This window comes from Opisthorchis viverrini (assembly GCF_000715545.1).
Source record: "Opisthorchis viverrini unplaced genomic scaffold opera_v5_220, whole genome shotgun sequence".
Lineage (NCBI taxonomy): Eukaryota > Metazoa > Platyhelminthes > Trematoda > Opisthorchiida > Opisthorchiidae > Opisthorchis > Opisthorchis viverrini.
This window is the reverse complement of record NW_008751874.1, coordinates 219108-340927: the sequence shown is the minus strand read 5'-3', so window position 1 is coordinate 340927 and position 121820 is coordinate 219108. Positions and strand designations below refer to the sequence as shown.

The 121820-nt window shown below is 42.4% G+C and overlaps 3 protein-coding genes across 3 annotated transcripts in view; 2 read left to right on the top strand and 1 right to left on the bottom strand.

Annotated features, from left to right (window-relative positions):
- Window positions 1–29944, top strand: part of T265_08420 (hypothetical protein) — a gene marked incomplete at both ends in the record, with an annotated part of 66791 nt that extends 36847 nt beyond the window's left edge. The window contains 4 exons of the mRNA XM_009174219.1: window positions 3675–3959; window positions 7820–8005; window positions 26435–26830; window positions 29306–29944. Coding sequence (XP_009172483.1) covers window positions 3675–3959; window positions 7820–8005; window positions 26435–26830; window positions 29306–29748 — 1310 coding nt within the window. The remainder of the gene's footprint in view (window positions 1–3674; window positions 3960–7819; window positions 8006–26434; window positions 26831–29305) is intronic.
- A 20108-nt stretch (window positions 29945–50052) lies between these two features.
- T265_08419 (hypothetical protein) lies at window positions 50053–103136 on the top strand (the record flags this gene model as incomplete). The annotated part of the gene is made up of 21 exons (XM_009174218.1): window positions 50053–50318; window positions 51667–51921; window positions 56725–57048; window positions 60600–60819; window positions 63916–64178; window positions 65634–65804; window positions 69689–69868; window positions 71313–71522; window positions 73611–73865; window positions 74347–74615; window positions 76269–76464; window positions 77236–77298; window positions 80818–80998; window positions 84176–84267; window positions 88266–88426; window positions 90342–90525; window positions 95095–95292; window positions 98048–98176; window positions 101109–101267; window positions 102877–102957; window positions 103035–103136. 21 exons carry the CDS (start codon window positions 50118–50120, stop codon window positions 103134–103136), a joined length of 3894 nt encoding a protein of 1297 aa, XP_009172482.1.
- On the bottom strand, window positions 98047–100425 carry T265_14568 (hypothetical protein; the record flags this gene model as incomplete). The annotated part of the gene is made up of 2 exons (XM_009174229.1): window positions 98047–98596; window positions 100099–100425. 2 exons carry the CDS (start codon window positions 100405–100407, stop codon window positions 98291–98293), a joined length of 615 nt encoding a protein of 204 aa, XP_009172493.1.
- Window positions 103137–121820: the final 18684 nt, after the last annotated feature.

Here is a 121820-nt window from a genome sequence, read left to right as displayed (position 1 = left end):
GGCATGCTGAATGTGTAGAAAGTTGAAAAATGATAATGTCATCAACACCACAGTGACCAGCTGCATGTGTGTGAGCAGTCTGACATTTTCAAACAAGAAATCGTACACGTGATACCAAAGAACTTTTGTATGCAAACAGCATGCTTTGTAATGAACCTGTGCAGTAATTTTAATTGTTTCGTCGTCATCTATTAGCGAGCCGAAAACCCGGTTACTACAACTGACTACTGTTTATTTTTGAAGAGCACGGACACATGCATAAAAAGTAAGTGCAAGCGATGAACGTACATTGGTTACAGGAGAGTATGAGATAAAAAGAGAGAAACATCTCATTCGAAGTCATGCCACCAACAGCCTCATTCAGAAAAGATGAATCCCTAGGTATGTGAAAATGCTTGGTATGGAAAAACGCGTGGAGAGACAAACGGCTGAGGAAAGGACAAAACAATGCTAAAGGGTGCGGTAAGCGCCAGCACAAACAAGGCTTGCACATTAGGCTCAAAGCATCCTGGGTCAGGTATGAAACCAAATGGCAAAAATATGCAATACTACCACATCTAAGCATTTTGTCTACTTTAGTCATATTCGATTCTCAAATTAGGACGTTATAGTAAACGACTAGAAAAATTAAATATATGCTATTCAGTGCTGATGAAATACTACAGTCTAATCAAGCTCACCTCCATGAGGATATCAATCACTGTACCAAAAATATGTGTGTATTGTTCAAGGCGTCACCACGTAACTGGGTTACCCCCTGACAATAGTTCAAGGATTATGTTCATACCCAAATAAACAGGTTTTGTGTGCCTTACTCACTCACAGCAGCGTGCCAAAATTATATCTTAGGTTCATGTCTGGTCTGCTTGCAATAAACGAACATAAAAAATATCATTTTCAGAATGAATGAAATCATTTCTAGGGACAAATCAGACATGTGCATGCTATTTGAAAAATGGTCATATCTATAAATTTCCTGTTGTCCAAGTCTAGTAGGTTGATCTAAATTGTGTCCCCGTTTCGTTGGCAACATGACTCGTCTTGGGGTCATTGAATGCAGAATTGTAAGTTAATTGATGGAACTGAAGGGCTAAAGCAGAAGTTAGACGGATGTTTGCTAATGACTGGCTTATGGCAGATGGGAAAGTTAACGGTGGTTGTAGTGTACCAAATGCACAGATGGTTGAGTTCACACTACCCGAGAAGATAACCGGTACTCTTTTGTTAAACCAGGTTATTTCAGTTTGTGGATATATGGACCATTCGTGTACAACAGTGGCTGGGTCCCAAATGAATCGGGTTTAAATTGGAATTGCTTTGGTCTGTACTGCGCACTCTATTACAAACTCTTAAAACAACACACTGAACTAAAGATGGACGTTCCTTCTTAACGGAGGTTTAGTAAATACACAACTTCTGATGCTTCCGCATTACCAGGTCCTCTACTTCACTGATGTATGCATATCTGTATGCATATCTAAACGGACTCGCAATGCACGTAATCAAATTATCACATTTTGGTCAAAGTGTTGACACTTGCTTAGTGAGTGATCCATTGCTCTTTACCTAGCGTAGTTCATATTTGCAGAGGTTGCATCGTTTGTATTTGAAACATATTTTGAGTGGATCTGCACGGAATTCCAACGGATTCAGAGAAAGCCTAGTTTGGCCGGGCCAAAGAAACATTTCTACCTGATATCAAAACACGTGATTTGGGAGTCTTCAGCAGAATTGAAATGGATGCGAATCCAATTTGTAAAGTTTCATGAACTCACCTCTTGGAAAAACGAAACAGGCAAAGGAACTCGCAGAAATACGATAGCCTGCAACAAACCTAATCAACCAGCACTGGGTATCTATCCCAGCACTGCAATACTAGAAGCGGTGATCGATTAGGAGAGTATTAATTTGATCAAGGAAAGTCGTTCGAGCAAGATGTAAGAAAAACAATTTCTCGTGAACGCAAGCGAACAGTGTGTACATCAACCATTTACGAGAAAGGTTGATCAGTGAGCTAACTACAGACATAAATCAGCCTTTTACAGGATACAAACAAACGCGCGCACAGCGTTTACTAACAACACAATGACGATAACATCAAGACTGTCTGTGACGCGCTTCCAACCTAATTTTCTGGCTCTATTGTTCTATGGCCTTTCTGGCTTCACATCAGGCCAAATAATAGCAAGAACGAGAGCAGAGCCACCAATGTGATATCACCCCACATGCAAGACACCTAAGTGTGAATGATAATTGAGACAGTTTATGAAAGTCAGGATCCTAAAAGAGCGAGAGCCGCGACATGCTTTGCTGCTGAATATGAGTGCGAACTTGCCTAACTTGAGCGGATTATTTTTTTAAACCAGTCAAGACATATATTTTGCCTGCACTTAGGCACTCAATTCACTTTAACCATAAAAGTGTTTTGCAACACAATTGTTTGTTGACCGTAGAGGATCAGTCTGTTCGTGTAAATTTTGAATGGGACCTCGTCCGTTCACGGGATCCTTGCACACCAACTGAAGGCACAAGGTATACAATAAAATGTTTCCATATATTGGTAATGCGTAAAGTGTCGACTTGTTCATTTAGGCAATTCTATATCCTTGTTATAAATCTCGACGCATACTTGTGAACTTTTGTGAAGATAGCGATGAGCACAGACATTCTCTTCTTGTTTGTTGAAGAAATCACAAAATTTGGTATTCAGCCAATCAAATATGCAGGACTGTAGAGAAATTATAACGTACCTTGGAAAATCTCGCTAGAAAGACATGTTTGACTGCCTTCATTGTTAGGAGAACAACTGAGCTCTTTATACTGATGCGAGCAAACAAAACTAGCATTGTGTACGTTGGAAGAGCTCGGTGAGGGCTTCTAAACCCGACAAAATCTTCATCCCTCGACATACAGGGATGTTTCAAAGATCAAGCTTGAACGTGGAACCGACGTTTCACTAGCTATACAACATTTTAATTGCGAAGGTAATTGTGAGCGTCTCAAGTCAACGGAATATCCTGAGTTACTTGCTTGAATTAGAGGAACCCTTGCATTTTGACAACAGCCAGCTACGAGTGTATTATCATTTTCCGATAAAGCGACCAATAGGGTGCTGCGCAAAACGCAGCGAAATCTTAACGGTTCAAAGTCACTACTGGTGTATATGATTAAAAAAGGAATGTGACTGCTTCTTCCTCGATCGTCTTCTCAAAGAGCCAGAAGGTAGAGTGAGTTCATAGTGTGCTACGTAACGAATTTTAAAAGTTGTTTTAGTGATGTCGGAATCAAAATTTTCGAAACTACCCTTCACAAGTAATCCAGTCAAATGCATGTCTACCCATTCCACCGCATTACTCTCTACCCGACTCATGGTGCATTAAACGGAGGTGCGTCTTAAAAATCGTGTTAGCTCTGCTGAATGAAACCCTGGGAATTTAAGATAACCGACGATAGCTTCAGTTGGTCGTAATAAAAAGATTTCTTTTCTGTGACGTGGAAGTAATATTGTAGTGGTGCAACATTTAGGCCAGTAGCAGATGTAAATGTCCCATACTGTTGCATGATAACCGCATATAATTAGACATTTGATCAAAACCTTCAATAGAGAATGGTTGCATCTCTTGTTTTATAAAAAATGTTAAGGATAGTCTACTTTGTTCTTTTTTTAAACGCAGCATTTGAAGACTGTTTTCGCGTGCTTCCTAACCTGTCAGTTATGGACTATCGTGGCTCAGTTTTCCGTTATGTGAGGCACGTATCTGAACAGGACTGCCGTACTGCGTGCATAAAAGCTCCAAATTGTGACGCCATGTTGTTTACAAAGCAACGATTCTCCGGTACCTGCCAACTGGTTCAATCTTTCCAAGTCACTAACGAGAACGAGTCGGGAGCTTTGGAAACTGATATTCTGTCGTGTGCGTCGGAGAACTGTCTCCTCATTATAAACGATTGTCATGAAGGTGAGAATTTCGCAAGTGTTTTCACTCCGGTTCGTAGCGAAACTGAAAACTTTATAAAATGAATCAAAGTTTCCGGTACAGAATGAAAACCCAGGTACAATGAAGCGATATTCATGCGAAAACAATACCATGCTTTCGTGTTCTGTTAACTTATCGTTGATGGATTTGCATCTGAAAGAGCCCCCAGGCGGAATGGTCAAAACATTTAGGTTTTTGGTGTAGGATTCTGCTGCAAAACCGTGATTCACCACCATACGCAAATTTTGAGACTCAAATACAATTTGTTTCAAATTTAAAGTGGAAATTCTTTACAAGCAGGTCCCAACGGTTTTCTTCAAACAGGGCACGACCAAATGAAAAATCTTTACATTTTAGTATTTTGGGCTGGATATTTCCGTAGCCAGTCAAATCGTAAAATTTTTTACTCGAATCGCCCTTGTGTGTATAGTCAGTGGACTTCAGTTCAGTCAAATCAAGCTCTTAGGCTTATAGAAACTATGAACAATTAGACGGAAACCAGCCCAACACTTGGAAGATTTCATTAAAATTAACATAGCCCAACGAAATTGTCAAAAATGCAAACAGAAGCACTATAACTTGCTTGAAAAAGAATTTCAGTTCTGAGCAGTTGTCAGGACCCACCTGGCCAAACGTCTATCAGAAGAAGCGTCTCTAACATTGATAATGACCGAATCATTTGTCCGTTCTCCAGAAAGTAAGAGTGATCTTACTCTGCTTTTTGGCGAGAAAGATACGACTAAATGTCAGGTTAGGGACCAAGCAAATAGCCTCAATTATTCAGTCAGGTCTTTACGAATACTTTGTAAAAATCAAAAATAATATATACATTTCGCAGACTTACTAATACGTGAATGTGATTTTAGTGCCAGTTGTTCATCCTAAGAATGAAACACTTACGCATTCTTCAAGAAACACCTGAGATTTGTACACCGCTGAAATATATAAGACATGAATTTGTGCAAATTGGCCAGGTTTTGGCGAAATTATTCAACCCGACCCAATGAAACATGATGTTCCTTCACCGATCATCTATTGTAATCCCAAAGGGCTATGTAAATTCGGCTCTTCCAGGGTATAATCCTCACAATCACGGTGTGGCGTGAAACATGACTTCACCGATCATCTATTGTAATCCCAAAGGGCTATGTAAATTCGGCTCTTCCAGGGTATAATCCTCACAATCACGGTGTGGCGGCGAAAACGGCCGATACTGTAAGATTTTCTACTGAGCGCTGATCAGAATCAGGGTTATTGCGACATCAAATATTTGCTCAGAGGCGCCATAAATCATTTTACTTGTGTCTGTAAGTCAGTAATAATCTATATCCCGAATTTACTAAAAAGATATCCGCGCCGTTCTACACATGATGCGTGAATGGCTTCCACTAGAAAGCAAACGCTCACAGCTAAATCTAATGATGAACCATTTGCTACAGACTACAGCATCGACGATGGCACCCTCATCATCGATTTTCAAAACATGTTTATGCAGACTGAACAGAAAATTGCGCATTCTCTGTCACACAGATCCCGTTGTGGGCGCCAAATGAAAAAGCTCCATAATATGGTTACCCCATTCGGATAGGGAAGGCGATAGCTTACCTTGCTTCAGACACATTACTTGAGATGGTGCATACAAAAACAAACCCGTGCAAGAATTCCTTCATAGAGCTGTGGCGTCCAAAAAATGACTATATATGGCGAGAGACGCACAAACGCATTATTCTCCAAACATATTTTCTATTAATGTTCACCCACTCTATTTACACAGTTTTATGCGCGTATATTTTTGTCTGTTGATATGGTTCATTTAGGACATCTTGCTCGTTATTATCGAGGAAGGCTGAGATTGTTTCCAAATTACATAGGTTGTTTGTGGTGAGGGATATCATTTTCAAAAAAGACGAGAAAAGCCGAAACCTTCTTTTGCGTTCCAGTGGAAGTTGGAGAGAGGCAAAGGATAGTTTTCGTGATCCTAAAATTGTCAGATATCATGACAGAGAACGAGTTTAGAATACCGTTTCCACTGAACTGTTTAGGGCACTCGTCAACCATTTGTGAGTTGTGTTTATTAACTATTGTATGAAACACTTGATGTTTTTTTGGCTTTTGTGTTGAAGCTATGGTCCAGTATATAGGCGCTGACTTTGTATTCCAGCATGAAACATGTTGTACCTACAATCCTACTTAGGGTAAATATCAGCTTGAAATCAGTTTTCTTTTCAACATTCTGTCGAATTTTGCGTGACTATAGAATCCAACACTTTTAAACAAAAATGAAACGCCTATTCCTCCCATTTTGCACTGATAAAAAACGACAACTGAACTGTTTGATTTCAGGATCAATACTTTGTGACCCCATAACATTCATCGTTAGCCAGTGTTAATGGATTACAGACACAAGTACGCCATCCATTTGTCAGCTCCATACCCACACTTGCACCTGTTGTGGATGGTACTTTTGAGGCTGTGTAGTGATTTGTTCTTAGATCAGTGTCAAACATTTGAATCATTTCTTCTAAAAACTTGTGAAAGTATTAGTTTTTTCGTTTATGAGTTGGGCTTAACTTGAGTACTATGGTCAAGGATTCTGACAAATTTTGACGGCGCTTTCTTTCCCTTAACTTGGCTTTTATATCAAAAATAATTCATTGGTTGGGCAAATCTAAGTAGAAGACTCCAGGATATTCAGCGGTCCAAAAATGTCTACATTTTACAAACAAGTTTTATTAGCGAGGGCTAAGAGCCACAAGAGGCAGAGTTCCGAGTAATTTTTGTTATCCAAATCTACCAAGGTTTTTAGTGAAAATTCGTCTATCTGTTCAACGCGATTCCACCACCATTAAATGTTTTGGTATTTTCATGGTCAGATACTAGGATAGGAAATGCGACAAGGACACGGCTGTACGCCCATAACATGAGCATATATTCTGGGGCTGTTTCGGTAGTTGTCCCGTATTGTATTCAGATTTTGGCGCGAATCGTTTCCACCCAACTAGTTAACCCCAACGTTTGCATTTCCGATCCTGACAATCAGCTATCTCGGATCTTGGGTGTAATGCTTAAAATGGTCACATTGGGAATATAAATAAAGCTTGTCTCTTACTTATTCCCAAAAACCGGTTTTCCCATGTATCCTCAAAATTTGCATGATTTTTTGAAGGTGGGTGTTATCAGTCATCCTGCATTCAAGGCCTTTTAGCACATGCTTCAAACAGCTTTTTGTTCGCCGGACGATTGAAGATGTCTTGTTGGAGTATAGTTTGGTTTAGGGAAAATGACAACTTTCAAACATTGCTCATTCCACTGCTCTCTCATTTTGTCACGTTTCACACACAATCCAAAAATTTGCAAAATACCCCCGTCGTTTGCGGAGAAGGTACCCCAAATTTGAGATCAGTCTTAGCATATAAACATTATTCGGCCAGACCGGACATTAGCCAATTTATACATGGGCTGCTTACGAATACCATGTATGCCTTACAAAAACTAAGGTTTATTTCCGATTTCTATTAAGTATGCTTCATTGAACAGTATTTTGTTTCTGTAGTCGGCTAATTTCTTCAAAGGGACCTCATTATATCGCAAGTGATGTTAGCTTTACAACCAAATCGCCCAACAAAGAGGACAAACCAGTGATATCCCCATCCTCTTATTCGTTGTCGTCAATAATTGCTGGCAAATATTAATCGATGGAGATTGCTTAATTCGGTTTGCAGGATTTACGAAAACCGGCGACAAAATAGAATGGAATTCCTATTTATTCTTTACCATGCTGAACCGTTTTTATACATTCTTACATCTAACGCTTTCAGTTTTTGAATTTTTCACCCTTCAAGGAATACTGAAGAAGCTGGAACCTGTTGCTCGCTTCTCTGAACCAGATCAAGACAACCAGCTGGTGCAAGACTGGAGGGTACAAGCTGAGAAATTCACTAGGAATAAAGGGAAAAGCAATGCACAAACCACCTACCTCTTGTCTGTTTATTTTGACGGACGATTGGAATGCTCCGAATGGAACTGTGGTAAGTGACGTAGGTTGTAAATCTACCCCTTTTTGTATTCCTGTGTTTTTCAGGAAGATTAAACAATATGGTTGTCCGACACGATAATGAATGGACGAGTTGCTGGATAAAAAAATTACGTTTTTGTGAATTTCACAATTTTGAAACGTTTTTTTGGTACGGTGTGTTTTCCCCTAATTAAACTGATTGCTTTTGCTGTATTACACTTTGAATTTTCCCGCAGTCTGTGGTCAGGATTTGGGCTAAAAACGTGATCCATAAAACTGGCTGTCATAAATCTGAGAAAGATTGGTGTACGTTTAGTGCATCTAAAAAGCCACTAATATGTAAAACACGTTTTTTTAATAAAGCCCAATGGATAAAATGTTGCTGAACAGATGTGCGCAGTATTGAGTTACCGTCGCTCACATGTTTTTAACCTTCAGGTAAGGAGTGTATTGAAGTGGATTCAAAAGGACTCATTTGGACTAACAATCAACCTAATTTGCAAATTAGTGAATCCCGCCCACCACCCCATTATTTTCCACAAAAATAAATAAGTATTATGATTCCTCTAGTTTTCTTCGCCTTCTACTGGCTTTTTGCCAATAGTTTTTTATGAAAACAGTTTTTTGTCTTGACTTACAAATTGTCATAAGTGCATTCTGAGTGAATTAAAGCCCATGGGTAGTTTCCTGACTGCCAGAACATATGTCGGAGTGAGCACCTAACAGACTGGGTCGCTGAACTAATCATTGCTTTACACTAGCTCACTAATTCGTACAGTGTTTCACAAATGCCAGTGATTCATAGAAACCAATTGATCAACTGCCTCTGGATGAGACATTTGGTCACTCGGCTCACCCCTATATCATGGCTCAGGAGTAATTTCCCGGTAATTTCCGTCCTGCTACGTATAGTATAGGACATTTTTCTTGAGATTTTTTATTTCACAATGGTCAGTTTTCCTTATCGACAACCTTCACAGAAGTGAAGTTTGGCACAACAACAGTTATGACGGTACAAGCTGACTGTGGTTTACATTTCGGACCTCAGTGTCAGTTTGGCTGACTCCGCTAGATGTTGGACCCAAAGGATCAGTGTGTTTCATCACTGGGTAAGGTGAGAGAAAAATTGTAGGCATGTAGGAAGCGGTGATCATTGAGTACAAATCTGCCTGCATGCAAGTGGTATGTAGATTTATTTGACTGTTTGTTCCGAACACTGTCATGGTCTCACGTCGTCAAATGATAGAGAGCTACGGTTTAAAACTTTGGGTATCACTCAAGACAAACGTTCCTGATCACATTCAATGGTGGGCCTTATAACTAGCCCATATTTTACGGGAGGAACTACAATCTCCCCATAGAAACCATTGCTTAAGAAAAAATAAGCTTTTTGACAACTAGTACTTAATGGGCGGCCGTGTATCGAGGGATTTGCGCAAAATTTCTCATCAATAATTTACTGAACCAGAAAAACTTGAGGAAAAGGTCGGTTGCTACTGAATGAGGGTAACACGACCACTACTGTGCCACTCATTTTACCGAAAGCAAGATCATTATGTGGGTTAATAATATATCAAATGTGTCGTTATACATATAACATTATGTATAAATTTCATTTCCTATTTCTGCTTATTTGCATGAGGTACATTGTGACAGTAACTTACTGCTGGCCCCACTTTTGCAGCAAGCGCACATTGCTGAAGCCTGTCAGGTACACCATTGCGAAACAGGTAGTACATCTCTTTCAGAAAATGTGGTTGAGGTTTACCCAGTCATAAGTTGCATGCCGCAAAGTTAACGTCGTTTTCAACAGTCCCACACCTGCGTTGGCACGTTTATCTCGCTCAGTCCAAACCAAGAATTAGCAGCACCGGAGCAGAATCTCTTTTTCCTTAAGGCTTTTAGATGGTGCATGTTTACTGGTTTACGGGACCATAGAACCGTTTGGCTGATCTTAGCGATCAGCGTGATACTAGCTTGCTCCATCTAAATAAATGCCACTGGACAAACCTAAAAAGTTAATTCAGAACAGGCCAGCATGTCCACGCCTGGTGTCGCACGAAGTTCCCCAATTTGCCAGTCATATGCCCGTTTCTCCGGACACGTGGAACTTTCGTGGAAAAAATGAGCCCCGCTGGTTATGACAAAAAGATTTACTGATGATTTCAACCACATTTTGATCAGTGTAAGTAAACTTGCAGGGTAATCCTAACCCGGTTTCACGCAGCACACTTGCATTAAGTTTCGCCGCTTACTGACTTACAGCTTATTTCAGCTAATTCAGTGGTCACTCATACCAGACCATCTAGAATTGTGATGTATAGTAGCAAGTACATTACTGCGCAAAGCCAACTGAAGTGAAATGTGGGCACGTGAAGAACCAAGTGAGGCGTTTGTGACATCTGCGATTTCGCTCATTGTTACGTGCTAATTTTCGCGTTGACTATTTCAAGCTATTGAGAAGCTTTCGCAAACCGTATACCGACCGGTGCCTAAACAATCCGCAATTTCTGCCTAGCTCTCACGTAAGTGCGCTAGGTTAAAACCCTAAGATTAAGATCCTATGCAAACTCTTCAAATTCGGGATAATTATATATATATTGTTCAGTACTCGACGTCACATGCACAGCAGCTCTTCGATACGTGCATTTCGTTGTATCGGATTCGTTGAACTGTACACTCAGGGTTTCATCTTTCAGCCAACATGAGTGTAACTGATTACAATGCCCTTCGGTAGAAGTACCCGGCCACCAACAGACTGCTCGACGTAATTATCCAACCTTTTGAGTGTCTTGCGTTGGACTTGACGAAGCAGTAGCCAACAGCTCAGGATGGTAAATCATTGATGCTGCTTCAGCGGAACAGATGTCATCTCATAGAGCAATTTCGACACCTACTGCCGATTTCTGGAGACCTGTTTCATCTTGAAATCAAATAAATCAAGGTGCCCGTTAGAACCCAGAGGCAAAATGGGTACCTTGGTGAAGCGAAAGGTTCAGCTGCGACCACAGAAGTCCCATGTTTATTATTTCCCTTGATTTCATCACTGCTGTCATGTCTGGGGCATTCTCCGTCATGCCAGTACTTCGCAACTGAACTTCAGCAACCCAAAACACCTGTTTGAGACAAGCCTGGTTTTTTGCACGCACGACCCAGTCGTTACCCGAGATAAGGTCCCATGGGACTGTCAGACCAATGGTGGCACCAAAATACATTAACCTCGTTCATCGCCACGATGAATATTGGAGAAATTGCATCCCCTGCCTCACTTCTAAGTGGAATTGAGATGCGGAATTGTGGGAAATTGTTGGAAATTGTTGTTGTGTGATATAACTAAATAGTAGGTGACTCTGCTCTGTCTTCAAGAGACTAAAAACTGTGTCACACTGCATTGAATCAAAGGCATCGCAGATGCCAGGAAACACCAGAGGATAGGAACAGTTGCTGAAGAAAAATAAAGCAGAGTGGGTACCTTACAAACAACTATGATTAGCAAGCATTTTATGAAGGCACCGGACAAGAATAAATAACGTGAACATTGGTCAAATCTGGTGCTAGTCGAATTAGGTACCTGTAGGTTGAGAGTGCCACAGACATAATACCGATAACAATAATAAACCGTAATACTCATTAAGGACACCGGCGGTCAACCAGAAATGCATTCTGTACGTGAGCCTGTACAAACCTGGGGACGAACTACCCATCTAGCGGATCGTAGGGCCACCTTCACGGCAGTTAATTGATTCAATCAAAAACCCATCAGATGGAAGAGTGGGCCTTTGGCTGACTGCCCAGGTGCCTCACTGTCCGAAGTTACGCCACAGTTTTCCTCCTATAGTTCTTTTTATGACCCATCCAGCACGGAAGACGCTGCACTATTCCCCTCTAATGGTATAAGTTCTGGATGGCAGCGTAGATCGCTCGGTAATTCTTTCGATTCGCACGTACAAGGAAGGCTTACTGACGATTGTGTCGGAAAACAGTTTCCCATGTGTGTTGAAATAGGTTGAAGGTGTGAAAGTGTAAGACATACAGGACTTACCCAGCTGTCACGAAGAAAGGTTGAAACCCTCGGTTGAAGACTGGAAGGACAACACTAGCGAAAGATTTTTCGGAATTACATTCCAGGTGTAATACTTTGGAATCCATGGTTTGTTTTGAACCAAGTGGCATGTGATTCAGAGTTGAATAATGATAAACTGCTTGAACGGTGGCTACGTAGTTGTCACTAAATGACGTTTCAGTCAGCTGTAGTTGCCAGTTAAGCACACGTAACCTGGTTTTGATAATGATGGTTGTTCCACCTTAAATGATTGTACCAATCTCAAGAGCAGCAAAGCTCGCGCATCACAAGATGTGATGTGATGTGACTGTGATTCTACTTGGAGCAACGGAATGCATCATTCGAATAGCATAGTGCTGGGTGAGGAGCGCGTATCGGCGATGTTGGCTCAGACTAACCTCTGTCAAAAATTTGTGAAAACAATTATCGCAGGCCAGTTGGATGACCGAGATCTTGTCATCATCTTGAATTCAAAAGCGTCAGCTGTATTGCCAGTTAAGCACACGTAACCTGGTTTTGATAATGATGGTTGTTCCACCTTAAATGATTGTACCAATCTCAAGAGCAGCAAAGCTCGCGCATCACAAGATGTGATGTGATGTGACTGTGATTCTACTTGGAGCAACGGAATGCATCATTCGAATAGCATAGTGCTGGGTGAGGAGCGCGTATCGGCGATGTTGGCTCAGACTAACCTCTGTCAAAAATTTGTGAAAACAATTATCGCAGGCCAGTTGGATGACCGAGATCTTGTCATCATCTTGAATTCAAAAGCAAACGAAGAAGCAAGCTTTCCGTTTTCAGGAACTGCCACATTTTTCACACGAACGTCCCTCCCCCATGAACTGGTCGGTACTAGTTATGACAAGTCAGCTTGGTTATTTTGTCTACTGACGAAAGTAACCAGTACGCTGAAACCTAACAGGACCTTTGACCCGTTTAGAGTTTCTGAGCCCTTAGGTCAACCAGAACGACCTTTGAACTACCCGGATGGCACCGCAATCAAGTAGTTCTGCCCGTCAATAGCACAGTCTGATTAAATTAATTCTTTCAAAATAAGTGACCACATATGTGCGAGTTTCAAACCAGATTTAAGCAAGTGCTGGCGCAGAGCTACCTGATTATTGCAGACTGGCTAGTATGTACATCTGTAATTTGCACTGCACACAATTAACCCAAAGAAGGTGAGTCGTAATTTAACGCAGTACTCTGAAGGCAGCTATGTTCGAGTTCACAAAAACATTTGTGCGATAAGTTTCGACAAAGCAGAGGTGTTCGTAGTTTACTGACACGCGTACAGTCCATTTGTCGGATTGCACCTGAGTTGTGGTTTGCTACAAGGACCTTTAACTGATAGTTACCTATCTTCTGCAAGACTCCAACACCCGTGAGGTCCTGTTATATGAGAACAGATTATTCCCCCGTTCACTGTTGTTACGAGAAATCGCACACAGAATGCCGGCTCATCTCGAACTACAGGCTTTCTTGAATCTTCCACGAGATCGTAAGGCTACACTAGTAGCGAACTGGATACTTCCGTTAAATTTGTATACCTTCTACCCTTATTCAATTAAAAACAGAATGACGTGGATGGTGTGTCTCAAAAAACAACAAGTAGCGATACAACAAATAAGTCGCAAACTTAGCGGTCGACAGAGCAAACGCCGTAGCCACTTCAGCCCACGCTCCGGACGGTGGACGCAGGATTTCAGGCAATACACACTGCTGTTCGGCGGGACAACAGTTGTATAGCGCGCAAACGCACGAACCCGGAATTCGGATTCGTATTGACTGAAATATCCTGAGCCTGTGAGCGTGAGCTTGCACCGGAACCAATTTGCACTCCATGCGACCCTAGGTTGGGGTAGAGTAGCAGACAGCGTGAATGCCACTGCGGCACTACCTCACGCTCCTCAAACTTACCGTTGAGAAAGCCAGGATAGCTGATAACCTGGCGCGGGGTAGGACCAGTAAGATAGTTCGCAGCTGTTTGGGCCTATCCATAACCCTGAAGCGAACAACGTGGTAAGCCTTATTGGACTTCACCCGTGATTCCAGTATGAAGGGAGCAAAGACCAAAACGACTTTCGTCATTTGGTTGATTTTTCACCCACAATTGCATCCAACAGACCAGAATAGGAGACAAACCAAGGGGACGGGAATCAACTGCTTGCAAAACAAAACCCATGAGACGGCTCTGCGCTGCCCAGACGACCGGTATTCTGCTAAAATACGTCGGCTGGTTTATCAGGCAACTGAAAACGCAGAACCGCGAGAGACCGCTTCTGCACAGCATGATGTGGCAGCGCAAAAGTTCGACTATTCGTTGACTGGAATGGAGGTCGCAAGTGTGCTCTGAAGGGCGCAGAAGAACAGGATGTGGTTTATTGGACCAAAACAGATTTTACGCCTCAGATTACCTTCTGAATTTGACAAGAATACAGGGCGGACAACCTGTCCCGATGCCTGTCTGAATGATTGTTCTCGATGAGGAAATTGAGCCGTAGATGTGAGACGATACACTGAACGAATACCAAATAACTGAGAGAGAATTACTCACTGTGATTTATGCAGTTATGAGCTCACGATTGACTAAAACATATTCAGGCTACTTGCTTCCAAAAACCATGTCGATCCATCAGGTGAACAGGGGAGCATGCTGTTTTAGCTAGTAGTAAAGGATTCCTACCTTACTGTAACAGTAGAAACTGCTGATTTCAACGGTTCAACTGTCAGAAAGATTAGTCTTTATAATTTCTGTCGGAATATTGATTGCAGTTGCTCAAGCTTCCTCGGATCTGGAAGTTGAGTATATTTTGGTTCCGTCATTCGAGCATTTGTTTGAATCCTACTTTCAGTACCCATTGTTCTTATTCCGCAGAACAACCATGCATTTCGCCTCTTGTTTTCGGGCGATTCTCTAGTGTAATTTTTTCCATTTAGACATTCCTGTAGACCATGTATGTTGATTGCAAAAAACCCTCGGACACAGATAGGCACAATATCAGTCATTCTCGACGTTACAGAATTTCACTTCGGTGGATTAAGTCCAGCGTATGACACCCCAAAGCTAACCAACTCACCATTACTTGCAAATGTACGCACTAGCTTCACTGTTGACTGATCACGAAACAAGCACTCGTTTGTAGCGCTGCCAATTCAGATAGCAGAAAGCCGACTCTAATGATCACTGACCGGCAAACTACGGTTTCAATACACACAGGCTTTTATCAGCCACACAGATGATCCGTAGGGTGCCGTATCGCCGGCCCACACAATTACAGTTTCGGGTTTGATCCATCCCGGGATGCAGGACAACTGATGGTCTAACAGGTGCACACCATTATTCACCTCTCAACACACACACAAAACGCAAGGCGGTCTCGTCCTCATTATCATCCGGCTTAGTCATACCAACCGGGGAAAAACAACTCTTCCCAGTGCAACAGCTGTTCACCGGGTACCAACAGACCGCTGGTAATTCCTACTTTGTTGGAAAACCAGAACATCCAAAATCCAGCTTGTTTGTACCAAACTTTAATTTGGCAAATGGGAGGACTGCTACAGAGCACTGCTGTGTAAATTTAGAAATCTGAGCTCTGAGTTAAATGAAAATGTTCCACGTGGATCAAAGTGTCTTCCATTTATACCGTTCGGATGTGAGAAAAATTTAAAATTCCCTGACCGGGAGTATAAATTACTTTCAACTAAGCTAATTTTTCTAACCTCCTGGGAAATATGATACATTAGAGGACCAGCACCCACAAAAGTTATTAAACACAAACGTTATTTAGGAGGCCTTTCGAGAACAACAGGGTTGTTTTAACCCCTTTCTTATTTTCCGGAAAACCAGTTTTGCACTACATCAAACAAACCTAAAGCTTGATTACCTGTTCTATGTTCAAACGCTCCGCTTATTGTGTAGCACTCAGTGGAAAATTCTAGCCTCCTCTTCACAGATAGAGGTCATTTTTTTGAGTAGGAAATATTAAAACGGTGTAACTTAAACAGCACTTGTTTTTTATGAAAGAGAACACCTATTATTAGGGGTACTAGATGTTGTTGGCATAGTGTACGATAAATCCACCCATCGTTTGAGTTTACAAATAACGATGTTAAAAAATTTGCCTAATAAGCTTGAAACTTTCGACATCAAAATAGTATATTATTGCACAACGTAGAAATTCCGCCTTTCACTTGTTTACCAGATCACTGATGTTTCTGCAAAAGCCAGTGGACTTTTCGCTCTCAAGAATGGAAAAGACCATTAAAACTGACAGCTTTTCAGCTAGTGAATATTCTGAAGTCTATAAACGGGATTAAAAATACTCGGGATAGAAATTGAGAAATTGATCTCATGGTGGCTGAAATGACGCCACACAGCTCAACTAATTAGACGGTATCCGAATTACCTCATATGCACTAGAAATCGTGGTTTTTCGTTTATTCTTATTGTCGACCAGCAATCGGTGCTACCAGTATAATTGTGCCCACTACTGATGCAGCATACGAGTAGTCTGTGGTCTGGTGTGCAATCTCCACCCACGTGGCATATAAACCATGATGTTTATTACAGAAATTGCGAAACTGCTTTGCAATGTTTGTTTGCTATTGTGTAACCCTCAACAAATATCCAAGGAAGTTCAACAGTATGCATGAGATTGTTCAGTTTTTAATGACTACGTGCATATGGGACGTTTGCTTTCTTGTCTTAGTTGCTGTTTGCTAATAAGTGACTTTGTTGTGGTCCTCAAGTATGATAAAGTATCAGCGGTTTGGTCGCTGCTGACCGTGAAACCCGATTTGGATGTCAGTAAATCATTTGATCACGTCGTCCACTGGACAATTGATGGTTCTCGTGAAACCCCTTCAAGCGGTCAGCTAAATAAAGGGACTTGGAAGTACGAAATGGAATACCCAGACTTCGACTTCTGGCTAAACGCAAACTTTCATAGTCTCAAGCCCATACTAATCCAGACTGAGTAAACTAATACCCAGACTTCGACTTCTTGCTAAACGCAAACGTTCATAGTCTTAAGCCCATACTAATCCAGACTGAGTAAACTTGGTCACGAAACCAAAGCCGCTGAGTAAACGTCCTTTTGTACATACTCAAAAAACCTTAGAACAGCTCGTCCTCAGAAAACTCGGATATAGCTGACTACTCCCTCAACAGCCACCGATTAAACCCGCTCAAAATAGAAAGAATAGCTTCTACCAGGCTGCCTTAACCATTAATCTTTCAGCAATATAACACCCGAAGACACTGACGTGACTCTGGCTAACCAATAGTTGCGTTCTGATAAAAACTAAAAAAACTGATTTGTTGGCCAGTTACACACGGGTATTAAACGCGGAGATCTATCCAAATATTGACAGTTTAGGTGTCCTCACTGGCTGTTGATCTAGTGGCAGTTGATCCGTTCGCCATGTTAGGTGACGGCCTAGTTTGTGGGTTACTTGCACACCGAGGAAGTACTACCAATTCTACAAATTCAGAATACAATTTGACATAAACTGTGGTTCTCGTAAGTTCTTTCTCCATCTAGTGTTGACTGAGGAGATCATGCAGGGGTCAGTGCGCGTACGCATTTTGAATGCACAGATTTGATTCCAATTGCCTCAGCTGTAGGAGGTTATTGCCACGGAATGGTTTTTTTGTATAAAGATAGGCGCTTGGTGCTTGGTTCGTTAAATGGTGTTACAATTAATCACAATACTGCTATCAACCAAGTGAGCGACCACCACGCCAGTGATAAACCACTTCGATCCAGTTGTAAGCCACAACAGGTTATGCCCTTTATTCTTTGGCATAAACCTTGTGCCCCTGTTCTATGTACTGTGGTTTCCTAAAAGCAGTTAAAGCGGCGGATCAGTTTAGTAAGTTTTCCGACAAATCACAATTCCCTAGACTGACTACAGTTACAGAGAATTTCAACCAAATCCCTGGGACACAAAAATGACTTGGTAAATTACCAACCCATGCTGAGCGCGAACTTTAGCGGAAAGCAAACATTTGTTTAATAGTAACGGAAAGAACTATATGGTCGACCTTATCCCAAAAATGAAAATGACATGACTGAAAGAAGATGGGCCTTATATCCGCCCTAATTTTAAAGATCGGTCTCACAGCTAGCTCCGGACACCCACGAAAATTGGACCGCCAGAACAAGCAGGACTATTCGACGAGTGCATGGCAGGATTCAACACTCAACTCAGCTTCCTGGCCGCTGTAAGAATTTTTCAGCAAATTTTGAGAGGTTTACGGGGGCAAAGTACAGGTCTATCCACAGGAATCTCTAAAGGGAGAAAATAGTTAGGTCATGCAACTCTTTAGATAATATTATGGAAAAGCTCACTCTAGAGACAGCAAGAATTTCTAAAGCCGTTGCACACAGTTCATCTCATCAACTTTTCAATAGTAGGCTCAGAAAGGGGGATAGACAGGTGAACTGGTAAACCTAAGGGTGCCCAAGATCCCTAACAACTGATAAAAAGCGGCCTGAAAACAGCGATTTAGGCGTCCAATGGCAGGATGAGATACATAATAATAATAAAACTGTAATGGTTTTGATAATGCAGTGTTTAGAAAGTCATTACGTGGTGTCATAATTTAAAATCAATCCATGTTTTGTGAAAACATCTGCATCTGTGATCGCAATCGTTTTTCAGCCACACCATTCCGACTGCGTTTAAAATGGGCTCCCGTGAACGAAGCCTCCGCTGAAGTTTCCAATGTACTTGCGCAGATGCACCTTACAAGGAATGACGTGATCAACATATTTTGTCCCACATATAGCCCGGATTCCCTGGTTTAACAAAGCGCCAAGCTATGAATGGGATTCTAGTTTGATTCAAGTCTGTTTGGAAAACTTCTCAAAGCTCAATTTGTCCCCATAGTGACAAAGTTGTCAATAGTTGCTGAAATATTTGCGTACGAAAATAATTTGTGCTTCCAGTTTCTCACTGAGCCTTGTAAGTCCTGCTATGTCTAAGTGGGTTGTATTTAGAAATTAAAATCACTGGAGCACTGATAAGTAAATCTGATTCTAAGGCCTCAATAGCCGAGCGAATTCTCAAGCATATATGTCCTTTATTGTTGAGGGTAAAAAATCAAACTCGATTCGCTGCCGGTCATCATTGACTACAGCACCACGGGCAGCAAATGAATCGGCCAGATTGTAACGCTACCATATTTGCCTCACCCTCTGAACTACGGGCCTTTTATGACCTCTGGACGGCTGGTGACACGTGTGACAAAACTTTGTCTTATCTCATTTCGAACGTGTTGCCTACAAAATTGCCCCCAGCCTATAATAATGAAATTCAGTAGGGTGATCATTCTGTATCATAGTTACTTCGTTAACCTAACAGGGCTGAATTTCGGCACATACAGAGTAAATAGACGGTAAATTACATCAAAACTTTACCAAATACTTCTATGTGCATACTTGTATATGCACACCAATTTGGTTACCAAATAAGAATCACCCAAACCCCGACTGCATTTCAATTTCATGATATTTTTCAACTGAATGTGCTGCAAAAATGCCATTTTATTTCGATTGGTGTGTTATTCCGGATATTGTATTAGGTTTTTATGAAGGTAGCTAACTATAAGTTGGATGAAAACTCTTCGACAGCCCGTGACAGGCTTCATCATTCTTGGGGCCAATCAGTCTCTGAGTTTACGCAAATGCCGGTTTACTCGAACATAGTTTACACAAAATTTGTACACTACATTCATTTGCATATTGGCATGATTTCCATAGATGACTCATGAAAATATACTACGATATCTGAAATGTCTTCACATCTGGAACACGCGACAGCATCTGTGCAGTTCTTGATTGGTGAACGCCTGTAGTTTTCCTTTGCGTGATAAAAATGGAAAATAATGCGATAAAAACCAACTTGATAAATACTCTAATTTTTACAGGTTTTGACGAGAGACTTAGCCGAATCTGGCTATATGTCTCGTTTGTGATGGTTTGCATTGATTGAGCTTACTTGGTGAGCTCCAAGAGAGACCTAATTGGTTTTGGGCTGTAGGAGATTTTCCAGCAACCTTATGAGGAGCGAGTTATGTCAAATAGAGAGAAGCTTGACTCATTGAATTGTTGCTCCTGGTTTAGGCAATGCCGGCAAACATTTTTTGGTCGAATTCTGTCGTTCTCCGGTTATCGAACAAGAAACGGAAAATATTTACTTTTCATTCAAATCATCAGCAAATGAAAACGCTCTGTGCACTTAATAAAAACAATCTTTTCTTTCGCAATATTGTTGAACACAGCACAGAATATCATGCAGCTGTGGAATGGTCTGGATCAGCTCCTCTGTATCTCCTCAGACTTTCACCGCACGTTATATGACGTAAAATGAAGTAAATTACCGAATTCCACCCAGGAACGTTTGAGGCTTTACAGCGGCATTTCAGACAGTAGCTGCGCTTTCAAAAATGTCGCAAGTCAAATTTTGCCGCGGGTATGTCGATATAAATGGACAGAGAGTAAAAACGACAGGATTCTTGGGCCAATGGTCGCCTTCTTGAGCTTATGGATGACTTTTGCTCAGCCTCAAAATCAATCCACAATAATTTCATCAAAAGAAAGGAAAACAGCCAAAACAAACAGGCTATTTCTTAAGAACCGGAGAGTTGAAAGTCTGCTCGCAGCTATTTACGTTGAACTACCAACGCCTGGAAGTGTCATATCTGAAACATAAACAGTCATCCTATGGTCGACTTCAATCGTCAAAGCATGGTCATGACAGCAAAGCACATTCCTCTTATCCCATTGAAGCGATTGATTGATTGATTTGCACGAATCGGTGACTACCAAAATGCCGTCATGACCTTTAATTACCGTGATGTGAACAATAGCCCTATTTAGAACAGAGCCGAAAACCGTTTCTCCAGTCATTGCATTCTTCCAAGCCGGACGTCATAGCTTTATCATGTCAATAGGATAAAAAACTAACACGGCAGCTCCGCAGATGAAAGAAAGCAGGTTTTACCCGGGAATCAACATATTTTCAAAGTTGGAATACATAACCTTCCTAAAATTGCCATATCCACAAATTTTGTGGCGGTTGAAAAAAACAGAGAGAGAGATCAAAATATGCTTTAAAATGAAAAACGAATGGGTAGAAAATAATTTCTCCTTTGAACAACTGACGACGACTCTGTTAATCTCATCTGCTATCAGAAAACAGTGGTTTAGTTTTTCCTTATGTATTCATCATCATTTTTCAGTTACTGTGCCCTCTAATTTCAAATTGACTGAATCCTTTTGTCATTGGAAGATCTCTCTTCAGAACCTTTTTATATCGACCGGATTCACAGCCCCAGAATTGCTGATACAAATTGTCACTGTGAAAATAAACAACTGCAATAATGTGCCATAATAAATCCATGAATAGCTGACAATAAACACATTTTAAAATCACTTTATTTTTTCCTTTTTGATCCCTTTTTCTTGTGTATAAACCAAAAAGTAATAATATAATACGTAATAGTAATTAGCTTGCACGTAGGAATGTCTTGTTCATCAGTTTGTCTAAGAAGAATCGCTTTTCAACGGTTTGCTTGATAGCACAGATAAGGATGCATAACAGCCCCATAAGTATCATGAGAAGCTGGCACACTGCCACTGTCATCATTACTTTTTCTTCTAGGGATGAAGCAGAAATTTACCAATGTATGGTTATATACTTAGGTGACCAAACGTCCATGGATACGCTGCGGAAAGTTTTAGTGTTGCTTTCGAAGGGGATCCGCAGTTCAGAAAATTCACAGTGGAATTACACTTTTAATACAGCAGCTAAAGGGCAAATGATATCTTTGAACACATCCCACTGACTAGTTAGCTCTTTCGGAAGTGAAGATAAAGCGTGATTCACGGTAGGAATGGTGTGTTTGGTGGACTGTACAGTTCGGACGTACTGTGCACAGACGAAGGTTGGACAGACTGAGAAGATGTTAGTTACTCAGCAACACTGATAAGTTGAAAGCAGCGCCCTTAGTCTAAAGTGTCTTATTTCAGTTACCTTTCTAAATGACACGCATTAATAGACAAAGCGTGTATTTTGTAAGAAACGAATGCATTTCGTCTCCATGTCACTGCTTGGCATATGTGTTAAGTCGTGGATTCTTAGCAACAAAATGCTTTATGTAAAGCAAGACAGTTTCAGGACTCTCGGTCTGTTTTTTAGCCTTCTAGCTCCTTCCATCACGTTTCTCTAGACTAGCTCACTAATCATGTCTTGTACGAATTTTCGGATGAGGTTGGTGCCATATTCGAACCAAATCTTAAGTTCCACACTCCCACAGTTGAAGTTAGGTATGAGCTATTGACCAACGATTAGTGAGTTGAATCACTAGCATAGGACGAGCGTTTCAAGGGAAAGTTTGTTTCAAAGTAATTCTCAGGCATACGCTGGAACTCAAAATAACTTGCTTGATGCGTGCTGAATCTGAAAGCTTACTTATCCAGTATTTTTTAAGAAAAATTATCTAACTCCTTTCTGCATCAGTCCAAAACAAAGAGTTTAAATCCTTACAACTATAATGTAAGCACCTCTCAGAATGGTCAGCGGCTTTTAGTGAACAAAAATATGGTTCACGGCTAGTTTTTGTTTTCCACTTTATTAATCCGACGCAGTGCGAATTTGCTCGTTTTTTCAGTGTTTTCTTATCATGCTATCTGGGAGAAATAGGTTGCCAGACAGCGGGAGGTTCAGCTGTACCTGACTGACTCATTCACACATTTCACGTTTGACACCCTGACAGCCAGACAAGTCCATTTTTATACTAGACAACATCACAACAAGATGAAACCAGCCAATTCCTAATGGTGTTGCTTCAAGTGAATTGTGAAGCAGCTTTCTATAAACATCGTCCAGACTATGGGGCGATTGATTGAATTTGATAGACAACATAATAATCTTGGTACTAAATCCACTTATAATGATATAAGTAATAAACACACCTCCAGTATTCTACTGGGAACAATTCAAACTTGAGAAACAAAATAATATTAAGACAAGACCGACTGATTCCTTTACGTATTTACCGCGCTATCTTCATTCATTTTTAAGGCAAGTGCACACGAACTCCAGACAGTTTGTTCGGGAATGAATTGCTTTTGTGAATTGCTTTTGTTTGAAATTGCTGAAAACTTTAAATCGGATAAGGACAGCGGACACCCATGTTTATCATCCCAAAAACAATTACTGTGGCGGTTTTTACCCAAGCAACTGAGATGTCGGTACCCATATAAGAACTTTGATAAATTTTTCCATCATAAACCCTAAGGTAAAAACTTATTTACTTCCAGAGAGCACACACAGTCATTATTTCATATCACCTTCTCTTCGCTTAATCCTTCTTGAGAGAGCGTCAATCGTTTTCGATTAGCTTGAGTGAAATGAGACTAGATAGAGATGCAGTACAACAGGTAGCGGAGGGAAACTTGTTGCATATTTTAGATGCGGCTTTCATGTAGCAGGGTAATTGGCGGAAAACGGTTGGGCTGACCACATTTCACTGCCTACTAGACGAGCGCCAAAAATGGATTCTGATCAGGACCAGTTTTTTATCACAACACACGGCAGCATTTTTCTTACGCTCACTGAACACGGTTCATACATCAAAGATGCTGCGCATTCTACCAATTCACTGAAACAAAAAGTGTGTCCTATATGTCTCATATTTCGCCCGTTTCTTCTCGACTACCAAGGTCGTACGTTCAGCTGCAGCGCCCTTTGAGTGCCTAACTGCCATGCCACACGAAGGAGGCACGAGGGCTGGGATACTGCCAGTTTGCCCAAGCCTAGACGAGGGAAGTCGAGTGGCAGAGGTCGGGTTCGAACCACGGCCCTTCCGGTCAGTAAATTCTCGCTCTAACCACTAGGTCCAAGGTCGTACAGTCTAATTTATCTGTTTTTCACCCATTAATTCAACATCTCAAGCGAAATGTCTGGTTTTCCAAATTCTCAAAATACACACAAAATATAAAAGAATAAAACAGGTGATCATTCTGTACAGACCTAAACCTCAGATAGTTGTTGTAGCTTATCTGAATTGCTACTTCAAGGGCTGGTAAAAAGTAGTAATTATTTCTGAAGCTAACTCATAAGAAAAACTGCAATCGCCTCAGAATTTCATGACTACTTCTCTTATCAAGATGGGTTTTGTTTCACAACTGTTAGTTATGCCCTGATGTACACAGCAATACTACGTACGTGATGGTGTAAAAGTTGGTCCTGCAAAATAAATGCTCATCATTGAATATGGAGATTGCTTTTTCATTTTTAGGGTTGAAAACTTCTGCTTACTTCACCGCTAATTTGCATGGGCAGGGCTGTCCTCTCCAGCAGATTTCCTATTTCCTTGAGACTGCCATGTCTAATGGAACTCCGTACAAGTTTTTTTCTGATGGGAAAGTGTACACAGTTTGTCCATTGCAACTAATAAGATTGAACTGCAATAATAGACTGGGTTTGTCTGGAAGCATGGTCGTAGGCTGAAGAACAGCTGCCAGTGACCAACTGGCGACTGAACTGTGCGTCAAAACAGGTATTAAATTTGCCCGAAGCGCGCTTAAGTCGTCATTAATACTTGATTTTCAGAGGGCCTTCCTAATCTGGCTGCCAGGTTCTGTCTGAGTTTTCAACGCCTAGCTAAGGTTTTCCAATTCTTGGTGGAGCTGCGAATCGTATGCGTTTTTGATAGATATTTTCGAGTTTAACAGCAGTTTGTTATTACCATAGGTCCATAGTTCCTGAGAGTTTCACTGAATCGGTTTGTGCATGCTTAAAAATGCATAAAAATTCCTGAACGTTTTAACGGAACGAACAAGTCTCAGGCGATAATTAAAAATGAGCCTGTAGTAATCCAAACGTAACTTGATTCCTTGTTTCTACTCCTTGAATTTTGCATGAACAAATTTTTTCAAACAATTAGTGAAACGATTAGTGCTGTTTGGCCGCGTTCGAACGTTTAAGCATTGTTCTGATTTGGCCGCAATTCGTCAGGAGACCTCACTATAACAGATTAAGTGAGCATCGGAAGTCTTCAAGGAGAAATATTTTGTTCCCAAGTCCAACGACCGGTCAAGAGATTCGAATTTCAGCTTATTGATACTTTTGTCCTATTCCTATTGTGTACATCGTGATTTCCGTTTTGCTGTTTTCGTTTTGAGCCCATATCATCTGTCTTGTTTAGACCTGAGCGTCCTTTGACCTTGTCACTTTTGTTTAAATCAACAGGCAGGTTCCGCCATCTTGTTGGCACCTTCCCTTAAATAGGCACCCGTTTGGAATTGATGTATATAAGCCGGTGTATTCCCACGATTTGAGGTTTTTACGATTTTAAGTAATATTATCCTGCACATAGCGTCGCATTTTTAGATATAGCTCCATTTGAACGGTTTGAATTTTGAGGATGTGCACGCAACTCAACGTGGCCCTAATGAATGCTGAAAACTATCAATACAGCTAACGAAATTTTCGAAAAGAATCCATCACAACTCAAAATCTTCGCTGTGAGTATCCATTCTGTTCACAGGCAGCTCCTAGAATGTGACCAAAAACGAATGATGCTATGAATCCACAGTCGTTTTTTTGCTCTATTACTAACTAAACAAGGCAGCTTCGAAAGATTACTGACGGGTTTCTGTATCAAAAATTACATATGCTCACTGATACGAGAGGAAGATTAACAACTAGAAGTTAACTGGCTCCGAACTATTTACGTCCTTATGTGCACTACCGACGGGCATTGTAGGCACAAGCGAAAGGAGTGGTTCCACAGGCTGAGTCACTCTAACTAGGCTTTGTCTACCAAATCTGTCGCCAGAACTGAACTCGATGCAGCAGCAAAGTGAGATACATTACCTGAATACCTCCAAAAATCTAACGTATCATTTATCTCCAGCAAGAATTTTCATATAAGATTTGGTCAGCCAACGAAGGGAAGCCACTTGTCGCAAACATTTCAGGTTTCCCACGGAGAACCTGGAGACAACTAACGAAATGTGTCGACATACTGGTAGCTCTGGTGAGTTTATTGGTTGTTGATCAGATGGCTGTTGATCTGTATGTTGATCTTCTTGATCTCTTATGGTGACAAAACGTTTGTAGGTCAATTTCCAAGCTCGGCGGACAGATCAACAGCCATCTAAGCAATTTCCAACAATTAACGAAACTACTTTAAGCCGTTACCATGACGACAGTCAGGTGTTACGTTTCGATCGGTATAGAATGTGCTTACATTCCATCCTTACGTCCTATCAAAATTCACGTACTCGTTTTATGTTCATAAAACCTCCAAATCACCGGTCACCATTGGGTTTTTCCTTTCAAATATGTCGTTTTCAGGGTTAATCTACGTATATTCAGTGGATGCTGAAGGAACGGAAACCCTTTGCACATTCATTAACACTGAACACATCACACTGTTGGAGAATACTCGGCTACGATGTGACTACTCGACGAATAGTCCAAGAAATACTACGCTTATCCGTTTGAAGTGGAAAGCACCGAACCAAGACGAGGATGCGGGACATTTACAAATCAAGCTGGTTCATGGTCACATACGAATCTCAATGTCAGAACCTCTGAATGGCATTCATCTTCTCACAACTAGTGCTCCAATCGTGCGGAAAACTGCTAAGATTGATACCACTACCAAACCGCCCCTCCTGCCACTCAACGTAGAAGGCCTCATACTGGAGGATTCTACTGGAAGCCCAAAGCAATATTCTGAAGAATTTCGTAAGTTACTGCAATAACTAGGACGGTTAGTTCGCCATCTTAAAAGTAAAAAATATATTTATTTCAGGTGGTTGTTCAAACATATTTCATGTCAAATCAAACATAAGGACCAAGCAATAAGAGAGGTACACGTATTTTAACCACAGATTTGAAGTGTACATGATCCGGAAGATGGAGGGGTTGCACCCCTTATTCACCTGTTCCATAGCGCTACATTAAACTCCTATTTTTCTTGTTCTTATGAGTAACAGTCCTGCCAAAATGTTTCGTTACCTTTTTGTAGCACCGGTAATTTTAGCTTTTGAGGGTTTCCAGATATGCGTGACTAAAAAAGCCTTAGCAGTGATGGGTTGGTTTGCTTGAATTGATTCAAATGTCAGAGGCTTGACCCGGGGGTCCTCTGATAACTGTCACTATGACAAATGGGCCTCAGGATACAACCGCTCCTGGTGGGACAGCTGGCCTGGGCGAGATCACCGTCGTGCAATTCCCTTTTATATTTCCGTTTTCGGGAGTAGTGTCATTTGCAGCTAATACTGTACGTGAAAATCTTCAACATTTTTAGCTGGCTGCACACTTCGAACGAGAGTATCGATTCGCTCCAGATGTTCCGCTATATTTGATTAGATTTGTATGTCTGATTTACAGAGGTATTTTGACGAGCGAAGTCAACTGTCAAACACGAGCTAAGTGATTACCTGTTGCTGCTTGTTCGGTAGAATCGAACAAGTCGCAATCCGTGTGGGGCACTTGATATCGTGTGCCTGGTACACGTAGTTTCGTACCCATCATTATATAACCGTGGTCGCATATTATAGGATGGATACTGTAACAGTCCCAAACTCCGCAGCCTACAAGCTCAATTACTTACAACATGTCTTCCGAAAAATGAGATTGATTCGAAAGCTTCTTAGAATGTCATCCTTCATTTACCAGTTTTCCTGAAATTTATCTAGTAAGTTGACAGAACCAAGATCACTCTAATTGGTCGTTTGTCCCACAAACAGCCTTCACGTACGTGCTCAGTGACTCGAAAAATGAGATTGATTCGAAAGCTTCTTAGGAATGTCATCGTCATTTACCAGTTTTCCTGAAATTTATCTAGTAAGTTGACAGAACCAAGATCACTCTAATTGGTCGTTTGTCCCACAAACAGCCTTCACGTACGTGCTCAGTGACTCGGACTTTCTGAAAGGCTTAGGGTAAAACTTACATCCCTTATAACATGTTTGTACCCCTCCATGAATGGATGTTTATTTCCAACTGAGTACCAATCTAGCTGTACTTTTACCTCGTTTTATTCGTACTTGGATAGCTGGTCGGAGAGCGGCAGTTTTTCAAAGACAACAGCAATAGTTCCATCTAAACAGTTGTCTGTTAGAATATCGCATAAGGCATTCACATCCCAACGCTGTTAAACTATGGAGATGCACACCTACTTAGACGAGACAAACTATCACGTCCGTGTGTACCGAAATTACTCGCAGAAACTTAGCGCGCTTCCAAAACTTTTTCTATCCACTTTCCTATTATTCATGCTCTTTAACAGGATCTTATGCTTACTTTTACAAATTCAGAGAATTATCAGCTACCACCTTGATAACATTGTTTTCCGTAGTCGAGTTTCCATGAAAATGCTAACAGAAGCATCGCGACCATGTCCTTGAATTTGTTTTGGAAACGTAGGGTGAAAATAAGTTGACTAGGACGCATTTTTTTAGTGCGAGCAGCCAAGCCACAGCGCAAAAATTCACTTTATTATTCGCACTGCTTTTGTACGAGTAAGCACACCTACAATAAACTGGACATATTTCACCGTCGTGGAACCGAATTGCCAGATTTATCAGTAGGTCTTGATCGCATTGTTCCAGCGCTCGCTCATGTTCAACATGAATAACAAAATTCCAGACCGTGCAGCTTGCCATATATTACAAATTTGTATGGGCATCACTTTGCCAAAATTGTCAGCATTCTGTTCAGACTGTTTTCTTATAGCCTTATCTAGAATCATCCATGAGTTTTCGGAAGTGCAAAATCTACGGCTCTGGTGCAATCATTTGACTCGAGTCAGTCTCACAGTGATTTTTATTGCTCGGTGCCTAAAAAATACCCCTCATATTTAGCACTGTTGCATTTTTCACTTGCTCCCGGAAGGTTTTCAAATATCTCACTTTCTTATAGATTATCCAGATCCATCTGATTCTTATGGTAGAACCAACGGTTTTTTGCAGATAGTGCTCGCACGTCAGCTGACCAAACCTTCTGAGGAGTTCCTCAGACATTCTCTCCAGAATCTTGTACTCCATGTGCAGGACTACTACACATTCTAACCTAAACCTGTGGGTTGCTCAAACCTCATCCTTGCAGATCAGTTATAAGCAATCGTGTCTTTCCTATACTCTGTTGCACTCTTTATCCGCAATAGTTTGCTTCCATTTACCCAATGTACGTTTCAAGTACAAATCTCAACTGTAGACTCAACGGAAGAAGACGAGGACATGTTTACGAGTCTGTCACAAACCGGTGATGCAGAGATGCCAAAACCAGAACACAATTTCGATGATCCTCCCATAGGGTTCTACCCCCAATCAACAACAAGTGAACCCAAAACCACAGTGAATGATCCCCGCCAGTGGAATGACTTTCGTCACAGGCGCAACGAGACCCAGTTTGATCAACCGCAGACGGAGAGCCAGCAGAAATCGCCTACCAATGAGAATGATGACAAAAGAGTAAAGGTGCTTCATTACCGTGGAGCATCTAGATCAGTAGATGCACGTCTTCCAGCTAACAAAGTTGATGACAATAGCATGGCCCATTCGAGAGAACGTTTGTCCTTATTAATCTTGTTAGCCATCCTGGTAACTGCTCACTATGCATTTGACGCAATTGTTCAAAATGTCTTTTGCCGTGTATGAATCGACTGTTTTTCAAATGGCGTAGATTTTTTGTGTATCACATCTCGGGAAAACGTCCACTACCAATTCTTTGAATATATTCCCTCTCTTTTAAATATTAAAGCGCCTGTACTAGTATCTGACTGTGAGAATGCGATTATCTTCCATCCATTTTCTTCAAACCATCAAATACCAAACTTTTCTGAAGATGCTCGGACTTCCAGTATGTGTATTTGTAAAGTGTAATACCTGGCGGGATAAACTTTATCTTTTTCTCCGTTCGAACGTTACTCTTCTTGGTAAACCCGTGAAGGTTTCTCAGCTACATCTGCACGCACACATTAGAAAGGCTGGGTTACGGTAGCGGTTGTTTGATCACCTGCTTGTCAGGATATTATGCGGACAACAAGTTGGGAAACATTGTTATCACAACTGTAAGCATGCCGTCTGACTTAACATACGGAGAACAACTTTGGAGCGATTTCAAATTCTTGGATGCTTACAGAAGTCTGTTTTGGGCTTCCGCACATTTATTCCCGATGTTTAATTCGATTAATTACGGTTAAAGTGTACAAACTTGATTGTGTTGGTGAGACTGTATTGTGACTCTCGTGGTATGGTTCAAGCTCCGCTGAACCACAAACAGATAAGTACACACAATCGTGCCCACAGAACGGCCACCCAAGTGCTGTGTGAACAGCAAAGTACATGCATGGGCTCCAGTCAGCAGTGCTGTGAGAGAATTATAAACAAGAACAGTGTAAAATATGAACACAGATACATTCATTGCTGCTCATCATTCAGGCACACCTTCATCTATGATAATACCTTCGCTTATACTCACCCAGGTAAACTGGCGGCGTAAAAAAAACTGAATAAGGCTTGTTAAAATCGGCCCATTTGTTTGGAGTAATGGCCGTACTTTTGCCCGCAGTGGCCACTTCGTTAGTAATTATTTATCACAAGTTTTTCAACCAATCAAGCAATGAAGTTGGGGTTCTATGGGATCTTGGCGATCCGTTTCTTCGAAAATTCTGCAGTCCAAATGAGACTTTGTCTCAGGCAATTACTGCTCGCCGTATTCACATTATGTTACCTTTATATCAATTTCCGCAGTTTCATGGGCTTCGTGGTCTTTTAATCACTAGTCTAAATAATCTGAATAAATAGGTACTAGTAATGCAGTACCCATAAAGTTGCTAAAATTTTTCGACAGCCCACGATCGGTTTCGCCCTTCTTGGGGCTCATCAGGTAGGCGCAGTCACCAGGTTTTCCGTTAACCTATGTTCTACTTGTTTACCCGTTTGTTCTCATTGTTTCGGGAATTGTAAACAGTGAGGTCGCTCACTGATGGCATTCGAACGGGCCGTGTGTATCGATCTGAGACTTTGACCTCTACAAAAAATCTGTCAAGCAAAATCGTTCTCGAAGCGAATAGCGCCCCTATTGTGTCCAAGTCGTCTCAACATATAGCTTACCGACGTTGCAAACGTTTAACCTGTGGGAATCTCCTGTTACCACTTTTCTCAGCCCACTACCCAATGCAACAAAATAAAGCCTTCATTTTGTCAAGACTAGCAGTAAGGCAGCGTGTAAACAAAGTGATGGTCATACACGGAACAGGGTCAAAATAACAGTTTCAGCTGCACTAAAAAATGTGTAACTAGAATCCAGTTTGATGTCTTTTTGTAACATACGTATCTAGCTGGGTGTCACCTTTGAAAGTAACATGATACGCTTTGACCTCAGGGCCCGTTCTGCTTCAGCGGCAAACTTAACAGCGTGATATTACTTAGATTACTGGACATCAACCCATAATCTGAGGTTAAAATCTACTATCTTTCTCGTCGTTTTTCTTTGGTTGTAACCAATAAAGGAACATTTCAGTAATCCATCCCGAATGCCTTGCCTTCGGTACGCAAGTTTTCTTGTCTCGTTCCATCAGACTGCTTTCGATTTTCTGTCTATTTTTCCGCACAGCAGGTCTTGCTTCTTCCCAGCCTGCATTCCAGAGAGTGGGTAATAATATGATTCTCGTTCCGCTGGAAGTGAGAGTAACGTGCATTAAATGTTCTCGTAAAGGCGCGAAATTCAGAAGCATCAAATTAATTAATGGGCTGAAAACCGACAGTATTGATTGGGAAATTTAGCTACCTCTATGTGCACGTTTTATGCTCACTGATCAATGGGTGTTCGTTCTGCATTCCGACCCTCTGCCTTCCTAATTAAAATTTAGCGAGTTAGGTGAGTACTAACTGGACTGCGCTTGGAATTTTTCAAGAGAGTTTTACAAAGTTGTTCCGCCCAGTGTTATTACTCGACATTGTGGCCACCGCGAGGGAGATTCTTCCGGGAAGGAAGTAGCAAAAGCTATAAATAACAGAAAGTGAAACCAAATTTACAGCTAGCGTTACATGAACATTACAAGAAAGAGAAGCCAAGGGAAAGAAGCTCACCGCTATGGTTTAAGGATGAAGGCAACCCATCGCACATTCGGTAGGCATGATTACTTGTAATTACTGATCAGAAAGTAGGTTTGTGTAGACCGGCGCTTAGATTGAAGCACGCAGGTGCTGGTTTTCAAGATTTCATCACAGAAGACCCCGTCTGATCTGCCCAGGCCTCAAAATCACTAGCTGGTGTGAACGATTGCCCAATTATCGCCCAGAGTGAGTGAATCATGTCACACCCCGACTTTTTGTCTGTTAAAAATTGGCTACCAAAACTGAAGATCGGTATAGCAACGTTTTGAAATTCGACAAAACCAAATTTTCCGCTCATTTGTCAAACGATTCGGGTTCAGTGTCATCAAATTCAGTGCTGATAATCCCAAGAATTCTAAAACAAATGGACTAAATGCAGTGAAACAAACACAAGAAGTAACAAATTAGAAGGACATTCAGGATTAAACTTTTCTAGAGATTCCAAAACTCGGAGCAATTTTTTATTGGTCCGCTCCAGCACAAATCACTACTCGTATGGGTATATTTAAATAAGTACTCCACTCCAGTCATACATACTTTAAGTTTGATACATCGAGTATAGATGAGCATTCAAAAGACTGATTTCATGTATTTTACTGCTGAGACAATAAATCTTCATACATCTAGCGGAAAAACAATACATAACTTCATCAGAATGGTATTCTGACTCGACTGGACACAGATGGTCACTTTCCAATCAAACGTTTTCTCTTGTTTGACATGTTCGGCTGGCTGTTTTGCTGGACAAAAGATTTGTACCAGTTCGTTTATGAAATCTGGACGGTTTTCAAAAAAAGTATCCACTATTATTGCACGTTAAGGCTTGCTTCATAATGCAGTTGCGGAAGAGTCGTATGCAAATGAATAGAACTAAAACGTAGTTGATTATTTGAGCGAACATTTTGTTTGGTTGACTGTCTTTAGGTATACACGGACTCAACGTTTCATTAACTGTGCGCTATTTTCTTCAGCGGCATAAAAAGCATAATTGTGAAGGCCTAAGTAAGCAGAGTTTGGCTGGCGTCTAAGTGTGTGCGGTCGACCTTTAAGAGGCGGTTTGGTTGGTTAGATTATGGCCGTCACATTCATGTGGGTCGAAGGTTAATGCAGGAAGTCAGGCTATTGGTCTGCGTTCACTTGCTCTGACCACTCGGTGGACATGGACTGACCATCGTTTCACCTAACACAAGAGACTATGCGCGGATTCCCACTACCTCCATACAGCCCTCTTCTACGTGAATTATCCAGCTTATTGTGAATCAGTTAAGCCTAGTGCAACGAAACACAGTAATTGTACATTTAGGCCTGAAGGTGTACATAAATTTCGTGCCCTCTAACAGCCGGTCCACGTTTTCAATGTAGGTGGCATTGTATTGATCCACGTTTCAATGTAGGTGGCATTGTATTACCCGAAACGGATTTTGTACACCCATTCGGTTTGTTCAACCAGGTTTTCGGGATCATTTAGAAGTGCCACATGACTGCGAACAATATTGTCACTTATGAAGACTGCCACATGAATTTTCTTAGGTGACTATGCGCTGTATAGAACCTAAAAAGGTGGTAGGATGGTTATACTTCCTGGATTCTGTCCAATTTGCCACCGATCGAGAGCACTAATAGCAATCGATGCTGGATAGTTGTCCCTTCAGCTCTGTCCATCTGTGATTCACATGTAAGAAGGGATCTACTCTGCAACCTGAAAGCACCGGATAGAGCAGAATGAACAAACCAAATTCGACCTTTGACATCATGATAAAAGTTCACATTAGGTGTTCAGGTTGATATTTTCCACAACTCCCACACGACTTTGAATATAATAGACGGTGATGTAAACACAAAATCTACTAATTAAATACTCAGTGAAGGGAAAAGTTACTGGTAGAAACCTATGGGCTCACAACGGGACCCACTTCTGGATGACAGTGACCAGGCGTCCTTAATCGAGTTCAGATATACATTTGAGCATACATCGCCAAGGAATGCACCCCATTGAAGGTGTAAATAGTCTGCGTCAGCGCAAGCTATAACCACCACGTACAAACGTAAGCTGCAGTTGCATCTCAACAATTACACTGTTAACTCACTGGGAGCGGAAGAAGCCGTGATAATTTAGGCCTAAAATGCTCTCACCACTCGAAGTAGTGAAACGGCTATCAAGTAAACTCCTACTCAGAGGGAAAGGATGCGGAAGTTCATTAGAAATCCTGTACTGGGGTATTTTGTCTCTTAGCGCTTTGGATTCACTTTTTACCACTGACCAGTAACTCATTTTTTAAGCAAATTCCCCTCTTCGTACCATATCTTGCAACATGTTTAAATCCACATATTGAAGACCACATCTTTCGAGATTTACTAGCATGCGTGTAACATGTTTCTTCTCGTATCTTCCTACTAGTTGCTGTGTCTGATTCTTACTTCCTCCTTGATCGTGACTGTCAGGCTTGCTGATATTTCCAGTAGTTGATGATAACTCAGCAAACGAACTGGCTATTTTTCGCATTGTATGAGTCCCATATCGTCAACAAACTATCTTACGAATCTGCGTATCCAGCGAAAACTCTTTCGATGATTGCTGGCATTGTTGTTATAGTTGGCAGGGATCCGTCTGACTTATTGATCAGAACTTGAAAACCTATCTTTAGCACATTGTGTGACGCAAATATCCAGTATGCAATTCTGCACATCACGCCACCTACCGTATGGACACTTATGGGAAGGTATCCCTGATTTTTGTATGGAATACAGTTCTCTAGTTCAATGTAATGTACCTGAAGTACGCCTGAGGGAATATGTCAAACGGGTGAAGAGGGGTGAATATTTCTCACGTCAATGTAGTGCCAAACTTGTTGCCCATGATTACTCTACACCTGAGTGAACGTCCGCAAAATGAATCCGAGTATACTTTGTGGAAATTTAGATGAGTGCGCAAGTTACCTCTCCGCACATAATATTCCTTTTTCTCGATGCTAATATACTCACAATATTGAGAGGTAACAATAATTGTTCGCTGCTTCAGAAGTGAGTCATCAGCTTGGCCTAAGGAACATACAACAAGACATAGGTGACAGATGAAGTGAGAGTGAAAGTGAGTTGGCTAAATCACGGTTCGCAATTCGCCGTCTTATTTCGAGTTCCTTCACTTACATGAACGGTTCTTCACACCAATTATCCCCAGCTGGCTTTACCTATATTACGAAACGCCTGGTGACGTGGCCAAGCGAAGGCAATTACTTTACAGTCCTCATTATTATTCAAAGTGATTAATGGTTAGGAGTCACAAGTGCCTTAAGTTCACTGACAGTTATTTTTCAAAAACCCAGTGAATCATTGTACCTTGTCACACAAGAAGCAGATTTTCCAAAGTGTACCCTTGAGAACCGACAATGCGCACTGAATATCCGGATGATGTCTTCCTATTCTAGTCAGACATTTTCTATAACATTTCCTCCTTCAAGTTTACCAGCATGCCTGACAGACACTGACAGCATGCGTGCACGAATCAACGTTTGTCTGCGTCCTCTACTTGGTTCTTTATTCGGATTTTGAGAATTGTGTAAATTAAGAATCCAAAGTGCAACTAAATTGGAAGACGCTGGGAAAAGTAAGAATGACCCCCAGAGGAAGTTATTTCTCAAGCAAGAACCACCCGAAAATCATAGAAGATTTCAGGAGGCGGTTAACCACGGTTGCACCTATTGTTCGTGACTGTTCCCTCTCCAAAAGTTGACGTGAATATCTTCGATGGCCTCTAGCCCCAGGGGAATTATTTCTCAAGCAAGAACCACCCGAAAATCATAGAAGATTTCAGGAGGCGGTTAACCACGGTTGCACCTATTGTTCGTGACTGTTCCCTCTCCAAAAGTTGACGTGAATATCTTCGATGGCCTCTAGCATAGTCTCCCGGCATTCTGCTTTATCTTAAAGGTGATGAAACCCTTTTGTTGATGCTTTGAAGTTGCCACGCCCTTTGAAGTGACACGCTACCTCTGTCGAATAGTCAATAGGGTCCGTTAGCTGAAAAATCTAGGTTCAGTTTGCAAACGAACTTAAAGCACACTCAGACGAAGGCTTGGGCATCCCACTTCTCTTATGCAGGTGGTAATGTTAAGTCCTGTGGCAGAACTGGTAGTATCAATCAGCGATTTCAAAGGATTATGTTGAAGTGGATGAGGAGACCCGTGGTAATTTTACGCATTTCATGAACTCCGCGGTTTGACCAGTACCGCACGCTCATTGAAGCAGCTACTACGGCCAATCCAGCCTATCCAGTCCGACCTATCAGATGGTTGCGTGAATTCGGTAAGAAGCACTTCTCCGTCTGCCCAGGTCTTTGGGGAGTCGCCTTCATTCGCTCAAAGATATACCGACTGCTGAAAAGAGCCAGACCAATCTCTGCCACAATTAGAATGACTAATAATCTATCAGATAACGACCAACCCAACAAACTGGTCAACTCGTCGTAGTGAACGTAGATTGAAAAGTACAAAAATGTTGCAGCTAGCTGTTAAGACGACAGAGGATATGCTTTAATGAACGTCAACAGATATCGGAGATTGCTAGGGTCTAATTGCACGGCTAAATGTGCGACCCTTTGAACCATGTAAATAATTTTTCGATGAGTAGTAACATGCCATGGTGTTCCGAGACAATTTGAATTACTGCTTACTTATCGCTAGAAGTTGCAATCCTATGCCTGGCGAAACAGCATCTCCATGTTCTGCGTATGAAATTTCGAAAACCTCCCAAAACCGAATACTCGTGTGTTCACTGATAACAAATAAAATGCAAGGCTTGTACGCACAGTGGCAAACACTTTAGGCTTTTAGGAAAGCAATGCACAAATTGCTTTCGGCAAACCCATGAAAAGCAGCTCCTCAGGACAGAGGGATTTTCGCTTCAAATCGGATTTTTTAAAGACAATGCGGCTCAATTTAACAGCACGTACTAAGTGAAGTCCTTGCAAATGATTCCCGCTGGCTGTAACTACGGAGTTGTCATGGCTACCGCTTTGCAATTAACTTATCGATTTTCTTATCAGCCGCAATATACCTGAGGAGTGTGAGTTCAAGACTCCTGGTTTTGAGAGCCGGCTGGAACCGCATACCTCCAAAACAGCCTTCGAGTGCAACTCCCTTAGGTCATTCGATACACGTCCACAAAATATCGCTCATGTCACACTTTTCAGCAGACGGAAGCCCCCATTTAGGGTATGTCATTAAACATCCACAAAGTAAAGTTTGAGAAGTTGGATGGTGAATTGTGCCTGAACCCTTCCTCAACTGGGTCATAAAAGACCATATATGTTTTGTGGTGCTCCATACCATGCATCATGAACGCTATCAAAATGAACTCCTGTCAAGATAGAAAGATGGTTAGTCCTTAGAACTCAGGCAGCGATCAACCTACAACCTGCAAATTATTACAAATGTACTTGAAAGTGCATGGAGTATCCTCCAAATACTTCTAAATAGTCCAATGCCGTATGAATGAATGTATATTTGGTGGCATACGGTTTGTTCACCGATGTGAACCGATTTGTTTTATACAGACTCAATCAATTCCTAGCCAAATCAAGTCCTATTCAATTAAAAATTATTTCAGATAAAAAAGGTACATGGGATTTAAACTTTTTGGATGAACTCTGCAAATCTTGACTGTCAGTAATGCAACCCAATTGTCAGGGGGCATTGGTTACTTGCGACAGAGTGCATCGATTGATTGCAGCGAGTCACCAGGTCGGATTAGCACATTATCAGCTGAAACCAACTTGACGACCAACTGTGGTAACTCACTGCTTTCTCCGCTCCAGTGCCTTGGTGTCGAAAAAAGACTTGCCAGAGAGAAAAGGACACAGCCTTTTCGCAAAAAAGCGAGTGCAAAATTTTCAAGGGGCCTCGAGCTATTTTAAATGCACGTGCAACATTGGATCCAGCTTCTTTATCCGCGTTAGGTGAACACAAAACCGTTGCCCGTGCTTCCGCAGCATGAAGGCTCCTAAGCCGTTCCTAAGCTTGTCGAATGAATGAGTGCTTGATCTGATACGGATTTCCTGACCTGGAAGCTTAGTGGTTTCTACGATGCAATCTCAGTGTCCCAGTTGGTTTCAAGCATTCTGAGACAGTTTTTAGCTGTATATGGGCTTCCAGGAATTAACTCATTGAAATGATTGAAGAGATTATTGCGGAAAATGACGCTTCAAATCGGTTTGTTGATTTTGGAGGTTTTAAAAATCTCACTTCACAAACGACCCATTCCGACGTCCAGCGTCTGGGACACTTGCACGTACGGTTTAATCGGGGTACCGCATGCTGATCGGAAGTGATGTTGTATCCTAGACGCACAGCCTAAATTTCCCTGAAACCGTGGTTTAAAAAAGGGAAACTTTAACGTAAATTTGAAGCATTTGGTGGTACTTAATCACAGCCTCCATTAGTCACGCTCTTATTCTGATTTTAAGAGTGGGATCATGACTGACGTTATGCTACCCACTAGTTGGGAATTATTATTATTACTATTATTCAGGGACCTAAGATCTCCCCACGCGGCCGCAGTGCTACCCAATGTTGGGAATTATTATTATTACTATTATTCAGGGACCTAAGATCTCCCCACGCGGCCGCAGTTTAGTTGGAAGTTGTGTGTGCAAATAGCCAGCGGCGGAAGTTATTGATCGTTTGCCTCGTTGGTGACCGGTGCTGGTTGAAACACGATGACTGTTGCACCGGTGTCAGCGAAACAGTTATTAATCAAGCCGAAGCCATGAACAAACAGGTGCTCGAAGATGCCAACAACAACAATTTTTGATGCCTTCGGGCACGACAAAATCTATCGCCGTCATGATGTCCTTGTACCGATATAAAATTTCGCGAAACAAATGCGACTGCTTGCATGTGACCAAGAGGCTTAGAAGTTTCCTTAATTTGATAGTGCCCACTCGAGTGGATGGTCTCCATTATAGATTGACTCCATAAATCCGTGAGACCACGTTGAGTAACGCGGAAAACTCTAAAAGCTAAATCGTTCAAATGGAGGTTTATACAAAAGTGCGGCACTAGAAATACAGTAATGAAATAATAAAGCTATACAAGACACAAATCGTGGGGTTACGCAGGTTTAAGGACTGCTAAGTCTCAACGGATCCCAAAGTTCACGCCGACTACAGGCTATCTGTTTACAAGACAGCAAGACCAGGTTTTGACTTAAACGACACGTGCGTCAACAAGGTAAATGAACGCTTTGTGTTGAGGTAAAAAAGAGGTAGTACGGACGAGAAACCTAAATAACAAAAACGGGGAATGCCGCTTTACAAACTAAGAATTGAAGAAAAGAATAAAAACACATGAATAGCTCAATTGGAGTGGCAGCGCAGTCCGTTACATTAAGGTAATCACGATGCGGATAGACCATTACATTCCACTACTCCATGACCGGCGTTTGTCACCGCAAACTTCCCAGGATATGCAGAGGTCAATTTCCTCCTCGTCCGGGGTCGAGAACCGTCATTATCACCCCACAGGATTTTGCTTCTCCAGTCTCTCAGATCCATACTATAGCCCAAGCTAACAATGTCGCGTCTCGACCCAACTGTTGACAGTGTGACCCTTATTAACCGAGTCATCGTGACAGGGACCTGTGCGTCCTCTTGTCCACGCCACATGCAGTGCAAATGATCGGAGTCCCCAGCCACACCATAACAAAGTTTCTGCGCCAATCAGAGCTGATGGTTTGGCCGAGGTCAAAGTACCGCTGAGTGCGGTCCTTGCTTTACAAAATTACGCCGGTCAAACTATCCATAAGCCACGAATCCCGCCTCTTGGGCCTTACAAACTACAGTCCAAAAGACTGTTGTCTAACACCGGCAACAGTCTTCTGACAGTACGCTGAGCAAAATTGAAGCCGCCCCACCTAGAACATCCAAGAACTCTTATGCTTGCAGCACCGCATACCTCCCACTAAAAAACTACTCGACAAGTCAGTTCACATGTCTAGGCATTCGCGCTTGTGCCACGGATGAATATAACTGGATAACTGAATTTGTTTTTTTCGCGTCTCCCAAATTTACAATAGTCACAGGATCTCGACTGTCGTAAAAGTTCGAAGATCTCAAGATCAATGTTCCGGGCTGAGAGTGGTCTTATTAGTCTCGGCAAGCCAGTGCTCCGGTGGTTTGTATACTCACAAACGAAACAACATTGTCACAAAAAGGGTGCAAGCCGGGACCCATTCGCCCTCTCTGAAGCTTTACTCTGGTCCCCGGCCGGCTACCGCTATTAGAACATTCCTTGTTTTTCTCCAATATCTCTATCAGTCTGGCCACTGCTCATCTACAACATCAGCATTTTTAGTGAATTCGACTTCCAGCTGACGATCGTCCAGAAACACAGCCCGGCTTTCTTGTTCTGATGTCACACCCGAGCACCTGTTCACCACTGGTAAGCCCCGACATTGCTGCAGTCCTATAAGCCTTTCCTCCGGCTAACATCTTGATCGCCACCTGTGAGGACACTACAATCGACGGCTTCATAATCACCTGTCCGCCTGGCTGAAGGTATTATGTTTTGTTATCGTGTTGATGCTGTTGCTGAAAATCCACCAGTTAGCCCGAGCGATTCCGGATAGCCCCCAACCAAGTGGTATGGTACCCTTGCTTTCCAGGACTGGTCGCAGTCCCCAGCCTTTCGTCAAAAACCAAGAGCACTGAGTCGCCCAGGATTCTGGAGGCATGCTAATACCCTATTCTCAAACCAACCCACAAACGTCACAACTCTCAACAAACATCTTGAAAAATGACACCCAGTACGGTCAAATAAATGAAACGAAGACGCTCTCAGACGTCCTGGTTATCTGAGTCTACCCAGTAGTGGGCTGGAGAGTGGCCAAATTGCTACAAAGCTTCTGCTTCGAGCTTTACGGCCATTATAGGGGATGAAACCCACTTTCTCCTTTCAATCCACTTGTAGTGGAAAGCCAACACTAGCGGTTTCACAAGTATTTGATATTCTTGCCATACGGTACTGCCCATCGGCTCCCATATTCCTTTTCACTATGTAAATGATCCCCACCAAATTCCACGTCATTCGTTTTATTCTCCGTGCATGTTGTAAAACAACCGTCATCAAACGACGACCCGATGCTATTGCTGAAATTGATGACACATGGCGTATGCTCCTCATAAAATGCCATAACTGCGACTTCATACTGTATCTCGTATTTTCTCTTGTCTCTCGTGGCACGTAGTGCACTGAAAAGAAGCGTTATAGACCATTCGGTACCACCCTGGCAACCGCACACCAATATCTCAAATCAATCCCTTTGAAATCATAGGGCAGTCCGTCAGCTGGAGAGTGGAACTCTGTCACACTTCGGGGGGCATGCTAAATCCATTCCTACTAAACTTTCCCAGTATCCCTCCCGCCCATCAACTTTATCGCTGGTATCTTCGCAACCACTTAAAGACGTAGAACGTGGATAGCATGTTATTTCACTTTTCAGTAGCCTCTGCCATCATCCAACATGACATAGTTTTGGATCGCTCTCTAAGTTTGGGAATTCTGAGACCAGCACTCTGTTAAGCGCTATTGGTATTCTGCGGTATGCATAGAAATTTCCTCACTGCTCTGTGCGACAGGTGGAGTCTACGGAAGTCTTACGCAACACTTATTTATTCTTCAAGAGGAACTATCTAAGTGGAGGACACAAATTCAGGGAGGTTTCCTCATTGTAGCTTCTCGTTCGTCTTTTCCTCCGCGTGTCCGCTCATTTACGATCCGAGCACTTTCTCTGGCTGTTTACTTCGAGATCAACCGTAACATCATTGTCCTTGGTAGAGCCTCTATAAGCCACCATGAGTTGCTGTGCTCACCTTTTCCAAGTATGATTCTTGACTATTCAATTCCCTATGTGTTTGGCTTTCTAATCGTTGACAAACCGCTACCGTAACTTTGATCACCAAAAGACTACAACCCAGTTAGATTTCCTCTTACTTGGCAGCTTGCCTACTAATTTCTTCCGCTTATTCAGAACTCTTGAAGTTTTCAGCGTAAATGGACAAAAGTGATTCACTTAACAACTTCAATGGGAAGCCATTGTTTTCATGGTCAGGAAGTATTGACCTTGAAAAGTGCCGATAAAATAAACCCGGTTTCTAATGTAAACATCATGGCTCATTCGGTACTCAGTTCCATCTGCAGCTTGAAACTGAAGGGTGATGAGCCTGTTTTGAAAGCACTCAAGAACTTCAGAAGTGGTGGGCCTTTCTGATGATTGGCAAAGGAGGTGTAAATACTTCCTTATATTCCACCTCCTTTGCGAATTCGTCCATTTCTGATTATATAGAGTTCAACTCTGTATAAAGTCCCGGAAATATGTAACCCAATGCTGGTCGAGTCTCAGAACATTTATATTGTCACCACAGAAGGTCACTGGCATAATAGCCCCAGCAGCGCATGAAGTCCAAAACCATAAATTTCCGGTTGAATGGCTCTTATATAACTGGATATTACTTAATCCGCATGGCTTGGTGATAGCTTCCTGACCATAAAAACCACCATCTAACTGTTTATTGTGGTTACTTCAATGTTAAATTACCCACTGAACACCACGTCTGTATCTTATACAACCAACTGATAATCGCGAAATAGCCGTGGTTAGCGATTTTTGTTCAGTAAAATAATCGTTAAATAAACAATGTTCGACGAAGAATAACGGTAATATAACGATGCTATAACAGAAGTACATTATTATGGGTTTGTTATTTAACCCTCTGAAAATTATAATTCACCGTATACGGAACCACGAAATAACTGTTCCATTACCAAATTTTTTGCTTTCTGCGATGTTAAATGGCTGTCCTTGTGATGTATTGTGTTATACTAAGGTTAACTGACGACGTCGAAACTCAAAACTTCTTACCGTGCTTTTGGGCGGCTAATTAATCGTTCGTTAACTGGATCATTAAATAATCTTGAAAAAGGGTTTTGGTGAGTAATTGGGCAATCGTTCAACTGCTTTCAAAAGTGTTTGTGCGTTCAAAAACCTCACCTAAGGTATACCTCAATGACCTATTCTCCTTTCCACGCGGTCAGGCGCGCAAAGCTTTGGACTGGTTTCTGTGATTGTGGTTTTCTACCAAAATTTTCACGCGTAGTCGCTTGTGCAGATGGTTCAATATATGCTGCACATGCTAACTCTTCCGGTGCTGGCGGTAGACCCCGTATAAATGCGGACACCATGATGGAGTTAACGGCCGTTCCTGTGTACTTTTAACTTGGCGGATGAGGTGTCGTCCCCTAAGACCTGAAGACGTCACGTAAAGAACGAAAATTTGGCGCACAAAAGAAATCTATTAAAAACGCAATAGCTAGATAATTTTATAGGAAGCCGAATTCAGTTTATAGACATCCTCTGCAGGATAACTAACTCGGCCAGTCGGATCACTTCAGACGTCTGAGATAGTGACACCACTACGGCGTAAGCAAGTGATACATCAAGTCTGCAACTTTAGTTTAACTAGTCGGAATGTAAATGCAAAACGTACTGTCAGATGATTCTCACACATCCTCTGCGCTATATATGAATCTCCTCCCGCAATTACCGTCTCGTGCAGTTTTTTAAAAGTGGGTAAGCACGGGCTACAGATATCAACGCGCTTTCAATCGCTCCAGTGAATTGTCGGAAGGAAAATTAGTCCACTGACCCAGCGTATGGAAATCTGACGGTAAATCCTTCAGAAAACTCTTATCTGAAACAGAGACACTAAGTCCCCCATGGTGGCTGCACTGAAGGATCCCAAATAATTCATCCGCATCAATTAGGTTAGATTGATAACATTAAAATACCAGTTGCGGCTGGTAAGGGTTCTCTACCAAAATTGTTTTCACCCCGCCCCAGGCACCCTTTCTCCGGTGGAATATAGCAAGATCTAGCAGAACTATGACCTGCGAAAATGTAATGGTCGATGCGAATCCAGAGGTACCGAATGTGCAATAGTTCATCTCCTCAAGTTGAGTGCGAAGGGTTTGCTGCAATTGCGTATCATCCAGTATAATTGAACTGACACATTTATGCCTTCATCTAGCCAAAGATGCTTTGGTTGAATGTTGCGACAAAGAAGCAATCCGCAAGTGCATGGTGTTTACAAATAATGTAAGCCCTTCGGTATCGATGTCATCAAAAACCTGTCTGGAATATTAAGGTGTTTCAGCAATTACATAAAATACCATATGAATTCATTAAACGAACTTCTCCGAACGATTGCAACAAAATTCCTTCTATAATTGTTGATTCAAATGACTACGTGTATATTCCATAACGATTTTGTGATTGCAGGGGTGGCAAACAGAACGATTCCATATCGGCACAATAAGTAAACTTTCCTGCGACTCACGTTCTACCTTTTGGCGATCAATAAGTCTCAATTATAGGTGTGCCCTGGGTCAAAGATTTATGCGCATTTTCATCAAGAGGGGTTGGAGCAAAACACTCCGAAGAAAACTAATGTTGATACAACCATCATTGGAACTATGTTGCACATTTTATTTATATCTAAAGATTTTAACCGGTAGGCATTTCTTTTTTCGGTGATAATTGGTCAATGCATTTTGATTTGGGGGGACCCACGGTAGATTAGGATGTCCGGATTTTACTGTGACCATTATGGCTGAGGTTACTGATAACATTTCTCGCCATATCTTCAGTCCAGCCAACTTGTGGTCATCGTTTGCTGCTCCAGAGTTATAGCACATCTCATGGCAGCACTCCTGAAGAAGATGGTAAATGATCTTCGAAAACCTGAGTAACATTTTCCAACTAGTAATAATTGAGGTGTCCCATAGACAACCACTGATACAGCGTTGAAGCAGCGCTGACATATATCTGTCAAAAAACATACGTTGTACAGCTTTTGGAAATAGCTTCTGTGCACAGAGGATCTGTAGCATCTCTAGGTTCCTAAAAACCGATGTCTCAGGAGTGTTGTGTGTATAATGTTCATAAAAGTGATATCTGGCTTTTCGGCAAATACTTCATTTGCAGCAACAGCATTACGGTGGCTCGACCATGTGCTACAGATGTCAAAACATCTTCTACCTAGATAAGTGTGATCCTGTATGTTCTCTTAAGGATGACGTCAACTGCGAGAAGGACAACGTATAACTTGACAGGAGATTGTGGTAGTGGTCACGAATGATGGGACGTTTTGTGCTCTTGGCTTTTGATGTTAGGGTCCCCATAGTTTTCTGTGTGTGGGTAATCCATATTAGTAGCATTTGTGCTGCCAATTTATATTTACAGCTTTTGATTTAGTGTTTGAAGGTTTGGTTACCTCAGCATGCCTGCTTTTGGAGAGTAGCAGGTCCTTTTATCACCCGTTTGTTCCCGTTGTCTTGAGACTTTCAGCCAGTCGTTTCAGTGAGTCACTTCTCTAAAATAATGCTGCACTAACTTGAGTGTGATACGATTGAAAACCTAAATCTACCTTTACACAGCAGATTCACTAAAGTAATTTCATTACAAAAGATTCAGCTGAGTCTATAGTGAAACCAAGTTGCTGTGAAAATGAGTGCATTCTATACGTTCCGGCCTAGATAAACTCAGTGCTAGGCCCTAAGATATTCCCGTGGAAAACTATCAAACCAATAAGTTAGTCAAAGCACAGCATAACGAGGCTTTAAGCCTTTCGATTTCTTGGGACCTTCAGGGGCTAACCGACAAGGGCTTGGCTTAAGCAAGCTGGAGTTTTGAGAGTTGCAAACTTTTGTCAACCGAGTCAGATGAAAGCGTGGCAGAACACCTACTAGTGAGAACATGACCTGTCATGGTAAAGAGGCTAGCAGGGGAGTGTCACAACGTCCAACATCGAGGTACTGCCTGCATAAAATACATGCCAACTAACTGATGAACGTCCTCGAATATCCCTTTGTAAGCTTACATATAACACAAACATACCTGACAATCCTTAACATAGTCACAGCACAGCATAACGAGGCTTTAAGCCTTTCGATTTCTTGGGACCTTCAGGGGCTAACCGACAAGGGCTTGGCTTAAGCAAGCTGGAGTTTTGAGAGTTGCAAACTTTTGTCAACCGAGTCAGATGAAAGCGTGGCAGAACACCTACTAGTGAGAACATGACCTGTCATGGTAAAGAGGCTAGCAGGGGAGTGTCACAACGTCCAACATCGAGGTACTGCCTGCATAAAATACATGCCAACTAACTGATGAACGTCCTCGAATATCCCTTTGTAAGCTTACATATAACACAAACATACCTGACAATCCTTAACAAAAGGGTTCACAGTAGCTCCCTGATCTGCAGCATGTCTGACATGTTGGCAAGATTTACGTGCCTGCTTTGGTCACTGATGGCGACTTGTTCACTGGATTGTACAACGTTGTACGACCCAGCCTCGTGGAGGTAAATTCATTTCTACTTACTTCACTGGTCACCACTACCATCATGGACGGCACGACATCAGCGTTCAATGGTGACGTTTTGCTGCCGTGAAACTTGCTTCAGAGTGAGGACATTGAAGGAGGGCCAGATAGACTGGGCGTGGAGACTTGAAGATTGATTTCCAGATGCATGAAGATGATGGCGTCGGATGACGCGTGGACGTTATTTGCAAAACCAATGAAGGAGGAACGGAGTCATGAGTCTTAACTACTGCACCTACAACGAAGGAGTTATATGATGCGAAGAGGAAGAAAAAAACGTATATAAAATGGAAATAACCTTTTTCCATTTGACTACCCTGCTTTATGCACCAAATAGGGCTACCTGGCTGATGGCACTACGCGATCTCCGACGTAGCATGATGTTATTTGTCTATATGCAATTCATGGCTGCACGTTTGATACAGCCAAGGCGCCCACATTCAGACAGCAGGATGATTAAGGCCCTCAACCAAAGTCTTTGGCTTACATGCCTGTAAACAGAGCAGTGGCGGTTGGCTGGAAATGCAATTATAATACCGTTTGCACGAAACACTTTACCATACATGTTCCAATCTCAAACTAAGGGATCAGCGGTGTGGTCAGACCACAAAACTTGGCGTAAGGTGCTCTGCGAGTGTTGCTCAGACACCCCACAGTATACCTCACTGGGTCGCCGAGGTGTACAAATCCTCAAGATAAGGTACAGTCTCCTCGTGACGGACTCCAGTATGCGGCATACATTTAGCGAAGAAAATCTTTGTAGAAAAGCAGACCTTGGGTCAATATCATACAATCAATGAAAAGTGCCCCATTGACGCGGAAGGCAATTGGATACCTTCACTGTAGATACGGATATATCAAACAATGCTTGGCACCGCATTATTTTCATCTGGAGGGCTGAAAATGGAGTGGGTTGCCAAAGGTAACAGCCTCCAACAAAACGATGTGAAAGTCTTTGTGGTTACCGGAGTCTGTTGAAAATACCAATACTTTTGGTTAGTCATGGTGTCTGTAGCTGTTACTTTGAAGACAGACCCTTATTTAAAGCAGGCCTTTCCTCCAACATCTGTTTCATTATCTCCCTGTACTGTTCGCTTCCATTTGGGTTTGTAAATTTTCGCTTCTATGTAGAGTTTTTTGAGTGTTTTGTTCCTATTTCTTTTCTTAACACAATGATGGTTCGATTTTAAGAAAAAATGCCGATAGCTGAGTAAAATACATTGTTTATGGGCTGGTCTTGGGCATATTCCGCGGCGTTGTTCAGCTCTGTAACATAAATGAACAAAAACTATCGAGAACTGTTACTTTATTTATTTTGGGATCCCAGAGTCCGCAGGAGTCCACAATTGCAAGAAGTCGGACATTCTTCGTGCACCTGACTTTTCTTGCACAACAGTGCATATCACAATAGTAAATTCTGGTGCCATACTCTTCTACAAAGGCTTCAAAATAATCTTTCAGACAGCTTGTCAGTGTTACAAGCAAAAATGATACATTGCACTACGGACTTCTGACTAAGTGCCTAGTACTGCCCGTATATTCAATTTCTATGCCTTAAGTGTATTTTTGTTCGTTGATATTATGTGTTATTGGCTTTAAACCGCACAATTCTTGTTGCCCTAAAGAACGCTAGTTATTTTCGAAGGTCCAAAGGAAAGAAACCATAACAGCATGTTACTTCGGTCCTTTATCCTGTTGACCTTATTGACCAGCCGACGGAAGCCGTGTTCTAGCGAAATTATTTGTGAAAAAGCTAGAATCGCATTTTGTTCGCAAACTCAAGTTCCCAGCAATGGGTTGAATTTCATAAATTTTATCCCACCTTCATTAACATAGCTTGCGGAAGGATTCGAGCTTTCTGAATCAAGCATCGATTAAAGCTAAGTATCAGCTGCAGCAACCCAGTGTGGAATATTACTTCAACTCAACGACGCACTCACCCAAATTGGTGCCCACATTTGAGTTTTCAAAAATAAGGTCTAAAGCCCTGACAAGCAGTACGACACCTATCTTTCTGAAGGTGCCAAGGAAAAGTAGAATATCAGTGGAATGGAGTGCCTAAACGGTTATCTCAAACTTTAAAACGTGCGCAAGAACGCAATACAAAAATCACCACGGCATCAGCCCGGCAGTTGTGTCATCCGAGGTACTCTCTAAAATTACTTCAAGCGGATTGACACTCATTGAGAGAGAAACTCGTGAGAACCAAGCTTGAATATTAGTGGCTGAGGGTTTGCCGACGTCATTCTCTTCAAACGATGCAACCTTTCCAAATGTTCCAGGATTGTCGTTCTTAATTACCTGAAACCTAATGTTGAGTATGTCTTTCAGCAGAAACTTAGATGGTGTTTGGCGATCAAAGCGGTCCCCCTTCTAAATTAATGAGGTCAGATTGAGCAGTCTCCTGTAAAAACGTATGATTAAGCAACAATTTTTTACTTGTGTTCACAACGTCTAGTGCCATTCGTCATCGTTTTTCTCCAACGGTTCTAATGATGTGTCGTCTGAAATTTCTCTTATTGTCTCTGTTTTAAATTGAAATGCTGTTGAGGAGTTCGGTGATTGACACTTACACGGCGGACGGTTTTGCTGTCCCCAGCTATAGTTCCTCAAAACCAGGCCACTCTGAATAATTATCTGGCGAGGTTTTGCATGCGTTTCTTATCTGTAAAGCGTAGAGTGCTTAGAGCCCAGCCAGTTGAAGTAGTGGATCTATTGGTCTACTTTATCAGTTGTGAAATTTCCAGTAGACCGATCGTGGGCGAAAAAGCCTTTCAAATCGGGATCACCTTTGTAACTTCTCCAAACTTTGCAACCTGTGGCCGTGACGTGAGGTCAGCGTGTGCGTTATGGACACTATCCACTGCGACGGTAAAACCCTATTACTTTTTGGATCAGTATTCGGCTCATGCGCAACAAATGTACTTTAAGTGTGTGACCGATGATGTATACCCACGAGGCCTTAATCTGTCAAAATACTTAGACATAAGCAAAAGACGTGGTTCGTTATCTGTTATTTGAATGAAGTAATAAACATGCTTTGTCACTGGCTAGTCTACGATATACTGAGTACCGGCCTTTGTCCGAATATGTATTGCTCAAATCCCTACACTAACGAATGGTTTCCTTCAAATGAGTAATCCATAGCTTGGTTGTACATACTAACAAACGAACCATGGGAAAAATCAGCAAACTAAGTTGTTAGTCTTTCGGAAGCCCATTGGGCAACTTGGGTTTTCTTTGAGTACTTGACGGCCCTGCAGAAGAAGCGTATTTCCAATGGGAATTCACGACACCCGCATAGTATCTGGTCTACAAATAAAACAGCTGTCTAACAACTGATCACAGCTTCAATCTCTTGTTTCAGGAATCCAACGGCAAAAAATGTGATAAATTGTGTCGGATCGGCCGAATAAACACTGGAGAGTTTTGCAATCAACAAGCTCCCTGAAATATCATTCCTCCATAGTTCAATGCTCGAAGACACACGCCTCAGCCCAGATAAGGTGCTTATCCGCCTGGAGGAAAACTTGAATCTTTTGCTTTTCGACCTAGTTGACCAGAAAAGAACGATAGATCATTTTGATCTAGCTGTGGGAGAATACAGACCAACGTTTTTTGTCTGTCGACATCGAAACTGCGGATTCTATGAGGACTTCCAAAAGGAGAGAGAGGTAAGCCCTCCATAAATTGAGCAAAACTGCTCAGAGCATCCACCGGCAATAGGTATGCAGTAGTGCCCAAAGTTTTGTGCACGCCTTTATTTATGCTGTTTCAGAATTTCATATCTTGTGTCAATAACAAAGAAACAACTGGTCAACAATCACCTACTTAGACGCTTAGCGTTTTGCCAACTTTATTCGAGTAGGATTTTTTGCAGTTAATTTTATTACATGCTGCGTAACCTTGGCAGAAATAAGCATTCGTAAAATGACTGCTGCCAAACCCATTCTGGGATCATCGTGGTTTTTCTAGTAGGTCAAATAAAATAATTTATGGGTAACGAGGGACTATTTATATGTGGAATCAAAATGTTCGTTAAATTAGAAAATGTCAGCATTTTGCTGTCAAGGTTGGCTCGATCCAGATTTTTTCTTTCTTGTTAATTGACCTGGTGTTCCATTGTTCAGATCAGCAGGATAATGTTGGCTTGCTGAATAGTTATTTGTAACGCTTGTCTTAATCGTAGACAGAGAAGCGTTTACCCTTCCGATGCCTAGCTGCCACGCCACCAGAAGAAAGCAAGAGAGCTGGGATACTGACAGGTTGCTCAAGACTAGACATGGGAAGTCGAGTGGGCGGAGGTCGGGTTCGAACCACGGACTTTCCGGTCAGTGAATCTACGCTCCAACCACTTGGGTCATTTAGCCGTAGACAGCTAAACTTTTAAATTCCTGTTTCGGGAATATAGCTTTTGTCGACATTAAGTCTGTGCCCAGAAACCGAATGACCCACCCCAAGCTGTATAGATGTGAGTCACCGGCAACTCAGTTGCGAGAACGATTTCATAACAGCAATGATTAAACGACGGTGATGAAGATGATGATGACGAGTATGCTGCTGCTGCTGCTGATGATGATGATGATGATGATGATGTGCTGAGTCACCGTCCAAGTGCACGTGGTGTGATATAGACCAGAAAGACCAGTCTGTTACAGTTATTCTGACTGACTTTATGCCATAGAGGGTGGGCTTAGACTGTTTCGGCCAAAATAGTCGTAGAATAAAAAGAGCTACAAAATGTGTACAAATTTACAAGCACATTTTGTGAGGTTTGGACTCAAGGGTGAAAAATTATACACATCTTCGGAGTTCCGTACCAGTAAAAAACCTATTGGCAGTTTAGAAGTTGACCGTAAAGTGTATTTCATTCCACTTTTACTATTGCATTACCAATTTTTACTGATAAGTTGGAATCCAAACCCAAACGTTCACCTTGAAGCAAAATGTGTAGCATGTTGACTTTTAGTATCCAAGAAAATTGTTACTGCGCTGAAAAGTTGCATTCTATTTTTCGTACAGAACTGGGCAATCGAAAAGCAGAAATTAAAGGAAGAGATTGAGAAACTTGATGCGAGAACAGCCGAGAGAAAAGTGTATAAAGAGGAACTGACCAAACTGCAGAATGCATTCACATCAACCTCTAAAGACGGAGATTCAGAAATTCGATTTCGGCTTGGCGAATTATCAAGAGAATTGACAATGCAACGTGTAAATGAGTTGGCTTTGCTAAGACGTTATGCTGGATCTCAGGAACTTGAAGTTGTGCTGCGAAAGGTAAGTTAGATACCACGGCAATACAATAACCTAAAAATAGTGACTATCTAACATAAGTGCTTACAGACCAGTGGGATAGTGTTTAGGATAATATGGCCATGCGCTCGTAAAATGCTAAGTTGCATGCTTAAGACGCTTTATATTGAAATCAAAATCGCTGAATTCGGTGCAGCCATCGATAATATTGTTAAGTAACCGGATATGAAGGTATCGTTGCCTTGGTAGGGAGATTCATATTGATTCCTTCATTCCTGAAGGCCAGTTAATTAAGCCTCTTCTTCAACGAGGAATAATGAGGCTACGGGAAGACAGTTCCTGTGATCAGCTCGACTATCAGGCCGCTGGAAATGAGATGCACTTGAAATTTATTTAAACCCATCGTTAGTTTAAACGATTTTCTTGTTTTTTTCGACGAAATCTCTATGTTATTCCGATGTTTCTGAATCATTGGGATAGGTGTTCTTTACCTTCGGTGCAGACAAACCGCACTGATAACGGAACTTTGGTTTACTCCTGCAATTATAGATACGACCGTTTTCCAGATGGCTTTGATGGCAACCCCAGGCCCCTATAGACTCGTACAAAACCAATACGCACATCCCCCTGGTCACTCAACAGAAACCTCCTACAGAACTAACCCCACTTGGCCTAACACGACAAAAAACAATGTCATATAATTAGTAGTTTACGGTACTGGACTTTAGTGTGGGAATTTTATGCAGCTTTGAGAAGGATTAGAGGAACGGAAACAAGCGTTTAAATCAAGAATCGGAGGCCGCCCCATGAAGCAATGGTTGCTACACATTCATTTTGTTCTTGAACCTCTGTACTCTTGAAGAAACTGTAGACACCCTTACTCTTCAACACAGAGGTCGACACCAGCGACGCGATGATTCTGTGGGCTGGTTTTGACGTACTGATGATAAAAAAAATCGATTTCGCTGCCACTGAGTGTAATTCAAGACAATGGCTCTTGACTGTCGTAATCTGTAAAATTCATAGCTGTATGTTAACTGAGATACTACTATGACACCTGCACCTAGACCGGAGGACAATTAAGGTACTCAGTCCAATTCTTTGGCTCGAAAGCTTTACCGCAACACGGCGGTTGTCGACGTGATGCCAATCGCGTAGGTCAAATGTTTAGTAGACCGATTTCCAGTCTTGTCCTAAACTTCAAGTTGGACGGTTAATAGGGAATGCTTCATACGGATATCCATTGAAGAACTTGATGGAAGAGACTCTGGAAGTCGAATAAATACCCTCTAATATGGCTCTTTTTAACTGATGTGGGTAAAGCGTCGCACCAGTTTCTTCACGATGGAGAACCATGCTAGCCTAGCCATAAATCCGAAATCTCGGAGCAGAATCACGGTACGGCATAGCAGTGGTAAATCTACGGCAGTGAAGCATCGGTGTCGAACATTAATGTCACGCTGCCGATGATGATGATAATGATGAACATTGAATACAATGTGGATGCAACCAATTCCTCAAAAAAAAAGTCAGTGATTGATGTGTGGCATTCCAACGGCCCGTTTTTACTCCACCGTTCGTTTGCTTTCCAGGCTGTTTTGGGCCTTCTTCCACTTCATTGATAAGCAGTTGTGATATACACGACAATATTACGCCATTTTTGAGCTGAAAATATTTCTGGGTAGAAAACACACTTCATAAACAAGACGAGAGCCTTAAACCAGTCGCTAGCTAGTGCAATACCAGGTCTCACTGGTGAGCTTGGTTGACGCTACAGCGACCGAAGTTTGTTTATTTTGGTGTACTGGGGAGTAACGCCGGTGACTGCCAAAGCTCTCATCCTAGGCAGACCCGTACTGTAAAAGAATTTCCTTGCACTTGAACACAATAAAGAGCATGCACAGTATTGGCAACCAAAACCGAAATCGGGAATGAGCATAAATAGATGAACAGAGGACAGTCGTCTTAACCGAACCCTACCAATGTAGGATGGGAACATAAAGGATGGAAAGGAGTTCCAAATCTAGTCATTTGACGAAGGAAAACCTGGCGATCTTTTTACCATAGCAGAGATGATGAATCGACAAAATTAATTAGAATAATGCAACGTGAAGGTCTATCGGAAATGCACGTAACAGGCGCTGTTGTTGTTAGTTCTGAAGAACGTTTCTATGACTTTATCGGTAAGATATAGCAAGAGATGCACGCCAAGATCATCCGACAGCTTGGCTGTAAGAAATGAGGAAAGTGTGAGAATTTGTTTTAATCTCGAGAAGAGGCTGGATTCTATCCCAGGCAGGTTAGACAACAGGACAAGTAGAATCTGAAATTTTCTGTGACAGGAGGCTGAAGAGGAGGGCTGTAAACGGGAGCAGACACAAAAATCAACTTCACTGTATTAAATTTTGTGATCTCTTGGAAGTTGTCGTTCAACAGAAATGTCCAAACTCAGAACGACGAAGGACAGATTGTGCAGTTTGGAAAACTGGTGACTGAGAATTCCGAGGGTTTGTGATGCTGTAGATGAAATATGGGAGTAATTGCAAATGTCACGGATGGTGGCGTTATTTGGACTTCAGCCGACGATTTTGGTGAGTTCAACAATCAACATATTCATGGTATGGAAACTTTCAGAACCTGTAGAGGTCGTTTTGCATTCGTAACACATCACGTTAGGGATTGAATGCAACGCACCAAAAAGTGCCTCTGAAGATGGAACATCTAACTGCAACAGACTCTTTGAAAGAACCAACAATGCTTTTTGGTACCGCCGTAACTGTGCCAAGTCGTAAATATGACCTTGCCGGACTGAAGGCATACCGACCAACTGTTTTATAAGCTTGCGAACTGGCTGTCGAGTCATACGTGTAGGCAACACGTTGATAGTTTTGATAAAAGCTCAACCTGATCCAAATCCCTTGGTATGTCGAGAGTCACTAATAAACTTGACTAAAACGAAAGGCCAAGTATTAGTTACTATACTTTGATGGGGTATCCATCAAGCAGTTTTGTCTGCGCTTGTACGGTCGACCACTCAGGAAGGTGTACTTCTCAGGGTTTTTCATTAGAAACTATGAAATTCTGAAGCTCCGGAGTTAGAAATAAGTGATGCGATGCATAACCAGTGCAAATCGCTATCACTAAGTTCCATATGGAGGGTCTTTCGGTAACCATGATCCATAGTTGGATAAACTTGCTACTGATGAAGCTGTGTTACGTGCTACCTCTTCTCAGGAACACTTGAAATCAGAAAAAAGGGTGAGAAAAGGCTACTTTTCTAGAGTTATACGATTTCCCGAGAAACGGACATGAGTAAAGTTGGATTACCTGGCTGAGGGCAATGAGAGATAAGTTGACGAAAACCAAACGATTGCATCTCTGAAACAGTGAAGCCGGATGGAGCAGCTGAAGTGGAAGTTTATTCACATGCAAAAAACATAGGACGCATATTTCATATTCTGGAAAAGAATGCCGCAAAAAAACCTTATGAGATAGCACATGGGCACGGTGGGTTTTAAATATCCAATAAATTCATGGTTGAAGAGTCCCAGTGGGACAAACGAAGACACAGACTAAAAGGCGCAGTTGGTGGTAGGGATGTGTTCGAAGACACTGAATTTATGATAAAGGTACGACGTTGGAAACGATTGAGAAAAGGCAGAAGTAATATGCTTCCTGCCGACCTGAACCCCGAGGTTTGAGGAATGTGACCGTTGGGAATTGTAAACATCTAGATGTCAAGTTCATTAGTTAACTTTGACTAGTGAATACAACTTCTAACGGCGAATAAGACGCCAATGAGACTAGGATAACGGTATAGTAAACATAGAGAGTGACGGGAATAACAAGGACAAATATTGTTAGACTGTGCTTTCATTCTTGTTTACCCTGAATGATACTGAGCAGTAAAGAGTATGTATGCCATTCTGTGTTGATTGTTTTGTTCGGATCGGTGGTTTGACACGTGTTTTATTTCACTCTTCCCTATTTATGGTTTTCAACCATAGGCAAATCACCGCTTATTTTAAGCAAATGCCTGCTCCAAACACCAGTCTCTAATGCTTGATCGACCCGTCTTAACACCTCTGAATGTCAGTACTCGCGATTATTCATGACTGATGATGGAACTGAAAAGAAAATCAAGGATTTGCCCTCAAGCGTTCTGTATTTATGGCAAGTAATATTCTGATGTGAAGTTATCTTCTGGTAAAAAAAATCCGATGCCTGCACGAAAACCATTACGTTGGGCCGGTTGAATTTGGGAAACAAATTGAAAGCTCGTCCGGTCAAAATACATCCCTTTGGTCCACTCAGATGTGCAAAAATTTGGTTCGCTCTATTTATTTTTGTTATTATTCATCTTCTTTTATCACAAAGCGAATGTTTAATGGAAAACAACTATACAGCGACTGCAAGAATCTGACATCCAGAGACGGAACTAAGCAGCTGACCGTTCCGAAACTTCAGTTTCATAGGATCGGATACTGTACAGTAGCTCTTATAAGGCACATTTCTGCAAATCAGCATACATCTTTAATTCTGTGGCCATAACGCATCGCATGAGAACATAGCGATCCAATCGGCTTGGCTGATGCAACTACGATGGTGTTAACTAATTCCATAAAAAGTGCTAAGATTTTTGCAACCTCTCTCCTGAATGGTCACTATAAGTAGGGTGTGCTTTGGTCTGCTAGCATCGTGATTGTCTATTTGACTTGTGGACACTTGTAACTTAGGAGACGTACAGTACGCCAAGACATTCACCGATGGTTTATCCGTGAGCGGAGTTATTCCACTCTGACTGGGTTCTACCTTCGTTTCCTCCAGGAAATCAGAAAGCTCAAGAATCGACTCGTTCAAGTAGAGAGTATGGCCCAAATGTGCCTCAGTTACTACTCCAGTTGTACAGAAATGACATCGTTCCAGATTGAGACTCTCCAGAAACAGCTTGATCTCTCCATTTCGAAGGAAGAGTATGACCGCCTGGTGGATGAGTATGAAAACCTGTCGACGAAATATCTGGAAACTTTTTGTCAACGTTTTAATAGCTCAGAGGGCAATAGTGGAACGTTCACAGCTGACGCGAATTTTGAAAAACTCCGTACTGAATACGAGTTTCTGGCAAACCAGTGGGCAGCAAAAACCCAGAAGGTAAGCTACCAGTATTATCCTCCTCTTTGTGAAATCTCGGTATGAATACACTACTGTGGTATGCAAGCGAGCTTTTTCATACTAAGCTCATGCATCTTCACCGTAGAAAGAAGCACTTGCGAATGCGCCTGATATGCAACGAGCTTTTTCATACGAAGCTCATGCATCTTCACCGTAGAAAGAAGCACTTGCGAATGCGCCCCTGTCTTCACTTTAGATCAGTTGATTTTGGGATTTGACCAACTCATCTCGTCTTTTTTGTGGTCTCTATTTCATGCTGTAGTAGTCCGTGGGATGGTGGAGTAAACAGAAATAAAATCTGGCACGAATGACTTCATAATCATAATCATCATCGACAGCATGTCATCAGTGCTCGACACCGATGCTTCACTGCCGTACAACCATGATTTATTTGAAAGCTTTATAGTAACGAAAAGAATAAAGCTGGACGGGGAAGGGACTTATTGCTAACGTACCTATACCCCCAGACACTCACTCAGGCGATCTGGATAGAAACTGACAACAACAACGCCACTGACATCGGTTGGCAGCCATATCTTGCAGTGTCTCCAACCAGGCACAGTGAGGATCACGCGGTCCCCATCCTGGAAGGCCAGTAGCACCGACAGCACCCAAGCGTTTCGTGATCTTCATACTCCTCTGCCAAGTCAAGGGTTGGCCACCTCTCTGTTCACGCCACTCTGAATTAGGCATGGAAAACAGCACTCTCTTCGGCAAACGATGGTTCGGCATGCGCAACACAACCAAGGCAGCTTTTGGTGCTGAATACATTCTTCAATGGAAGTACCCGTTGCACAGCCGAAAACGCACATTCTAACTGCCTCATTACGGATTCGATGACCGAACTTATCAGGGAGTGAAACCGTAAATTATAGGATATAACGAACTAGGAAGGATAGCCCACACACGTGGATCCCGGATACCACAAACCGGAAACCGTATCTATAAAATGCATGAGCATGTAAAAATCTGAAGGACTGACAGTAACTGACTTTAAAGTTTGAAAAAAGCTATCAATGCAATTTTTCCAAATGAAACATCTTGCTGAAGCTAACTAACTAGTAACCAGGACTTTCTGAACGGTAACTGTTTGCTGTGAGACATCATACTATTGATTCGGTCATCTGGACTTATTGGAATATCGGAACATATGCAGAGCACCAAAACAGTTCTTCCTTGTGCTCTTCTCATAGAGCAGCATTTCTTCGAAGAAACAACTCCCCTATTTAGGACAGCTTTGCCGAGGAACTTTTAGCATAAAACACATTTTAACCTCTGGGTTTTCTAGTTTTTCCCATGTTTCTAAAAGCAGCCCCACTCTATAAAGACTGAGACTATAGCATGACCTGTTCGGTTCAGTGGTTTGTTGTAAGCTTTCCATCTTTAGTAGTCACATCCACGTGGAATTCTCAAGATGGCAGCTATGTGAGGACAAAACACACATGGAAAGCTGTCCCTTACGCCCAGCAGTTGATATGAGTTGCCTCCTGTTGCGCCTCCGCTCACTGGCTAAAAGATCTAGCGAACGCCATTCGTATGCAGTCACAAGACAACTTCGGATTCGTCAAAGTTATTCAAAACGTGCTTGTCGTAGACAGACGCATGCGCTCAGTGGTTGCCCTAACTAGACATATTAATGTGTACGGCAGTGAAGCATCGGTGTTGAACACTGATGTCATGCTGTCGATGATGATGATGATGAATGTGTGCTTTTCAAAGCCGTTGAGTGTATCTGTGATTTTTTCATGCAGTCGGTCGCCAGTTTACCCACCAGACGTGTGGAGGTTAACGAAAATTTCCAAGCTGTTCCTTGAACACACTTTACTAGCGGTACTGCCTACCGACAAAGAAATTGGGTTACGATGGGCTCCCAACTCGCCCCTATGGTATTTTGAATACGAAGTTTTGAATTCAGCTGTTGAGCAGTCCCCCTTCTGTAAAATATGTCTAACATTCATACGCACAATAACCGCACCTTGCCAAGCAACAGGAGCCAAACGGTGACTTCCATTTGCTCAGTTTTGCATTGACCAGAAACGAGCATGACTCACACAAAAGGGGGCACACATAAAAACCACATAGCCTCACCAAAACTCCACGTAACCTCGTAACATCTCCGACTCACACGACCGCTAAGATCCACACAAGGACAAATATTATGTTGAAATGAAGGTCATCTGGGAAATTGTCACTAAGTGCCAAATTAGTATTAGAAAATAAGCCCAATTGTTCAGAGAAAGCCCACAGACACTCAGTGGACATTTAGAAGGGTCCGCTTCAGAAAAGGCAATATGATGCTCCACAAACCGCGTAAGGCAAAAGACGTTGCATCATTTCCAGAGAATCAAGGGAAACTTATTAATTTGCTGAGAAAGTGGAGCAACAGACACGTGACATGCACTCCCTCATTTGCCTGGTTGATATAGACCATCGGATCAATCTGGTAGGTCAGCGTAAAATAACGGGTTTCGGAAAAAAATTGGTCGAAGGGTATTTACGAACCAATGGCGGAAACCGTTGAAGCGACCACCCATCGGATAGGTAACCGCTATTTTTCCCGGAAGAAGAAATATGTAGAAGCTCTGAAAATGCCTTGATCCAGCACTCGGATTTCTCCGCCACTGAGTAGACAATTTCTTCTTAGCGTCAGCGCATCATCAAGTTTATCGTCAATCTTCTTTATCGTCTTCCTTTAGTGATACAATATGACTGAGAATGATCGTATACAAACGGAAACAAACGTATTAAAGTGAGAATTTTCACTAGATTCAATGACACAACATTTTAAATTTTTGACCCGGTATGTTCTGAGGAGGTCGCACTCTGGATGGAAGTTTGCGTATACTTTACCAAGGGGGTTTGCATAACGGCCTCAAAAAAGTATGCCGATAATAAGGAGAGCGTTTTGGACTTCTTTCGCAGGATCCTTTTTTATTGTTGCAGACATGTTTTTAGCTGACAGGAATTTTCCGACCAGTGGATTCCGTTTAAATAATTATTGACATATATATACACATATATGGTATACAAATGTCAGTATGAGGGCTACGGGGTTGGGCTATTTAATCTGAAGATGCCTTGCTTGCGAAGAGCGTATGTCTTTCTCCGTGTGGTCTGGTCAATCTAATGGAAGTTCAAAAAACTGGCGGAACGATTTGTAGAATACTATTGAGGATCCCAAGCTGGCGTATGCATTTTGAAACTGCATTACAACTGATGCACCCGTTGCATATTGTCGTAAACTGTTAACCGGTCGTGACTTCTCAAAGTTACTTTATGGCTTTAGATAAGCATCCCTCACACACAAAAGGAGGACCATCGTACGAAAAGGGAGCAGTGCGACTCTTTGTTTTTAATTTTAGAAAAGTTGCCTCATCCTACTTGCCCGCACTCTTGATTCATCACGAGGATTTGGTATTCCTCCTATATAGATCATTACTTTTTGCGTGACACGCTTCTTTTGCAGCATATTTAGCAGAACGATATCGTGAATAGCACTAAGAAATTACTGTACCATATTTCCGTTCAAGCCTACATCGAAACATGATTGGAGATCAATGAAGCCACAAGGAAACAAACCGGGTGAGTCGAGAGAATTTAACAGAAAGGCTCTTGAAGAAGAACTACTCCAAATGTTAAACCGAGTCTGGCAGTTCACTGAGCGCCTCGTACAGAAAAATCAAAAGTTGGAACAAATAATGAGCATACAAATGAAACAAAAGAAACTTGTACCGAATTCCGAGCTAACTGGTAAGTTTGTGGGTACAATTTTGTTGGAAATACCTAGGTATTTTTGGGGACTGCATGAGGGTTAGAAGTCTGCCTAGTTTTTGGAAAGGTAGCCAGACATAACACTACCTTTTTTCTGTTTCTTTTCCGCACATAACTGTGTATTTCACCGCCGTTTAGCTCGACATCCAGGACTAGAATTCTGAATCCTAGTGAATCCTAGCTTTAACCCTCCAAACTTCGCTACTCCGTTTCTTCTCAGTAGTTAAAAATTGTTCAAACTTTTTTCAGTTATTTAGTTTACGTCATCGGGGACCTGTAAATAATGCCTTCAATTCCGTGTATTTCACTGCCGTTTAGCTCGACATCCAGGACTAGAATTCTGAATCCTAGTGAATCCTAGCTTTAACCCTCCAAACTTCGCTAGTCCATTTCTTCTCAATAGTTGAAAATTGTTCAAACTTTTTTCAGTTATTTAGTTTACGTCATCGGGGACCTGTAAATAATGCCTTCAATTCCTGCTCATCTATGCTCGACATCTGTGTATCAAGCAACGTTGTTCTGTTTTTTCTTCAGTGTACAACACGTCTAGTGTCACGGTGTTCTTCGCTATTCAGGTGCACAGTTGGCAGAATCGGGGATTTGGTTCTCTGATTGGAAGTATTTTGAACAGTTATCAAAATATGGTTTAAGTGCAGCTGTACTAGAGCATCTGACCAACTGATATTATAAAATCTCAGCTCGATGTCACAGTTATTTTTTCAATGTACATGCGAATTTTCTGTGGAATCTTTCGGGATCTAAACAAGATGTCAGGTGATTTCTAGAGTTTACACTTCTGCCTCATAGTTACATATGAGTGTAGCCTTAACTCAGCCATTCTGAGCCTCTCATGACAAATGCATATAATTTGCCCAGAAAAATACTGAAAATTATCAGCAGTACAAATTCCACCAAACTCCGGTGATCTCCAGATTAGTAATTTGAACACTTAAATCTGCAGTCGCCAGTGCCTGCTCAGTGGCTGTACAAGTGCAAGTCCTTCTCGGTTTCTCAGCATTGATTGGTTTCGCCTACAGAACAAAACCTTCATTAAAATTCCAAAATTTCCTCGTACAGCCGGAACCATTTTAGTTGTACGCTTGGTAGTTTTCACCATTCTCAAACAGTCATATTGGATTGTTATGAGAACTGTTGTTTTATTAGCGAAATAATCCTGTTGGTTTTGCATCCCCCTGTTCAACACTGGAGTATTTCTCGTGTACAAAAATTTCAGCGAACAGGAGGAAATCGCTTCTTGATAAGGAGATAATGGCCCAGGTAGTGGAATTAGGTTTTTTATGGAAGATCACAGTTCTGATTGTAAAGCAGTTGACTGTCACGAGAGACGCACTGATGATGCCCCGATTACTGGTGGCTTAACGTCTGAAAAGTAAGCTGCCAAGCTCGGAGAAAAGATCAACAACCAAAAAGAACACTACAGTCTCTCATAAACTAAGAAGTCATCCTTCCACAAACCCAGTTGTCGAGATTCTACATACGCAAAATACCCACAGGATATCCATTAGTTCGGACTTTTCATTGAAGCAATAGATGTAAGTGTATTCGACTTTTTTGCAACCAACCATCTGCTGAACTTAATATTTCCAAATGGTATCCGGTTCCATCGGCTTCAAAGACTTATTGCATTGGTAGACCCTTGTCGAGGTTGAAAAAGACAACTGTGTTCTACTATGAACACAAATAAGGCAGGAACATTCTAACATCTGATTAATTTCGTTTAAGAGCAAAACAGTTTATCCTGGCAGACAAAAACATACAGAGTGAAGTTCGGGGTTGGAACATCGACTGGAATACATAGAAAGACAGCTGGTGCTGCCTCTTAATTATGGTCTCCGCTTGCTTGAACAAATCACCATCATCATTACTGTCAGCTGTAATAACCGTGTACTTGTCGTACAGTGGTTGTAGCTGCCACATCTTCGTTCACCGATGATTCGGGGAGGTGGGGTAGGTAGCTGCGCGTTGGAGGCGGGAGCTGATAATTTAGTGCGTAAGTACAGCACTGTAGGTGGAATATCAAATGAGGGGATTGGGAAGGGAGCTATGCAATGAAGGCGATAGCTTGGATGCATGAGCGCCATTGAGGGCGCGGCTGGGCCACATCTGACATGTGTCTCTAGCCGTTGATGTGGCCCGTCTTGGGTTCCCATCCAGGAAGATGGCAATGACCAGCGCAGCTGAGTTTGCTGGTAATGGTTTTTATACTTCGTTGCCAATTCATTGTTTGACCGCCTCTGGCTCTCTTCTACCCTTCACGTGGTTGTGCGAAAAGAGCCCTTCGAGAAAGTCGATCAACTGACATACGCAGCACGTGGCCAAGCCAGCGCAACCTATGCAGTATGATCAGTTCCTCTATCAAGGGTGAGTTATTTTCCCCGAATACCTCAACGTACCTCAGCATTTCTGGTCCAGTGTTCCCACCAGATTCTGGCGATGCTTCGAAGAAATCGATGGTCAAACACTGAACAAATAATTTTCGGTGCATATACCGTTTTAAGTGGCTAAACTTTGTAAGATATTCAACTGTCATAAAGAAGTACACAGTGCATTCCTCCATCAAAGTGGGTAATGGCTCGGTCATTTTTTTCACTTATACCTAATCGTTTGGTAAAGCCTACTTAGAAGAATAGTGAGTGTCATAGCCAGTACAATCTGGTGAAGAGAACCATTGATTTTCCGGCAAAAATTAATGGAAGGGAGCTAAAATGAACAGGAAGCCCGGTAGTGAGTTTTTAGGCGAGTGAATGTTGACCAATTTACTGAATTAATCGACAGTATGACTTGGAGGGGGCTATGTAAGGTGATGAGTAATAGTAGTCACTAAAAAAATAAACACCATTCAATAGCAAACGATCGCTGGATGAAAAAAGTGCAGTAATCACCGAGAGTTTCTTTCACCACCTTGGGGCTCCACTATTTCCACCAGATTTCGAGAAATTGTCTTGAGTATTCCCAATCTTGGCTAAGGATAAACAATGAAAGAAAAACTTCTCTCATTGTTATAAATACGACTAGAAATAAATCGGGAAAATATTTTTTTTTCTCAAACTGTAGAAGCCGCCCCCGACAGCGTACACCAAACGTGGAAAAAACGATCACGGGTTGTGGAACGGGAGAATCTGAAACTGCGGCACGAAAATGAGCAACTGAAGGAAGTTGCTGTAATATCTCTTGCGCAAATACAAAACGCTGAGCAGCAACAGGCAACTAAAGACTTGGAACTGGAAAGTCTCAGGAAACAGTTGGTGGAACTGGAAGCAAAGGACGACGGGACGGCCAAGATGGTCCGGCTACACCGTATGATAACACAATTACAAGTAAGGAAGAAGTAATTATCGCAAACCCGTAGGATCAATGTCAGTGTAAATAGTGGAATCGTTTATGGCGAAAACCCTGGGTGTTTAACCAGTTAAACCCAGTAAACTGGTCATATGGATGTCACAACTATTAGCGCGGAGATAGAAAAAACTGACAAGGTGTAAAATCCGCTATGAAAATGTTAAAAGACATTTTGAGAATACACGATACTCCGAAGTTTCGACAGCCTTCTTGAATTGTGGAAGTTACAGTATAAACGTTTTTAGGAGGATATGTCAAGAAACCAGGAGGCCAGGGGAACATTTTGTTGAACTCGGGCCAATCCGGCGTGGAACGTGGTGCAAGCACTGGATTTTACTACTTAGTAACTCAATGCTACTCTAAAGGTATTTCAGTAGTTGAAATGCATGACGATAAAATAACTTAAAGTTTAACGCGGTTGATGCTACAAATGCATGTTATACGGCATGCCCTTATAGTTATGGTTCCAACCGACCAAAGTAATTGTGAGGGTTGCACCTCGATCTTAAATTTATATGGCATCGTGTTGTCCTACGCAAACACGAGGTGCTACACATCTCTCAGAAGCAAACTTGAGTGTATTTTTCAGCTTATTTTACTAATTAGTTATCACAACTACAGCATTCTCTGGTCTCATGACTGGTTGGAATATTGAAGTTGTGCTAAATTTGGTGCTCTTGATAGAGGTAGCAAGCACCGTTTGATTATCAGATATATGGCTTTATTTACTTATGCCTTGCATGAAATTTGGCATCTCATGTTTGAAGCTTTGAGCTGGTCACCTGATAGCTCGGGGATGAAATTCACCTGCTTTCGTATCCTTCGAAAGCAATCTTTCCAGTCAGTGTTCGTTGAGAAGACGTCTCTTAATCCACCTCTATGAGTATAGCCCATACGCATGCAGCAAAATTATAAGAGCAGATGAGTTGGCATTCGTACGTGGACCCCAGGATTTCGAAAAAGGCACATTCCGACAATAACCACGAAAATTTTCATTTGCTACTGTTAGAGAATAAGATCCCACCATGAACCTGGCAACAGCGATCCCAGACTATTGGTTTTGGCTTTGCCGGACATTCGTTGCTTGCACTGTGTTCTCAAAAATTTTCACAGATGCTAGTTCACTGAAGAGACTTTTGATCCCTAGAAGCCACACCAGTACATTCGTCCATATTATTGTCTATGAGGTGGTTGTAGGAAGTTGAACACGCGACCAACGTGAGTGAGCACTAACTGAACAGATTTCTCAGCTGGTCTCATGCAAATGATACGAAACATTTGTCTCCTGTTCGCTCTGAACCACTAGCAAACTTTATTTTACCTGAAGCCTTTGTCGACCACTTCACCGTTTCTGCTCCATTCACTCCAGTTTACTTACTAAGCAGCCTTTCTTCAAGCTTGAATTACACTTGCCCGATGCCCTACCCAACCAGATATCAGAATCAAATGCCGTTGCGGATTTGGCAGCCGAGCAGACCAAGAATAGCCGGCTTCAAAGTTTAGTCATTAAACTGCAACAGCGATTAGTGGCAAAGGACGCGGATCTGGGGAAACTGCATGAGAAACTTCATTGTGAAGAAATAACACATCGTAAAGCTCTTCAGGTAAGTGGTTTTTTAAGAAACAAGTACACCAGCGACCAACGCAATCTCCTTTTTCTTGTACTGACGTTCACTTAAGCTAGTCAGACCATCAGGTAAACCAAGACAGACAGTCACCGGTTCAGAGAACACGTGGAATGAACCTGAGTTGAAACAATCATCAAATCATTGCACTCTGGATTTGCAAGATGCTGCTTTGAGCCGGACTTGTAGCAGCTATGTGAACAGTGATTCACGCGACCTTGGCACATTCGCGAATTGACTGGGTCGAATTCGAGTTCAGGCTTCCTATACATATGAGAGCACACGCTCGTCTAAACCCACGGTTGATGAACTCACACGCAGCCTACCACACACCTGCTTCGAACGTTACCCACACTGACACAGGCATTCGCCACAGACAAGTCACTTCTGCTGGTGCAGTTGGCATACATACTTACTCTTCTCAATACTCACAAGGCCCACAAACATAAATATGCGCACATGGTCTCTTCAGCGGACCTGCAGCTGCCTCAGGAGTGCACCAAAGAGAGAGGCATTGGTAATCTGTCGAGTCCATCCCGCACTTTTCTATCGGTGCTGTCTGTTTTCGAGAGAGCGGAGGCCACCAAATGCTCTCCAACCCTCCGATCACACGCAAACCCGTTTGGACTCCACCTCAATTGTTGTACATAGACAATCCTGGGTTAATATTTCTGGATCAACAAAATTTTTGAGCCACGTTCCCGTAGTCTTCAATGCATTCCCGGTGAAACTTTGTGACCCTTTTTAAGCTGACGAATATACCAAACGGTTATCTGACACCCAAACCCTCCCATATTTTACTACGGCCAAGACTTTTAAGGAAAACACAGTTATTGGTATTTCGACGTGGCTGTATCTACAGGTACTTCGCAATTGTTACTCCTAGATGTGTGCTGCTCGCGGTGTTTGTGCTTTGGGCTGTGTGAGGGGATGAACTCACCCGGTTGAAGGGATACCTGAATGTGGGATTGCTTTGGAAGACAGAATGCCTTAAGACTTAAGCTAACGGACTGTCAAATAAGGGTTGCTGAAATTTGCACATCCAAAGCAGTCTAACTTAGAGAGGCACGAGGTTGAAGCCGTAAAATACTGATTATCTAGACGACAATTTCCAAAAAGACAGTGTGAACCAATGCTTGTAAATTGATGGTATTGTATTTTCAGTCTGCCAGGAACTATGCATGGTGTACTTTTTAAAGTATAATATTTTCAGTCATGTCCCTAATTTGGAGTGTGGTGGGTAACACCTGTGCACATTGGGGGTAGATAAATTCTGACTCAACATTGTGACCTGAATGAATAAGTTTAATGACACTTCGCAGCTACTGTATGTCCGATAGCTCCAGCCTTTTCCATCCTTAGATGGAAAAGACGAAAACGCGAAAAGACCAGCCGAATATTCACCAGTCAATCAGCAAACTTGAGAGAAAATAATTTCATAAGAATGTGCAAGCGCCTTCTGAAAATTTGTCACTCGAGGAGTCAGTCGATAAGTGTTCACGGTGATATGGTTTTGTATGACTGAAGAATGAATGGCAATTTATCCTACCCAAGTGAGATTTTTTCAAAATGCTGGCCAGCTATTCATGGCCGAACGGTTAAATATTCAACCACTGAACGGCAGGGCACAGGTTTGAAACTATGAGTTTCGTGAAGTTCGCAGTGCTGATGATTACCAAAAGATGTGCGTCATGTGTACAGTGCTTCTTGGCTTTTCAGTGATGACTGACCTCAAGGACAGGACGAAATCTCTTTTGAACACTGCCAGATCTCCTCAAGTCACAATCACTCTAAAATCATGTGTATCATTGAGAATTTAAGCTAAATTCCTGTTGCTGGAGTCCCAGTGTTAATTTCAAATATGAGACCATGGAGTCTTGGGAATCAGTAACAAGAATAATCTATTACTTGTTGAGTTCCCAACCCTAAATGTCTCGAAAAAGTGGCTTGATGGTAGAAATAAAATGACATGAAACACAAAATAAGAATTTGGTATCATAAAAACATGACATCAATGGCTTGTTTCAGAAAACGAAAATCTGAACTACATTCGTCGAGATTAACTCAATGATCACATAACAGTTTCTGATGCGATTTGCATGCACATAGTACTCTTGAGAATGTGGCAGCCAAACGAGAAAAGTTTGGTTCATCTCCTTCCATCTTCAAACGCATGGAAACAACTCCAAAGTATGATATTATAATTTGACATTACGGTTACATGCAAAACTCTATAATGGATCCTGGATAGTGCTTAACAACTCGAAGACCAATGACACGTCAGCTGAAATCCCCGATTTCACTCCAATCGAAGGCATGCTTAGCCTATTGGAACTATGGGTTTACTTCGGTGGCATTCTTTCCTGTAGTGCGTTGACTGAGTTTCTTCCCGAAGATAAATTCATCCCTTTCTTGAATAAAGTCTTATGTGTGAAGTGATTTTCGCCATAATTAATTGACTTTCCTGGTTTCCGGGTGTCTGTCTTGACCTTCCGTCTAAGAGGCTTCTAATAACCTTTCTAGTGCAGGGATATACATGAACAACTGATTTAGCTTAGTTGCAGTACACAAAATCACATTAAACTGAGGAATGGACACACGTATTTTAACTGTTCCGCATCTTACCATTCCTGGGAGGTTGAAGAAAAATTCATGCTCCTGTCATCGCTTCCTGTACCGTATTAATTCCGACCTGTTTGATTATGTTGCATTTCGGATCTCGCGAAGAACGATGAATCATTGCCAGGGCATACATGAAGTGATGAATTATAGGAAATCATGAGTTAGTGAGAAAACTTCCAAGGGCTGGGTAATATATGATGGATTTCGGAAAGTAAGCGTAATTCACTTTTACTTAAACAGTTGAAGATACCACTCACAAAGTCTGGCGGCTTCACTTCGTCACACCGAAAGCACTGCAGTTAAAGACCTGACAAACTCTGTTCTGGTCAGATTTAGCTCGTACAAATTAACAATCCGTTCGTCACGTCACTGAAGTTGCATGGACTATTCAAACATCCGTAATATTAGGTTTCTCACTCAGATTGTATATGCACGTGAAACACAACGTTTTCTCTAGTGCGCGCAAATAGGAATTTCTGTATGGTCCGATTCAGTGTCACTTGTGTCATACATTTTATAGAAAACACTTTCGTAACCCACAGGAATCTCTGGCACCGAAATGCTGCCATATCACGTGATCTAATGAAGGACCGAAGTCGAACTCGAATAGTTGACTAGCCGCTTGTTTGTGTTCTCTTGCTCTATGCAAGGACACCCTAACAGTGATTAATTAGGAATCCCTAGAACACAGAGTGAATCCATCATTCGATAGTTTCTAATTTGAAAATAGGCATAGCATTTTGCTCTACTTCTTTCGCAAGCCAGATTTATTTATTTCAAATTCGTAGGTCTTATTCATTTTAACAAAAGCATCAAGATGGAGCAGACGAAGAGACATGAATTTCACTCACGTCTGGTGGGTTATAAACGGTCGCACTATTTATTTCGTTTGTACGGCAAACCCACAAGATTGACCACGACAGTAGAAAAGGTCTTTATAACTGAGCGGGTTCTGTTCGGAGAGCCTTAATGAATAGCTTATTTTAAGGTGAATACACTCTAAAAAACCATGTTGTCATGTGTTTTTTGCACTTCTCGTTGAAAAACCTCAAGTTTCCTATTACCACATATAAACGGAAAGGAGCCCTCCCATACAAAGATGTGTTTAGTACCACTTAAGGTAGTTCAACATCGGCCCAAAGTGGTCAACCTAAGGTATGCTTCACCCGTATCTGGCACTTGAACTTTTCGTACTCTTTTCGTATATGTTTTTAATCGAAACGTTTATTTTCTCCTATCAGAAAGACCGACTCAAACATCAACTCAATCAGCTTGAGGCCACCGTGCTGAATCAAGGAGCTCAGATAAGTGAGCTGAAGAAAGAAAACGCCAGATTACTAAGAGAACTTAATCAGCGGGAAGTTGAACTGGAGACTCAAGAACTCAAACTGGAACAAACAACTGCAGCGAAAAGTACGCCGGTAAGTAATTTCAGCTAAAGTTCAAAAGTGTGAGGCTTTAGTGGATGACAAGGTCATCAAGCTAACTAACAGACCTGTTGGTGCTAATTTCTTTTGAAAACTCCTGTGTTCCTCATCCACTTGTGATGGCCTCTTCGCATGACTTCAGTATATGTGCGCACTTGACTCTTCGTTCTAGAAAGTTATAATGTGATACAACGTCAGAAGTATGATATGAGGAGATGAGTTTGGTGGTGTACATTTTGGCGTCAAATTGAAGGGGGGACTGTGTTTCCTGTTTCACAGCCAGATGTACTGAAAATGTAGCGGTGTCACAATGATCCATTCAGGTTTTACGCTTTAGTAAGTGAGAGTAGTATATATCAGTAATACATCCCCCAACCCGAATTATCCTCTTTACTAAGGACTTGATATTTTCAGGCCAAAAACCTACTTTAGCATTCATGCGAGGCGCCCTCATTTACGAAGTGTCACATTTGGTCTGTGGCAGGAATTTAAAGAATATGCGACGCAGAATAGTGCAAGGTAATATGGCTAGACATGTGCCAAACTCCCAAACAGAGTTCATATCCTTGGATGTCAGGGTTACTTTGTGATTCTTTTTCGCGCCTAGCTAGACGGCACAAAATTACTTATTCGTTGATACCCAATTGTCAGGAACTGGAGTTCAGTACGCGGTTTGACAACGTTTTACCTAGCTATTTGAGTCAGGTGTATGTAACAAGAGTAATTAGCTTAAGAGCTCGCTTCGGGATGAGCGCGGTATACTTTGACACTCCGGAAAATTGGCTAAGGTAAAGGGGTACCATAAAGTTATAGCATCCTGGGTGGGGAAGTCTCAGTTGCACTTGGCGACATATCCCATGAGAAGCTTCCGCAGAGGGTACATTAGGGTGTTCTTCGAAGGTACATCCAAGGCAGAGACGTCCACAACTTTGGGCACATCTTTTCCAGATCTTTATCAGAAAAATGTCCAACAATCTGTTGGCTTCAACCATTCAGTTTGGCCGCTGAGTAGAATTGTTTCATCATCTCGAATTATTCATCCTGGTGCCCTTTTATTCAACCACGTTCCTCTGACCATTCGTTTGCAGATTAAACAAAAAGGTTGCTGACGAAACTCAAGGATAACTAGCAATAAACCACCCCACTAAACCTGGCTTCATGTGTTACAGTCAAAAGTTCACGTTTTCCACGAGATTGTTTGAATCAGGACTTCAGTTACGATGTTGCATCAACGGCTACAACCGTGCTATTGATGACGGTTTTTAGGAGAAGGTTGATCATGTAGTGGAGGATAATCGTACTGATGGGCTCAAAAAAAGCTTGCTGAATATTTTCGAATTATTATGATTGAAACGATCAGAGAGGTGAGATTTCCTCTTTAGCCACAGTGCCCCGAAAAACAATTCCGAAAATAAATACCTGTTTTCTTTTTGTCCAGATTCAAAATCCGCCAACACGTACGATTCTGAATGACTCACATCCTACTACCAAAACTGATTCTCACTCGATCGTACACCTGGAGGGTACTGGAGTCGACGCTCATTCTGCTCTTTCTGTGCAAGAACAGTTGCACAAAGCGCGGTGCACAACAGAAAGCGTTGCAATGCTCGCGTCAAATATTCAGGAGAAGAACGATATCCTGGAAGAAGTGGGTTTAACAATTAAAGTAGTTTGTAGTATTTTTGCCTTGACATCACTGCAGTGAAACGCCGTGGCATACTCACAAGGGAATTGCTGACTGTAAAATGCAATAACATACCCTGCATCATCTTTGAAATCCCAAAGGCAGTGACTTATGTCACACTGTAACTGATCAGAATTATATCGAAATTGGAAATTTCGTCCAGTCTTTCCCAGCCCATGTTGAAAGCTAAGAAGTGCTGCATGGTTGTTGCATTCTTATTAGGAATCATCGACAATGTGCATCTCATAAAACTCAATAGCGTTTTGACCGCACCATCTCCAGGTTAGTAGTATGAAAATTCCGTCACGATTAGACTGGACCCTAACGTGGTGTGATGGCTTGCGCACCTCAGCGACCCACTGAGTTTTACTGCGGGGGGTGTCCCCACGACACTCACAGAGTCTCTCGTACCAGGTTGGTCAGCGGTTAGAGGTCTGACAAACACAGTCTCCTAGCCCTCTAGTTTGGGGGCTAGAACATGTGGTGACTCGTTCCGTAGAAATGGTAGTGCGTTCGCCTTTTCCACCAAACACTGCTGCCTTGCAGTTAGGCTTTTGAGCCAAATGCTTTGATTCAACATCTAAATCTTCCTACTGTCAGGTGTGGGTGCCCTGACCTTATCCCAGCCCATGTGCAACCAGGATACGGCAACGAAGCATGGTTGTTGAACACTGATGTCATGCTGTCGATGATGATGATGATGATGATGATGATGATGATTTTGAACATTTGACTGTTTAGCCAAGATCGGCTGATCAAAATTGTGATTAACTCGCTCTTATCCCTCACCACAGATTTCACATCATACGGTCACGCTTTGACTGGATCCACTGGTTTACCTACAGGATGTAGTATTAACCGAAAATCTCATACCTCCCCACACTATCATCAACCCGTACACAGCTCAGAGCAAAACAAATTCCACAAGACGCCTAAACCTTATATCTGATAAATCGTCACCAAACGAACCTGTCGATATGTGACCACGTGCATGGATTCTGTGTTTGAAGCATGGGTGGCATTATACTGTCCGAGTACGAGCTCGAGTCTGTCTGGAGTTTCGCGAGTTTTGACGCTTCCCAGTAAGGGTGAAACAGGTCTAAAGTAGTTCTCTGCTGTTTAGCAACTATGGGTTCACCTGCAGAACGAATTTTCCACTGAAATGCTCCAGATATTCTCACTATCAACAATTTTTCAAAAGTCTAAACTCTGAGTTTTATCATGCTAAACTCATATGTATTCTTGAGAAAAGTATGACTGCGAAGGATCGGTGTTGAACACTAATGTGATGCTATCGATGATGATGATGATGATGATGATGATGGTGATCTTGAGAAAATAAGTGCCCAACACTATCCGAGTTAGGTTTTGAAACTACTGTGGCTGTGGAGACTAACCCTTCTACTTTGATTGGTGGATCGATCCACAGCCTCATCAAGGCTGATCTAAGACTTACTTTAATGACGTCCTTGAGGACTGTGAAAGCTCTTCCGCTTATCATTGTGCTAAAGTCTCGGAAATCTCAACCTGCAACTCGCTGACAGCTGGGCTAAATTAGTTAAGTAAATAGGCGTGATAAAAACAGAGACTAAAACTTTCTATATTTACTGTATATCAGTGAAAGGAAGAAGGCTTCCGCTGCGGAGCTATTTATTAGAAAATGCCAACTGAACAGTAACAGACTGTTGAACAGGGGGGCAAAACTCTCATATGCATCTTGTTTACAAAAACTGAATATCCATCTCCTATTTGAACGCGTCTTCCTAAACTTTCCTGGATATACATTGACTGTTGCTCAAATCCAACCAAATGCTACAAACAAATTCACAACTTCCTTAATAGATCTCACTTTTCAAGAGAAGCAAAGCGGATTTACGAGAAAACATACTCCTCGCATACCCTCTCATCAGTAGTATCACCTTTAACTCAGTAGTGGAAACCCAGCTAAAGACACTGTTTTTAGTGGATATAGGAGGTCAACTAGCTGCGTCCTCAAAGTCGCGTGCTTTTTAAATGAATGCTCTCTACTGTTCAAATACCAACCTTTTTCAGCGTAACACCGAGTTTGTCCGAGAATTACAGAACTTCGTAAATCGAAACGTACCAGCTATTCCTAACAAGGATTCTGCAGGAGAATCAGCAGTCCTCGTTCCCGGTGTGAAGGTCACTTTAGAATTACTTCAGAAAAGGTTGCTTGACAAAGAAGAAAGTCTGAAGAAAGCAAAAGAATTATTTCGACAAGTGTACGAGACAAATGTGAATGTAAACCAACTGCGCAAAAGAGAAATGGAGGAAATTCAAACTCAAGTAAGTTTCTCATATAGGATGCAACCACACCTCGGTTTTCCGAGGTGCATCGATCCGCTCATGAGTTGGTTCTCTCAGATGTTCCCATAAGGCATTCCTATTTTGTTCATCACCATAATCAGTTACCACCGCCGGATGTTCTCCGCTAACTGTCTCAGAATCATACTTGTAGATGATTTCCCAGGTTTCTTTTGTAACAACTTGTAGAAGTGTACGACTTTGTTGCTTTTCGTGGGGCTACCTATATTTTGTTCGGTAGCAGGATAAGCTTTGTAGGCCACACTGTTCTTCTCATCCTGGTTCTGCCGAAAAGATACATGTAATCCCCAATAATCTTCGGTCTGTTATTGCTTAGCGTTCGAAAAATATTTTATAGTTTCTGCTCTGAACCTGACTGGCTAAAATTCCTCTGCCTTCTAGTGGTCCAGAAGAAAATCGCGTTCCATTTTATCCATTTGTCCTATTCTACCAAATTTTTTAGCTCAATCATAAGATTTCAGAAACTATACGGCAACTGTCAACAACAATGGAGAACAGAGCAACAAAACCGCACAAAGATAGCATATCTCCAGTTCTGATGCAGCGTCTTCAGCAGCTGGAGCTGGAACTGGAAGAGCAAAACGAAGCAATTATAAGACAGAACGAAAGATCAAAATCCATGCATCAAGAAAGTCAGCTGTGGAAACTCCAATTCCAACAACTTCAGGAGCAAGCCAAGCAAGATCGTAAGACACTAGAGGACTCGTACAAGTGAGTGATGATACTTGGCCTTGTCATGGGTGGAATCCGATTTAAAATCACCGATCATCTGTTGATTATTTTGCTTTTTAAGAGAATCATTCGGACATACTCCATATGGCGCACTTCATCTCCCACTATAACGACCGGCTTTGATTTTATTGGTTCTGAAAGCACATTTTTATGTATGGTTGCGGTGAATTTTTCGAAAGTTCACGACAGGCTTCTTGGGGTTCACCCGGTTGGCGCAGTCCTCGAGTGTCCATGTACACATCTGTATGTTGCTCCCACGACGTACGCACGAGCAACTAGCGAAGGAACCTCGGAGGCAGGTATTTCGGAAAATTGAAATAAACATCGGTGTAGTGCAATCACCGACCTTCTTCAGAACCGGTATATCAATAGAGAAGGAGAATTGCTTTAAAGTGAATGCGTAACCATACAAGCCATGCACAGAAAAGACTTTGTACTGGTATCACGAAGACTAGAATCCATCCATAAGAAACAAACAGTATTGTTGGTAGTGTGAGGCGATTTGGGTTTTTTGTGGTGATTTCGTCCTGTACGTGAAGCCAATCTATGCTGAAAAGCCGAGAAGCACTGTATAGCCGTTCCAACTTTATTGGGAATCATCAGCAGTGCGCATCTCACGAAACTCCAGCGAGTCTCTAACCCGCGACCTCCCGGCTAGTAGTTTGAGCACTTCATCGTTCGGTCACAAGCGGCTTATCAGTAGTGTGATTAACTAGCACTTAGATAGCACATAGCGCCGCTCACCCTTCAATCACGGGATCTACATCACGCGGTCACACGTGTTGACTGGCTCCTCAGGCTACTTCTCAGTTTCATTCATCGGGTGAAGTTTATTCTTCCGACGAGCTACTTATAGTTTGTTGGTGGTATGAGGTTTTTTGTGGAGATTTTGTCATCTGAAAGTGGTGGTTGATGCTATCTTGAATAAAAGTTAACCTGTCTTTCAGTCCACGAATGGTCTCTATTTGCGCCGAAAATACCAGTGCTGATAAGTAGTGTGATTAACTCGCACAGCTAATAGCACCGCTCTTTCGTCAATCACGGGATCCACATCACGCTGTCACACGTGTTGACTGGCTCCTCAAGTGAACACTTCTCAGATGGAAGTTTCACTCATCGGATGAAGTTTATTCTTTAACTGAGCCACTGATAGATTGTTGACATTCATGTTTACGATGTTGCCTAGAAGCAGATTAAAAACGTGATGGCATTCTTTCCGTTTAGTTTCTCTTGCTCAGTAGTTTAGTGTTGATCAAGTTGAACACTTCAGAATTTGACCTTCAGATTTTTGTTTCGCTTCTGAGCGAGTCTATTAATAATATTCTAGTCTTTAACTCAAAGTCAATCATCCTTTTGTGTTACGGGCTTTATTCTGGTTCGAGCAGCAGATGATGTGGGATGTTGTTGAACAACTACCTAGAGAATCGTAACAGGCTGAGTGATTGGTGTAGGACTGAATCCGTTTACTTAGTTGACCTCTGCTGCTGGCTTTGTTGCTTCCTCTCTTTGTGCAGATAAGACGTATTGTCTTAAATTTGTATACCAACAGGTTGATAGCAGTTTGGTTTGAGTTAGTGCTTATTCCTTTCCTGAAATTGAAAAACATGCTTGGTGTTTTTATTTCACCTTTAGGCAGAAAGTAAGAAAACTCTTTCTTGCCTACCGCCAGCTCCGGTCGGATGTCGAAGAACGGGACAAAAAACTAGATGAAATGAAAACGGAGCTGGAGCACTGGAAACAGGAGGCGAAAAAATCACCATCAATGATGCAACGACAAATGAATGAGCGCCTAAAAGCTGATTTAACCGAGAAAAGCAAGCAGTTACAGGTATGGTAGTTGCGAATATGTGAACGTTTTCTGCCACCCTCTGATACTTCTTTCGTTGTGTTAACCTTGGAAACAGATGTATTTGTTCAAAGACTTGGCCGGAAAATTTGGGGGTGGGGAAAGTTTTGGATCTCGATAGAATCTTGAAGTGAGTCCTGCCCTTTACTCAGAAGCATCAAACTTTCGTGAGGCACTGAGTAAGCAGGTAAATCCTCCAGGTAGTTCGGTTGCGCTCAAAAACTTTATGGTTTTATGAAAATTGGAGAAATTCAAATGAAGGAGGCCATCTAGGTGCTAAAAATGTCGAGGTGGTGAGGAAACAAATGTTCACATTGCGGATTGGTGGAATAATGCTAACCTCAGGAACCCAAGAAATAGCGTAAATCAATGCTTCCGCTGAATGATTTTGGATCAGAGCTGATGGCAATCGCTTACAAATATTCGTTCGCTGATATTTTAGAATTTGATGATCACATTCCTGACCATTGTTTTATCAGGTTAGGTAGAATTAACGTCTGCGAAGGTAAGGTAATTGTTTAGTACAGAGAACATCACTTCACTCTGTCCCACGCCTCAAAACATCCGATAACTCAGATAAGAGGTTACTTGCCATTGCATAAAGTCTAATTCCAAGACCCTGATTGTACTCCTCACAGTCTCCCCAAAGTCTCTAGGTACCCTCAGCCCTCAAGGACTGTGACACGGGGTATAATAAATGACTGAGATTTTTATTTTCACCGGTGTAGAGTGGATTCATCTATTTTCATAAAGGAAACTACTCACAAGGTTGATGAAAACTCTTCGACAGTCCATGACCGGTTTCGCCCTCATCAGGTAGGCTCCGTCCCCGAGTTTCCGTCAACCTTATGTTCTACTTGAACCCAAATTAGACTGTTTTCGAGAAATACACTCATTTGCAAATCAATTTGGTTTTCACGAGAGACTCAACTGGATTCATTTATCTTGCAAATTCCTAGCCTTTTGGTGCCATTCCTTCTGGTCGAATAGAAACTACCATTTCGGTTATCTTCGAGCCCTCGTCGGGCATACTTTTTGGGCGTTACAGCCTCATTTAAACATCAATAAACCCTGGCGGTTTCGTACTTAGGACTTCCCATCTATTATGTTTGCTGGACTAAGTCAACCTTTAGAAGGAATTTGTTAGATTACTTGTAAAATAATAAATCTCTTGAGGAAGCAAAAAGGACTTGGAACAGGTTTAAAACAGCTATAATCATGGAGGTTGTATAGCCTGCAAGCATTCCAATGATGAACGCAAAGTGAGTCAAGAGGAAAGGCGTCCGACAGAGTAACGCAAGTTCAATCCCGAACGCCGTTCCACTTGTCTCTCTCGCACGATGAAACTGGTACCATGGTTTCTCTCTGGATTTTGGTTTACTTGGAAAACTTGTATTTCAAGCAGATAATGTCAATTTACCTTACGCTACGCTTCTGAGTTGGTATCACTCCTTGGTGACGGCACTGCATACGCGACTAGCCAAATTTTGATCTTTCCCTTGATGGCTGGAAGAGAGGCATAGATGGGATGATGCGCATGGGTAAAGACAACCGTATTCACGCAAAACATTTTCGTGTTTTTTGTGATAAGCTTGGTAGGATCGGCAGACCTGGTGTATCTCCTCAGAACACAATGGCCTTTGCAGACATAGATTGAGCGCTGCAAACTAAATTCTGGCCTTGAAAAAAGAGGGGAAGTCAATTCATCGAACGGTGGATTTTACGTTGACTTTAACACGACTATTCACCAAGTTATACATCAGTGCCTCCTCTGCATGCCTCACTCAACGCTTCTCAAGTAAGACTGCGGAGTGGATTGCCAACTTTCTATCAGACCGCCAGAGTTGTCTAAGCCAACGGCATATTCTTTCGACGCTTCAAGTGCTTTGTCTGATGGATTGATGACGTCAGAGCCTCTTATGTTCTCAAGAAACGGACAATGAGCCTCCATTCACGCAGTTTGCTTACTGAAACTGGATGAACTGGATGAACTTAGTTTGTTAACTGTAGCTTCCTAGAAGAATGATTTATCCTTCATAATCCGTATTGTGGGGGCCCACTATCAACTTCTGTGATCGTTTGATCCGCGTGGTTGGAACATACTGTTCTACGCACTGGTGGTAAGCGGTCAACAGCAATGTACTCAGAAACGAATGTCTTCGGATTGTAATGCTATCCTGGATAGCCGCAGGAGACATCCTTTTGGAATGTCTATTTTGAGTGACTATGTGATTGTTCTTCCAGGGTACTCCCCAAATATTCAAGACTCCATTTATTTCCCGTGTACAAGCAATTCCGGAACATGGCGGACTTCACTCCCCCGGGAATAACGGAAAACCTGATGGGTTAGTGAGAATTCTAAGGCGCGGATTTGGATCTGTTTCGGTCCTGCGCCCCTTAGGTTACGGTCAATATCCCCGCCAACAAGACCTAATTTCCATGATCTTTGGCGGCCTATAATGTCTGACTTCAGTGCGTTTTACATGGTGACGTAGAAGTAAAGCTTCGGTGTCGCACTTCCTTGCATTTGTCATAATCAACGGAAAGTGTTTAAACCACGAGGAGCTAAAAAGGGTTTCCTTGATAGCTCGCAAAACCTGTCTGCTTGAGCCCATCTCAACAGTGTAGGCCAGAATAATCCGATGAGACCAAAATCCAAATAGAGAGTGGGTCGAACAATGGTCTCAATACAGGGAAACGAATTCCGGAGACTCACACTGGCCTGCGAATCCCTGTCAGCTTTTTCGAAAGTATTGCGTTTTATCCATCCAACCATGATACATGTTTGAGAAAGCAACTAAAACTTAAGGAGTGATTTTTAATGACGTGAAAGGGATTCTTGTAAGTGGTGCCTCGGATCAATGGTCAGGCGTGGTTAAATCGCCATATCTCATGTTAATTGTTAATATACGTGTGAGTGAAACACTCGTCATTGCTTGATCATACGCAGTGAAAGGAACTATAGTGTGAATTTAGAACTGAAGCTTCATCACTACGTCATCAGAGAATAAAGTATGTTATCGGAATGCCAGTCTAGAGGTTGACCCAGAGAATAATCATGCAAATGGTTAGACAGAATCCAGGCACGCTATTTCCGTCCCAAAGAGAGCTACTAGCACACAGCAGCTTTTGGCAGGTGTGACAGCACTGACCAGCTCTTCTGAGAGGAACGTGTACTTCTGCACAGCCAATACAAGCGTACGCTGTTAGTCCACAACCCATAAATGCAGATTTCGCCTATTGTTTTCGTGCGTTCTCTAGAGTGTTTGAGCCACATGAATAGGCATCTGTTCTAGGGCATAACTGGGCATCTAGAAATCGAAGAGCTACATATATGACCGTCATACATCCAAATCTCCCGCTGAACAAAGTCACTAGGCTAGGCTGTTGATCAAATGCCACACCATCTTTCGAAGGTAATTTACCGAAACGCTCTCATAACAACAAAGTCAATCACACGTAGGTTAACTTAGTCATCAAGCTAACATCAAAATACCACCTGGATGTATTGAATTCGCCTTCATCAACCAATAACCACTGTCTAGGACAGACCTGAAAACCTGAGCGAGTATTACGACAAAATCCGACCTGTCAAACTCTTAATCTTGCAAACCATCCATTAGCACATTTATCTCACGAGAACTCACTTGAGAGCATTGTTGGCTTCGTTATCTGAATTCATGTGGAAGAATTCAATAGCTATCGCCAATACTTGGATAGCTTTGCATCTAGTTTGGCTGTCTGTCACCACTGAAAAACTCCAAAAAGTTTTGCTGCGTCTTAAAAAACTTGATCCAAAGTGGTTTGTGCAAAGCCTGTAGCCAAAATGAGACTTGTCTCTATCTTAAAAACAGACTAGCACCTATTTTGTTTCAACACTCAAATCAGGCAATAAGAAAATTCTACTGGATCAAATCAAAGTTACTGTTTAGATTGTGAGCTCAACGATGACACTCTTGTACGAGCGACTGCTTGCCATATCAGCATTGACGGTATTCATTGTGATAATCTGGAATACCTAACGCAGAAACATGGGTCTCGCACCAACTGATTCATTGCCACTTTAGGTAACTTTTCGGAACGCATATCTCAAGAAAGATGTTCTGGATTGAGTTTATGCTCTACAAGTATGATCCAACTGTGCTAATCTTTACTAGCTAAAGAGGGACTGTTTGCTTGGAAATCTTTAAGTTACATTTAGTAAGGTATTGCGAAGAGTTTGCAACATTCCTAACATTTTGTGCTTCTTTCTTCATTTTTAGGTCGTTAATATTACATCCTTAAATATTTGGTATTACGCAATTGCAAACTTAGCTGTGCCTCTTTCCACCGTAGACTCTTTCCAGGGCACTGGTAGAAGCCCGCCGAGAGTTTGTCTCACAGGCTGAAGAAGCTGTTCTGGCAGCCGCCCAGTCATCGACAAGAAAGTCGCTGAAACTTCAGGAAAAACCAGAATCACTGAAAGAAGCAGATATCATGGGTCGGGCTGTTCTGCAACTAGACCAAAGTCACCTTGGTAAGAGATGATTTTATCCAAATAAGGCACTATTTATATAGGTCTCAGAAAACACACAATGTATTGAGTTCACATCCTGCTGATACTTGCAAGTTCTCATACGTCTGTTTGCCTCTCTCAATCTTCACTCAGAGAATATTGAAAGGCTTTGCAAAAGATCCATGAACTGAGAGCTGCAGTTTGTTATGACCAGGAGATCCATTGATCGTAGAAATCGGCTGATCAGACGAAACCGCAAGAAGAAACATCATACTTTAAGCTAAGTTTAGTAGTTCTGACAAACAGATTTGTGCTTGGAAGTCGTAGCACCCTATATAACGACTGCTGATTGTACTTGGGGAAAACAGAGTGCGCGTAAACAGCTGGCTCAAAAAATGGGAACCATTTGGATTCTGTCCGTTCTTCTTTCATTCTTTTTCTTCCCTCTATGAACTGTTCATTACGACTGCTTAAATATATGCTGAACCTCTGCCTGTTTGCTTTACCCAGCAACTTATCAGCTGGACATCGTGCAACAGTTTCTTATTCACGAGGCATAGAGAATAATAAAATCAAGACAACCACTCATGGATTATGATGGCCTGTAACATTGTGTGTTAAGAATAGGTTATGGCTGCGAATTAAGGGGATCAGCTGGGACCATTTGGTGCCATTTGCCGGGTGAATCTGCCAAGGCTTTAGCTGGTTCGAATCATTTAATCATCTCGTCCCGGATTCATACCTGTAACGGCGTTTCGCCAACAAGCTACTGCCTCAGTTGACAAGAAAATCATGAGCCTGATAGAAGAAATTTTGGTCCCACTTTGAGTCATCTGGTTTTCTTGTTGATTTCTTGTTAGTACTGTAAAAGGCTGGGAACAACTAAGCATAAAGGAAACCGAATGCTATTGATAGCTTCTAAACGCCTCTACACGCTTCGAGATTAGATGCTGTTTTTAAGACGGTAACGTCGCTTGACAAAATTTGTTTTTGGTGGCCCGTTAGTTTGCCTTAGACACTGCTCCGAACGAATAACGTCCCTGGAAAATCAAACCAGCAGCTTTAGTACAATACTACAGTTGAGGTTGATAAAATCTCCTCGGTTGCCGGATCGAGACATTTTGAGACCCGTTAGTTTGGTCTAACTCACTAAATTTCACTGATCGGTTTTCCTGCTCAGAAAAGCAATCGGAAACAAAGGGGGTTTAAAAACTCATTCACAAATAAGTAGTGTCAACGCACAACCCAAGTAAGACGTAGTCACACTTGCCAACGTTAATTTTTAGTTGTGTGTGCTGCCTAAATTCCTCCCAACCGGGACAACATTTGAAATAACGCAGAACTCTCATCGTTACTAACGTATATAGCACGTTGACCAAACCCTTTCGATAGATCTTAACCGGGTGATGAACGTTATAAAGATGCAGCTGATCGGTCTCATATCAACTGACAGTTGATGTTTGCCTTTGGGCACCAATCCGAGGCATTTTAAACACAGTAGTCAAATGGCGGGACAGTTCACAGCACTCCGGCCAACAAATGATGCAAGCGGAATGTTTTCTTATCCATTTAATTATTGTGACAAAACCTGTGTTTTCATTTCTCTTAGCCTATTCCGCTACCAGACTAAAATACATTAGGAGAGCAAAAGAACTGGACTTACCGTACAACGAGTGTAGGTACAACCATAAATTAGAACTCGTATCGTAGCCACCAGAGTCAAACGTTCCCCTTCAGTACTCTTCGTACACATGGTATTGCCTTTTGATTTTAAATGAGCAGAGCTGTCCGATGGATTTCTTGTTTGAATTAAGGTTAGTTATGGTTTATCGAGAGGCGTTTAATAAAAGTGCCGACTAGATTTTCGGCACCGGCATACGAGCGTGTTCCATTGAGGTATTACACACTTCGCTGATTGTTGATAATCCAAACAAATTCGCCAGCATTCAACCCCTTAAAGCAAACCAGTGCAAAATAATTTTTTGAAATGTGTCGTTCTTTATGTGCATTTCCGACTAAAATTATCATGCTTTTTAAGCAGAGTCTCGGGCCAGTAATAACATACTATAAGAGACAGGGCAGTAATTATCGATTATTTGGAATTTGACTTTATTCCAACGCGATGGTAGATCTTATTATAAGTGTCCAAACGCAGTGACTCAAAAGGTTTTGAGTTTGCGGTCCACACTTTGTCTTGTCGCCGGTTCTACCAGGCTCAGCCCAGAAGTGATATATTTTGTTTGACCTAAGTCTACCCACCTCGTTACTTTCATATCTATTAGTCTTTCAGCATAAGAGACCAACTCTGGAAAGTGTCAAAAGTATCATTTACGATGTTGACCTTGTTGAGTTAAAGATGGAGATATCACTGAAGTCGCATTCTCTAAGTCCGCGAGCATCGGTATTTGATTGAGAAACATGAAGCACGTCTGGGACTGAGTAGTGAGGTCAAGATTTTATTATAATCTTCTGACAGCTCTATGGGTTGGATGAGAATTTAACGGATGGAATGTCAGTGATTCAAAACCAACTTAAACCTTTCGATTGCTCCTTGATGGGTTTACTCAGCCTCGTAGTATCTCGTGCTTCTTTCCGGATTTGTGGCACCTCTGCACCATAGCTGAACGATTTAGTCTCTTCCCTGATGTGTACGGTGCTTACGTGAATCTTACCATACGCCGTCTGCCACAACGCACGCAAACAAACAGGACATTAATGGCGTGTTCACAGACCATCCTCAGCCATTAGTGTGATATCTATATTTGAAGAAAAAAACTAAAAAGTCGACACTGGAGTCTGACGTAGGCTTTGTTTCTTTCGAGAGTCCCATCAGAGATGTGGCATGTGTAACGCTGGTTTTTTAACGATATCCCGTCAGCCTTTTATTACAAATGGAGGTCTACATACGACAAAGTTTTCTGTCATATTGCAGAACTGGTTATAGCATCTCTCTATCTGTCTCCCACTTTGCGTCGAGGAACAAATGTCATCGTTTGTCGAATGACCGATAAAGGATGTCGTCTTACCAAGAAGCGCCGTCTCTTCAAAGAAGCTTAATTTTAGGCGGTTTGATAAACCACTGTATTTGCACACTTTTATCACAACTCATGACGGTTTGTTTACGATACTACTGAAAGTACAGCTCAGTAGTTCCGAGCAAAAATTTAAAAGGAATTCTATCCCGGTTGTTCCCTTCAGTCGAGATCACCAATCTGAATAAAAGAGCTGAAGAACTGGAGCTCAAATGTCGGGGGCTCCAAGAGGAGGTGAAGCAGGTAAAAAAGCTCCAGGTGAGTTAAAAAACGTTTGTACCGCTGCTCCGCATTCACCTGATGTTTTTGTGGTGCGTATTGAAGGTAGCTATGAATGAAGGTAGCTATAAATGGTATATACATATATATATATATATACCTTACGCGATGGTTATCAATACTTCGCAGATTGAAAAATCAGTGGCATGGTAGCAGCGAGCAAATAGAAAAAGAGTCCACTTGTTAGCTTTCGTCCAAAAAGCACCCAACTACCTCCTTCCAAGAGACCATTGCTGAACAACGCCAGAGAGGAAATTTCTGCCAATTAAAATCAAAACCATCTTAAGATGAATCTTTACGATAACTAACTGGTGAATAATCAATACTGTACAGGTATCGATTCCTGTGCATGAGGCTGGAAAAATGTATACTCATATCCATTTACGTCACTATTGAAGTTGCCGAAAAACAGATGCATAAACTACGGATGTATTGCTAGTTTCTGTAAGATCTAAAACTATACCAACCGTGGTTACACTGATATACTATACTTGACTCGGTTCTCCAGGAATCGCAAGAAACACTTGGCTCCATTTTGGAAGAAACTGGAAAGTTATCGCTTAGAAAAGTTGGAATTTATCATAAAGAAACCATTAGACCATCAGTATTGTCGGGCGCTCACTATTAGGTGATTGGATGAGTGAGTTATAAGTCAGCATTTATTTGATAATCCAATAAATACGGTTGATTAAACCCTACGAAGTCTGTTCAAGCTGCAAGGCCACAGCTTTATAGAGTCTTGATAGGTCGTGAAAGGTCGTAGGTCAGGTAGGCTGAAATTAAATAGCTGTTTAGGGACTGTATAAAATGAACAAAGATCTGCTGAGTTGACTCTTATAAAACTTCTCCAAGAATTGTAATTCTTTGGCGCATTATAACTTGGAAGAACCAGATGACTACGTATACAGAGCGGATGTAAATCTATGAACTCTCCTTAGAATCCAATCTGTGCTTGATTCTTCAAAACGGAATTCCTTTTTATCAAGTTTCACCAAGTCCAAGGATTTGAGCATGGTGAAAAATGATAAGCAATCGGCAGTTAGGATCGAAAATTTGCTACGGGAACAACGAATTCCGGTATCCGCCATCGTTAAATGAACACACTTAAGTTGTGATAAGCCAAAACGTACTAATTTCTCAAAGTCTGCTGTCCTCTGACCGTTTTGAACGGAGTGCGCATCAACTGGGTACAACCTTTTATCCCTCCAGTGATTTCTGAATATTTGTTAGGGAATTGTTTTAAATAACTGCGGCAGAGAATCCCAAAAGTGTGGCCAGACAAGAAAATACCTGGTCAGGAACTTCATCTTTCTTTTTATGGACAGGAAATACTCTATTCAAGGATTAGATGCAGGTTAACTTTCGATTCCTCACGAATCAACTTTTTAAAATCTGATTTATGCATGAAGTAACGGAGTTCCTCTAGTACTTGACGCATTTTCGGTGTTTCCCTTATCTGCAATATGTAGGTTACTTAGCTCTTTGCCCTGGTGTTTTGACTCGGGTTCTCACCTTTCTTAAGTACACACTAGAAAAGCTCGCAACAAGCAATCAAAAACCTATGCCTTTGAATAAGACTGTTTTGCTCTTTATTATCCCAACCCCTTGCCTCCTGCTGTTATGGCAGCTAGGCACCGAAAGGGTGCTGAAGCTGGAAGATTTTTTCCAAGTAACTTAACGGGAATAAAAATTTGACTTGAGGGATCTGTCACGACTGGCCCGGAGCTCTTGTAAGTGTAAGCTTGCCGTTTAAGGCGAGTTTCCATTCTAAGCACATGAAGCTAGTCCATGGGGCGTTTGTGAGTCACGAGTGGACGTGATGACCAGTGGTCTGCTTTGTAATATCTTGGAAAACTTTTAAACTATATGAAGTTTGCATTTTGAACTCCAAAAGAACCCATATCAACATTTCGACATGCCAGGCTTATAAGCGGAACCCTAAAAGCCAAATGTTCCGCACTTCTTCCCCAGTAGCAACTAACAGTGAGATATCGAATGGTAATGAGACTGAACTCTTCTCTCTCTCAACGCATACGTACCAGCGACCGAGAGCTGGCCATTCCTCCTCTGACCGCATTCACTATGCGGCTTGGGAATTTACGATGGAGACATCATCTATCCGGTCAGATAAAAGTACAAGTACAATCAGTGACTATGGTGAAAGCGAAAATGAGCATCCATTCCTAACGAATCTAGGGCTAACACTTGCTCAGCAAAACCCCAACTTGCATAAAATGATGGACCTCTCCAGACTAATTCTTGAAATAGCAGGAGTCTCCTAAAATCCCTCTGAGATGCCACTGCATATTATAAAAGCTTACATGGTTGTTAACAAAACAATACAAAATTACTCCGGTGGCCACAAATGCTATCAATTTAGGAAAATTCAGTTCACTTGTAACTGTTTTCCTTTGGAAAGGATGGTCTTGATGGTAGCTTTCTAGAAGCTATCACATCTAACTGGTTACCTGATTTGTAAATTGCATTCCAGAAGCAACATCGTAGCAGGGACACCTTTGGTCCGCCCCATGTTGTAGTCTATCCAGCGGCAGTAACATCAGCCGATGATTCCCCCGTTTGCATTCTAATAAACATTCTAGTCATCCGTTCTCACTCTGCCACTCCCACATTCCTCCATAAATTATCCATCCACTCAACAGACAACATTATATACCCAGCTCTCGGTCATACAAGCTAGATATAGGGGTGACCTCGACGGTCTCTTTGTCTACAGCTACAGTGGTCATATTAGTCTGTATCCACATTGATATTAGAAAAGTCGAAGTTTTGTCGGCCATGTGGAAACAGTGTAATCACACTCATTTCGATACAGTAGGCCTACGAATATTTTCTACAGTGTTTTCTCCCGAAAACGTTAATTCCCAACTCAAGAAAGTTTCGACTTAATAAACTGTTCATTGTATTGACCGGTGCACACCGAACACTAAATTGCATAAGAGAGTAGGGACATAAACACACGCGAGAAACAGGCGAAAAATTACGTGGCATTGCCGGTATGATTGAAAAATAAGACCATTCTAATTGCAAACCAGAAGACCTTCAGCACAAGTAACATCTTCTTTGAAACAACTCTGTGCTTTGAAGCACACATCAAAAAAGGCGGAGTGCTCCCACAATCCTATTACAACAAGTGTTTTGTATAACATACGTACTTTGAGAAATTAGTTACCGTTGCATACATTCGGTACTTAACCGCAGACCAACGGAACCTTTGTTATGAAAATATTCCCGGTGTACCCATGCGAAAAAACACCATCCATCTACCCGTGGTGACTGAAAGTAGATTTTTCTTTAGGTTTTATCCATACCCGATTTGCAAATTAACGGATAGCCGTGTGACTTCTTCTAGGGTTCACCATGTATTGCTGAGTTCCTGTCTGGAAACGACAGAATATTTATGAATATATATTCAGATCAGGCGACAAGTTCTGCCTGGCCTGACATCCACCTAGGTGTCTGAGGAAAAACCTAAGGGTCACTGAAAAAGCGTGCTCAATAATGAATCGAATGGAACTTGCTAGTGCTGTTGTCTTTTACTCGAAGTAATGTCGGAAGGCGAATAACACTAACAATAAACAGTTATGTATAGTGGCTACCAGAGACACTAGTACAATTGAATAATACACAAAAAGGAAAGAGACTTATCGAGTTCTTCGTCCAGCCAATGTTTACGGTTATCCGTTTGTACATTCCTATATGAGGCAGAGAGTAACCTTGCGCAGTTGATAATCTAGAGACACCACTGTGCAATTCTGAGCTTAATGCATTATCTCTTTAGTAATGTTGAAGGTTTACCAAAATGTTGACCGTTAAATTCTATTTGTTGCTCAACAAAATGTCGTATGTAATCCAGGTAATTATTTATTTCTCCGCCAGTCTGTTTGGTGTTGTTCAGTTTCACCTAGCGTAAATTCTTTCCGTCCTATTTGTTTTGTTTTATTCACCACACATTGAAGGAGAAGGTGCAACAGATCCATAAAGCAGAACGCGCAGATCGGGAACGTGTGTTGGCTGATAATAAACTGCTGAAAACACAAATAGATTCGAAATCCTCAGCTATGGAAAAACTGGAAAGTCAGCTAAATACAGTCAGCGTGGAACTGGAACGGACAATAAGGTGAGCCAAAAACAACAATCACATTGTATATTTTGATGAGATTCCCCGTTGCGCATGCCCTCCATAGTTCCAAGTTTTAGAGATTTGCCGTGATATATGGTCTTTTTCATTAGCAAAGACGAGCTACCAACAACTTCAGACAAAACTCAATGCATCTTCATCATTTTAGAATGTTATTCATTGTTCCTCCAGTGAGCAGGCAACCAGACGTTAGAGTTATTCCTATTGGGTGAAACTGGATTATTAGTTTTGGATTTGACTGTAAAAAAATTGGGACCCGTTCGTCTTTAGTGCTGAGAAGCCATTCTTGTCAAGAAACTCAGTTGTAATTCCCAGCTTTAAACCTCTACAGCTATCGGTGGGATGCGCAAGGTTGATGAAGCCCAAGAAGACTAAAACACCTGAATCGTACTTCTCGGCTTTGCAGATTAAACTAAGTTCCCTTGAAGAGTGAAGATCCATAGATAAAATGTCAAGCAGTGATTTAATTCAAGATCTCGAATATCGTTTCAAATGAAACAGAGGTGGTCTGTTTGTGATGCATTTACTTCAAGATTACTATAACTGACAGACGGTCAGGTTTTACTGGGTGCGCTTGTCAATACCGACTTCATTTGCAAACGGGTGTGTTTCGCCACTTGCGTGTGTTTCAGGTAGAACTGAAGACCGATTATATCCAGGGACAACACCTATCCACTGAGTCCCAAGAAGGAAGAAACAAGCCATGGCTGTCGGAGTTTTTCACTACCCTGTAATTACTATGCTACGTTAGTTAGGCGGCTTTTTCACAAAACAAATTTATGAGCGTAATTTAACTACTAATAAACTGACTAAGTAGTATGTGCTTTGAACAGTACTTGATACGACACCATGAATGGGCTCGACACTGTGAAGTTGTACAGGGACGGAGACAATCCATTGAAAATGATATAATTAGCGTTATTATTGGGTCATTCCTATGTCAGTCCCTTCTCCTGGCGTGTCTGAATAGTTCTAATAGCGAATAGCCTTTGGCGGTTGAGCCTCTTGAAATCTTACCACATTTCTTGAATCATCCAGTCAAAGTCAGAGTCCATGGTATGGATATTTTTTCGGTGCTCCAAGTGGACTCACGGTCATCCGGCGTTTTGCTAACATCCAGATTATATGAATGGGTCAACACCCTATGTCAGTATTCCCCGTGAAAACCAAACTGATATGCAAATGATAGAGTTTTTCGAATCAGTACAATTTAGTTTCAAGTGGGAGGCAGCGTCTACCTGATGATCCTCAAGGAGAAAAAACCGGTCATGGGCTGTCGACGAGTTTTCAGTAACATGTTGAGCAGTTTCTTTCGTCAGAATATGCTGCGATACCTCGTATATCGTATGGATTGTAGCATGAGACGTCCTTTATGCAGCACATTCAGTTGAATAAAAATATAAACGGGAGACCGAAATGAGCCTCTCGTGATAACCAAATTGATATGCTAACGAATTCATTTGTCGGAAAACTTCAGCGTCCTGTTACGCCCTAATTAAACTTACTGGATGATTTAATTAGTCGGAATTTCAATATGAGTTCTGTTACATTCATTTTAAAATGTGTGATCGTGGGATGCAGAGTGGATCCAAAAACACATGCAAATTCCAGCAAGTAGCATGGCTTACTGGTCGGTCCACTTTTGCAGCGTATCTGAGCGTGTAGTTCTAGCGAAAATTTGCAGTTTTTCACTTACTAGAAAAAATCGGTTAGCTGTTATTCGAATGGGAAATTAAACCTCAATATAAATCAGACGACGAGAAAGGGAGGCTTCTTCAACCCGGTGGATTTCAGTATGCTCAAGATGTTGCACAACATATCGTTTCAGTAAGTATCATCTACATTTTAGGAAAATAAGATATGTCCTTGATGAATCCATTTGTCTCCCTTCCAGAGAGAATATCGCGTTGCGGGAACAGTGGAACAACTTTGCCGTATTACAGCCACAGATTGATAACCCTGATCTTTATCACGAAAAACCTGAAAAGCCGTGTGCTGAACAAGTGGAACGCATGGGAGCTTCTAGGCAGTCCAGCCCCGTACTTCAGTCAGCTATTGTAAATTCATCGGAACACATGGTTCGTCTTTAAATTGATACGCTGTGGCATAAATGGTTAAGTTCATTCATGGTAGCCAAATGTATCAAATTAAACTTTGGTGAAATGTTTAAAACTCCTTCCGTCTATCAAATTCGTTCATGTTTCACACTTTCTAAATTCCGAGAAATATTCTCAAATCAAAAAATCCTTTGTTTTCTCATCCAGGATGATTAAGTGATTGCCGGAACAAAACGGTGTTATTTTTGCTTCCGTTTTACTAACCCTCAGATCTGCCCTGAACTTGAAGTAGGCAGTGATCTTGATGCAAAATCAATGTTGGTTTTAGCAAACGGCATAACGTACCAGACACAACCCCCTTGAATTCATTACGTTATTCGTGAAAAAAGTTGTTCAGATGTAGCATCATTTTGGTGCCTTACTGCCATGCTACCAAAAGGAAGCACGAGGACTGGGAGATTGCCAGGTTGCCCAAGCCTAGACAGAGGAAGTCGAGAGGCAAGGGTCGGATTCGAACCACGGACCTTCCGATCAAGTAAATTCTGCTCTTACAACTGAGCCATTACATTATTGTTGCATAATTTACAAAACCTGGACATTTTGAAAGTTAGGGCTTCAATCCGCACTTGATACCGATTAAACACTGTGTATGAGAGACAACAGTTGAAATGACATAGCTCAAGATCTTGTACTCAGGTTAATTTTGTCCACCTTTTCGTTCCATACTTCTGTTAGTATTGCTGTATACACATTTGGTCACTCAGATTTAGTACGTTCCGATAAGATCCTAACTACAACTAGACCTCAGCGTCCTGGTCTTATATGTCATTCACAGATCCCATAAGTCAGAGAAAATCAGAGGAAATTTTAAAAATTAAACTATAGTTGGTTGATCTTGACAGCAGTCACGCGCCATCCTCCATCATGCTCATTCTGGTCAGCTTTCCCTTTAAAAAGTGTTGGGCCTAATTCACTTTGCTTTATTGCAACTGACTTTTATAAAAAAAAACTAAGCAACCTGTACGAATATTACGATCACCTGCCAAGAATGATCTAGGACCAATATATATTTTTAATGCGGAGCAAATTAGGCAGAATGAAAACAACAATGATAACATCTGTTTCGGGGGTAGGCAACCAGTTCTTCATTTCACTCTTCAGCTTGACACGCCAGTCAACTCTGACACAGGTCCGAATTGAGGTTGTTCGTCCATAGTTCGTCATTTGGACTACGGAAGAGTTTACTGGATGTGTACAAGCAGTTTAACATACTCCGGCAGTGTTGTCGGACTGCTTAGGCACTAGTGTACCTCCGGTTTCCTCACATTTATCAATCCAGGCGGCCAGTTCTCGCATAAGCCAATAGTACGAACAGTAAAGAGGCACAATGGACACACATTTCTGTTAGGAGGCCAGCATTCGACCCACATCACCAGGCCTACCGCAGATACTTAAATTCTTTCACCGAGAGGATTGGAAGTGGGTAGCGCAACAATATTTTACTATTTGTGACCCTTTGGATAAGAGTTGGTCTGGATTATGTTGAAAACGAAAGTAGGACTTCCTTTTTAGATGATTATTTTATCGACCTTTAGTGTGTCTCCTGCCTGACTTCTCTAGTTTTCACCTAATACGACGTTATATACGAGCGATTGATTGCAAAATTTGTACCAAGTAATCCATGTGATTAGACTGTTTGGCAACAGCACAGTGGCACCTCCAACACTGACAACTCTCTAATCAGTTGCTCAGAACGAACGTCCGATGCTGTACATCCAAGCAGTCGTTGACTGTTTGATTCCAATCTCGAGGGCATTATGTCGGCGTATATTCCCTCAGTGGTCATTCTTCGCTTTTGCAGCCTCCTGGTAGGTGACGTAGGTCGTCTGCCTCAATGATTATCCGAATGAAATCGATAGTATAATCAACACTCACATGGCCAAGAACCTGACCAGTGGGATCGCCATTCACCTCATTGATATGGACTACCAGGCGAACTTAATCGAATCGTTCATAGTGACTGACTCGATGTCGGGGTTCATTCTTTTACCGAAATACACTTGAGACGAAGGTTATTCGGTCATATATCGTCTACCTAGCTTGTGTAGTTTTCAAGTCTGTCATAAATCACCATTCATATAACTCAAAAGACTGAATAGATTGTGTCAAATCAATGTTCGTGCTTTAATCACAGTCTAACCGCACACCTAAATAGACTGTTTAGATAGCACTTATCAACAAATGCGTGCTCTTGTCTATGTGAGAATGAACGAAACCCCGCGATGCCAGTCAGGATTTGCAAGGAACAAAAGAAAGTATAGAAACCAAGTTAACAGAAATAACAAAGCCCTCTGGTCTCCAGGGTGACGGATGTCCTAAGAATGCACTCGGAATTCCTGACACCCATGAGTATATCAGACCTTGTTTAATCACAGAACATAACGCACATAGCACTCTGCAGTTTCAATCGTCCTCAAACAGCTGTCCGAACTGCCACTACCACAGTCTGCAAAGTCCGTGGGGCGCATGTTTTTTCAACTGTGGCTGGTCACTCTCCAAGTCATGAAGATGGAGAACGTTGTAGGTTTTTTTCGTTGCTCAAAATGTTCGAACAAGTGGGTTGTCGGAGTGGCCTTATAACTGTGACGCTTTCTTAAAGGCCCGTGACAGTTTCCAGATGGAATTTGTAGATGGAGAGTGAGGGTACCCACGTCTGATCTAGTTTCTTGTGCTGCACCATGTTATGTTGAGTTCATTGTCCCACATTTTGTCGAGAACGACATGGAGGCGCTCGACGGAATTGCATTGCTTAGTGATTTGCACGTCGTTTGAATACTATGATCGAGTAGAAACAACCAGGCTTTTGGACTCGATTCACCGGAAGGTATTGCAAATGCCCTAATCCGGAAGCTTCACCTGAACAACCCACAGTGAGTAATAGTCAGCCGATTAGGAGTGGAGCAATAAAAAGCCATATTAACAAATGCTTGTCACAGTCAATCACACAAAAGAGGTCCAGAATTGCGAAAACTTTTAATTGATTCCCAGTGGGGAAACACGTTTAGAAACTGGGAATATTTTCACACAGGGTTAGGATCCAGAAAGAACATCTCACATCATGCTGGTCAAATATCGTCAACGGGCAACCAGGTCAATGTGGATGCCTAAGATTTTCTCCTTATGATGTCACGCAATATTTTTAAAAACGAACTGGCCGCGCATCCATAAATTTACCTGTTCCAAACAGTATTAAATAAGTGTCAGAAATGACCTGGGAAAAATTCCGGTGTTTGCGCACCTTACGTATCTCAGTCCTTCTACTGTGTCGGATCAGCTGTACAGGGTCAACTCTTCCTATTGTATGGAAGCGTACACATGAAGGCTTGATGGATTCAATGTTTGTTTTCATAATCCCTGAAATGGGACCTCAAAGTTCAAAATCAACCATTCATTGGCCGAACCGCAACTTCGGGAGTGCATAGGATCATAACAGTAGAAATGTAAACGCTCTATCCATCTTAAAAATATGGGCGTAGTTCAAATAGACGTTAAACAGGCAGATACCTCAGTTGGACGAGAAAATCATCCATTATGAAAAATGCTAATGTAGCAAAACGAAACTGCTGTACAGGGTAGAAAATTCTGGCGACCTCCAAGTGCTTTCAACCGACTGATTCGGTGAGTAATTGTGGTAGAGCTATCAGATTCATAATGTGGTTTGGGCAGTTTGGGACAACATCATAGACGAGAGATTCAGCTGGGCTCCAGATGAATCTGTCACACAACCAAATTTGTTTGCAAATAAGTGTATTTCGCCAATCTCGTGCAAGTTGAGTTCAAGTAGAACATAAGGTTGACGGAAACTCGGGGACTGTGCCTACATGGTGAGTCCCAAGAAGGAGGATATCGGTCGTGGACTGTCGAAGGGCTTCAGCAACCTTATGAATAGCGTATTACATCTATACTGAGTGCTCCTTAAAATTGTGTTCCTTGATGTTGTGGTGTCAAAGAGCTTACTGGTGACAGAAGTGCGATAAGCGACAATGAAACCAGTGGAGAAACCTCTGCATTACCTGAAATGCTACGCATCATGTCAATATGGGCAATTTAGCGCCAAGTCAATAGGTTAGCTAGAATGGATGAAGTTTAAAACAAGTGAAGACCGCTTTGAAGCCCATGTAGTCAGTGTGGGCGTTGCTAGCCAACGGTGCCATTGTTATACCCCCGAAAAATCACTGACCTTATTCCGTAAATTCGAATTGATAGACTGCATTTTCTCGGCGAGTAGAAAGCGCTAATACAGCTGAACTACAGATATGGAACAAGACTGTATGATGCTATAAGCTCGGATCTTTCGGAGTGAATTCCTCTTCTGCAGAATTTCTCGTATGAGTGAATGCTCTGATTCGGTATCGAGTTGTTATTTCTAGAGTGGTACCACCGTTCCATGATCGATGGTCACTGAGTGCGTAACTGAATCACTTTCGCTAACTGAACTGCCACTGTATACGAACTTCATGAAAGAAACTCTTTTCTACCGACAGAACACTGTTACAGTTTCCATGACCTTCCTTTATCATTTGTTGACAGGACTCGGAGGCGCATAATCGCATTACGAATGACAGGATAAAATACCTGGAACAAGAACTGCTCGATCGCGGATTAACCAGTCTAGCCAAATTGAAAATGGATCGAGACGTTCAAAATGATCGGCTACGGTTGATTCAAGAGAACCTCGCTCAAAAGTCTGAATTGGAAGCTGCGCGCGAAGAAATTCCCAAACTGAAGGTAATTATTCTAGAGCTTTATGTTTGTTTAACAAGTTATTGCCGTCCTCCTTACAACGTAAATGTACGGGTACAGTGTAACACTACACGGCCAATTTCTCATTCGTGATAGTCAGGGAGACAGCTTGATGCACGTGATAATTGCAAAGGCATTAACAGAAAGTTCCTTTCCTGTAAATGTAGTAGAAACGGATATTTGGGAAATTCTGAGTATGTAAATGGGGCTCGAACCCTTACCAACAGAGTGTTCTAACAACTTAGTTACAGCAACTGCTCCCCCACGTGTTCATTTGGTTTCCATTTTGATTGACCACACCTGTGCCTGATGGACAACAGATGAAATCTATCGTTGAAATTAATGAGCTCCTTATAGTGGATCAGACGAAGATGTTGCCCCAATACACCAATGAAAGTGGTTTCCAGTCATTGTAGGGGAGAAAAGACCTGAATCCAATTCGGAATTACATCTTTTGTGACATATGTTTGAAAAAACTGCGGTTCGATTTGACATGTGGTTTCGCTCAACGTCTTTTCACTTTAGACGAATGTACCATTCGAAGAAGCTACATACATAGTGCGTGAATATGCACCTAGTTGCCTTTCTAGCCGATAATCCCAAATACTAAAGTTGGGTCTCTCGTCAGTAGATTTCTATCTGAACAGGTTGAGGATAATGGGAAGCCTACTCGCTTCACTACTTACTAATATTCTCATGGGCTACCTAAAAAAAAGCTAAACTCCATGAAGAGATATTTTGACGGCATTTTGTTGCTGTTCTATTGGTTGAACCTGCTAACAAACCACTTGAATTATCAAAATGTTGTCACGCTAATATTGAGTTCACTAATGAACACGAAATCGAAAGGACAATTCGCACCCTCGAAGGACACCTAAAGAACCGAGGAGGTGGAACACTCCGTGTTCCGCAAGCCAACATAGATAGGTCAGTTCCTGTAAAATATCAACAACCAGAATCGCTAGATGATGGAATCAGTTACCCTATGAAATTAATCGTCAGTAAGTTGAACACATTGAGGAAAAAGAGATCTCTTTGGTCCCTATGATGAAACGTACCTGAAAATTTGGCATTAAATGATATCGGAAACGAGAGACCTCTCAAGCGTACCACAATGCGCATAACCAAGCCCACTTTTCTTTCTTTTGTTCGCTCGCAATTGTGCACAAAATTGGACACTTGTCAGATCCTAACTTATTTCAACCCGAAATTCACGTTAACTCTAGCGTATTTATCGTTTTTAATGTTTATGTCATCAGCTACATGCCGCAAACTGAGTGAAGGGTGTCGACGAGGATTTCTGAACAAATTCCCAATGTTCATGTACTAAGTGGGAGGAAACCGCCAGCAGACCCCATCGCATGTCACTGAAAAGTCACAAACCGACAACTTCATTATTACGGTCAAGCTCCCCCTGACTCGCGAAATTTGCCTAACAGATAAAAAGCATAAAAAGTTTCTGAAGGCAGAGTTACCCCTGGTTTCCCAGGTACTTAATGTAGTGGACGTCTGTGTTAGTCTCAAGCAGACCTAGAAGATTACGTATATTCTGGGAGGTCCCGTGTTAACCAAAACTGCAGATTCGGACATTTTATAGGTTCTTCTATTCACTGTGCGCCTTCATGCCCTTGATTGGACAGCAGTTGTTTGCACTAATGGGGAACCTAATTAGTACGAAGTTCGTTCTCTGTTTCTAGTGACACACCGAGTTTTCGGGAAAGCGTGGAAAACCTAAAGTTACGCTTATGAGATTGGATTGAACGAATTGATTGCAATAAGCCCATCAAAACTCCCAGGTCCAGTACTGTTTGTACCTAGTGGCCGGTACAATGTCGCCCCTCATTCAAAAATTACCGTATAGCTGGGCATCACATTTTCATCTGCTAGTCATATCTATGACGTGATCAGCTCCTTCAGAGGACCGAGTCCACTTGTCTTGCTCGAAATCCTAATAGCGAGGGGTTGTGAAAAGGTGCCTCAATCAAATGTGACATTCCCTGATCAGTAATGTTGATATGGTTTACTAGTATTTCTGGAAGCCATTATTGGCTTCGCCATTCCTGAGGATAAAACCTAATAAGCTGATTTCCTTGAATATAATTCCTCAATTAGATCCAAACGGTTGAAATGAGGGAATAGATTCAAACTTTGTTCTATGGAACGAAATTCCATGGAGTAGAGGCCTGAAGGCGTTCTAGACAGCTCCTACAGTGGGTTAGCTCAGTTGTGCCGAAATCTCCGTCGTTCGAAAAGGTTAAATAGCAGAACAAATACCACATGATCTCTAGGAACCTCAAAGAAAGGAGGAGAGACTAGCTTCGGAGTTGCCTGTTATCGAACGCGAACCAAACAGTGACGAGCTACTGGACACGAAAGTAACCATCTCATCTGCACAGAGTTTTTAAAAAGTGGACATTCTTAGGCGTTCTGTCGAACTTTCCTGGACTTCCTTTGAATACCAAACAATTATAAACGAACATTGAACGGCGGTTCCAAAATTTCCATGGTAACCTTCACCTTCCGTCAGTTTCAGGAGAAGAGAGCGGACTTCGGAGAGTAGACTACTTATTTGTTTCACCAGCGGTATAACCCGTTACACCGGTGTATTAGTTCGAATAAGTGAGATAGCCGAATAAATATCACACGAGTTTTAGAAACCCCGATGTCTCGTCAACACTTATTCTCATGTTTCTCTTTCTTTGATGTTTACTTCCCCCCTGTGTATCATTTCTGTCGTCAGAAGCGCGTGAATGAACTACAAGCACTGGTGGATAAATTGAAAAATCAGAATAATGATGCTGAAATGGTGCAAAATCTGGACAGATCCACGAGGAACCAGGACAGTAACACAGGTAGCAGTCCTCGAAAAGTAAGTGACAGAGATTTACCACAAATTTCGTGAACAGACAGTCAGTCAGAGGGAGGAATACACAGAGTCAAATTTAGATTAAGTTACTATGTTTTCCTTCAGGCCTCGGGAAGATCATTTTTGACGCTTCGCGAGCTTATTGGACAACCATGCACATTTTGTATGCTTCTTGCAGTCACCCAAAAACTGTTTGGCCTGTTGCACTCCATGAGCCCCAGCGTGGTCCATCATTCGTTTGACTTCATCCATTGTCAGTCCTTCGGTTTCTGCATGCTGCTTCAGATGTGCCACAACCAAATTGTAGTTGGCCAATGGGTCTCCCTTTTTTGCAGCCTTTCGCAGCCAATACACAGCCTCCTGGATTTCGTCTTCGGTTTGTGCTCCTTGTAGCAAATGTTGACTCAGCAAATTTTGTGCTTGCTGCGGACAAGAGGCAGAGAAAGACTGAGGTCGATAAGACAGGGGGATAAATTGGAGTTGAGGCGAACTGCTGGAACGGCCTCATTAGGTTTGCATGTGGAGGGTGAAGAACTCTCCACTCTAAGAGCAAGCTTACAAGATAAAGAAGAGTAGTTGGTAAAACAGTAGCTTTGCCTGAAAAGTATTGGACTTTCTTGCACATGCATTCGTCTACAAAGTAGAACCCAAGGTGCCCTGCACAGCTTCCCACTTGAGTTTCCATTAGTGTCCATTAGTGTTCTCTGGCTATCTACGCCAGAAATTTTTTAACCTGAATTTCAGATCGGATGGTGTTTTCAAATACTCTCCATGGACTCGCGTAAGGGGTATGTTAGTGCTCTACTAGAACCCAAAAATCAGTTATATGAACGAGAAAACGGGGAGCACTAATGACGTCAGCTTGTTGAATAAAATTATTACAACAGGTATATATGCGAACAAGAGACTTATCATACTGCAGATACAGGTAGATAAATCCTGTTGCAAGTTCGGATACATGTTTCGTGCCTTCTTCGCTGTTGTAGCGGCCGCACGTACTTCCTGACTAATCGTGAGTGAAACGCCATAAGTCCTGAGCGGCTCTGCTTCGAGTCGGGCGATGTGCGAAGCTCTATTGGGTTGTGTTGTGTTGTTGTCCAATCTGTAGGAACGTTTGCGTGTGTGTGGGTGTCAGTACATGACTTGTTGCTACCTTATCAGACGGTAGGGAGTATCGATGTCAGATGAGTCACTGTTGTGTCGTGATTTGTGTACGGTAAGAAAGGTGATCAAGGGCTTGACTGTGAGCTGTGTGGTCAAGTGAGTCACGATTCTATGGCGTGATTTGTGAGTGTAAGAAAAAAAGACAGATCTCGTGATCTAGCGAGTGGCGGTGACCTGTACAGTCATGTAGGTGGCGAGAGGGTTGCTACAGTTATCGCTCCACCTTAATGTTGAAGACATCCTTATGCACTGTATACTTTCAACGAATGCAAGAGGATACGAACTGTTGAAAATGAACCTGTCCTATCCTCATTTGTTCTCAAAGTTTCGGTTAAATCTATCTCATTTACCCAGTCAACAGTTCAAACTTCTTGAGCCCAAAAGAATCTTCGTTTCCTCCGGTCTGGTTGGCTGTCACACCAGTCGAGTTGCTTTAATTTACTTACTTTGCTTTACTTTCCATCGCATCAAGCACCACCAACTCCCGTAACCGACCATAGTGAGCAGTGAAAAACTTGCTCTTTGGTGTGCCTACCTGAACCCAACATTCACCCTGAGTCGGTGCGCCGCACCTCTTATGTTATTCAACCTAACTGTCCTTCCTATGGTCTCTACTAATTAGTTCTTTGAGATACAGTGTGATCTCAACAACTTGTGCTGACAGTTGAACTTGGTACACGTAACATAAAACCCGTCTGAGAATGTTCTTAGTTCCGTAACTATTTATCAATGTTCCAAATAAAATCACATCCAAGACTCACCGTTGACCCCATTTTAGCATAGAACCGAGTAATATTCAGGTGCAGCTCATCAGCGTAGAGGTAAGCGAGAACCGCGCCGGACAGGGCAGCAACAATCAACGTAACTTCAATGAAAACAGTTGTCCAGCTTCCTGGCTTCTTACGCCTTGCAAAGTTCACTCGGTCCACATAGGGCACATAAACCGAAGAATTCTTCTTTCTGAAAGAGCCAGAAGAAGGTCCAAAGGGCGAAATATTTGACTCCCAAGCCTTTGTTGACGACGCCTTCCTGTGCCTGATTCCATCACTGAAATCGTTCTGCATGGTCATCTTCCCTCACTGCTGGCGCGCATCCACTTCGCTTATTTTTGTTCCGTCAGACCATATTGTACTCTGAGTAGTTGCCATGGCAACTGTGATACCACATGTTGCTATGGTCCGATTGTTTCGTGAACCACAACCCAATCATGTAAGGGCATTTTTACCTCAAGTTCTTGTTTAAGGGGTTTCCAGACTGTGATAGCAGGCCGTGTGGTATCTGACCAATAAAAATCAGGCATGAGTGAATTACACGTAACGAAGCTTGATCTCAGGTGGTAGCTAGGTCAAGTATTGTGTGGCGTCAGAAGTTGGTCCACTTTTAATTTTCCGGTAGACAAGCTGTTCAAATCTTCATATATGAATAGTAAGGGTGTAGAATAAGTGTTCTAGGTACCGTAAACTAGACCGGCAAGCGACGGTGCTGTCTGGGGGTTACTTGGCTGAACCTTTTTCATGCACCTGTGGAGGTAGTAGTTTACATGGTTTATTTTATATATATGTATATATATATATACTTCTCCCATAACGCTCACCTTACGCGTCATCGGTTTCAGGGTTCAGTTGTTGTTTCACTAACCTATTCACTTCCCTACCTCTATTTGGTGAAATCTCTCAAGTATCTATCTGAGATGTTTGCGTGCAATTTCGGTTTTTTTAGTCAACCCGACTTACTAGCTTTCCAGCTTCTTTCCGTTCTGTACACACCTCAGACTGGTGAGGGTGAAAAAACCACAAGAGAGCTGGAGGAAACTATCGCGCGTTTGAAACGGGTTCTCCGACGAACTGTGGCCGAGAACGAAAAGCTAAAGCAGGTATCGACCAACAGTCCTCCAGTCAAAAATGCCGGACTTCAAATGAATATAGCGAAAGTAAGCGAGGTGTCCGGAGAGGCTCAAACTTCAGCGGGATCAAACAGTCACCGCTTGAGCACGAAAGAGAAATGAACCGGTTAGTTCGGTTTTCGGCGTGCAAACTTATGCGCTACCAGTTCGCGTTTTTCTTTCAGTCGGCTCGAATCGCTCCCAATAGAGGTAAATGCCCTGAGGCCTTATTAATACTGAGCGCACCATGATGAACGGCTGGATACTTCTAGAAATTCACAAGTAAAAACAATGAACATAGTTTTACATTTCGTCCCTCAGTAAGAATTGCTGCTAATGGTAGAACACCAGCAAGGACTCGCTTGAAATAGGTATGAATTTTCGCTATGCTATTTCAAGTTATTGATTAATTGGTTGAGTCACTGATCAGTCGGTACTTGCTATCCTGCTTTGGTTGATTGACTGACTGACTGGTTGTTTCATTGATTGAATGACTGACTAGGCTTCAACCACTTAATTAGGTGTGCCATCCGTTTTGTATGCATTAAGGTATATTAGACCTATCACATTGAGGTATCTTTTCCCCCACCCCAAGCAATGACACCCAACTCTCTCGGTTAGGTCTCTTGGCGTACGTTAGTGAGGATTTGGCATATCGACGCAAAGGTTCAACAAAACTTCACGCTACTGTCAGCCTAATGTCAAAATGAATTACCGTTGTGTCATTGAAACTTTGTCCCGTTTTTCACTCTACTTGCTAAAAACTCTTTGAAATTAAAATCTTTTCTGCTCGACAGTTTAACTGATGCCAAAGCTATTAAACAGATGTAAGGTTGGCGCCATATAACAGAATGAGAACGGCTCAATGCGGACGAACTGAAAAGGATTACCTGCTTCACGCGACACATCACTCATAAGTTTGCTGAAACCCTTCGACAACCCGGTTGCGCCTCTCTTAGCGCTCATCAGATCGGCTCAGTCCCCTGGAGTTTTCCCCAGTCCTTAAGTAAAGAGACGTTCATTTTAATGCCGTATTAACCTTGTTGAAAGTTGAAGCCCCCCAAGATTGCGAAGGGCTATTCAGAGCAACTGCGTCCATAATTTCGTCAAATTTCGATCGTTGTTGTTGCTATGACCATCTCCGGTGTACCGAAACTGAAGGCACAAATGGCTTGAAAGGGCAAGTTACTCATAGTGATTGTTACCATGGCCACTATTTGCTAGCTTAGGCCCCAAGGATTGATTAACCCTCACGTAGGCGATGCTCTGCTATTCAGCTGTATCGTGCTAATTTATGTTCTTTTCCCTTTAGGTGGTCTCTCACAATCAACAATCCGACATGAAGCCTCCCAACTAATAGGTAGCCAGTAGCAGTGCGAAAAGAAAATCTTACCTGGTGATTTTCAACAGATCCGGAATTCCACATCCAATAACCAGTCGATCGCTGAACTTTCCTTTTTGATATTGGAGGACCTTTTTAATTCCGGCAAATCTTTTTACATGTGTCGCTGGTAGATGAGTACCTATTCACACTGTTCACTACTTCTCACACAATCGTCTTCGGGGACGAAACCCATGGGCATTTTATACGTACAGTCCTGTTTGTGAGAGTACATTACAAAGATATACATGTATCGCAATATCTCGAGTATCGTAGCCACTGAAACAAGAGGCGACCTGGTGTAGCACATTCAGTTGTCTGGAAACATCACAAACGAGAGATTCAACTGGGTTCCAGGTGAGTCTCTCGAAAAAACAAATTAGTTTGCAAATGAGTGCATATTCGCGAATTTCGTGCAATTTGGTTTCAAGTAGAACATAGGGTTGACGGAAATCCGGGGACTGCGCCTACCTGATGAGTCCCAAAATGGGCGAAACAGGTTGTGGGCTGTCGGCGGATTTTCAGCAACCTTATGAGTAGTATATTACAAAGCGGACCGTTTCAGTTCACCTCCCTTAAAAGTGGAGTGCTGTACATTGAGCTAAATGTGCACACCAGACAACGTAACTCTAAGCGAGAGAAAAGAATGATTTTTTGCGTGTGAAAAATTGGTGGAGTCTGCTGTCATTTATGTAAAGCAGTTTGACGGTTACGATGAGAGTCAGGAATAGTAATCGTTTCCTCACAGCGATCACTGATTTGTCGTCAGTTCTACTTAGCTTGAAACTGTTTTATTCCTTTGGTATAAAGGGGCAGGGTTTCCGCAAAGATGGCAAACGAAGTGTTTGGAACAAAAACGGACTACTCAGAATCTTATCTCAGTCAGATATACAACCGTGTGCCTCCCACAAAACAGTGGAAGAGAGCACACCATCTGCATTTCAGAAGGTCAGGCACATGCTAATCGTGGCAGCGCATGGAGTTGAGTCGTCTGGTTGCCATATTGTGGTAAGGAACACAAATTTGTCACATGTGTACAGCTGCTCCCAGAAGGAAGTTTGAAAACCAAGGACTTTAGCGAAAAAAGTCCTGTTCACAAGTGGTTTACCCATCACTGGAGGTAACAAACCTCCCAAGTTCGTTGCTTCCGAGACTCGAACGGTGGGTCCCAGTGAAACCGCCGATAAACTTTTAGCTCAGCAAGCCCCCAGTGAAAACAGTCATATTTGGGGTAACAGATACAAAAAAGGGGAGAGTTTGAGGAACCGGTCTAAATCATTTTCTACTCGAAATACTCTTTCATTCGAGATATGCTATTGTAAGCATACATTTACAGGACTTAGCACAGACATAACCTCACTACTACGAAATGATACAAGGCCTTGTAATACAGTCGTTCCTTCAAATAAGCAACCCCTTAGTATGAGATAATCGGCCGGAGGAAATCGTTTCAGCAACTCGAAATTTTCACTATCTGATATCCCCCATAAGCGAAAATACATGACAAAAAACCCAAATGCCAAAAAGGGTGAATCCATAGCCCATTATGAGGTATTTCTTACTGTCCAAAGTAACTACAGTATTTGGTTGCAGTTCGAAGCGAGATTTCCACCTGTCGATTACAACTTCGGGGGGTTAGCTGAGAGGTTTAACAGAGTTACTTTGCTACCTGTTCCATACTCCGCCAGTATCGCATGAACAACCAAACTTTCCTCATTTATACGAGGAATACTCGTGAGAATTTCGTCTGACAGTTGCCTGAAATGTTAAATCACGTGTATCGTTGCCCAGTACTTCTGAAGTGGGAATAGTAATGATTCCAGCTCCATGAATCCGTAAATTGTACATTCAGAGTCATGCTTATCTGTAAGGGTGTCGTTCGGTTGAGCGTTTAAAACGAAGTTGAGCTTCGTTTCAATTGATTCAAATTGTGTTTCTGTACCAGTTCATCGAAACCGTGTCTATTTCTAGGATCACTGGTATTTAGCATGTGGGAGCCCAATGTTATGTCACTTTGCCTCAGTTGATGAAAAATGTACTTGCGTATTAGCGCGAGGGACGAAAGACATTCAGCCATCGTAATAGTTGCTAGATGGGTGTGCTGTTCTGACATGTCTGTGACACACCGCTTCAGTTAGCGACAGATTCGTTTCCTGTACACATCCAATAACTCATTCGTGGACCGATTCGTAGTAACCAAGGTTGAAAAACGCGTTTGCATACTGAATTGTGTATGTCGGCCTTCAATCAATAGTGAATGATACCGGTTTGTAGTGGTCAGATATTCAGTACAGAAGCTACCTCCAAATTTAGTTGGGTCGATTCTCCCAACTTTCAAGTATTTTCCTTCCTGAATACAAAACACTGCTGATTTTGCGGTAGTACTAGGAAAACAGTTTTTCGCAACAAACACATTGGGGGTCGTTCAACGACAAGCTATAAATAGTAATCATGCACTGCCAAACATAAGTTTTGTTTGTCTGGATAACTAGAAAAATAACACATCGCAAAGGTAATCAGTCTCCTTGAGGTCTTTCAAAAAATCCTCTCATCATGTAACTGACTCACACTAGACAATGAAACAGTTGATTTTGAAGGATACTGTGTGTTTTGGGGGAACTTGTTGATGAAAGATTCAAAACTTTGTTCACCTTTAATCCGTGATGAAAATGTAATTCAGCCGTATGCACATTAAAATTTATGGTCACTATCATGGATGGACACCCGGTCTTCCAAGTTCAGTGGACAATAATCAGAGAGACTGGTGACCGGGATGGATAGACGAATTTTTGTCCTCAGTTGGAAAAAGTTTGGAACCGATTGAGAAGTCATCGCTTCAGGACGGCTTCGAAAACAATCGGTAGTCTTTAGTTGGGCAACGTTTCGCTTTTGACAAGCTTCGTCAGGTCAGGCTACAAGGCAGATAGGGAAACAATCAGTAAATCCTCTTCAGATTATCACACTAGATCAGTGTTGTGTGTCAATTAACGGGTCTTATCGGTCAGTGTGGTTGTCAAAATCTTGCGTTGGTGGATGGGGGAGTTACAAATGAGTTCTTATCGGGTTCGTTTCTTTAATCTTCCACTTCTGGGTGCTTCAGTTGATGATTCACCTCGGGTGCCACTGGCAGATTTTCTTTGGTCTTTGTGGGGTTGTGAGTGCTGTGACAATTTAGTTGGGGAGGGGGTAAGGTCAAATGGAATTCAGATGATGACTACTCCTCCTGATGACCGCACACCAACACATGTCAGCTCGACTGATCCAAAACTGTTCTCCAAACGCTTATCAGTTCCGCGCCTTTTATTCTGTTAACAATGGGGTGCTTGGCGATTTCTACCACCTCGGCAATCGGTCTCAGTGACGTGGACCGTGGTCCTCGCCTCAAAACCTCAACATTTTCTAAACCTATTTTGTCCCGTATCCAGTGAGTGTTCCGCGATTGCCGAGTCTTTTAGTAACGCTCGATGTTCATCTGCGTTTCTCGGCGGCCTGTTTATTTTCCTCTTGGGCTCTCCGATTCTTGTGTGAAGTTCCTTGCCGTCTGTCCTATACAGACTTTAATACAGTCGTTACACTTGATTTTGTAGACACAGTCCCTAGCTCTGCTTGCCGGGAGGCAATCCTTCAGTTGCAACAGTGCAGAGCACAGAGTGTTTCCCCTCTGGAAAGGTACTCTTATGTTGGCCGTGTTTAGAATCCTTCGAATGACCTCCTCAATTTGATTCAAAAAGTTTTGATCTCAGCTGATTCGTTCCGCTAACCGCACACCCCCACGTGTCAGCTCAACTGATTTAAAGCCATCCTCCACACGCTTGCCAGTTCTACATCCTCTATTCTTTATACACTGGGGTGCAGGGCGATTTCCACCGCCTTGGCGTGAAGCCTAGTCCCTGCCTCAAAAGCTCAACATACTCTAAAGTTATTTTGTATTCATGTCCAGTGCATTCTCCCCCATTGATGAATCCTTCAGTAACATCCGATATTCATATGCCTTTCTCGGCGGTCTGTTTATTTTTTTTCGGGGCTCTCCGATTCTTGTGTGAAGTTCCTTGCCGTCTGTCCTATACAGACTTTAATACGGTCGTTACACTTGATTTTGTAGACACAGTCCCTAGCTCTGCTTGCCGGGAGGCAATCCTTCAGTTGCAACAGTGCAGAGCACAGAGTGTTTCCCCTCTGGAAAGGTGCTCTTATGTTGGCCGTGTGTAGAATCCTTCGAATGACCTCCCATGTCCCTGTTTTACATGGAATAACAACGGTCCCAAAGAACTCGTTTGGGTTTCGCCACCGGTACCAGCACCCTTCGTAATTGACGCCTAATCAAACTAGTTAGATATCCACTACCCCGAAGTTTGTACTTTACTTCAATTTGGGCCGCTGTCCGATCAACTTCTTCTGTGCACAGGGCCCTCACACGCTTAAACATTGATGAGGCAATACTAGCGAATACCGAGTAGTTCAAAACTGCCGGTGTCAGTTGGCTTCTCGTATACTGTGGTCTTTAGTTCCCCTCCGACCGGACAATCATCAATTGAAACACCCTGAAGTGGAAGATTAGCGAACCAAACCCGACCAGAATTAATTTGAACCCCTCCCCAATCCACCAAAGATTTTGACAACTACACTGACCGATAAGAGTCGTTAATTGACACTCAACACTGATCCAGTGTGATAATCTGGAGAGGATTTACTGATTGGTTCGCTGTCTGCCTGGCCCATTTGGTGACTTGCTCACTTGGCCTGATGAAGCTTTTGTGTTAAAAGCGGAACGTTGCCCAAATAAAAACTATCGATTGTTTTCGAAGCCCTTCTGCATCGAGAACTTTTTTCCTATGTTGATCGGCCACAAATTTTTCTGTTTAGGTTCACTCACGCAGTGTACCGCTTATTCTGGTTCAAACACTGAAAATGTGTACAACCGTGGGCGCCAGCGTCTCTTTGTCTTTTGCCTTCCTTGCTTGGTTTTCGGCTTTGTGTCATATATCACTGTTTACGCTGGGCGCTTTTCTAAGCTCAAATAACAAATGAAGTGACTCAACGTACTGGAAGTAAACAGGGATAAAACATGAAACATGGGGCACAGCAACTGAAGACAGACGATTTAAAAGGTCTCCAGGAAACAATTCTTCACGTTTCCTCTAGAGCAAAAATTGTTTAGAACCGAACTCTACCTCAAATTCAGTCACTCTTGACCATTCAGGTTTATTAGCTCCTCACTATGTATTTGTTATACCTGACTGCTGTCACAGCTCCAGTGACTAGTGCCGGAAAAGACTTGCCGACAAAGAGTAGAACAGCTTTATTGCGCACAAGCGACTGAGTGCGAAAAGTACAACGGCCTCGCGATATATCTTGAGGGTGCCCTGCCTGATTTCGATCCAAGGCTGTCTTGCACTCTCTGACTTTGATCCAGGGATGTCTCGTACTGTCTGACCTTGGCCCAAGGCTGTCTCGTATTGTCTGATTTTGATCCAAGACTGCCTCGCATTATATTATGAAGGGCACTGTCTGACCTCGGTCCATGTTTGTTTGAACATCTTTTAATCGGATTTTAGGGTCTCAGTAGGTTTCGGGTATTCTGGTATAATCTTCAGGCATCTGACCTTCCTGACAGGATTCAGTCAATGAATTTAACCACTTACCGATCCCGCTTTTAACAACATCAGGGATAGACCGATTGGATAACCAACTGGGTTACGCCAAATCTCTGGATACCCTGCTGTAAGCACAACGAACTTCTATTTTTCTAGTGTATCAAAATGTGTCCCAGGAGGCATGCCTTGGAGAAACGGTACAGTCACAGCACAGTTCCCGATCACACATAGTCAGCGTCCACCAGCGTGAGGAGTGTATCAAGAGAATTTTCTAGTGTAGCGATATGATTAACTGATTCTATGGAACGGATGATATTCGTGTTCAGCACAACAGTCAAGTTAAGCCGTCGGACATTCTGATCAAAAAAGACCTATTCCACGGTTCATGGTACATTCGGCTCTGCAAATACCGACGACCCTTGACCGGTTCGACAAACAACCGCTTCTCGTCGGACCATGCAGTGCAGAAGGTCTTCGAGAAAGACATTTGAAAACAACGTACACCTATTCAACCTACTGGCTGATTACACATTAAGGGGAATTTCATAATCACGGAGTAAAAAAGGCCACTAAGCTTTTTTCCCCTGGAGGCGACTAAGCGGCTCGTTGATGTTCAGGTACAATATTCGTACTCGCAACCTAAACATCATGCCTTTATCGTCTTCGTCCAAGGTAAACAGGTTTCGCACTTGTATTTTGTGGCTTCCGTGTGTGCTGTAAACAGCAACCAGGTACTAACGGGTGACAGAGTATTAAAAATCAACATGCTATGAACCATTCGTTGAGTTCGTAAGGCAGCGGAGAGAGGGATAAGATTTGATGCCTTTAGAGGATGAACGTCCCAGAGGAGCGGATCAGTTTTATCTAGTCTCACGACGGTTCATTCTCTGAGCAGATCATCGTACACCCATGAGCACGTTTGCGAAAAGGAAGTGGTGAACTCCAACTGCATAGGTTACGTCGACCCAAATAAGTCGTATTATACGGACGGACTAGCTTTGATAGCATTTGACCACCAACATAGTATGCAGCTGTTCAAGATACCCAATGGGTATTTGTGTTTGCTATAGAGGTGAATGTTGGTAGCTCAGGTAGCGTAGATTGTCGTTGAGTTGTTCGTTGAGTTAGGCAATCTGATTGCAAATGTTTCATCGCCAGTTGAGGTGCGTCGTTAGGGAACGTGGTGTAGCGTAGCGAACAACGCACTTCGATTGGTAATGAATTAAATTGCCCAGCTCAGGGTACGTCTGTTCTCAATCGGACCTACGCACACCGGCTCGTAAATAAGTTAGTGTGGTGGCAAAGGTTATGTTGGGTGAGCATTATTGCTCAGGTTAATTACGATGTTCAAGCTACTCTAGTGAGTGGACGATGAGTACCAGTATGTTGTGGATAGCTGTACGGAGATGGTCAATTGGTATTTTTCAGCTGTTTGGTAGTTGAGCTGCTTCAGCGATGCCGACAAAGTTACAGTCCATAAGAGCCATATTGAGTGTGGATTACTCTGAAAACCTGAAATTACTGAGTATTAGGGCAGTAAATGAAAACCACTTCACCATCATTCAGCCTTTCGAGAAATACACCCATCTAGTATGTCATGTGGTCCTGACAGGACGAAGTTATCGGGTGAACAGCGAATAGTATATGGTGCCGAATCGTTGACATTCAATTCGCTAGCAAACTTGGAAATGGAAGTGAGGTGAGGAAATGTCATCGAGAGTCATGTTCGAAAGATCTGCTGCCATTTCCTCAGGAAGTTCCGTGGTTTTACACAAAACAGCAACAACTAGGGTAGTCAACAAGGTATCATTAGAATTAGCCTATCGCCAAAGCAAATCTTAGAAACTCACTAAAAAAGCACTAACAATGGGTTTGTTTTGTCCCACATGGTCAAGAGCAGCGCTGGATTCGAGCTTGGATAAGACTTCCCAGGATTACACATCGTTTAGCGTTGGTGAAAGATTCCAACTGTTCAGTTGTGTTTGTAGGTACCGCGTGAATTAATCATAGGTTCAGACATTGGTACATAGAAAGGATAACCGGTTAAGTATCTTTGTTTATATTAGACGACTTCGGAACTATCATCGATTTCCGTTGCCTTTAAAGTCTGGATGGGAATGTATATTTAAATTAGGACTTTCTATTCATATAAGAATATTTTAATAAAGCACTGAATACAATATTTTCAATTTGTTTCCAGGCGAGTTAGCACTTAGCCTCAAGTTATGTTCCTATAAGTGCAATCCACCTCAGAATATATCATTTCTGCTTCCAGAAGCAGTCCAAATCACAAATAAATGATAAGTTTTCCGGTACTCGTGGTGTTGAACACCATGTTGTTGTGACCATTCTGAAAGCCGTTTAGATTGAGGCTGTCATATAAACTAAGCCCGAATAAAAATTCAGAATAAGCTTATGGAATTTCGTCATTCAAGTACTTCAGCTAAACTGCGATATACTTTTTCAGCATCTACTGTGCCCAAAAGAACGCAACTCTGTTGTATCACTTCACCTTCCCTGTCGCTACCGGGTTACAGTCAGAAGACAAGGAGGTCAGAAAACCGTGTATCAATGCAATCACAGCGTTTTACTTATCTGACTCATTTGATGGTCGATCTGCTCTCAACTAACCCGTGTCTCTTGCACGCACACACCGGTGCTCGAGCGGTTGATTTCTTTGTCTCGGTTGACCATAGATGGCCGTCTGTGCGCTTGTGTATGGCCATCGGGTGGGCGTGGTTAAATGCATGTGTGCTTTTTGACCTTTGCCCCGGCACACGATGAAATCGAACGTGATTCAGACGTGGGGGCGTAACCGGACGGCACTGCATCACCACATGATTGTTCCGCTGCGCAGTAGGCTGATGCGCAGCCATGTTATACTGACAAACACACATCACACGGAAGGCATATCTTCCGCTCAGTTAACTTCGTTTGCAGCGTCAAGCAGATACGACCCTTTTCCAACGAGAATATGAATTTCCGGATCGTCCAATATATGTAAGAAAAACACTGACCAGCTCGGTCTGCACGTAGCCATTTCCAATTAGTGTCGTTCTACTCAGTAGTTCTGTTGTATCACGACTGCATCAGAAGTAACTTCCTTGCAGGGATGTCGCCTTTTGAATCCATAGCCAATGCGTAAGCTTTACAGTTCCTAGAACTGCTGGAACTACCAATGTCCATGTTACCTTCGCATTGCTCATCCAGTGGGAAAGTTGGTAGTCTTGAAATCCGCCACGGGTGGTTGAGCATACAATCTAATTTCTGTCCACATTTAAAGTTTATCATTTCTCAAACAACAGACGTATAAATTTTTAAGGGGAAGTTGGTAATTCAGAGGAAAGCAATCTGGTGAAATAGAACCCGGTCTACCGAGGACTCAGTTCGTCACGAGTGCAAGCATCCATGAGTATTAAACGGCGTTCGTTGGTGTACCATTGGTAAGATTCCAATCGGTTCAATCGGTCCAATGGGTTCACTTTGCTCTTGAGTTTCTCAGGTCCACAACCATTACCCAGAAGATCACTTGGTGACTTTGTACGGAAAAACAACACACGCGGGTTTTCTTTGGTGTTGATGTCGCGGCACTTCGTCGCATACCACTGACATAATTCCTCATAAGGAATAGATTTATCTCACTAAAACGGACAAGAGACATTAAACGGGGTCGCATGCGGCTAAAGTATGTCTGATGGAACGTTATCATTTCATATAACTCGTTGATCTGGGTGAACGAGTTCAGGGTGCCAACACGCTGATGCAGTGCTAACCAAACAGTTGAGAGTGTAAACATCGGATCGCTACTCCGAGTCCAAAGTATGCGATGTCCCATTGAGTTACGGGATATCCGTAATACAATTAAGTAAATGGATGTACAGTCATTTCTTGAGGATAGGTAAACAGTCACTACTATTCACATCTCGGAAAGTGACCACATTCGTTGAGACCCGTGTGGAAATTATCCAAGCGAAAAAGTGATTTGTCGATACAAAGAACAGCTGCGGGTCATTAAGGGGAGGATCCACAGTGTAGTTTTGGAATAATAAACGATGAAATTTAAGAAAGGTCAGATACTGCGAGATGCAAAGTTGATCGCACATCTCGAGGTTAAGCAGGATAACCCAAACACGAATGTCCAGAACAGAAATAATATGATGTCTGACATGTATCGGTGACGGCGACGAGGTAAAGAAGGGAAATGGGATATACTGATATCACAGTCACCAGTAAGACTGTGATTGTCTCAGTGCTATGCGGTGATGAGTGTCAAACAACGAATTAGGTCACAACAGAATAAGACTGCAACTCACTTCACTGGGTCACGGACAAACCAATCTAGTTGTTCGAATGATATTAGGCACAACATGTTTGTGCAAGGGCTCAGAAATTTCCCTAAGAAGCGCCTGACAGAATAAGAACTCACTTCACTGGGTCACGGACAAACCAATCTAGTTGTTCGAATGATATTAGGCACAACATGTTTGTGCAAGGGCTCAGAAATTTCCCTAAGAAGCGCCTGCAGTAACACAAAGCCATCGGGTCTTCGAAAAAACTACCACAAGAACATGTTACGGATGATTTCAATACATCAGGGTTTTTCTAAATCTTTTCTCACTCCGTTAGATAATGGATAAATTCATTCCTTCGTCAAATCTCACAGTATTGTCTTCTGCTGAGCAAGGCTCACAAACCCCAATCGAAGAAGGGCGATTCTACAATTAAGGACAATCTGCTGCTCCCCATGGTGGTCAATTACTGAGGGGTTTACTTTACACGATATTCAGTTGCTTGCCCACTGATCAGCATTGGTTGCCGAACCAAGGAAGTTTATATTGCGTACAAGGGTTATCAAAACAGTTCGGATTCGCCGCATGCTGTCATCGACTGATTTGACGTTCAGGTCTTGTGCGGCTCAGCATAGTCATGTGAGCAATTCGCTGTTGATCCGCAATCATTTGGCGCAGTCCCGGAAATTTAGCTTATATATGACAGCTGTCTTTCACCATTGAGTGGAAACAATCACGGCACACGATTTTTGATATCCACTTGGTCATCACAGCAATAGAGTTGTCATGGCCTGATAGGTCGGCAGTCACCGTGTTTGGACAACCTCGGTAAGCAAAACCGAACACTGTGTATAAGCGCTTCTCCCGTAAGAAGTGTTCTCACGAACAGGAATTCAATGGTTACATACCTTGTAGTCGAGGGAAATCTCTTCCATAATTGAAACCACCTTCTGTATGCAGGCTAATCAAACTGCGGTGAACAAAGACAGGTTTCTCCGATAGTTTTAGACAGTAGTACCCGCGTTTTGACAACACTTGACAACAGCAATCCAAGTTTTAATGTCAAGAACCATTGAAATGGTCCTCTGAAATGAATAAGTGTGACCTTATCCGAACGCCCCAGAAAGTATTGGTTGTTTCTCGCGTGCTCACAAAAAAAACATCCAGTGACTGAATCAAGCTGGATTCGATCAATACGAATCCATCTGTACGTTGATGAACTTCGGTCCTTTCTCAGATGAGTCCAGGAATTCAAAACACCAACTGTATCTTGTTGACGCACTTGTGGGAGCGGATAGCAATCATATCCACGAGAGTTCTCTTATACGCTCATCAGTGGGTCTCATATGTTTGAAATATACTAGACGCAGCTCAGTGGTTACGACAAATATCTTGACAAAGGTATCAGTGGTCCGAATCCAAATGGAAGTTAACACTCTCCGATATGGGTTTAGATAGCTTAGTAGTGTCTCAACTCTCGTGTTCCATTCATGTTTATGTCGGCAGCGTGGGTACAAAACAGGAACGACAAAAACGTCGAGAAAATCCTTCGATGCTGTTTAACAGAAGTTAAGAAAATGCTGCCACCCTTACAGCCAACGAAGAGCTCCCTCCAGCATTCGTTAATGGCATTTTGTGAGATTCTGACCACCAAGAAATTGTTGAAGCAGACACTGCAACTAGGCTCAACAAAACGAATACCATTATGATAGGCCACAACGAGGAACAGCAAACTAGTTTCTATGAGCGTACTCTGGTCCAAACAGCCGAATGACACATGTTTTTCCTGGAGATCCGTCCGACTTAGGTTTACAGAACGGTGACTTTCCCTAGAGGAGTCCGAGAATATTCATATAAGCTGGTACTCAGGCAACACATGAACATGAAAGGATTCCATCGACCAGGAGAAGTCCCCGACCATAAATGGTAATCTGTCTGGTGGACCGAGATAACAATGTCGAAAGGTGTACCTCCTTGACTGTTCTCGGAATATACACAGCTCATCAGCCAATATGGATATTTACATGGTTTTTTTCTACCGATTAACTGACAACACCCTACGCTTCATCCGGTTTTTCTTGGTAATCGCAGGTGTTAGACGCCACTGGATGGTGTACTGATTGACAGCGAGATGGTCGTACTTAGTCTAACCACAAAGAACGTCACTAGCCAGATGTGTTGTTGAAAACTGAAGGGGAAAGTTACCAAATAATGGTATGGTTCAGCTGTAGCACCCTTTCGGCGTCTAACTGCCATGCCATCCGAAGGTTACACCTGAGAACTGGGATAATGCCAGATTGCCCAAGCCTAGACAGGAAAAGTCGAGATGCACAGATCGGGTTCGAACCACGGACATTCCAGTCAGTAAATTCGCGCTCTAACCACTGAACCATCTCACCCATGGGGAGCACGCTGAAAATAACAATCGGGGGGACTGCTATCCATTGTCTAAAGTACTATACGTCCCACAGTGCGCCGAGTAAGAAACCTCAAAGTAGAGAACAGTCAGCAAATCGTTGCACTACCATTCAATACAAACTATCAAGGTTAGGAACACAACAAGCCGCCATGTATGACAGAATCGGTCTGTCCACAAGATGTTGCCTAAGTGGTTTCCTCTGCATCTTTGGGAAAAGGATCGACCAGACTGAAAAGCCGCAAGAACAGAAAACAGGAAAAAGTCACTGAACCAATATGGTTTCCGCGCTTTTATTTGTCCATGAACGACAAAGCCATGCACGAAAGATAACGGTGTCACCTGGAAGAAAATACAACTGACGATGATCACAATATCGGGTAGATGATAAACAGGATTAAAGATAAACAAAGACGATGAACATTTACAACTGAGTTGAGGGGTAGGGAATGAACGAGATCATGAGGGCAAGAAATAGACAGCACATTTTCGTCTAATCATATACGGTCCACAAATAGGCAAAACCAAAACAGGAGAAAAACAAGTGAGCTGAACATAGAAAGTCAGGAGCATGAAAAAATAGAATTCATAGAGCAGGCGGTATGGAGCAAAGTCTCACAGTTCGAGTCATCGTCGGCACATTGGGTAAATGCGTAATTCTAGTAAAAGTGATAAAACTAGACGAATGCGTTCCGTTCAATCACTGCGACCCCTGCGTAACTTCGACCAAGCTTCATCTGGCCCGGCAGCAAGGTCCATGTGTTCGTGGACGGGTCGTACTTTTCCACTGAAGGCAAATTCGCTTCACCATCCTCACCACCGACAACGTAGAGAAACCCATCGTGGGCAACCAGGCCTAGTTTGTGGACAAGAGGGGAATTAAGAGTTAACCCATTTTTAAACTGAGTTAATGAAGTGCGAACTATCAGAAGACTTAAGTGTGTTGCCCTCAGGCGTAACAAACAGACACAAAATAACATGAATGATGATTAATGAGTTTAGTTAATATCGCAGTGGGGTGTCAGGATGAAAAGGGGTTATACCACGGAACAAGGCGAGTAATGTGAAGTTAAAAAAGTGCGATGGAAAGAAGAGATTCCTGTGGGTAAAAAAGAGCTCGAGAAAACTCAGTGTCACTTAGGGAAGGAAACAACGTTTTGGCACACACAAAAGATCAGCGAGAACCATACAGCTATGTTCACCTCATTCTTAACGGTGCATCCAGTCAAGCACTGTTGCCGCATATTACCTGCATTCCGTCGTCTGACATTTAAATCCGCGATTCGCTGCCATGTTCCAGTCTCAGGGGAGTAGACTTCAGAGGTATTCCGAACCACTGGCCCATCATGACCACCAACAGCGTAAAGTCGGTTATTCAGTTCACCCACTGCCGGGCCACTGCGTCTGCATCGAAAGGGAGGATGGAACAGAAGAATCTGCGTCAACCGTGCACACGAGGGATCATCTATGAAATTACACACACACCCGTCTCGCAACTACATAAAGTGGAGTTAGTATGACGAAACTAAAAGTAAAATCGCACCGCTAACCGTAGAGTATTTTCAACGGCGCGCTCTTATGAGACTCATCAAAAACACTGGAAGGAAAGGATCAATAATGCGGGGCAAATTAGAGTTGTAAATCATTTTGATAGGGGGTTCATGCAATCACTTTCATGCCAGCACGAAATGACTAGCAAAATGCGTTGTCAGCCACCTCTGTTCACCACGCCTATTCCAGTCATTTTGGTGGGCTCATTAAAGTGATGTGATAGACTCGGCTGGCACGCACCAAGTCCCATAATTATCACACAATTACGGATCGATTAGGTCAGTCGACCACATGCGGCCTAAGGCCAGGACAGCTTGAAGATCACACCAGAGAACGTGACGAAGCTTTGACTGACTAATTGCCACCACCCGGATAACCTCACGTGAATTTCGGTAGTGAAGATGTATAGTGGGTTGTGAGATAACACTTGATTGATGGCCTGTGGCCATCCCGTGTCTGATTATGGAGGACAGCGGTGTTTTCCAGACCAAATGATTCAAAATTAAATAACTGATTCTGTTCAGGATTTTCTGAACACTGAGATGATTCAACAGTCGTCCTCCTATCCTGGGTAATTATTCTGGTGATGTGAGTGTGAATAATACATTTACCGTAAACCCAACAACAGATATCACTAAAATGATTGGTAAATGTGCTCAAACCAAACGAAACTTGACGGGGACTCTGAGTATAAACCGGACAATGTTCCAGGCTGCGTGGTTATGCATAGACAAGACCAAATTATATCAGATGACACGCAAAAGTTCAGATCATTGAATGGGGAAGGAAGGGAAATAGGCAAAACACAGTATCTCGATTCGCCTCACAAACACGACTTGATTGACGACAAGGCAAATCTGAGGTCAAGCGGTTTTTCTATACTTCAGTTCTACGGGCTTCCGAAGACTCAAAAGCCGAGTATGCCAAACCGAAGACACTGAGCTTTAATGCGGTGTGGCGGTTTACGCACCTGCACAACTCAGTGACAAACCATACAACATATCACACTAGGTTGGTTACTGAGTAGTGGTCAGACTTTGGCCACACGGGGGACCCGCACATACCAGCCAAAACCCAGCGCGGAAAGACCAGATCGCCATCATTTACGGATGGCGTGAATCAGTTACTGACAGCGCACCCCTCCGCCGACCATTGAGAAGCTTTTGAACTTTAAAGTGATGCAAACTTACCAAAACTAACCAATGTAGCCTTTGTCGGAAACTTCGTCTTTTGATTGATTCCCGACACAAAGCACTTCCCTAATCTTGTAAGATGTGCGCTTTGCTTGTGGAACAACGCAATCAAGCGCATCTAAATACCGGACGCCCTAGCAGACCTCTTAACTTGCTTTAAGCTCTGGTCCATATGACTGAGACTACAAAACAACTGAGGGAATCGGTAGGTGAAAAAGGGTATCCACACGATTTGATTGGTTGTGTCCGCTAGAAAGATACATTAAAAAACAATAGTTCAGCTGCAACACCCTTTCGGTGCCTAGTTGCCATGCCACTCAAAGAAGCACGAGGGCTGGGATACTGCCAAGTTGCCCAAACCTAGACAGGGGAAGTCGAGAGGCACAGGTCGGGTTCGAAACACGGACCTTCCGGTCAGTAAATTCGCGCTCTAACCACTGAGCCATCTCGCCCATAAAAAGATTCATTGCGAACAAAAATGACCATTCAACTCAGAGAAACGGAAAACGGAAGGTGTTCTATCGGCCAATCAGAGGACAAGAATACTGACTAGAACTCAACATAGAAGGAGAGACGGACTAGTCGGTTTGAAGGAATAGAAGTGTTGAAGTGAATGTAGCTGATGGATTTGGTAAACATAGTGCCTGGAGAAAATGAAGGTGACCAGATAAATTTATGAACACCTCCAGTTACACACCGATGAAGGACAAACGGGACGAGATAAAACGCCACATACACGAGCACATTGCCGATGAACCAGAATTAAACACGAAGACTTTGAAATAAAACGGGTGTCCCTCATGTCTCACCAAGACGTAGAGTTGCATCGGACAGTAACACGGTGTTTAGCGACGCTACTAAAACAGACATACAACATAGCCGAACCACGACCTTTCAAGTAGCCTACCGGATTAGCACTACCCTCAGTTAAAAAAACACCAACTTACGGCGGCTAAGTCACACTGTGAGAATTTGTGCAACCGCGGAGCAAGTTATATTGGACAGACTGATAGGCATCTCACGCACCCCTGAGTCAAAACCATCATTTCTAAAATAAGGGATCAACTTGCAGGTGGAAAATAACACAGTGCTCTATAGTCTCATACCTAATCGCCAGAGACCATCAAGTAAATCTCACCTCAGCACCTACTATTTTTCTTCGCCGCCCGAATTCACATGCTCTAAGGTTTACAGAGGTGTAAAGCTGTGTTTTCAAAAGACTGGCGTTAGCTCTGTTGAAAACCTCTTTTACGATATCCCTCAACCGAAAACGGTGTGCAAAGAGCGCGCCGCGATACAGTTGATATCAATGTGCTTGTTCTTCATCATATACCACCCAAGAGATGAATGAGGACTCTTCGACAACCATTCATGGTTTCACAGTGTTTGTGGATCAACGGGTAGGTGACTACAATTATCAATAGTGGTTTGTTGAAGGATCTTTGCCATAAGTGGCATCGTATTAAGGAGTACTGCGCAGGATTTCATTGTTAGAGGCTGTGTAGCCAGCTTCTGATGGACGATTCACGGAGCAGGCGGTTGAATTTACAACGAAGGGCGGCTACATACATAGTAAGAGGAGGTAGAGACGGAGATGTGCAAACGATAAAGTTATACGAAGGGATCGGGGACTAAACTAGCCTGAGGTAACTCACCAGCTAAGGCACCAACTTACGGACCGGAGGATTCATGTTTCGAAATCCATCTCGACTACTCCTGTCTAGGCTTTGGCAACCTGGCAGCATCTCAGCACCCTCTTCCTCAGGGTGGCATGGCAGCTAGGCACCAAAAGAGCTGAACGATTGTTAACTGGACTAACCTGCAAGTCATATCGGCGATCGGGGTCCACGTATTCGCCACAGGGTCGTAACATTCTACCGAAGACAAACATCGGCGGGCTACACCATCATAACCGCCGACGGCATAGATTTTACCATCCAGAGCGCCAGCACCAACCGAAGAACGACGACATGACATCGGGGAAATGAATCGCCAACTACCAGAACAAAGATCAAGCACTTCTGCGGTATTCAAACCTACAGTGGGAAAAGAGTGAGAAACACATTATACCAAATGTTGACTATCGGAAATGCTAAGCACATTTCCGTCTTGTGAAAGTAAAGTTGTTCAGAAGGTGTGCTTTGTTTTAACAGGCTTTTGATTTTGTTAAGAACTCTGACTGTCAGTGCGTGTTTTTTACGTGGTGAGATTATAAATCCCCTCATATGAATTCCAGCAGGCAGATGAATTCAACCTGTGTTCCACCTGAAATTACTAGCGCTGTTCGCCCGAAAAGTCGCTGGCCACTGGAACCCACATAGATGGAAGAGAAACGTTTAACGATTTAGCAGCGGGTGTTTCGTCAGCAGTGTGATTTACAAGATGTCGCTCCACCCGCCTTATAGTCACGCAGCTCGCGTCACATGCTCTGGTGGTGAATAGTTGCTTGGGCTCGAAATAGCTCAGTGGTTGAGGCTCAAACATACTGATCGGAAGGCTTACGGCACGAAATTAACCACGGCATCTCCATTGCTGCTGTCTAGGCTTGGGCAACCTGGCAATATCTTAGCCATTGTGCTCACTCCGGGTGGCGTGATAGCTAGGCACCGAAAGGGTGTTACATTGAGTTGCTTGGGCGAATAGCCACATTATCCATCCTAACAAGTCATCCATTGTAACGGAAGACGTGATAGTCAATAAGCCATGAAGACAGACTGTCACCTTTTGAATCATCGAGCTATTGGTTCCGACAGCTGGGTTTACCACGGTGTTATACGGACAAGTGACTATTATCGGGCTTGGAGTATGGTGCAAGGTAAGCAGTTGTATGGGAAACCAATATCCATCCAAACTTTGTATCCAGTTAAAGCTTAACCCCAATAGTAGTCACAAGATTCACATTTCCCTATTTCCATTTCATTCTACGTAGTGTTTTGTCTAAGGAATGTTTACGTAGTTCAGTGGATGTTTACCCCATACCCGTGTACACACACACACAAGCGAAGCCATACACAGGGACTAGCGGTTGTCACATTGATGCTGCCAGTGGGACTGCTGGCTCATGTTTCATTACTGTACTGCATCGTCACAATGTAAACAGCTATCGCCAAAACTGACCACAAATACTACTGCTGTGCGACGGGTGATGAATCACCATCCGAAATCGCAGACTACCATTAGAACCGTGGGGAAGAGGAGAACAACCATTCAGCGGACACTCCATAGTGAACTGTCCGGAAGAGAAACAGCAGAAAGAACAGTAAAACACGAAGACCTACCAGCATTGCCATCAAATCCGCCGACCGCGTAAATACGTCCGTTCAAGACAGCGACACCCAGTGTCGCACGCCTGCATTCCATGTTGGGACCGGAATGCCAGCTATTTCGAGCTGGATCATACACTTCAACGGAACGCACACGGAGCGCCCCGTTGAAACCACCAACCACGTAGACCAGGCCACCGACCACAGCGACGCCGCATCGGCAGCGTCGACTTGGTAAATCTGCTATGGTGGAAGGAGGTAGACTTGCCCCAGTGAGTGCGGAAAACACGAGCGTTGAGGACGATGACGGGGTAGACGAGGGTTGTGGAGGACTGGAACCTCCATGCATCTGAGTGTCCAATAAAGCCGGTGAAGACTGTGCAGTTGCTGGATCGACCATTCCTGACCTCCAATGTCCGGTTCGAAATTCGAAATACTCCACAGAGCGCACGGCCTTTGGAGCTTGTCCACCGACAACAATAAGAATCTAAACAGGAAAACAATGAGGATGAGATGGAGAATGTTAGGGGAACCTGTTGTGGTAGACAGGCAATCAAATATGGATTCTACAGTCGCGCCAGCCTCTCGGATGAACTGCAAGTGGATCAAACAACGCTATAAGCGTTTTATGCTCAGCCACTGGGAAATACCCGAACATGTTACAGTGTAGTATAAACCAGAGGGAACAAGATCGTACAACGGATGGAAGGAGCAAGTGCAACAAACCGTAACAAAAATCCAGATGCGAACACCTGAATGGTCCGCGCAATCTGTGATCTATACCAAGGTATGCTAACATTTGGATACAATTAGTCGTGGTTTGGTTTTTGCTCGCCACATTGCTTTACCCCATGAACAGGCCTAACGGTAACAACCTGGAAAGTTCAGGGGGGCCACACTATCTGAATATATAT